Source organism: Pseudophryne corroboree, chromosome 5 (genome assembly GCF_028390025.1).
Source record: "Pseudophryne corroboree isolate aPseCor3 chromosome 5, aPseCor3.hap2, whole genome shotgun sequence".
Taxonomy (NCBI): Eukaryota; Metazoa; Chordata; class Amphibia; order Anura; family Myobatrachidae; genus Pseudophryne; species Pseudophryne corroboree.
This window is the reverse complement of record NC_086448.1, coordinates 648654726-648798904: the sequence shown is the minus strand read 5'-3', so window position 1 is coordinate 648798904 and position 144179 is coordinate 648654726. Positions and strand designations below refer to the sequence as shown.

Below are 144179 nucleotides of genomic sequence, written 5' to 3'. Positions count from 1 at the left end.
TCTAAAAGAAAGATTGGGTACTATCTGGTGTGCACTGGCTCCTCCCTCTATGCCCCTCCTCCAGACCTCAGTTAGGGAAACTGTGCCCGGAAGAGCTGACACTACAAGGAAAGGATTTGGAATCCCAGGTAAGGGGCCCTACTCATTTGACGATGCGCCGCCGAGGTGCCCGACGGCCGAAACGGCCGACGAGCGACCCGGCGGCGGTGGGGCAGTGACGGGGGGAGTGAAGTTTCTTCACTCCCCCCGTCACGCGGCTGCATTGAAGTGCAGGCAAATATGGACGAGATCGTCCATATTGGCCTGCATGCACAGCCGACGGGAGACCAGCGATGAATGAGCGCTGGGCCGCGCATCGTTCATCGCTGGAGTCTCCACACTGAAAGATATGAACGAGTTCTCGTTCATTTATGAACGAGATCGTTCATATCTTTCAGAAAATCGGCCAGTGTGTAGGGCCTATAAGACTCATAATTATAAATGTAATCAGCGCTCTACCTGTATGGATATTGTGACGGTGGCAGCAATACGTGATTGTGGCTGAACCCAAAATCCCCAGAAAGTTAATGGCTTTTCACAAATTTTCACAACTGCGCCTGTGTGAAGATGTTATGGGTGTGGTGTGAACAAAACAAAAGTGGAGAACAGCAATCTGAATATGATATTTAATAAACTAACATAAGATAGATGATATGAACTGAATTCATAATAAAAAAATATAATAAAAAAGTAAGAATGAAAAACTTATACAAAAATAGTCTCTAATGTTTAAGATACATTGTTGCCAAAGAAAAAAATAATTGATTGCTTATATGGTGAGAATAGAGTGTGGCGTCCCACCTCTTTCACACCTAGGGTGTAATCCTGCACTCGTTTGAGTATACAGTGAAACTGGAGGTTCTGAACTTGATACAGAAGTTTGCGGAGTGAAGAGTCTTTTGCTGATGTTAAAGTAAACCTTTTATCAGGGGCTGGTATGATCTTGAATGCGGTTGCTTTGATACGGGGTACCCCAAGTGGATAGCGGAGGGACAAGGTGAATAGGGGACAGGGTGACTGGAAGACTCCGGACTCCCCGCTTGTCACCTCTGTCACGGATGGCGGAAGACGCCCGTGTCCACGGGCGATCACCGCCTACCGAGACCGGGGGATGCGGTCACGTCTCTGGGGGGAAGGTATCACAGGCTTCGGGACCCACAAAGGGACTGTCCGCCGTGAACCCTCCCTCCTACGGAGTACGTTACCTTGATTCCTATGCTTGATCCCGTCGACCGCTTCCACGTCTTTTGCTCGGTCTTCTCTGCGTCTGGCGATCGATGATCCGCTTGTCTGGTCTTTTTCCCCTCTCGGCCGCGCTGTTTGAATTTCCTCCGCAACGTTTCTTGTATCGTATAGATGTTTGGTCTGAATCTTGTTTTTGGAAAGCTACTGCTGTCTACGTGAATGTCTCTCTCCTCTCCAACGCGTATCGACCCGTCTGGGTCTTCCTCAGGGAGTCTGTAATCGCCATCTTTGTTGAGGGCTTTTTATGCCCATGATGATTGTGTCATACAAATGGGTGTGTTTATGTGGTTCTACTAATCAACTGTGCAAACAGCTGCATAGTATTATTGATACAAGGTGATACAAATTGTTTCAGTTGCAGTGCACAATCGACACTGAGCATTATGTAGAAAATGATGAAAAGATTATCTGTACCGTTCATAAATAAAATAAAATTAAAAATAAAATTGAATAAAATGAAAATGAAAATAAAAATAATAAGAATAAGAACAAAATATGCTTGAATGATAAAGGAACTTCATATACTGTTGGTGTATTACAACTAATTTGTACCTAACAGTGAATTACTGATCAGGTGGAATGAATGCATAAATTTCTGTTATACTTGGAAATACTTAATTGATCATGGGAATATGACATTATGAGTCTTTAATATTCTGTAATCGGATGGTAACTATAAGATGTGGTATTACCAAAAAAATTTAATAAATTTACATTAAATTCAAGCCTGAATTAATTGATCTAATGTAGGGTTTCAGATCTTGACATTCAATTCACTGTACCCTAATTCATAGTTGTAGATCTACTAGAGACCTGATATTTTGATCGGTGGTATATTAAAGATGCAAAAATTATTATTATAGGGGGATATTGGGATAGTGGGTATGGAAGGGGGGAAGATGGTCATGCTATTCCGTACGTTAATCTGGGGATCTTTGTAGGGGTATATAGTTCGCAGCGTATATGGCTGTGTTATTATCATTTCATGACTATGGCCTCAGTTCATCACTATTGACCTCACTTCATTGTCTAAATTGAGGCCTTGTGGTTTAAATGTTTTCAGGGTGTACATCCACCTTAATTCTTTTTTATTGATTCTCTTCAGAAAATCTCCTCCCCTCCAATTATGTGTCACTAATTTGATTCCCAGAACCTTCATGTCCATAGGATTACTGTCATGTAGTTCTTTAAAGTGATGAGACAGATTGTGGGTTTCTAAGCCATTTCGCACATTCCTGACATGTTCCGCTATTCTTATCTTTAAAGGTCTGGTTGTTCTACCTACGTATTGTAAATTGCAGGGGCATTCGATAAGATATATCACCCCTTTGCTGTGGCATGAAATATGTTCCTGTATCTCAAATTCTTCCCTTGTTTTTTTGAAACAAAGTGGGTGATCCTTTTTGTGCTTGTTTTGTGTGTTCTACAGTAATTACAGGTACCGCAATAGAAGAAACCCTTACTCAGTCTCTGTCCCGTTAACGTGGTCTGTATTGTATCTGCCTTTTTTAGGTGACTATGTGATAGTTTTGATCTTAAGTCCGGTGCTCTTTTATAGACCACTTTTGGTCTTGTAGGAAGCCTATCTGCCAAGATCTCATCTTCTAAAAGAATGTGCCAGTGTCTATATAGAATTTTTTCTAGCTGTTTGTTACCGGTATTATATTGTGTAATGAAGACTGTTTTGAATTTCTCACTTGATGTTTCTTTGTTTCTGTAGGTCAGGAGAGTATTTCTATCTGTATCTCTTGCTTTTTCTAAATCTTTATCTAGAATGTCTTCTTTATAACCCTTTTCTAAAAATTGGCATTTCATTTCTTCCGCTTGTGTAGTGAAATCTTCTAATTTTGTACAGTTTCTCCTTATTCGATTGAACTGACCTAGTGGAATACTCTTTAGCCAGTTTGGGTGGTGTGCACTGTTGTGTAAAATATAACTGTTCACGTCCACACTCTTTTGAAAAGTTTTCGTGTGTATGGCTGAGTTTTCTATAAAGACTGTTATGTCTAGAAAATTGACTGTAGATTGACTGTATTCTGTGGTGAATACTAAATTATTGTTGTTTGAGTTGATGTATCGTATGCAATCCAGTAATTTTTCTTCTGTACCCTGCCATATAAAGATCACATCATCTATGTATCTTCGCCATAGGACCAGGTTTGCTCCAAAGTTGTGCCCGTACCAAATGCTGTTGTCCTCCCAATGACGCATAAATACATTGGCATAGCTTGGAGCAAACCTGGTCCCCATGGCTGTACCCTTAACCTGTCTGTAGTGAGTGCCATTAAACCAAAAATAATTGTGTTGTAAAATGAATTTTATGCACTCCAAAATGAATTCCGTCTGTCTTGAATCTAAAGTCTGGTCTGGTGAAAGAAAGTGTTGTGCAGCTGCTACTCCTTGTTCTTGATTGATGATTGTGTACAGTGATGTAACATCACTTGTACAGATCCAATAATCATCTGACCAAGTGATGCCACTCAATGTTTTGATGATATCTGTGGTGTCTTTTATGTATGATTTCTGTGTTTTTACATGTGTTTGTAGATATGAATCAATATACTGGGATAGGTTGGATGTAAGAGAATCTATTCCTGATATTATTGGATGACCTGGTGGATTGAGTTTGTCTTTGTGCACTTTTGGCAGGTAGTAAAAAAACTGGGAGTATGGGATTTTCATTACACAAAAATTAATGTTCTTTCTTATTTAGAATGCCTGTGTCTAGTCCTTCTTTTAACAGTTTGTCTAGACATCTTTTGTAATTGTTGGTAGGGTCTTGTGTGAGGGTCTCGTAAGTATCTTTGTCGCTTAAAATTCTGAGAGATTCTGTTGTGTAATCTTTCTTATTTAGCAATACAACACACACACCCCCCCTTTATCTGCAGGTTTGATCACTAACTCATTGTTGTCACTAAGATCCTTAAGTGCTTTTTTCTCTGTTTTTGTCAGATTTAGTTTCCTTGGTTTTGTTTCCATTCTATCTATATCCCGTGTTACCAATTGCTCAAAAGTACTGATGAGAGAACCTCTCATGTGTTGTGGATAAAATGTTGATTTTGGTTTGAGATTAGAGTGCTTGTATGTCCTATCTGTGTCTTTTGGTTCAGTATATGTAATCGGTCCTTTGTTGTAATATTTTGCAAGTGTCAATTTCCTTGTGAATCTATGTAGATCTAGATATGTTTCGAACTTATTTGTAATACACCAACAGTATATGAAGTTCCTTTATCATTCAAGCATATTTTGTTCTTATTCTTATTATTTTTATTTTCATTTTCATTTTATTCAATTTTATTTTTATTTTATTTTATTTTATTTATGAACGGTACAGATAATCTTTTCATCATTTTCTACATAATGCTCAGTGTCGATTGTGCACTGCAACTGAAACAATTTGTATCACCTTGTATCAATAATACTATGCAGCTGTTTGCACAGTTGATTAGTAGAACCACATAAACACATCCATTTGTATGACACAATCATCATGGGCATAAAAAGCCCTCAACAAAGATGGCGATTACAGACTCCCTGAGGAAGACCCAGACGGGTCGATACGCGTTGGAGAGGAGAGAGACATTCACGTAGACAGCAGTAGCTTTCCAAAAACAAGATTCAGACCAAACATCTATACGATACAAGAAACGTTGCGGAGGAAATTCAAACAGCGCGGCCGAGAGGGAAAAAAGACCAGACAAGCGGATCATCGATCGCCAGACGCAGAGAAGACCGAGCAAAAGACGTGGAAGCGGTCGACGGGATCAAGCATAGGAATCAAGGTAACGTACTCCGTAGGAGGGAGGGTTCACGGCGGACAGTCCCTTTGTGGGTCCCGAAGCCTGTGATACCTTCCCCCTAGAGACGTGACCGCATCCCCCGGTCTCGGTAGGCGGTGATCGCCCGTGGACACGGGCGCCTTCCGCCATCCGTGACAGAGGTGACAAGCGGGGAGTCCGGAGTCTTCCAGTCACCCTGTCCCCTATTCACCTTGTCCCTCCGCTATCCACTTGGGGTACCCCGTATCAAAGCAACCGCATTCAAGATCATACCAGCCCCTGATAAAAGGTTTACTTTAACATCAGCAAAAGACTCTTCACTCCGCAAACTTCTGTATCAAGTTCAGAACCTCCAGTTTCACTGTATACTCAAACGAGTGCAGGATTACACCCTAGGTGTGAAAGAGGTGGGACGCCACACTCTATTCTCACCATATAAGCAATCAATTATTTTTTTCTTTGGCAACAATGTATCTTAAACATTAGAGACTATTTTTGTATAAGTTTTTCATTCTTACTTTTTTATTATATTTTTTTATTATGAATTCAGTTCATATCATCTTATGTTAGTTTATTAAATATCATATTCAGATTGCTGTTCTCCACTTTTGTTTTGTTCACACCACACCCATAACATCTTCACACAGGCGCAGTTGTGAAAATTTGTGAAAAGCCATTAACTTTCTGGGGATTTTGGGTTCAGCCCCAATCACGTATTGCTGCCACCGTCACAATATCCATACAGGTAGAGCGCTGATTACATTTATAATTACTAGATCATTTAAACTTTGTTAATCAGCAGCCCCCTATATGGGTATCTTAGATCTGAGAAAAGACAGAGACATTAGGGCAGAAAAAATCTTCAGTATCCTAGACCACACCACTGCAACGCACGATAGTGTAAATAAATTCTGTGACATATTTCTAAAACTATAGAGATTAGCGACAAGAGAGTCAAAACTTTGGTGGGACAACAAAACTCTCCACTGGTATTTATCACATCAATTAGTACCTAAGGGACTAAGAATCAAGAAAATTCCCACACATAGCAAAGATGACCCCGAATTTATGAACAAATGGAACGGCATACTACAAAACTGTTCCACACAACTGATTCAGCTAATTATTAGCACACATGAGAAAGAATTTAAAGATTTAGAGACAGAAATAGAAATCATTACAAGCAGCTTTGGAGGAACACAAACAAGATAAAGAATTTCAAGAATTAGAAACAATCTCAAAAAATAGATTGAAAAGAACAGAGGAAGATATCATAGCAACCAAGAAATCCAAGATTATAAGGGACAAAATAGGGAAAAGAAAGCCAGATAAGAAACATACAGCCAGGTAGAAATATACATCCACTATATTGACAACACCAAAAACCTCAGAATTACAGAGAATAAGTAAAACATCAAAATCAACACCTGTGTACAAAAGGTTAAAACTTACTTATCAACAGTATATGACAAAATTACACTCAAAAAATTCAAGTCACAAAAAACATAGACAACCCTAGGAATAACGAAGAGATTGCAGACCATTCCATTCTAGATAGCACTGTAGACACGGATTTCTCCACATACAGTATTGAGGAAGGATTCGACTACGAACAACTAGCTAGATTATCCCTAGAGAAAGGTTTCCAAATCTCAGCTCACTTAGAAAACACCACCACCACTGAGAAAGATACATTGGTTATAGAACAAACACAAGAAACATGTGCAGACCTTTTTTTAGGAAAGAGTGCAGGCCTCCGACCCTGCGAACAGAAACATGCAACACCGAACAAAAGAAAGTTGGAAGACCTAGACGAGGATGTAGAGGTGGGAGAAATAGGAAGACACAAAAGGAACAACAACCAGAAGTAGAAAGTAAAGGAATCTTTAATCTGAGTAATCTTACATTGAAAAAGGAACACATTACATTATTAAACAAAGGTTTGAAATTTGCACCGACAAAGCAGCTAAATAAGTTCGAAACATATCTAGATCTACATAGATTCACAAGGAAATTGACACTTGCAAAATATTACAACAAAGGACCGATTACATATACTGAACCAAAAGACACAGATAGGACATACAAGCACTCTAATCTCAAACCAAAATCAACATTTTACCCACAACACATGAGAGGTTCTCTCATCAGTACTTTTGAGCAATTGGTAACACGGGATATAGATAGAATGGAAACAAAACCAAGGAAACTAAATCTGACAAAAACAGAGAAAAAAGCACTTAAGGATCTTAGTGACAACAATGAGTTAGTGATCAAACCTGCAGATAAAGGGGGGGGGGTTTGTATTGCTAAATAAGAAAGATTACACAACAGAATCTCTCAGAATTTTAAGCGACAAAGATACTTACGAGACCCTCACACAAGACCCTACCAACAATTACAAAAGATGTCTAGACAAACTGTTAAAAGAAGGACTAGACACAGGCATTCTAAATAAGAAAGAACATGAATTTTTGTGTAATGAAAATCCCATACTCCCAGTTTTTTACTACCTGCCAAAAGTGCACAAAGACAAACTCAATCCACCAGGTCGTCCAATAATATCAGGAATAGATTCTCTTACATCCAACCTATCCCAGTATATTGATTCATATCTACAAACACATGTAAAAACACAGAAATCATACATAAAAGACACCACAGATATCATCAAAACATTGAGTGGCATCACTTGGTCAGATGATTATTGGATCTGTACAAGTGATGTTACATCACTGTACACAATCATCAATCAAGAACAAGGAGTAGCAGCTGCACAACACTTTCTTTCATCAGACCAGACTTTAGATTCAAGACAGACGGAATTCATTTTGGAGTGCATAAAATTCATTTTACAACACAATTATTTTTGGTTTAATGGCACTCACTACAGACAGGTTAAGGGTACAGCCATGGGGACCAGGTTTGCTCCAAGCTATGCCAATTTATTTATGAGTCATTGGGAGGACAACAGCATTTGGTACGGGCACGACTTTGGAGCAAACCTGGTCCTATGGCGAAGATACATAGATGATGTGATCTTTATATGGCAGGGTACAGAAGAAAAATTACTGGATTTCATACGATACATCAACTCAAACAACAATAATTTAGTATTCACCACAGAATACAGTCAATCTACAGTCAATTTTCTAGACATAACAGTCTTTATAGAAAACTCAGCCATACACACGAAAACTTTTCAAAAGAGTGTGGACGTGAACAGTTATATTTTACACAACAGTGCACACCACCCAAACTGGCTAAAGAGTATTCCACTAGGTCAGTTCAATCGAATAAGGAGAAACTGTACAAAATTAGAAGATTTCACTACACAAGCGGAAGAAATGAAATGCCAATTTTTTGAAAAGGGTTATAAAGAATACATTCTAGATAAAGATTTAGAAAAAGCAAGAGATACAGATAGAAATACTCTCCTGACCTACAGAAACAAAGAAACATCAAGTGAGAAATTCAAAACAGCCTTCATTACACAATAAGAAAGTGAAAACTGGCGCTTATGTGTTTCTCCAATAGTAATGGATGACTGTGGATCAATTTCAATAAAAATAACATGGAATTTATTACCTATACATCACAAACTAAAAACATCAGAAACATAAAAATCAGATGTGATCATAAAAAAGAACTCTGAGGGATTTCATCTATACAGCACTGATTGGAGAGACCCAGTTTGTTTAAACGCCACAGCTTGCTTGCTGAAAAATTTCCAAACTCCTGGAAGTCTCCATCAATACGGTTAATACCAGCTGTATTTATTTCCTCTCCCCAGGGAACTTTGCACACGGCATTCAGTTCGGGATCCTTTGTGGACACTAAAAGCAGCCATCTTCAAATATTTCTCAGCTCCATTTATGCCCTAATTTCATGATCACATCTGATTTTTATGTTTCTGATGTTTTTAGTTTGTGATGTATAGGTAATAAATTCCATGTTATTTTTATTGAAATTGATCCACAGTCATCCATTACTATTGGAGAAACACATAAGCGCCAGTTTTCACTTTCTTGTTTTAAACATTTTTAGGGACTGACAATCCCTACTGGCAGCTGTGACAGCGCGTCTGGGCCACTTCCTTTGTTCATTACACAATATAATACCGGTAACAAACAGCTAGAAAAAATTCAATATAGACACTGGCACATTCTTTTAGAAGATGAGATCTTGGCAGATAGGCTTCCTACAAGACCAAAAGTGGTCTATAAAAGAGCACCGGACTTAAGATCAAAACTATCACATAGTTACCTCAAAAAGGCAGATACAATACAGACCACGTTAACGGGACAGAGACTGAGTAAGGGTTTCTTCTATTGCGGTACCTGTAATCACTGTAGAACACACAAAACAAGCACAAAAAGGATCACCCACTTTGTTTAAAAAAAAACAAGGGAAGAATTTGAGATACAGGAACATATTTCATGCCACAGCAAAGGGGTGATATATCTTATTGAATGCCCCTGCAATTTACAATACGTAGGTAGAACAACCAGACCTTTAAAGATAAGAATAGCGGAACATGTCAGGAATGTGCGAAATGGCTTAGAAACCCACAATCTGTCTCATCACTTTAAAGAACTACATGACAGTAATCCTATGGACATGAAGGTTCTGGGAATCAAATTAGTGACACATAATTGGAGAGGAGGAGATTTTCTGAAGCGAATCAATAAAGAAGAATTAAGGTGGATGTACACCCTGAAAACATTTAAACCACAAGGCCTCAATTTAGACAATGAAGTGAGGTCAATAGTGATGAACTGAGGCCATAGTCATGAAATGATAATAACACAGCCATATACGCTGCGAACTATATACCCCTACAAAGATCCCCAGATTAACGTACGGAATAGCATGACCATCTTCCCCCCTTCCATACCCACTATCCCAATATCCCCCTATAATAATAATTTTTGCATCTTTAATATACCACCGATCAAAATATCAGGTCTCTAGTAGATCTACAACTATGAATTAGGGTACAGTGAATTGAATGTCAAGATCTGAAACCCTACATTAGATCAATTAATTCAGGCTTGAATTTAACGTAAATTTATTAAATTTTTTTGGTAATACCACATCTTATAGTTACCATCCGATTACAGAATATTAAAGACTCATAATGTCATATTCCCATGATCAATTAAGTATTTCCAAGTATAACAGAAATTTATGCATTCATTCCACCTAATCAGTAATTCACTGTTAGGTACAAATTAGTTGTAATACACCAACAGTATATGAAGTTCCTTTATCATTCAAGCATATTTTGTTCTTATTCTTATTATTTTTATTTTCATTTTCATTTTATTCAATTTTATTTTTATTTTATTTTATTTTATTTATGAACGGTACAGATAATCTTTTCATCATTTTCTACATAATGCTCAGTGTCGATTGTGCACTGCAACTGAAACAATTTGTATCACCTTGTATCAATAATACTATGCAGCTGTTTGCACAGTTGATTAGTAGAACCACATAAACACACCCATTTGTATGACACAATCATCATGGGCATAAAAAGCCCTCAACAAAGATGGCGATTACAGACTCCCTGAGGAAGACCCAGACGGGTCGATACGCATTGGAGAGGAGAGAGACATTCATGTAGACAGCAGTAGCTTTCCAAAAACAAGATTCAGACCAAACATCTATACGATACAAGAAACGTTGCGGAGGAAATTCAAACAGCGCGGCCGAGAGGGGAAAAAGACCAGACAAGCGGATCATCGATCGCCAGACGCAGAGAAGACCGAGCAAAAGACGTGGAAGCGGTCGACAGGATCAAGCATAGGAATCAAGGTAACGTACTCCGTAGGAGGGAGGGTTCACGGCGGACAGTCCCTTTGTGGGTCCCGAAGCCTGTGATACCTTCCCCCCAGAGACGTGACCGCATCCCCCGGTCTCGGTAGGTGGTGATCGCCCGTGGACACGGGCGCCTTCCGCCGTCCGTGACAGAGGTGACAAGCGGGGAGTCCGGAGTCTTCCAGTCACCCTGTCCCCTATTCACCTTGTCCCTCCGCTATCCACTTGGGGTACCCCGTATCAAAGCAACCGCATTCAAGATCATACCAGCCCCTGATAAAAGGTTTACTTTAACATCAGCAAAAGACTCTTCACTCCGCAAACTTCTGTATCAAGTTCAGAACCTCCAGTTTCACTGTATACTCAAACGAGTGCAGGATTACACCCTAGGTGTGAAAGAGGTGGGACGCCACACTCTATTCTCACCATATAAGCAATCAATTATTATTTTCTTTGGCAACAATGTATCTTAAACATTAGAGACTATTTTTGTATAAGTTTTTTATTCTTACTTTTTTATTATATTTTTTTATTATGAATTCAGTTCATATCATCTTATGTTAGTTTATTAAATATCATATTCAGATTGCTGTTCTCCACTTTTGTTTTGTTCACACCACACCCATAACATCTTCACACAGGCGCAGTTGTGAAAATTTGTGAAAAGCCTATAAGACTCATACCAGCCACACCAATCACACCGTACAACTTGTGATAACTATACCCAGTTAACAGTATGAACAACAAAATGAGCCTCATGAACAGATGGCTCATAACAAAACCCTTTAGTTAAGCAATAACTATATACACGTATTGCAGAGAGTCCGCACTTGGGACGGGCTCCCAGCATCCACTACGGACTACGAGAAATAGAATTACCGGTGAGTAAATTCTTATTTTCTCTGACGTCCTAGTGGATGCTGGGTACTCCGTAAGGACCATGGGGATTATACCAAAGCTCCCAAACGGGCGGGAGAGTGCAGATGACTCTGCAGCACCGCATGAGCAAACTCAAGGTCCTCCTCAGCCAGGGTATCAAACTTGTAGAATTTTGCAAACGTGTTTGACCCCGACCAGGTAGCAGCTCGGCAAAGTTGTTATGCCGAGACCCCTTGGGCAGCCGCCCAAGAAGAGCCCCCTTCCTCGTGGAATGGGCTTTTACTGATTTAGGATGCGGCAGTCCAGCCGCAGAATGTGCAAGTTGAATCGGGCTACAGATCCAGCGAGCAATAGTCTGCTTAGAAGCAGGAGCACCCAGTTTGTTGGGTGCATGCAGGATAACAGCGAGTCAGTATTTCTGACTCTAGCCGTCCTGGAAACATAAATTTTCAGGGCCCGGACTACATCCAGCAACTTGGAGGCCTCCAAGTCCTGAGTAGCCGCAGGCACTACAAAAGGTTGGTTCAAATGATACGCTGATACCGCCTTAGAGAGAAATTGGGGACGAATCCTCAATTCTGCCCTGTCCCTATGGAAGATCAGATAAGGGCTTTCACATGACAAAGCCGCCAATTCTGACACACGCCTAGCCGAAGCCAAGGCCAATATATATATATATATATATATATATATATATGACCACTTTCCACGTGAGATACTTCAACTCCACGTTCTGAAGTGGCTCAACAATATGATTTTAGGAAAACCAACACTACGTTGAGATCCCAAGGTGCCACTGGAGGCACAAAAGGGGCTGAACATGCAGCACTCCCTTAACAACGTCTGAACTTCAGGCAGCGTCTTTCCTAGCCTTTAACAGCGTAGGAATCATTTCATCTGGAACGCCCTTTTCCGTTAGGATCCTGCGTTCAACCACCAAGCCTTCAAACGCAGCCGCGGTAAGTCTTGGAACAGACAGGGCCCCTGCAGTAACAGGTCCGTCTGAGATACAGAGGCCATGGGTCCTCCGAGATCATTTCTTGTAGTTCTGGGTACCAAGTTCTACCTGGCCAATCCGGAACTACGAGTATAGTTCTTACTCCTCTCTTACTTACTATCCTCAGTACCTTGGGTATGAGAGGAAGAGGAGGGAACACATAAACCTACTGGTAAACCCACGGTGTCACTAGTGCGTCCACAGCTATCGCCTGAGGGTCTCTTGACGTGGCGCAATACTTTTGTAGCTCTTTGTTGAGGCAGGACGCCATCATGTCCACCTGTGGCCGTTCCCAACGGTTCACAATCTGCGTGAAAACTTCTAGATGAAGTCCCCACTCTCCCGTGTGGAGGTCGTGCCTGCTGAGGAAGTCTGCTTCCTAGTTTTTCACACCCGGAATGAACACTGCTGACAGTGTTAGCACCGCCCATCGGAGAATCCTTGTGGCTTCTGCCAACGCCATCCTGCTTCTTGTGCCGCCTTGTCGGTTTACATGGGCGACAGCCATGGTGTTGTCTGACTGAATCAGCACTGGCTGGTTTTGAAGCAGGGGTTCTGCTTGCCTTAGGGCATTGTAACTGGCCCTTAGGTCCAGAATATTTATGTAGGGAAGTCTCCTGACTCGACCATTGTCCTTGGAAATTTCTCCCTGAGTGACTGCTCCCCAACCTCGGAGGCTTGCATCCGTGGTCACCAGGACCCAGTCCTGAATGCCGAATCTGCGGCCGTCGAGAAGATGAGCACTCTGCAGCCACCACAGCAAAGACACCCTGGCCCCGGGGACAGGGTGATCAGCCGATGCATCTGAAGATGCGATCCGGACCACTTGTCTAACAGATCCCACTGAAAGATCCTTGCATGGAACCTGCCGAAGGGAATCGCTTCGTAAGAAGCTACTATCTTCCCCAGGACTCGCGTGCAGTGATGCACCGACACCTGTTTTGGTTTCAGGAGGTCTCTGACCAGAGATGACAACTCCTTGGCCTTCTCCTCCGGGAGAAACACCTTCTTCTGTTCTGTGACCAGAATCATACCCAGGAACAGCAGACGCGTCGTAGGAACCAGCTGCGACTTTGGGATATTCTGAATCCAGCCGTGCTGTTGTAGCACTTCCTGAGACAGTGCTACTCCGATCAACGACTGCTCCTTGGACCTCGCCTTTATAAGGAGATCGTATAAGTACGGGATAATTATAACTCCCTTCTTTCGAAGGAATATCATCATTTCGGCCATTACCTTGGAACACACCCTCGGTGCCGTGGACAGATCAAACGGCAACGTCTGGAATTGGTAATGGCAGTCCTGTGCCACAAAACGGAGGTACACCTGGTGAGGTGGGTAAATGGGGACATGTAGGTAAGCATCCTTGATGTCCAGTGATACCATATAATCCCCCTCTTCCAGGCTTGCAATAACCGCCCTGAGCGATTCCATTTTGAACTTGAACTTCCTTATATAAGTGTTCAAGGATTTCAAATTTAGAATGGGTCTCACCGAACCGTCTAGTTTCGGTACCACAAACATTGTGGAATAGTAACCCCGTCCCTGTTGAAGGAGGGGAACTTTTATTATCACCTGCTGGAGGTACAGCTTGTGAATTGCCGCCAGTACTACCTCCCTGTCCTGGGGAGTAGTTGGCAAGGCTGATTCGAGGTAACGGCGAGGGGGAGACGCCTCGAATTCCAGCTTGTATCCCTGCGATACCCCTTGTAGAACCCAGAGATCCACCTGTGAGCGAACCCACTGGTTGCTGAAGTTCCGGAGACGCGCCCCCACCGCACCTGTCTGTGGAGCCCCAGCGACATGCGGTGGACTCAATAGAAGCAGGGGAGGATTTTTGTTCCTGGGAACTGGCTGTCTGGTGCAGCTTTTCCCTCTCCCCCTGCCTCTGGGCAGAAAGGAAGCACCTTTGATCCGCTTGCCTTTCTGAGGCCGAAAGGACTGTACCTGATAGTACGGTGCTTTCTTAGGCTGTGAGGGAGCCTGAGGTAAAAATATCGATTTCCCAGCTGTTGCTGTTACAAGGTCCGAGAGACCATCCCCAAACAATTCCTCACCCTTATAAGGCAAAACCTCCATGTGCCTTTTAGAATCAGCATCACCTGTCCACTGCCGGGTCCATAATACCCTCCTGGCAGAAAATGGACATTGCATTAATTCTAGATGCCAGCTGGCAAATATCCCTCTGTGCATCCCTCATATATAAGACTACGTCTTTAATATGCTCTATGGTTAGCAAAATAGTATCCCTGTCGAGGGTATCAATATTATCTGACAGGGTATCAGACCACGCTGCAGCAGCACTACACATCCATGCTGAAGCAATTGCAGGTCTTAGTATAGTACCTGAGTGTGTATATACAGACTTCAGGATAGCCTCCTGCTTTCTATCAGCAGGCTCCTTGAAGGTGGCCGTATCCTAAGACGGCAGTGCCACCTTTTTTGACAAACGTGTGAGCGCCTTATCCACCCTAAGGGATATCTCCCAACGTGACCTATCCTCTGGCGGGAAAGGGTACGCCATCAGTAACTTTTTAGAAATTACCAGTTTTCTTATCGGGGGAACCCACGCTACTTTACACACTTCATTCATTCATCTGATGGGGGAACAAAACACTGGCTGCTTTTTCTCCCCAAAAATAAAACCCCTTTTATGTGGTACTTGGGTTCATGTCAGAAATGCATAACACATTTTTCATTGCCGAGATCATGTAACGGATGTTCCTAGTGGATTGTGTATATGTCTCAACCTCGTCGACACTGGAGTCAGACACCGTGTCGACATCTGTATCTGCAATCTGAGGTAGCGGGCGTTTGTGAGCCCCTGATGGTTCTTGAGACGCCTGGGCAGGCTCGGGCTGAGAAGCCGGCTGTCCCACGGCTGTTACGTCATCCAGCCTTTTATGTAAGGAGTTGACACTGTCGGTTAATACCTTCCACATATCCATCCACTCTGGTGTCGACCCCGCAGGGGGTGACATCACATTTACCGGCACCTGCTCCGCCTCCACATAAGCCTCCTCATCAAACATGTCGACACAGCCGTACCGACACACCGCACACACACAGGGAATGCTCTGACTGAGGACAGGACCCCACAAAGTCCTTTGGGGAGACAGAGAGAGAGTATGCCAGCACACACCACAGCGCTATATAATTAGGGATTTACACTATTACAGAAAGTGATTTTTCCCTATAGCTGCTTAACATGTATAGTTTGCACCTAAATTTAGTGACCCCCTCTCTTTTTAACCCTTTGAGCCTGGAAACTGCAGGGGAGAGCCTGGGGAGCTGTCTTCCAGCGGAACTGTGAAGAGAAAATGGCGCCAGTGTGCTGAGGGAGATAGCCCCGCCCTTTTCACGGCGGACTTCTCCCGCTCTTTTATTAATATTATGGCAGGGGATTTTTACACATATATAGTCTATTAGACTATATTATGTGTTTTTTGCCATTTTTAAGGTAATCTAATTGCAGCCCAGGGCGCCCCCCCCCCCCCCCCCCCCCCCCCAGCGCCCTGCACCCATCAGTGACCGGAGTATGTGGTGTGCATGGGGAGCAATGGCGCACAGCTGCAGTGCTGTGCGCTACCTTAATGAAGACCGGAGTCTTCAGCCACCGATTTTCTCCTCGGAATCTTCCGTCTTCTGGCTCTGCAAGGGGGACGGCGGCGCGGCTCCGGGACCGGACGACCGAGGCAGGGCCTGTGTTCGATCCCTCTGGAGCTAATGGTGTCCAGTAGCCTAGAAGCCCAAGCTAGCTGCAAGCAGGTAGGTTCGCTTCTCTCCCCTAAGTCCCTCGTAGCAGTGAGTCTGTTGCCAGCAGATCTCACTGAAAATAAAAAACCTAACAAATACTTTCTTTACTAAGAGCTCAGGACAGCCCCTAGTGTGCAACCAGCTCGAGCCAGGCACAGATTCTAACTGAGGTCTGGAGGAGGGGCATAGAGGGAGGAGCCAGTGCACACCAGATAGTACCTAATCTTTCTTTTAGAGTGCCCAGTCTTCTGCGGAGCCCGTCTATTCCCCATGGTCCTTACGGAGTACCCAGCATCCACTAGGACGTCAGAGAAACAAAGGATTAGACATACAGATTGTTTAAATGTATGGCAGCAAGAGGGGGATATACAAAGAGAATTAGCTCACGCAGCAGGTTCCAAACCTAGCGGGAAAATAATGGCGACCGCAGCACCACCACCACCGTATATTGTGGGGGAGAAAGTGGCTACAGACAATGGCACATTGGTACAAGATAAGAGTGTAATTGATAAATGTACTAATGCTAACCCTTGCCAGTTGTATCCCATTTTAAATTTTCCCCAGGACTGCGAGCAGGAAGATGAGCCCAGCACGATATCGGCACTCTCTCTAGCAGCCACCATACAAGAAACTCCGGTGGGCACGGCCCAACCAACAAGAGCAGTAGTCAGGCCCCCTAGCGGAGGGATAAGTGAGGTCGTGTCCACAGGTAAGTACGGTACTGTACATTATGCAGAAACCATAGCATCCCACATTGTAGAATCAAACCAGAATGATGTAATTGAATTAAATCCTGTCAGGGTGATTGCAGTCCCCAATGGGAAGACTGACGCTCAGGGAGTAACTCCCGTCAGGAACATTGCCATGCATTGTCCCTGGTCCCGGACAGAATTAAGGTCAATTATGTCAGAATTTCCTGATCCCAGAAAAGATCTAGTCGCATGCCAGAGGTTCATTAAAGAGTTAGGTAATGCCACCGAACCCACAAACAAAAATTGGCGAACAGTGCTACGGGTATGTTTACCCTCCAATATTGACCCCGCGAAGTTCATAACTGATTGTAACCTAGACGCAGAGGTGCCTCTCACTGAGGATGTGCGGCAAATAAATCTGCAATTAGGAGTATATTTCCCTACTGTTGTCAAATGGAATAAAAATTTTTCCATAAGACAAAAAGAAGGTGAAATGGCATCTGAATATTTCCATTGAGCACTGCAGGAAATGGCTAGATACACTGGGGTTGAGGATATTAAGGACAATGCACATCACAGGCAGGTAGCCGTTTCTGTATTAATGGACGGGTTGAAGGACACACTGAGGACAAGGGTACAGACCTCTCTACCAAACTGGAGAGGTATCTCAGTGGCTGCATTGAGAGAGTCCGCTATCGAGCATGATAGGAACATCGTTAAACACAGGGAGTCACAGGGGGAAAAACTGATGACTGTAAGTATAGGTGCACTTACCACAAAACGACATCAGCCGAAACCCCAGACCCCTGATGGTAAGTCACGTGAAGCAACATGCTATAATTGTCACAAGGTAGGACATTACTCGAGGGAATGTAGGAATAAAGGTTCACATAATGTATACCGACCCCCTAGACCAGGATATGAACCACACTACAATACACATAATTGGGATCAGGGACCGCATAGGAAAAGTTACGAGCCACACGCAGGGGAAACAAGGAGGTACCCACCTAGGAGGGACTGATAGACCTCTGAAAATTCTCAGCTACCCCCCTCACATATTGTAGCTGCCAGTGCGCTGTGGGAGGGTCTCATCACACAATAGGGGTTGGGCCATACCTGTAGTCTGCAGCCAGTGGATTGCTAGCCTCGGTAGTGAACCTGAGGTCACGGTTGATGTAGCTGGTATACCATTACCTTTTCTTGTAGACACAGGGGCGGCCAGGTCAGTGTTAAATTCGACTGTAGGTATAAAAACCACGGGTAAAACAATTGCGGCAATGGGAGTAACAGGAACAGTGCAACACTACCCTTTGAGTAGACCTGCAGAGATTACGATAGGGCCCTTGCAAACCAAGCATTCTTTTTGCTGGCTGCAGCGGCTCCGACTAACCTGCTTGGAAGAGATTTATTGTGTAAAATGTGGTGTGTCATATACTGTACTCCTGAGGGTGTCTTCTTGGATATACCTGAGAATCACGTTCAGGAAGTGCAAGATATATTAGACACCCCTCAAAGGCTAATGTCACATTCTGCTGTTATAGACAAGTGTCCATCAAAGGTAGAGGAAATGATCTCACAAATACCGGGTTCCCTTTGGACCAAAGATGGACAAGACACTGGAGTGATGGCGAATGTAGCTCCGGTAGTAGTGCAAGTAAAAGACGGTAGGATAGCTCCAAAAATCCCCCAGTATCCTCTGAAGCCAGAGCTAGAATTAGGAGTGTACCCCGTCATAGAGCGGTTGCTACAACAGGGCATCCTAGTCAGGACATCCAGCACTGCCAATAGTCCCATCTTCCCTGTGAAAAAGAGTGGGGGGGAAGGGATTACAGGCTAGTGCAGGATCTAAGGGGGATAAACAAGATAGTTGAGAGCCAATTCCCCGTAGTGCCCAATCCAGCTGTCATCCTCATGCAAATTCCCCCTACTGCAAAATTTTTCACTGTCATTGACCTCTGTTCTGCCTTCTTTTCTGTCCCTCTGCACCCTGACAGCCAATACCTCTTTGCATTTACATACAGGGGAGTACAGTACACCTGGACTCGTCTTCCCCAAGGTTTCATTGACAGCCCAAGTATTTTCTCCCAGGCTTTGCATGACTGTTTACAATCCTTTTAACCTGAGAGCGTATCAGTGCTAATACAGTATGTCGACGACTTATTGTTGTGTTCTGATTCACTCGAATCGTCCTTGAAAGACACGAAACAGCTTCTGTTTCACCTTTCCCATACAGGACACAAGGTTTCAAAGAATAAGTTGCAGTTGTGCCAGACCTGGGTAAGATATTTGGGACATTGCTTTACTCAAGGACTTAGACATCTCACCGCTGATAGAATACAGACGATTCGCGACATGACTCTGCCACAAACCCAGCAACAGATCCGCACTTTCCTTGGAATGTGTGGGTACTGCCGAAACTGGATCCCAGGGTTCTCCATGCTGGCTTTACCTTTGCAAGAAATGGTCTCCTCGAACAAACCAGATTGGATCTCGCACACAGATGAGTCCGAACTGGCATTTGAGAGACTCAAACAGTGCCTATCACAGGTACCTGCATTAGGTATGACAGATTATGGGAAGCCCTTTGAATTATACGGTACAGAAAGTGCAGGGTGCACGGCAGGTGTCTTAACCCAGAGACATGGTGATGCCAGCAGGCCGGTAGCTTACTACAGTGCACAGTTGGACACAGTAGCGTGGTCTCTCCCCACATGCTTGCGAAGTGTTGCAGCGATAGCTTTGCTAGTAAGTAAAAGCGAAGACGTAGTGTTAGGACACAACCTGACCATCCATACACCTCATGCAGTATCAGCCTTACTAAACGCCGTCCAAACCAGACATGTCTCATCAGCACGGTTTACAAAATGGGAATTATCACTGATGGCCCTGGTAAACATCACCATTAAGAGATGCAGCGCACTAAATCCTGCAACTTACTTGGCAAGTGTGCCTGGACAGGCACAAAGGGTGGAGGATGAGAATGATGGTGAAGGAGGATTTAGTGCAGAGACTGATACGCATGATTGTATGGAATACCTGAATCAGACTTTCACTGCGAGACCTGACATCAGTGACAACCCACTGGAAGGCGTAGACTTTTCCTTTTACACTGACAGTAGTTGCCACAGACAGACAGAATCGGAAGACTTGTGTACTGGATATGCAGTTGTAGACGACAGAGGTATCATAGAAGCTGAACCCCTGGGCCCACCGCACTCAGCACAAGTTGCTGAGCTGGTCGCCCTAACCAGAGCGTGTGAATTGGCCAAGGGTAAGTCAGCTTATATATACACAGATTCTAGGTATGCCTTTGGAGTGGTGCATGATTTCGGGGCCCTATGGCGCCTCAGAAATGTCATGACGGCAGCTGGCACATCTGTAGCGCATGCGTCCCACATAAAAATGCTTCTAACAGCGATACAAGAACCAGACAGAGTGGCTGTTATCAAGTGCAAAGCACACACTTACAACCAAGACCCAATTTCACTTGGTAACAGCCGGGCAGACGAAGCTGCTAAATCATCAGCCAGCACCCCCATACAAACGAACATCACATCACTGATGACATTCAACATAATCAACACACAAAAATTAATTGAAATGCAAAATTTGTGTCCCTCACAGGAAAAGGCGGTCTGGAGGTCAAAGGGGTATGGCCAGGAGTCCTCAGGACTCTGGACAGATGGACACGGTAAGCCAGTGGCCCCCAGAGCATATCTTCCAGGTCTAGCTGAGGCGGCACACGGTCTGACTCACCTAGGCAAAGAGGGTATGTGCAAGCTAGTGAGAGCCTACTGGTGTGCGCCAGGATTCTCTTCTCATGCAGGTAAGAGAGCAATGACATGCCTTACTTGCTTGAGGAAGAATATTGGAAAGTCAATACCAACAGAGCCATCCCATATCCCTCCGACAGACGGACCGAGGTAATACAAATTGATTTCATACAGTTACCACTCTGTAGGAATTTAAAATATGTGTCAGTCTGTATTGATGTATTTTCCAATTGGGTAGAAGCGTTCCCTGCTGCCACAAATACTGCTATGTTCACTGCAAAGAAAATTGTGCAGGAATTTGTGTGTAGATATGGTATCCCTAGAATAATTGAAAGCGATAGGGGTACCCATTTTACAGGTGAAGTCTTTCAGGTTATGTGCAAACTGATGGGATTTAATAGCAAGCTGCATACTCCGTACCGACCACAGGCGAGTGCGAAGGTGGAGAGAATGAACAGCACTATTAAGAACAAGCTGAGCAAAGTGATGGCTGAGACTGGATTGTAATGGCCAGAAGCTTTGCCACTAGTATTGTACAGCATCAGAACCACTCCCAGGTCTCCACTTAACCTAACACCCTTTGAGATTCTTTTTGGCCGACAACCTCATGTAATGATAGACCCCCAGGATTATTTGAAATGCAATAATGAAGTGACTGTGAAATATTTGGTTGGGATGAGCCAGCAGCTGAGAAATCAAAATAGAAATCTAAAGCTGGTGATTCCTGACCTACCGAACAGTAATTGTCATGACATTGAACCTGGGGATTATGTAATGATTCGAAATTTTCTACGCTCAGGTTGCCTCATTGACAAGTGGGAAGGACCGTACCAAGCAAGTCTTGCTAACCAGCACGACAGCATTAAAGGTTGCCGAAAGAGAGACTTGGGTCCACTCGTCCCACTGTAAGAAGGTCGCTGACCCGGAGAAAACTCGTGACAAAGAGCAGAGTGGAGAGAACCTCGTATCACTAGAGTGTTTGTTCCGGGAAAGCTGAGAGGCAGGACTGTTGAGACGGCACCTGAGCGTGGAGAACAACAAGACCAGAGACGGTTGTTGCACCAGTTTTTCTTTTTCCACCTCCCACCACCCTCCTTCTCTTCTTCTCTTTCTCCCCCCCCCCCTTCTTGTCTTCCTTCTCTTCCCTTAACAAGATGGATCTACCCCAAGAGACTGCGTTTCAGGTTTTTCTGTTAATCCTATTGTTGACCAGGACAGTCTGTTACGGTGAGGGTCCCAGAGAGGTCGAGCAAGGATCTGGAATGGGTTCTGATGGCGAGGATGAATTTGTAGAATCTCAGGAGCAACACATCACTTGAGCAAAGGCGGGTATCAGAAAGCGCTCTGGTAGTCAGGGAGCTCGGAGGCACTGTGAAGGGTTATTGTCTGAGGAGAATTGCATTTGTAGGAATTGTGAGAACATAGCCGAGGATGGGTGCATCCAGAGATGTCAGTCCAGCCTTAATATCGACATGGACCGTCATCCATTGAGTGATTACCACTCACTAGTCGGTAAGGTCTTAAACCAGACAGAATGCTGGGTGTGCTCACAAGTACCTCAAGGTCAGAGCAAGTCAGGATTAGTACCGTACCCTTTAGCAATAGATGAGGTACTCGAATTACGGGGTGGGAGACCGGTGGACAAGAAATTCAATATTTCTAGGCCCCCTAGTTTGAAGCTCCACCAGTATCATGTAGATAGATCCTTATCATGTTTCAATATTTCCAATTACCTAAAACCGGGAAATTGGGAAGTGACGTGGAATAACCAGACAATGACCTTTTCACACAGAGCTGATAGGATACCCATAGACTCTGAACTTGTACGCCAAATAGCCAACAGTGGAAGGTATTTTCGGTATAGGTATACTCGTGGAAGCAAGACCATGTGGGTTGGAAAAGTATCGCCAGGGTATTGTGCTCATATCATCCAGCCCGATACTTGTACTGAGCAGATGGGAGAACTAGGGATTGGGTCTTTCACTTGGAAAGTTTGTAATATGGTGATGTCATATTCTGTCCCCTATGTTCTCCCGGATGATGCCTATTTCATATGTGGGAGGAAGGCGTACAAGTGGCTTGCCCCGAGCTCAGAGGGATTGTGTTATATTGGGAGAGTACTGCCAGATGTCATGACCATAACCCATGATAAGATGAGAGATGTTCACCGCAGTGCTCAGGCTCCTTATACTCATACTCACTATGAACACATCGTCAAGAGACACCTCATAGATAGGACAGAGCACGCAGCCTCTGATTTGATCCACAAATCCATCGGGATTCAATTCCTTCTCGCATTAGACATCACCCGTACTGCCAGAGGAATTATAAATTATAGGTATATCCATGCGCTAGCGAACTTGATAGATAATATCACTGAGATGTATGTTGGTGTGTTCGAATTCTGATGCGGCGAAAGCACGGCACAAAGTTGATGAGTCTAATGAGCGAGGGCATTGTTATAGCAGCAGATTTAATTTACGACCCATCCATAGAGACAGTGTTATGATAAGGATTGCAAATGAATTCCATGGCCTGTTTCTTTCACCCATTTTTCTTTTGTCTCCCCCTCTGCCCAGATACACCCATCCGGAAAAGACATCAGCCCTACCCAAGAATGTTTATGTAAATGTTTATGTGAATGTATTTTAGATACGTGTCTTATCTTCATCTCTACAACCTTCAGTTAACAACACACATAGTCAACAGGTGATATCCACATATACTAGCACTCACATATGTTCCCCCTCCATGTATCATCAACTAAATGTGCACTCCATTTGTTGGAACAAGAAGCCGAAAAGAGCTCAGTAGTGTTTGTTGGCCCATTTACAGACCCTTAATACGGGATGAGAAGGATTTAATGTATACTTCGCAATACCTCGAAGCTTATTTAGAACATATACGGCACGATGATACATGCCCCTCAGACATGGAATCATACATACATGCTTTTTACTATCACACTAGGTCATACATTTCCTACCTACCACTCTCCCTCGACCATCCAAAACTTCTGTAGATATTGTGTTGATATTTTTCTGTTTATGATTAGATAGTGGCAGTTATTGGTGACTGCCAAAGGGTGGACTGTCAAAGTCGAAAAATATTGCAGTACACACATCACGTACGAACTACACACAGATGGCCCCCGCGCGTGTACTTGTTCTGCTGTGCGTGCACATATTCGCAATTTGCGTATGGTCGCTCCCGCGGTCGTGCGCATCAGCGCGTGGTATTGGTATTTACGGTAGAGTTTGTGAACGCATGGAGAGCTATCAAAACACATTAAATATTTAATCCAAATAGTGCAAAATGTACACATAGTCCCCCTGCACCACACCAGAAAATAACAACAGTTTAAATGGTTTCAGAACAAAGGGATTCACCTTTACAGAATAGGAGGGGACAGAACAAGGTCATAAGGTGGTGTTTGGTATCCAGCTGTAGGGTATTTTAAGGGTAACATTCCGGTGTTGGTTTGAGGAAGATCACATGTTCCTGCGGATAGTTATGTGCAGAAGCAGAATATAGATATAAACTGTATTTACTGTACATTATGTATGCGGCGGGAATCCAGAGGAGACCACCCACAAGAGCAGTTAGAACAGACATCACCCACCAATTCAAACCGACCTATGACCTCTCCTGTACTGTAAAAGTGCATTCCTGTGTCCAATGGACAAAAGGATTACAGTATCCATTGTATTGCTTTTGGAAGAATTGTATAAATAAAGCCTGCTGCAGCCTGGTCTGACACAAGACTCACAACGTTATCTATTAGATTACGGAGGACCGGACCGGGAAGCGCACGCGAATATACTCACGTATGTACCATTGACTGTAGCCATTATTCTGTTATATTGTCTTATATTGTATTGTATATTTTGTAACCCCCTTTCAGCAATATTATGCTGTGGTGTCGGAACCGAGTGATTTAACTACAAATCGGTGTTGTGTCTTCTTATCCCCGCTATGGTTTAAAAGTGTATTAGTAACGCATTGCATTGCTGTATAAGGTTTAAAGCATATTCATTGGGTGTGTACGCGCTGCGGGTGCATTGTACCGTCAGCGCGGCGTTTTTACACAGAGTCCGTACATCGTACGGGACTCTGTACGCTATTAGCTTAAAAAGTACGTAGCGTGTGTACCAAGTATAGCGGCCGCAGTGGCTAAAGGTTTAAAGTGTGTTTAGAGTCTATAGAAGGTATAGCTTTTCGTTCCTGTATATAAATCGACATTATCAATATGTAAATGGAGGGAGTTGGAGTTCGGATTACAAACACATCTGGAATTGATAGTGACTTGCAGAAAACTATTGCAAGTGATGCACAAAAATGGCGAGAGTTTCTAAAAGTAATCCTCGATGCCATAATGGATTTGGCAGAAAATAGTTTAACTTTGCGTGGCCACAGAGAAGATGGTAACTGTCTCAATTTAGTGAAGCTGCTATCCAAGCATGTGCCAATAGTGAAATATCATTTAGAGAAACACAAGAAGCACCAAGTTAGTTACTTGTCTCCTGAGATACAAAATGAGTTTATCAACTTACTTGGTAGTGAAGTGAGAAATACAATTCTCAAGAAGATCAAAGCAGTAAAATACTATGCAGTGCTATTTGACAGTACTCCGGATATATCCCACACTGACCAACTGTCCCAAATCATTTGGTATGTTCACTGTACTGAAGATGGCACCTGTGAAATTCTGGAAAGCTTTATAGATTTCATAGCCACCACTGCAAAGACTGGGGAAGACCTTGCAGAAGAAATTTTAAATAAAATTGAAACGGATGGGCTGGATATTATGAACTGTCATGGTCAAGGATATGATAATGGCAGCAACATGACAGGAGCCTACAGGGAAGTGCAAGCTAGAATCATAAACATAAATAACCTAGCTACTTTTGTTCCTTGCTCAGCTCATACATTGAACCTGGTTGGAACACATGCAGCGGATGTTTCACCAATGATATCAGATTTTTTTGGTACAGTGCAGAGGCTAGTTGTGTTTTTTTCATCCTCAACTAAACGATGGAGTCTGCTTAAGGAACATGTATCCATCACTGTTAAAGCTCAGAGCAATACAAGGTGGTCTAGTCATGCCCAAGCTGTACATGCACTTTGTAAGGATTTCACCGGCATCATTACTGCTTGTGAGGAAATCGGCAACAGAAATTCTTTTTCTCCAGAAACAATATCAGAGACAAGAGGTCTTTCCCAACAAATAAAATCAGTTAACTTTATTGTTCTTATGGTGGTGTGGAACAAAATTTTGAAGACCATAGATAGGATAAATAAGGTTGTTCAAAGGCAGGATATTTCTTTGGATGAATGCTCATCACACTTGCATGGACTGACAGCTTCTATACAAGAAATGCGTGATCAAACTAGTATTGATGGATGGCTGGTTGAGGCAGAGAAAATATGTGACGAAACTGGTGTGCCAGCCACATTCCCAAAGAAAAGAGTCTACAAAAGAAAAATGCACTTTGATGAATCTTCATCAGAACAACAGGATGACACAATGCCTTCTGCAAGGAAGTCTATGAGAAGGTCAATTCTGGAAGTCACGGATGCCATTTTAAGCCAGTTGAATTGGAGATTTTCAAGTATGCAGTCTGGGTCCAAGGTATTTGCCTTTTTACATGGAGCTGCTCTTGCTTCACTGGCAAAAGAAGAGCTGAAACATAAGGCACAACTGTTTTGTGAGACGTATAAAGAGGATGTTGACCCTGGAGAACTGTTAAGTGAATTGGAAGCATTTCAAAGTTATGGAAAGGTTGTATTTCCAAACCTCCAATTTCTCACTCCACTCCAGCTCCTTCAAAATATATATAAACACAAACTCCATGATTCCTTCCACAACATCACTACTGCCATCCGTATATTCCTTACCTTACCTGTTACAGTTGCTATGTGTGAGTGCACTTTCAGTAAGATAAAAATAATCAAAAACTATCTCCGAGCAACCACTGGACAAGACCGCTTATCCTGCTTAAGCATCCTTTCCATTGAGCATGAGACTGCCAAAACAATTAACTTTGATTCAATAATAGACACATTTGCGGCTGCAAAAGCAAGAAAGATTAAGTTGGCATAAATATTTATATCAATACGACTGGAGTGTTGAACACTGTTCTAAGGGACTGGGGAGATTGATTATTTAAAAAGTAACCCCAGCTCACCAGGAAAGTAATATATTGAAAGAAGTATTTTAAAGAGAGTACGTTCAGTTTTAGAGTGTTTTGTTACAAATTTTCTTGACTTATTATATTATCTTTGGGAAAGTTTTAGAGATTTTCATTTAATGAGTGTTTGTTTATACAGTTTTTTGTGATTTGGATTTTTATAATAAATGTTATAAATAACTGTTCATACATTGTTTGACCCCATTTAGACTATAGCCCCACACTATCTTTCAGTATTGTATTGCTGATTAATACAACACAAAAGTGTCACCAGTTAAGGATTTGGGATTTTTTTTTTTCCAAGTGTAGCATGCTCTCACATGTTGGCCATTCCCTTTTCCATTTCCCTTTCTTCCTCTCCCCCCCCTCCCCCCCGCCCCCCCCCCCCCCTCTCCCAATCTCTTCTTGCCCATATTTCAGTTATATACCTAAGGAAGGTAAGGACCCGGCCCAATGTACTAGCTATAGTCCCATCTCCCTATTAAATGTCGATGTTAAGCTTTTTGCCTAACTAATAGCCAATTAATTTGATTCACTCGGATCAAGTGGCATTTATCTCTGGTCGTGAGGCTAGGGACAACACCACAAAGGTGCTAGATCTGATTTATGTGGCTTCCAATCAGAAAACCCCAGCTATCCTACTTTCAACGGATGCGGAGAAGGCATTTGATAGGGTGGATTGGGATTTCCTAATGGATGTGCTGGAACTCTTGGGTCTGGGTCCTGTCGGACTCCAAAGAATCAGAGCCCTTCACTCAAACCCCTCAGCCTGTGTGCGCATTAATGGGGACCTCTCAGATCCTGTCCTAATCTCAAATGGCACTCGTCAGGTCTGTCCCTTATCTCCATTGGTATTTGTACTTTGTATGGAGGTCCTTCTCTCTTTCCTTTTTTCCCCTCCTATGTTCTTTTTTTCTCCTTTTAATCTGTTTTTGATACTATTGTATGTGTTGAGTCTAGAAACAGTGTTTATTTTTAATTATTTTCTCTCTGTGTTTGACGGAAGATAAAGTCAGTCCATATAAAAAAGGATACTAAGAATATGTTTGTCCACTGTATTTTGTAATATTTCGCAAAAAAAAAAAAAAGAATATAAAGCGGAAAATCAGCAAATAATGTAAGTGACATAAATCAAGAATGAAAATAAAGTGCTATAGCTTGTTTGGGGGAGGGGGGCCCTAAATTGGTATTTTGCTTAGAGCCCCATGTGGTTTAAATCCACTTCTGCCTGTCTGTATCTATCACACATATATTTCAGAAATAAAACCTCCTACCCACTAAAGCCTTTCCTTGATGAATGCTCGAAGGAAGCCTTTTAGGGCCATAGCCTGTCTGCTATTGACTTAATGAGTGCAAAGATGCTGCGCATCAGTGCTGACCCCCAGTATTTTACCTTTATCTTTACTGATCTAGTAGCTGAATATGTACAGGAGGACATAAAAATTGCTTAAGATATTGGGCCTAATTCAGACCTGATCATAGATGTGCTAAATATACTCAGCACAGGGCTAGTCCGCCCCTCATGTCAGGCCCGACCCCCCGCACAAGTACAAAAGCATCGCACAGCGGCGATGCTTTTGTACTTTAGGAGTAGCTCCCTGCCAGTGCAGCTCCTGCGCGCTGGCAGGAGCTACTCGTCACTGTGAGGGTCGCAGCGGCTGCGTGTGACGTCACGCAGGTGCCGCGGCCTGCCCCTCTAATGGTCCGGGCAAGCCTGCGTTGCCGGACCGCACCCCCTAAACGGCGGGCAAATGCCGCCAGCCTGCCCCCTCCCGCCCAGTGACCGCCTCTGCCTGTCAATCAGGCAGAGGCGATCGCAGGGCAGAGACAGCCGTCGGTTTTCTGGCATGCGCCGGTGCACTGCAGTTCAGACCTGATCAGCTGCTGTGTGAAAACGCACAGCAGCGATCAGGTCTGAATTAGGCCCATTATTGGAAAAGTCATTGGCATGGTTTGTTGGTGTTCTATAAAGAAGAGGTTACTTGTATGTAAATGCTCTTTGGATTTACAATAAAAAAAAAATTGGTGGTTTTTTTTATTTCTCCATCACTCCATCTGTACCTGGGTGCGCCTGCCTTGCTAGGCTCCCCTATCGCTGTGCCTGGGTCGTGCGCGCATCCGTGACATGCACGTGCCCCATTCGCCTAGTCCCGCCGTGGGTGCACGTTTGCAATGGAGCTGCACTAGATGAGTGTGGCTCCATCTGTAGTTGTTGTATTGTTTTGCTTGACAGGTCTCATACATCAATAGCTTTACACCATACAATGTGCTGCAATTCTCTTAATGTAACAATTAGAGATGTGCAATGGGCATTTTTCGGGTTTTGTGTTTTGGTTTTGGATTCGGTTCCGTGGTCGTGTTTTGGATTCGGACGCGTTTTGGCAAAACCTCCTTTAAGAATTTTTGTCGGATTCGGGTGTGTTTTGGATTCGGGTGGTTTTTTTTTCCAAAAACCCCTCAAAAAACAGCTTAAATCATAGAATTTGGGGGTAATTTTGATCCTATAGTATTATTAACCTCAATAACCATAATTTCCAATCATTTCCAGTCTATTTTGAACACCTCACACCTCACAATGGCCCTCATTCCAAGTTGATCGCTTGCTAGCTGCTTTTAGCTGCAGTGCAAACGCTAAGCCACCGCCCTCTGGGAGTGTATCTTAGCTTAGCAGGAGTGCGAATGAATGGTTAGCAGAACTGCACAGGAAAAATGTCATGCCATTTCTGAGTAGCTCCAGACCTATTCCTATCTTGCGATGAATGCAGTCTGTTTAGTTCCTGGTTTGACGTCACAAACACGCCCTGCGTTCGGCCAGCCACTCCCCTGTTTCTCCAGCCACTCGTGCGTTTTTTTTAGCTGCCCAGAAACACCCACTTCCTGTCAATCATACTACAAACACTCGAGCGACTGAAAAACATCGCTCGAGCTTGGGTAAAACTACAAAGTTTTGTGTGAAAGTACTTAGCGCATGCGCGCTGCGTACCATGCGCATGCCCAGAATTGCCGCTTTTTCACTTGATCGCTGCGAAAAACGGCAGCAAGCGATCAACTCGGAATGAGGGCCAATATTATTTTTAGTCCTAAAATTTGCACCGAGGTCGCTGGATGACTAAGCTAAGCGACCCAAGTGGGCGGCACAAACACCTGGCCCATCTAGGAGTGGCACTGCAGTAGTCCCCAAACAGCACATGATGCAAAGATAAATAAAATAAAAAAGAGGTGCAAGATGGAATTCTCCTTGGGCCCTCCCACCCACCCTTATGTTGTATAAACAGGACATGCACACTTTAACAAACCCATCATTTCAGCGACAGGGTCTGCCACACGACTGTGACTGAAATGACTGGTTGGTTTGGGCCCCCACCAAAAAAGAAGCAATCAATCTCTCCTTGCACAAACTGGCTCTACAGAGGCAAGATGTCCACCTCATCATCATCGTCCGATTCATCACCCCTTTCACTGTGTACATCCCCCTCCTCACAGATTATTAATTCGTCCCCACTGGAATCCACCATCTCAGGTCCCTGTGTACTTTATGGAGGCAACTGCGGTAAATGTCTCCATGGAGAAATTGATTATAATTAATTTTTATGAACATCATCGTCTCCACATTTTCTGGAAGTAACCTCCTACGCCGATCGCTGACAAGGTTACCGGCTGCACTAAACACTCTTTCGGAGTACACACTGGAGGGGGGGGGGGGGGCAGCTTAGGTAAAATAAAGCCAGTTTGTGCAAGGGCCTCCAAATTGCCTCTTTTTCCTGCCAGTATACGTATGGACTGTCTGACGTGCCTACTTGGATGCTGTCACTCATATAATCCTCCACCATTCTTTCAATGGTGACAGAATCATATGCAGTGACAGTAGACATCATGTCCTTCAGTCCGGACCAGATGTCAGCTATCGCTTCTGACTGCCCTGCATCACCGCCAGCGGGTGGTTTGGACATTTTATCCTTTTCCTGGCAGCTCCAGTGGCGGGAGAATGTGAAGGAGGAGCTGTTGGCGGGTCACGTTCCGCTTGACTTGACAATTGTCTCACCAGCAGGTCTTTGAACATCTGCAGACTTGTGTCTGCCGGAAAGAGAGATACAACGTAGGCTTTAAACCTAGGATCGTGCACGGTGGCAAAAATGTAGTGCTCTGATTTCAACAGATTGACCACCCGTGAATCCTGGTTAAGCGAATGAAGGGCTCCATCCACAAGTCCCACATGCCTAGCGGAATCGCTCCGTTTTAGCTCCTCCTTCAATCTTTCCAGCTGCTTCTGTAAAAGCCTGATGAGGGGAATGACCTGACTCAGGCTGGCTGTGTCTGAACTGACTTCACGTGCGGCAAGGTCAAAGGGATGGAGAACCTTGCACAACGTTGAAATCATTCTCCACTGCGCTTGAGTCAGGTGCATTCCCCCTCCTTTGCCTATATCATAGACAGATGTATAGGTTTGAATGGCCTTTTGCTGCTCCTCCATCCTCTAAAGCATATAGAGGGTTGAATTCCACCTCGTTACCACCTCTTGCTTCAGCTGATGGCGGGGCATGTTCAGGAGTGTTTGCTGGTGCTCCAGTCTTCGGCATGCAGTGGCTGAATGCTGAAAGTGGCCCGCAATTCTTCGGGCAACTGACAGCATCTCTTGCACACCCCTGTCGTTTTTAAAAAAAATTCTGCACCACCAAATTCATTGTATGTGCAAAACATGGGACGAGCTGGAATTTGCCCACATGTAATGCATGCACAATATTGGTGGCGTTGTCCGATGTCACAAATCCCCAGGAGAGTCCAATTGGGGTAAGCCAATCTGCGATGATGTTCCTCAGTTTCCGTAAGAGGTTGTCAGCTGTGTGCCTCTTATGGAAAGCGGTGATACAAAGCATAGCCTGCCTTGGAACGAGTTGGCGTTTGCGAGATGCTGCTACTGGTGCCGCCGCTACTGTTGTTGCTGTGGGAGGCAATACATCTACCCAATGGGCTGTCACAGTCATATAGTCCTTAGTCTGCCCTGCTCCACTTGTCCACATGTCCGTGGTTAAGTGGACAGTGGGTACAACTGCATTTTTTAGGAACTGGTGACTCTTTTTCTGATTTCTGTGTACATTCTCGGTATTGCCTGCCTAGAGAAGTGGAACCTAGATGGTATTTGGTAACGGGGACACACTACCTCAAGCAGTTCTCTAAGTCCCTGTGAACTAACGGCGGATACCGGATGCACGTCTAACACCAACATAGTTGTCAAGGCCTGAGTTATCCGCTTTGCAACAGGATGACTACTGTGATATTTCATCTTCCTCGCAAAGGACTGTTGGACAGTCAATTGCTTACTGGAAGAAGTACAAGTGGTCTTCCAACTTCCCCTCTGGGATGACGATCGACTCCCAGCAGCAACAACAGCAGCGCCAGCAGCAGTAGGCGTTACACTCAAGGATCCATCGGAGGAATCCCAGTTAGGAGAGGACTCGTCATACTATCCAGTGACATGGCCTGCAGGACTATTGGCGTTCCTGTCTAAGGAGGAAATTGACACTGAAGGAGTTGGTGGGGTGGCTTGCAGGAGCTTGGGTACAAGAGGAAGAAGGGATTTAGTTGTCAGTGGACTGCTTCCACTGTCACCCAAAGTTTTTGAACTTGTCAATGACTTCTGATGAATGCGCTCTAGGTGACGTATAAGGGAGGATGTTCCTAGGTGATTAACGTCCTTACCCCTACTTATTACAGCTTGACAAAGGCAACACACGGCTTGACACCAGTTGTCCGCATTTCTGTTGAAATAATTCCACACCGAAGAGGTGATTTTTATTTTTATTTTGACCAGGCATGTCATTCATCCCACGGACAACAGGTGTCTCCCCGGGTGCCTGACTTAAACAAACCACCTCACCATCAGAATCCTCCTTGTCAATTTCCTCCTCAGCGCCAGCAACACCCATATCCTCATCCTGGTGTATTTCAACAGTGACATCTTCAATTTAACTATCAGGAACTGGACTGTGGGTGCCCCTTCCAGCACTTGCAGGGGGCGTGCAAATGGTGGAAGGAGCCACCTCTTCCCGTCCAGTGTTGGGAAGGTCAGGCATCGCAACCGACACAATTGGACTCTCCTTGGGGATTTGTGATTGCTGTGCTTTTGCCAGCTTAACTCTTTTCATTTTTCTAGCGGGAGGATGAGTGCTTCCATCCTCATGTGAAGCTGTACCACTAGCCATGAACATAGGCCAGGGCCTCAGCTGTTCCTTGCCACTCCGTGTCGTAAATGGCAATTTGGCAAGTTTACGCTTCTCCTCAGACACTTTTAATTTAGATTTTTGGGTCATTTTACTGAACTTTTGTTTTTTGGATTTTACATGCTCTCTACTATGACATTGGGCATCGGCCTTGTCAGACGACGTTGATGGCATTTCATCATCTCTGCCATGACTAGTGGCAGCAGCTTCAGCACTAGGTGGATGTGAATCTTGATCTTTCCCTATTTTACCCTCCAAATTTTTGTTCTCCATTTTTTAATGTGTGGAATTATATGCCAGTAATATATCTGAAATTAGATGGCAGTAATGTCTGAAATCAGATACCACTAGATAGATACCAGATACCACTGTGACTGGAATGATGATGACCTATGCACAGTGACAGGACACTACCACAGCACCCTACAGCAGCAAGATGCAGCACAAGACACTGGACTTTTAGTCACCACAATGCAGCACAAGACAATGAGTAGTGATACTGAGCACTGATGAGGATACTAGAACTGACACTGGGCAGCGAGATCAGCACTGGACTATTGTACTGTAGTATTATATACTGGTCACCACAATGCAGCACTGATACTGAGCACAGATATTGAGCACTGTTGAGGAGGATACTAGAACTGACACGGAGCAGCAAGATACAGCAATGGACTATTGTACTGCAGTATTATATACTGGTCACCACAATGCAGCATTGATACTGAGCACAGATATTGAGCACTGTTGAGGAGGATACTAGAACTGACACGGAGCAGCAAGATACAGCAATGGACTATTGTACTGCAGTATTATATACTGGTCACCACAATGCAGCATTGATACTGAGCACAGATATTGAGCACTGTTGAGGAGGATACTAGAACTGACACGGAGCAGCAAGATACAGCAATGGACTATTGTACTGCAGTATTATATACTGGTCACCACAATGCAGCATTGATACTGAGCACAGATATTGAGCACTGTTGAGGAGGATACTAGAACTGACACAGAGCAGCAAGATACAGCAATGGACTATTGTACTGCAGTATTATATACTGGTCACCACAATGCAGCACTGGTACTGAGCACAGATATTGAGCTGATATTAGCTGATAATGGGCTTTACAGGCAGAGAACGTAGCCACGTCCTCTACGCTCAATCGCTTATCTGGAGTCCAAATCTCGCGAGAATCCGACAGCGGGATAATGAAGTTTTCCCCCGTTCGGGTTTTGCGAGTAAGGCGGGAAGAACCGAGGCTGCCTCGGACCCATGTAAACCACGTGAAGTCCGGGGGGGTTCGGTTCTTGGTGAACCGAACCCGCTCATCTGTAGTAACAATGCTCTGTAGCGCTCTGAAAGAATAGTACATTTAGCACTGTTGCTAATACCACTTTTCCAGTTAAGTCTCGGGTGCAAACTGGGTCAGACCAGGGACAGCCCCATTTTCACAGTGGCGCTGATCTGGGTTATTGTCAGATCAGTGACACTCCTACTGCACACGGGCGCCGGTGCTTGGAGACAACATCTCCTTATGGCGGGAGAGCAGCTCTCTCCATCCTGTAAGCAGTCCTGGGTCGGACAACCCGGGTTACCCATTTACACTGCAGCTCACCCAGGACCTTCCTGGGTAAAACCCTGCTTGGTACTCGGGAAGGATTTTCGGGGAGACTGGACCTGGGTTGTCCCTTTTCCACCAACCTAAATCCCAGGTTGCTGCGCAATAACCAGGGATTTTCAGGTCAGTGGAAAAGAGGAGAGAGATCCAGTGGGATATCAATGATTATACTGTCTCTGATATAATTTGTTTCTGTCTTGATAATCCCCTATTTGCCCCTTTCTTCTTAATGCAAATACTTTCAATATAATTAACGGTGCAATAAACAACTCTGGGGAGATGAATGAACATGTAACTACAAAATCTCCTTTTTCTTGTTAACACACCATCATCCATCATCTGGTAACATTCTTATTGAAGCAGAAAAAAACAACTCAAAAAGGCACTCGGTAGACTGATTTATGTATGAGAAAAGAAGTTCTTTGTGGTACAATTTATTAATATAAACATAACACAATATTAAATTAATCAACTGTTAAAATAAATGCACTGTTGCTCTACAAGCTGTAGAACAGATCAGTCCTCTTTATACAGCTGATAAGCAAAAGCATTCTTGTAATTATTTGTGTTATTTCATGTCTGTATTGCAAATTTTTCTTGTTATTAGCAATTCAAATATCTGAATTACTATGACACCCAAATGGTTCCATGGGTTCCATGTTTTTATGATGACATCTGTGACAACTTTTCTCGTTTTGCATTATAATTTTACATGTGCTCAGTAAAAATAAAAACATTCTTGTAATTAGTAGATCTCAATCCAGATCACAGTAGTCCCCTGCTGATTACGCATGCACAGGTTGATGGGTGCACAATAGTGCTCCTGGGTCATGTACCTGAAAGTCCTCTTATCGGAAGAGCTGTCTCTGCAGGTAAGTGTACCTGTACACCAGCGATCACAGATGCCTGTATGCAGGAAAGAGAGGACAGGATGTATCACAGTTTTCATGTGAAAAACGAAAAACATCAGGTCTTAGAGTTGGACTATAGCTAAGCAGACTGGACACGACAGTAGTGACACAGGCGCAATGTTTTTGTACGTGTGAGCTCACAGCTGTCGGCAGTTACACTCCCTGAAAATGCCCATAACATGCCTACAGCTTTGCAACCACTCCCACGTTAACACCTCCAAACAGTCACTTCCTATCAATCACTTTCCCCATGAAATCCTAATTTCTAGCAGGATCACAGCGGCACCTGGTTGCGTGCCCAGTGCGATCGCAGAACATACGCAGTCTGCCGATAATCGCTCACTTGCGTGGACATCGACCACAGCGAACAAAAATGAATTAGGCCCTAGAGCTATAGGACCAAGGGGGTCATTCCGACCCGTTCGCACGCTGCGGTTCATCGCTGCGGTGCAAACGGGTTGTAAATGCGCATGTCCGGTGCCCACAATGCGCAAGCGCAGCGGAAGAAAAAAGAAAGTGATCGCTAGCGCGATCGCAAGAAGAGTGACAGCGGGGAGGCGTTCTGGGGCGGATACTCACCGTTTTCCGGGTATGGAGATCCGAACACAGGCGTGTCCAAGCGTTTGGGGGGCGGTTGTCTGACGTCAATTCTGGGACCTTCATCGCTGGATCCATCGCACAGGGTAAGTAACTGCATGGCTAGTCTTGTTCTGCACAAAACTTTTTTAGCATAGCATGGCTGCACAAGCGTTCGCAGCCCTGCTATGCTAAATTACACTACCCCATAGGCGGCGTCTAGTTGATCGCTCAAGCAGCAAAAAGTTGCTACGTGCGATCAACTCGGAATGACCCCCCCAAATTCAATTATCTGTGAAGTAGGTTGCATACTCTGGTAAAAGTCACAACCACGACTTTTTGCTATTCAGTTAGAAACTTTCACTAAGTTAACATGGGGCTCATGGCTTTAGTTTACACCTGAAGACTAGGTGAAAAAAAGTAGGGAATAGTCCTTATTTGAAAGTAAAATGATGGGACAGAGCATTACCCATGGGACATCCCTCCAAACAATTATAATGGACCCAAACTCGGACCTCAAGGCAACCTAACGGTTATGGTTTTAAGTACTGTATATCCATGCTTAGCCCCAGATGACTTAGGGCCTTATTCAGCACGCATAACTAATGTGATGCAATCGTATTTTCAGGCCAGTGCGCATGCGCAGGGACAGTTCTGTGCATGCGCGGCCTGGGAGATGCAGTTGCATTGCAGTGATGCAAACGCCTCTGCCTGATTGACATTCAGAGGCGTTCGAGGGGCATTCGCAGAGTGGTCGGGGGTGGCGACGTGGCATTGCGAGGGCATGGTGATGAAAAACAGGCAGGTCCGGGCTGTTTTCGGGGTGGCTGCGTGACATTACATGCAGCAGCTGCGAGAAAAAACATGGCGGTAGTGCGTCTGCCTTTGCAGCCAGGCTGCGCATGCAGGGGTTGACCCTAGTTGCTGCGATCATGACCTAATTGCGATGCAGTGCTGGGCATCACTTAGCATGCTGGGCAACCATCTCCTGTGTGGGGCTCCCCCCAGCATGCGTGTGCTAGCAGTTGCTCTTGCTAAAAGTTACTCAAATTACTCAAAATTTTTAGAAGTTTAAAATAATCAACACTGTATAAGGGGATACAGTGTTGATTATTTTAAACTTCTAAAAATTTTTAAACTGTAACAATCATAATTTATCTGTAATGAAAATAAGAATTTACTTACCGATAATTCTATTTCTCGTAGTCCGTAGTGGATGCTGGGGACTCCGTAAGGACCATGGGGAATAGCGGCTCCGCAGGAGACTGGGCACAAAAGTAAAGCTTTAGAACTACCTGGTGTGCACTGGCTCCTCCCCCTATGACCCTCCTCCAAGCCTCAGTTAGGATACTGTGCCCGGACGAGCGTACACAATAAGGAAGGATTTTGAATCCCGGGTAAGACTCATACCAGCCACACCAATCACACCGTATAACTCGTGACCTAAACCCAGTTAACAGCATGATAACAGAGGAGCCTCTAGAAAAGATGGCTCACTACAGCAATAACCCGATTTTTTGGTAACAATAACTATGTACCAGTATTGCAGACAATCCGCACTTGGGATGGGCGCCCAGCATCCACTACGGACTACGAGAAATAGAATTATCGGTAAGTAAATTCTTATTTTCTCTAACGTCCTAAGTGGATGCTGGGGACTCCGTAAGGACCATGGGGATTATACCAAAGCTCCCAAACGGGCGGGAGAGTGCGGATGACTCTGCAGCACCAAATGAGAGAACTCCAGGTCCTCCTCAGCCAGGGTATCAATTTTGTAGAATTTTACAAACGTATTTGCTCCTGACCAAGTAGCTGCTCGGCAAAGTTGTAAAGCCGAGACCCCTCGGGCAGCCGCCCAAGATGAGCCCACCTTCCTTGTGGAGTGGGCATTTACAGATTTTTGGCTGTGGCAGGCCTGCCACAGAATGTGCAAGCTGAATTGTACTACAAATCCAACGAGCAATAGTCTGCTTAGAAGCAGGAGCACCCAGCTTGTTGGGTGCATACAGGATAAACAGCGAGTCAGATTTTCTGACTCCAGCCGTCCTGGAAACATATATTTTCAGGGCCCTGACAACGTCTAGCAACTTGGAGTCCTCCAAGTCCCTAGTAGCCGCAGGCACCACATAGGTTGGTTCAGGTGAAACGCTGAAACCACCTTAGGGAGAAACTGAGGACGAGTCCTCAATTCCGCCCTGTCCGAATGGAAAATCAGATAAGGGCTTTTACAGGATAAAGCCGCCAATTCTGACACGCGCCTGGCCCAGGCCAGGGCCAACAGCATGACCACTTTCCATGTGAGATATTTTAACTCCACAGATTTAAGTGGTTCAAACCAATGTGACTTTTGGAACCCAAAATCTACATTGAGATCCCAAAGTGCCACTGGAGGCACAAAAGGAGGCTGTATATGCAGTACCCCTTTTACAAACGTCTGAACTTCAGGGACTGAAGCTAGTTCTTTTTGGAAGAAAATTGACAGGGCCGAAATTTGAACCTTAATGGACCCCAATTTCAGGCCCATAGACACTCCTGTTTGCAGGAAATGTAGGAATCGACCCAGTTGAATTTCCTCCGTCGGGCCTTACTGGCCTCGCACCACGCAACATATTTTCGCCAAATGCGGTGATAATGTTTTGCGGTTACATCCTTCCTGGCTTTGATCAGGATAGGGATGACTTCATCCGGAATGCCTTTTTTCTTTCAGGATCCGGCGTTCAACCGCCATGCCGTCAAACGCAGCCGCGGTAAGTCTTGGAACAGACAGGGTCCTTGCTGGAGCAGGTCCCTTCTTAGAGGTAGAGGCCACGGATCCTCCGTGAGCATCTCTTGAAGTTCCGGTTACCAAGTCCTTCTTGGCCAATCCGGAGCCACGAATATAGTGCTTACTCCTCTCCATCTTATCAATCTCAGTACCTTGGGTATGAGAGGCAGAGGAGGGAACACATACACTGACTGGTACACCCACGGTGTTACCAGAGCGTCTACAGCTATTGCCTGAGGGTCCCTTGACCTGGCGCAATACCTGTCGAGTTTTTCCCAACGGTTTATAATCATGTGGAAGACTTCTGGGTGAAGTCTCCACTCTCCCGGGTGTATACTGCTGACAGTGCTATCACATGATTTTCCGCCCAGCGAAGAATCCTTGCAGCTTCTGCCATTGCCCTCCTGCTTCTTGTGCCACCCTGTCTGTTTACGTGGGTGACTGCCGTGATGTTGTCCGACTGGATCAACACCGGCTGACCTTGAAGCAGAGGTCTTGCTAAGCTTAGAGCATTGTAAATGGCCCTTAGCTTCAGGATATTTATGTGAAGTGATGTCTCCAGGCTTGACCATAAGCCCTGGAAATTCCTTCCCTGTGTGACTGCTCCCCAGCCTCGCAGGCTGGCATCCGTGGTCACCAGGACCCAGTCCTGAATGCCGAATCTGCGGCCCTCTAGAAGATGAGCACTCTGCAACCACCACAGGAGGGACACCCTTGTCCTTGGTGACAGGGTTATCCGCTGATGCATCTGAAGATGCGACCCGGACCATTTGTCCAGCAGGTCCCACTGGAAAGTTCTTGCGTGGAATCTGCCGAATGGGATTGCTTCGTAGGAAGCCACCATTTTACCCAGAACCCTTGTGCATTGATGCACTGAGAGTTGGCTCGGTTTTAGGAGGTTCCTGACTAGCTCGGATAACTCCCTGGCTTTCTCCTCCGGGAGAAACACCTTTTTCTGGACTGTGTCCAGGATCATCCCTAGGAACAGAAGACGAGTCGTCGGAACCAGCTGCGATTTTGGAATATTGAGAATCCAATCGTGCTGCCGCAACACTACCTGAGATAGTGCTACACCGACCTCCAACTGTTCCCTGGATCTTACCCTTATCAGGGAATCGTCCAAGTAAGGGATAACTAAAATTCCCTTCCTTCGAAGGAATATCATCATTTCGGCCATTACCTTGGTAAAGACCCGGGGTGCCGTGGACCATCCATACGGCAGCGTCTGAACTGATAGTGACAGTTCTGTACCATAAACCTGAGGTACCTTGGTGAGAAGGGTAAAATTGGGACATGAAGGTAAGCATCCTTGATGTCCCGAGACATCATGTATCTTCCAGGTTCGCAATCACTGCTCTGAGTGACTCAATCTTGAATTTGAACCTCTGTATGTAAGTGTTCAAAGATTTTAGATTTAGAATCGGTCTCACCGAGCCGTCCGGCTTCGGTACCACAACAGTGTTGAATAATACCCCGTTCCCTGTTGCAGGAGGGGTACCTTGATTATCACCTGCTGGGAATACAGCTTGTGAATGGCTTCCAAAACTGTCTCCCTGTCAAAAGGAGACATCGCTAAAGCCGACTTTAGGAAACGGCGAGGGGGAGACGTCTCGAATTCCAATTTGTACCCCTGAGATATCACCTGAAGGATCCAGGGGTCTACTTGCGAGTGAGCCCACTGCGCGCTGAAATTCATTGAGACGGGGCCCCCACCGTGCCTGATTCTGCTTGTAAAGCCCCAGCGTCATACTGAGGGCTTGGCAGAGGCGGGAGAGGGTTTCTGTTCCTGGGAACTGGCTGATTTCTGCAGCCTTTTTCCTCTCCCTCTGTCACGGGGCAGAAATGAGGAACCTTTTGCCCGCTTGTCCACGAAAAGACTGCGCCTGATAATACGGCGTCTTCTCATGTTGAGAGGCGACCTGGGGTACAAACGTGGATTTCCCAGCTGTTGCCGTGGCCACCAGGTTTGAAAGACCGACCCCAAATAACTCCTCCCCTTAATAAGGCAATACTTCCAAATGCCGTTTGGAATCCGCATCACCTGACCACTGTCGTGTCCATAACCCTCTACTGGTAGAAATGGACAACGCACTTAGACTTGATGCCAGTCGGCAAATATTCCGCTGTGCATCACGCATATATAGAAATGCATCTTTCAAATGCTCTATAGGCAATAATATACTGTCCCTATCTAGGGTATCAATATTTTCAGTCAGGGAATCCGACCACGCCAACCCAGCACTGCACATCCAGGCTGAGGCGATTGCTGGTCGCAGTATAACACCAGTATGTGTGTAAATACATTTTAGGATACCCTCCTGCTTTCTATCAGCAGGATCCTTAAGGGCGGCCATCTCAGGAGAGGGTAGAGCCCTTGTTCTTACAAGCGTGTGAGCGTTTTATCCATCCTAGGGGGTGTTTCCCAACGCACCCTAACCTCTGGCGGGAAAGGATATAATGCCAATAACATTTTAGAAATTATCAGTTGTTATCGGGGGAAACCCACGCATCATCACACACCTCATTTAATTTCTCAGATTCAGGAAAACTACAGGTAGTTTTTCCTCACCGAACATAATACCCCTTTTTGGTGGTACTCGTATTATCAGAAATGTGTAAAACATTTTTCATTGCCTCAATCATGTAACGTGTGGCCCTACTGGAAGTCACATTTGTCTCTTCACCGTCGACACTGGAGTCAGTATCCGTGTCGGCGTCTATATCTGCCATCTGAGGTAACGGGCGCTTTAGAGCCCCTGACGGCCTATGAGACGTCTGGACAGGCACAAGCTGAGTAGCCGGCTGTCTCATGTCAACCACTGTCTTTTATACAGAGCTGACACTGTCACGTAATTCCTTCCAACAGTTCATCCACTCAGGTGTCGACCCCCTAGGGGGTGACATCACTATTACAGGCAATCTGCTCCGTCTCCACATCATTTTTCTCCTCATACATGTCGACACAAACGTACCGACACACAGCACACACACAGGGAATGCTCTGATAGAGGACAGGACCCCACTAGCCCTTTGGGGAGACAGAGGGAGAGTTTGCCAGCACACACCAGAGCGCTATATATATATACAGGGATAACCTTATATAAGTGTTTTTCCCCTTATAGCTGCTGTATTGTTAATACTGCGCCTAATTAGTGCCCCCCTCTCTTTTTTTAACCCTTTCTGTAGTGTAGTGACTGCAGGGGAGAGCCAGGGGAGCTTCCCTCCAACTGAGCTGTGAGGGAAAATGGCGCCAGTGTGCTGAGGAGATAGGCTCCGCCCCTTTTTCGCGGACTTTTCTCCTGCTTTTTTATGGATTCTGGCAGGGGTTAAAATTCATCCATATAGCCCTGGGGGCTATATGTGATGTATTTTCGCCAGCCAAGGTGTTTTTATTGCTGCTCAGGGCGCCCCCCCCCTAGCGCCCTGCACCCTCAGTGACCGAAGTGTGAAGTGTGCTGAGGAGCAATGGCGCACAGCTGCAGTGCTGTGCGCTACCTTGTTGAAGACAGGACGTCTTCTGCCGCCGATTTTCCGGACCTCTTCTGCCTTCTGGCTCTGTAAGGGGGCCGGCGGCGCGGCTCTGGGACCCATCCAAGCTGGGCCTGTGATCGTCCCTCTGGAGCTAATGTCCAGTAGCCTAAGAAGCCCAATCCACTCTGCACGCAGGTGAGTTCGCTTCTTCTCCCCTTAGTCCCTCGATGCAGTGAGCCTGTTGCCAGCAGGTCTCACTGAAAATAAAAAACCTAAAACTAAACTTTTCACTAAGCAGCTCAGGAGAGCCACCTAGTGTGCACCCTTCTCGTTCGGGCACAAAAATCTAACTGAGGCTTGGAGGAGGGTCATAGGGGGAGGAGCCAGTGCACACCAGGTAGTTCTAAAGCTTTACTTTTGTGCCCAGTCTCCTGCGGAGCCGCTATTCCCCATGGTCCTTACGGAGTCCCCAGCATCCACTTTGGACGTTAGAGAAATTGTGATTATTACAGGTTTTTTTCAAAATACCAAAACTGTATAAGGGGGTTGAGTTACTTAGAGGGGTATATTCATTTACAGTCGGAAGTTCCGACAGGGTGGAAAGTTGGAACTTTCCGCTGATAATCAGAACTTTCCGACACTTCAATATTCAATTGAAGTGCCGTTTTTCCGCCCTGTCAGAACTTCCGACAAATCGAAAAACACATGGATGAGCGGAATACTTGTGTTTTCGACTCCGCCGCGATCGAAAACGGTCTATTTTCGACCATTCATTTTCGCCCATAAGAGAGAGCATAAATAAATGATCGGAATGGGAAGGGAAATGCGTGGAAACGGCCCACTATTGAATTCCGACGTGTCGGATCCTGTCTGTCTGAGAGAATCCGACTGTAATTGAATATACAGTACAGTACCCCTTAGAGAGAATATGTCCATTATTGAGAAATATGATTAGTATGACTTTTTTAGGTAAAGTCAGATTCATTGCCTAACAAGGAATTAGACTATTTTATTTGGAGTGTATCAGCAACCACTTTATTGAAGCGCCTCCTTTTCAACATTATTTAAACCACTTCTACATCTCAGTCCCACTAACAGGGGACTTTAAGGGGGAGCAGCATTTTATAACTTTGTTGGTTCAGGATTAGGATATAGAATCTTATTCAGGTCACTGAGCACCTGCATGTTCTATTCTGTGCGTTCATGGCCAGAGAATGAGATTGCAAAGCGCAAACGGGGGCGATGCAGATGTGCGGGGGTGTCAACTTGGCGTTGAGTGGGCGTGGAGTAGGAAATGGGGGCAGGTTCGGGGCAGCCGTGAAAATCATAAACTCCCATGTGAAGTACGGGTAGAACAGCTAGTATATAATAAAATTTAAAATAACGGCATGATCCACGATGGTGTCATCCAAGAAAGATGAATAGAATGATGTGAAACCGCATCCATTTCCTCTACCTTCCTTGCATCAATGTTTAAGGGGGGGAAAAAATACCGACAGCCAGAATCCCAACCACCAATGGGTATTCCTACTCATTTGGTGGGTGCACGCCACCAACCGAGTGGGAACATAACCTGTGGTGAGCAAAGCGAGACACTGGGCCTGAAGCATGGCGAGTGCAGCGAGCCCGCAAGGGGACTCGCTGGCTCGCAGTTTGGATCCCAACAGACAGGATGCTGCTGTCAGTATACTGACAGTTAGCATCCCATCTGCCAGTAATACATATGTATTCTCTCTCTCTCTATATATATATATATATATAGAGAGAGAGAGAGAGAGAGAGAGAGAGAGAGAGAGAGAGAGAGAGCGAGAGAGAGAGACTCCACAATGGCGGCACTCAAGGTCTAAATAAATTCACCATACACTAAGCAGCGTTATTTCAAGTAGTGTATGGTGAATTTATTTAGCCCTGGAGTGCTGCCGTTGTGGAGTCTGTATCTGGGTTACGGAGTTTGCCAGTGATGTGCACCGGGCGCAGAATAGATGGTATTGGAGTGCCGGTTAGCAAAAGGAATATTAGATAGATAGATATAGATATATATGTACAAACACACACGTGTGTGTGTGTATATATATATATATATATACGTGTGTGTGTGTGTGTGTGTGTGTGTGTGTGTGTGTGTGTGTGTGTGTGTGTGTGTGTATATATAATATATATATACAGGTTGAGTATCCCTTATCCAAAATGCTAGGGACCAGAGTTATTTTGGATATGGGATTTTTCCGTATTTTGGAATAATTAGATACCATAATGAGATATCATAGTGATGGGACCTAAATCTAAGCACAGAATGCATTTATGTTACATATACACCTTATACACACAGCCTGAAGGTAATTTTAGCCAATATTTTTTATAACTTTGTGCATTAAACAAAGTTTGTGTACATTGAGTCATCAAAAAACAAAGGTTTCACTATCTCACTCTCACTCAGAAAAGTCCGTATTTCGGAATATTCCGTATTTCGGAATATTTGGATATGGGATACTCAACCTGTATATGTATATGTGTAAAGTTTTCCTAAAAATAGGGAAAGCAGAGGGGCTGTAGGCTCTATCCACACCTGAAGGATACATTTTTTCGCTACAGCTGTTATGGATATTAACAATTTCCGAACCCACTCTGCTACTCGAGTGCCTTTGGGTGGGATGCCAAATATTGCCGATTCAGAATTGAAACGCAGGCAATTTAGTAGATGACGGTTAACATAAACCTATACAGGAGCCCAAAATCTCCATATTACTGGACACCCTCATAAACAATGCATTAATTCAGCCCTTTGAGAGCTGCACCTAGGAAACAAAAGGTCTTCCGTCATCCCCATAAGGTGTCTACGATAAGATGACAAATATGTCCTATTAACTATGTTCAGAAATAACGCTACATAGGATGCTGCAGGGTTTAGCTTGATGGATGCCTCAAGTGTGCATAGCAGCTTTTTTTGTGGTCAAAGGGCCCGATTGATTATTGAACTGACAGGCAGAGGCATTCGCGGGGCATTCGCGGGGTGGTCGGAGCAGCTTTGCATTTGCAGCCCTTAGCAATGCAAATGCAGGAGGAGGTGAATACCACCTCCTGCCTCCATTTGCGATGCAATCGCAAATCAGATGAACATCGCGACCGTCGGTCGCGATGTTCATCTGCGACAGCAGGCAGAGTACGCCATGTGGGAGAAAGGGCATGTGTGCAGGACTCAAACAGCGGGGATTTGCAAAGAGGATCTTGGATGCGATCCGTAATGAATCCGGTCCAAAGATGGGGGCCAATTCATCATGAATTGCAAAAGTGTTAAAATTGCTATTTGTCAATTTTATCACTTCTGCGCATGCGCAAGGACTTAAACTTCAATTGCATGTCGGGTGCCGGGGCACCGACGGGGAAAACATTTTTAGACAACGACGCACCGTTTGGGGGTGCGGTCCAGACAACGCATTCATGTCTGGACCGTTTGTGGGGAGGGCCCCTTTAGCTCCGTGACGTCACATACAGCAGTTGCGACCCACATGATGGGTGCATAGAAAGAGGGCTACTCTTATGTGATTGCTTCGCTGATTAACAAAGTGCTCGCATGCTAGCGGAAGGGGTGGATCCGGCATGCGGAGTGGACTTGCACTGTGCTGGGTGTCCCCCCGCATGTCAGTGTAAAGGTTTGTAGTTGTGCGATTTTCCACATAACTACAACCTATGCTGAATCGGGCCCATGGTCTCTCCATTGTTCCAACCCAGTTTTCTGTGTATCATATTGTAAAGTAGCATGAAGGAACGAATAACACGTCAGATGTGTTAAGCCTGGAGAAGTGATAAACCAGTGATAAGTGCAAGGTGATAACGCACCAGCCAATCAGCTCCTAACTGTCGATTTACAAATTGGAGATGATTAGCTTGTGCGTTATCACCTTGCACTTATCACTGCTTTATCACTGTTTTATCGGTTATCCAGGCTTAATACATCTGCCCCAATATGTCGAGATTGATCTACATGAGGGATTCCCCCCATCGACGTGTCCTCCAAAGAGTTATTACAGCCATCCGGAGAGAGCACTTACATATTTTTTGCGGAAAACTTGCATGTTTTTACAAATCGCAACCTATTACATTTGGCCCTTAGACTGTTTGTTTATCATTTTCACATGCATGCATAAATGACTTTTAGTATATTTCATTCTTATATGTTTCTGTTATATAGTTATATTGTTGGCATGTACTGTATATACGCTAGGCAGTCACAAAGGAAAATAACCAGCAGTGTTGTAATATGTAAAATATTCTCACTGGTCCTGTACAGTGTAATAGAAACACACTAAATCATTAAAAATGAAATATTACTTTATTGAGAGTTTTCCTTTTACATAATTTGATCTAGTTAGAGCATTGATGGGCAAAAAAGGCGGGTCCAAGGGCCCCTGAAAGGTGTCACCAAGGGCAGGGCCAGATTTAGGGCCACATGGTTCAGGGGCTGAAAATATTCAAGGGTCTATACTGAGATGGGGGGGAGCTGTGACCATTGCTGTGGGGGTGTGGCCAGAGCCACGTAGGTGTTTACATCCAGTGCAGGATTACCAAATAGATAGAGTAGGCACCAGCCTATGGGCCCCATGCCTTATATGGGCCCTGCGACAACGAATCAAAATAATATTGATTTGATCTTGAAAGAAAATTACAATCAAGCTTTCTTAAAATGTTTACAAAAATAAAATTAATCAACTCAGATAAACAAAAACTTTACATTTACAGAGAAAATACTGTATTAATGTAATGTACCCATGAACAACTTAAAGTTAGAGATGAGCAGGTTCGGTTCTCAGAGAACCAAACCTTACCGGACTTCACGCTCCGAGCCCATATCCGAGTCAGGATTGGGTTTTCCTGCCTGACTCGAAAACCAAAACGAGGCAAAACGTCATCATCCCACTGTCGGATTCTCGCGGGGTTTGAATTCCGTATAAGGAGCCGCGCGTCGCCGCCATTTTCACTCCGGCATTGGAGAGTGCAGAAAGAGGACGTGTCTCTGTTCTCTCAGTGTCCGCAGTGTCCATGTCTTGTGCTGCATCTGTCCAGTCACAGTGTTGTGTCCTCTGCTGCCATATGTCACGATCCGGGTACTGAGACATCGTTTTCTACCCGTCAGATGTCTCCTGAGGCTGGCTCAACGAGCCAGGGCTGGGCTTTAACTATGGTTATGGTTACTGCCTACAGCGCTGGTATCAGCGGCCTCCTCAGTAAATGTACTCACGGTGGTGCGGCACTCTCGGCCCCGTCGCGGGCGTCATTGTCACGCCTTTGGTCCTCTGCTGGATTTGCGTCCTCAGTGTGCCCTGGCTGCCACTTCCATCCCTGTGGCCGCTGTGTGCGTCTGGGCGCGTGGAGTCCGGCTTCTGCGGCCTCCGCCGCCATTGTTGTTTGTATTCATGCTTCACAGTACTTAGTTCTTCTGGTTCTGTTAATGGGCGCAGCCATCTTGGTCTTTGACACATGATACCCATTCATCTATCCTCAGTGCTGCTGGAGCCATGTCATAATTGCCAGATCAATCCCAGTTATGCAGCAGGTATAAATATCCTGTCCCAGCTCCCAGAAGATTGTCAGTGCTTCCATTGTCTATCCTGTGAGTACAGTGTGCAGTTCACTGTGGACTTCTCCTGCGTTTCAACCTGACTCCTTGGTGGTTTCCTCCTGCGGTGTTGTTCCAGCTCTCCAGTGTTTAAGCTCTGTGGTGCAGCCTGTCATCTTTGCTCCTGCACCCAGTGCTAACAAAAGGGTTATGCTCCGGCTTTCCAGTAGCCACTCTCCAGTTACCCTCTGTGTTCCTGCGAACCCCAGTTTCCTCTACAGTTCTCCTGCGAACCCCAGCTTCGCCTACAGTTCTCCTGCGAACCCCAGCTTCTTTTACAGTTCTCCTGCGAAACTCAATTTCTTCTACAGTTCTCCTGCGAACCACAGCTTCTTTTACAGTTCTCCTGCGAACCTCAATTTCTTCTACAGTTCTCCTGCGAACCCCAGCTTCGCCTACAGTTCTCCTGCGAACCCCAGCTTCTTTTACAGTTCTCCTGCGAAACTCAATTTCTTCTACAGTTCTCCTGCGAACCACAGCTTCTTTTACAGTTCTCCTGCAAACCTCAATTTCTTCTACAGTTCTCCTGCGAACCCCAGCTTTGCCTACAGTTCTCCTGCGAACCCCAGCTTCTTTTACAGTTCTCCTGCGAACCTCAATTTCTTCTACAGTTCTCCTGCGAACCCCAGCTTCTTCTACAGTACTCATGCGAACCCCAGCTTCTTCTTCAGTTCCCCTGCGAACCCCAGCTTCTTCTACAGTACTCCTGCGAACCCCAGCTTCTTCTACAGTACTCCTGCGAACCCCAGCTTCTTCTACAGTACTCCTGCGAACCCCAGCTTCTTCTTCAGTTCTCCTGCGAACCCCAGCTTCGCCTACAGTTTATCTACTAACACCAGCTTCATTTAGAATTTACATGAGCACCCCCAGTATTATTTACAGTTCACCTGCTTCACGTTATACCTCACCTGGGTACCCAAATATTGTACTGAACTTTCACGCTCATTCCGGATTACTGGTCCTAACCAGCTGTATTATATTCACCTGTGACTTTTATTTGTTTCATTGCACCATATTTGACTTTTCATTTAATAAACACCCTTAAAGATATCTCCAGTTGTTGTGGTCACGCCTTCGGGCACTTACTGCTACTGTCTAACGCATGTCTAGGAGTCCACTCACTCCTCCTAAATTCCGGTACCTGTCAGCCCCTATAACTGAGGCTTCCAGCTACCTTCCCCAGCCCTCAGTTGTGACACCATATGTCCAGTGGTGCTGTGTTGTGCTGCAAAGGTTCAGTGGTGCTGTGTTGTGCTGCATCTGTCCAATCACAGTGCCATATGTCCAGTGCTGCTGCTGTCCCTTACAGTGTTGCTGTGTTGTCCTGCATCAGACCACTGGTAGTGTCCTGTGCATCAGTCTGTCCAGTGACCAGTCACAGTGTTGTCCTCTGCTGCCATATGTCCAGTGCTGCTGTATAGGGTGCTGTGTTGTGCTGCATCAGTTCAGTGGTGGTGTATTGTCCTGCATCAGTCCAGTGGTGGTGTCCCTGTGCACAATCCAGTGGTATATGTCCAGTGGTACTGCCGTATAATTCCAGTAATCATGCCGTATAATTCCAGTGGTACTGTCGTATAATTCCAGTAATCCTGCCATATAATTCCAGTAATCCTGCTGGATTATTCCAGTAATCCTGCCGTAATATTCCAGTGGTACTGGCGTATAATTCCAGTAATCCTGCCGTATAATTCCAGTAATCCTGCGGTATAATTCCAGTGGTACTGGCGTATAATTCCAGTGGTACTGTCATATAATTCCAGTAACCCTGCCGTATAATTCCAGTGGCACTGACGTATAATTCCAGTAATCCTGCCGTATAATTCCAGTAATCCTGCCATATAATTACAGTGGTACTGGTGTATAATTCCAGTAATCCTGCCGTATAATTCCAGTGGTACTGTCATATAATTCCAGTAATCCTGCCGTATGATTCCAGTGGTACTGCCATATAATTCCAGTAATCCTGCCGTATAATTCCAGTAATCCTGCCATAAAATTACAGTGGTACTGCCGTATAATTCCAGTAATCCTGCTGTATAATTCTAGTAATCCTGCCGTATAATACCAGTGGTACTGGCGTATAATTACAGTAATCCTGACGTATAATTACAGTAATCCTGCTGTATAATTCCAGTGGTACTGACATATAATTCCAGTAATCCTGACGTATAATTCCAGTAATCCTGCCGTATAATTCCAGTGGTACTGGCATATAATTCCAGTAATCCTGACATATAATTCCAGTAATCCTGCCGTATAAATAAAGTAATCCTCCCGTATAATTACAGTGGTACTGTCGTATAATTCCAGTAATCCTGCCGTACAATTCCAGTAATCCTGCTGTATAATTCCAGTGGTACTGTTGTATAATTCCAGTAATCCTGCCGTATAATTCCAGTAATCCTGCCATATAATTCCAGTGGTACTGCCGTATAATTCCAGCAATCCTGCTGTATAATTCCAGTAATCCTGATTTATAATTCCAGTGGTACTGGCGTATAATTCCAGTAAACCTGCCGTATAATTCCAGTAATGCTGCAGTATAATTCCAGTGGTACTGGTGTATAATTCCAGTAATCCTGTCGTATAATTCCAGTGGTACTAGCGTGTAATTCCAGTAATCCTGCCGTATAATTCCAGTAATCCTGCCATATAATTCCAGTAATCCTGCTGTATAATTCCAGCGATCCTGCCATATAATTCCATATAAATCCATATAATTCCGTATAACTCCAGTCCAGTGGTGCTGCCATATAATTTCAGTGGTGCTGTCCTGTGCTGTATATTATTTACTCCAAATAAAGGGGTTATTAATATTTCATCCAAATAATTTTTACAGGGTTTGCCCTGTGAGGTGTAGGGGTACGCTCTCCTGTGCCACATATTGTGTTATATAACTCCAGAAATATAATGGAGAACAAACATTTGGAGGATAAAATAGGGAAAGATCAAGAACCACTACCTCCTAGTGCTGAAGCTGCTGCCACTAGTCATGACATACACAATGAAATGCGATCAACGTCGTCTGCCAAGGCCGATGCCCAATGTGATAGTAGAGGGTTTGTAAAATCCAAAAAGACAAAGTTCAGTAAAAAGACCCCAAAAAATAAATTGAAATGGTCTGAGGAGAAACATAAAGTTGCCAATAGCCATTTACGACATGGAGTGGCAAGGAACGGCTAAGGCCCTGGCCTATGTTCATGACTAGTGGTTCAGCTTCACATGACGATAGAAGCCCTCATCCTCCCGCTAGAAAAATGATAAAAGTAAAGCTGGAAAAAGCACAGCAAAGAACTGTGCGCTCTAAGATAGTATCACAAATCCCCAAGGAGAGTCCAAGTGTGTCGGCGGTTGCGATGCTTGACCTTCCCAACACAGGACGGGAAGAGGTGGCTCCTTCCGCCATTTGCACACCCCCTGAAAGTGCTGGAAAGAGCACCCACAGTCCAGTTTCTGATATTCAAATTGAAGATGTCACTGTGGAAGTACACCAAGATGAGGATATGCGTGTTGCTGGAGCTGAGGAGGAAGTTGATGATGAGGATTTTGATGGTGATGTCGTTTGTATAAATGAGGCACCGGGGGAGACACCTGTTGTCCGTGGGATGAAGAAGCCCATTGTGATGCCTGGACAAAATACCAAAAGAGCCACCTCTTCGGTGTGGAATTAATTTTCCACAAATCCGGACAACAGGTGTCAAACCGTGTGTTGACTCAATCTGTAATAAGTAGGGGTAAGGATGTTAACCACCTAGGAACATCCTCCCTTATGGTCACCTGCAGCGCATTCATTAGAAGTCAGTGTCAAGTTGTGAAACTTTGGGTAAGAGCGTAAGCAGTCCACTGACACCTAAATCCCTTCTTCCTCTTGTACCCAAGCTCCTGCAAGCCACACCACCAACTCCCTCAATGTCAACTTCCTCCTCAATCAGGAACATCAGTAGTCCTGAAGGCCATGCCACTGGCAATTCTGAGGAGATTGACTGTCCAACAGTCCATTGTGAGGAAGATGAAATATGACAGCAGTCATCCTGTTGCAAAGCAGATAACTGAGGCCTTGACTCTTATGTTGGTGTTAGACGTGCGTCCGGTATCCGCCATTAGTGCAGTGACAAATGATGGAGGAATTGTGTCCCTGGTACCAAATCCCATCTAGATTCCACTTCACTAGGCTGGCAATAGAGAGAATGTACAGAGACGTCAGAAAAAGTGTCGTTAGTGTCCGAAAAAATGCGGTTGTATCCAGTGTCCACCTAACCATGGACAAGTGGAACAGGCAGACTAAGGACTATATGACTGTGACAGCCCACTGGGTAGATGTATTGCCTCCCGCAGCAACAACAGCAGCGGCACCAGTAGCAGCATCTCGCAAATCCAAACTCGTTTCTAGGCAGGCTAGACTGTGTATCACCACTTTCCATAAGAGGCACACCGCTGACAACCTCTTACAGAAACTGAGGGACATCATCGCGCTTTGGCTTACCCCACTTACATTCTCCTGCGGATTTGTGATATCGGACAACGCCACCAATATTGAGCTAAGACGGAGCGATTCCACCAAGTATGTGGGACTTGTGGATGGAGCCCTTCATTTGCTTTGCCAGGATTCAAGGGTGGTCAATCTGTTAAATACAGAGCACTTCATTTTGGCCAACGTGCTCGATCCTAGGTTTAAAGCCTACGTTGTATCTCTCTTTCCGGTAGACACAAGTGTGCAGAGGTGCAAAGACCTGCTGGTGAGTAAATTGTCAACTCAAGCGGAATGTGACCCATCAACAGCTCCTCCTTCAATTTCTCCCGCCACTGGGGCTGCAAGGAAAAGGATAAGATTTCTTAGCCCACCTGCTGGCGGTGATGCAGGGCAGTCAGGAGTAAAAGCTGACATCTGGTCCGGACTGAAGGACCTGCCAACGATTACTGACATGTCTACTGTCACTGCATATGGTTCTGTCACCATTGAAAGAATGGTGGAGGATTATATGAGCGACAGCATCCACGTAGGCATGTCAGACTCTCCGTATGTATACTGGCAGGGAAAAAAAGCAATTTGGATACCCTTGCAAAAACTGGCTTTATTTTACCTAAGTTGACCCCCTTCCCCCCCCCCCCCTCCAGTGTGTACTCCGAAAGAGCGTTTAGTGCAGCCGGTAACCTTGTCAGCGATCGACGTAGGAGGTTACTTCCAGAAAATGTGGAGAAGATGATGGTCAACAAAATGAATTATAAATTCCTCCGGGAAGACCTTGACCAGCAATTGTCTCCGGAAAGTACACAGGGACCTGTGATGGTGGATTCCAGTGGGGACGAATTAATACTCTGTGAGGAGGGGGATGTACACAGTGAAAGGGGTGAGGAATCGGAGGATGAGGTCGACATCTTGCCTCTGTAGAGCCAGTTTGTGCAAGGAGAGATTGATTGCTTCTTTTTTGGTGGGGGCCCAAACAAACCAGTCATCTCAGCCACAGTCATGTGGCAGACCCTGTCGCTGAAATGATTGGTTTGTTAAAGTGTGCATGTCCTGTTTATACAACATAAGGGTGGGTGGGAGGGCCGAAGGACAATTCCATCTTGCACCTCTTTTTCTTCTGTGCATCATGTGCTGTTTGGGGACTATTTTTTTAAAGTGCCACCCTGTCTGACACTTCCGTATATGTCCAGTGGTACTGCCATATAATTCCAGTGATATTGCCATATAATTCCAGTGATATTGCTGTATAATTCCAGTGGGAATTGTTTGTGTCGCTTGGCTTAGTCATACAGCTACCTCATTGCACCTCTTCTACATCTTTGCATGAGGTGCTGTTTGGGGCCTTTTTTTTTATATCTGCCCTCCTGTCTGCCACTACAGTGCCACTCCTAGATGGGCCAATTGTTTGTGTCGCTTGGCTTAGTCATACAACAACCTCAGTGCACTTCTTTTTCTTCTTTGGGTCATGTGCTGTTTGGGGCCTTATTTTTTTATATCTGCCCTCCTGTCTGCAACTGCAGTACCACTCCTAGATGGGCCAGGTGTTTGTGCTGTACACTTGTGTCGCTTAGCTTAGTCATACAGCGACATCGGTACAACGTTTAAGCCTAAAAACAATATTGTGAGGTGTGAGGTGTTCAGAATAGACTGGAAATTAGTGGAAATTAATGTTATTGAGGTTAATAATACAGTAGGATCAAAATTACCCCAAATTATGTGATTTTAACTGTTTTTATGTTTTTTTCAAAAATCATCCAGATCCAAAACCAAAACACGAAAGGGTGGTTTTGGAAAAACCAAGCCAAAACAAAAACACGAAAGTGGAATTAGATCCAAAACCAAAACACAAAACACGAAAAGTGCCAGCCACACATCTCTACTTAAAGTACAAAAATTATAGACATCGGATTCACATTAAAGTTTCCAGATCGCAGACTGTTGGTTGGTAAAATTAAAAATGTATTAGGAGATTATTTGCGAGGGGGGCTCCGACATTTTGACTGCCTAGGAGCCTCCACAAGGTTTAATCTGGCACTGTGTCCACCCCCTACACTATCAGTCCCACTGTCTCTCTAAATATGTTGAAGAAACATGGCATAAGTCATACTTGCCTACTCTCCCGGAAAGGCCGGGAGGATCCCGAAAATCATGTGGCACTCCCGGCCCCCTCAGGAACGTGGACAAGTCTCCTGCATGGTGCTCCCCCTTCCCCACCACCACCGCACCCCACCGCTCACCACATATCCCGGTCACCATGGCATCCCATCACACAGAAGGGGCGGGGCGATAATGCGATTTGGGTTACATTACATCATTGTAGCCCCGCCCCCTGCTTTACACTGCCAGTAATGTGGGCATTGTAAAGCGGGCAGCGGGGCTACGATGTCACGATCGCATCACCACACCACCATATCGCCTCATCCACTCCTCCATACCGCCTCCTCCACGCCCCCTCCTATGTGAACTGGTTGCTCCCTCCCGGAGGGAGCAGCCACAATGTAGGCAAGTATGGCATAATTGTGTGAGAAAACTAGAAATATAATTTTAACACATGTGATTTATGGCCAATTGTATGGCCAGCTGTGCAGCTGGTCAACAAAATGTTGTCATGATGATGGGCCCCACTGCTAATATTGCCCTGACCCTGAGTCATTCTTTCTGCATTAATGTCAGATTTGCTTTGTAAGACTTGTTTAAGAGGAATAAACCAGAGCATCATGTGGAAACACAAATACAGAAGAGCATACACATAATGGGGCAGATGTATATTAACCTGGAGAAGGCATAAGGAAGTGATAAACCAGTGATAGGTGCAAGGTGATAAGCGCCTAACTGTCAATTTGCACAGTGGAGCGGATTGGCTGGTGCGTTTATCACCTTGCACTTATCACTGGTTTATCACTTCCTAAAGGCCCCCATCCACTAGGGAGTTTTATCTCAGCAATGAGTTGGATCCATTTTTTCCTGCAATCTGGCTGGGAGCTTCCTGGGAGCTCTGCGATTGCGATTTGCTACTTGAGTGTATTTTTTACATGTGATTTTATTTATCACATGCAATCTAACGTTATTAAACCTATTTCTGTGTGATTGAGATAAATATAACGGTCAGCCCGTGTGATCTGCGATTGCGATGCGAGGCACACGGAGGCATGCCTTGCATTGCAATCGCACGAAAAGGACATGCAATGTGACACTTTTCATGCAATCCATCTCAGCAATTAGTCTCTATCACATAAAAACAGGCCATTAAGCACTAGTGGATGGGGGGCCTATATGCCTTCTCCAGGTTAATACATCATAATTGTAAACTGTCACAGCTGCCCAGTTTTGTATCCAAAAGTTGATGATGTACAGTGCATCTGGAAAGTATTCACAGCGCTTCACTTTTTCCACATTTTGTTATTATGTTAAAGCCTTATTCCAAAATGGAATAAATAATTTTTTTCCCTCAAAATTGTACACGCAATACGCCATTATGACAACATGAAAGTTTTTTTTAGATTTTTGCAAATTTCTTAAAAATAAACAACTAAGAAATCACATGTACTGTATATAAGTATTCGCAGCCTTTGCTCAACTTTTTTTTTACTTTGTTGATGCACCTTTGGCAGCAATTACAGCCTCAAGTCTTTTTGAATATGATGCCACAAGCTTGGCACACCTATCTTTTGGCAGTTTCGTCCATTCCTCTGGCTCCTCTAAGCCATTTTCAGATCTCTCCAGAGATGTTCAATGGGATTCAAGTCTGGGCTCTGGCTGGGTCAAGGACATTCAGAGTTGTCCTGAAGCCACTCCTTTGATATCTTGGCCGTGTGTTTAGGGTCGTTGTCCTGCTGAAAGATTAACCATCGCCTCAGTCTGAGGTCAAGGGCGCTCTGGAGTAGGTTTTCATCCAGGATATCTCTGGACATTACTGCATTCATCTTTCTCTCTATCCTGACTAGTCTCCCAATTCCTGCCGATGAACAACATCCCCACAGCATGATGCTGCCACCACCATGCTTCACTGTAAGGCATACTTGCCTACCTGACCCTCTCCATGAGGGAGAAAATGCTCTGTTCCTGGACTTTCCTGGTAATGTATGATTGCCATCACCTGTGGTGAAACACCTTTCTTATCAATTAACTAGCTCACCACAGGTGATGGCAATCATACATTACCAGGAAAGTCCAGGAACAGAGCATTTTCTCCCTCATGGAGAGGGTCAGGTAGGCAAGTATGCTGTAGGGATGGTATTGGCCTGGTGATGAGCAGTGACTGGTTTCCTCCAAACAAGACGCCTGGCATTCACACCAAAGAGTTCAATATTTGTCTCATCAGACCTGACAATTTTGTTTCTCATGGTCTGGGAGTCCTTCAGGTGCATTCTGGCAAACTCTAGGTGGGCTGCCATGTGCTTTTTGCTAAGGAGTGGCTTCCGTCTGGCCACTCTACCATACAGGATGATTGGTGGATTGCTGCAGATATGTTTGTGCTTCTGGAAGGTTCTCCTCTCTCTACAGAGGAATGCTGTAGCTATAACAGAGTGACCATCGGGTTCTTGGTCACCTCCCTGACTAGGGCCCTTGTTCCCCGATCGCTCAGTTTAGACGGACGGCAAGCTCTAGGAAGAGTCCTGGTGGTTCCGAACTTCTTCCATTTACTCTGATGATGGAGGACACTGTGCTCATTGGGACCTTCAAAGCAGCAGATATTTTTCTGTACCCTTCCCCAGATCTGTTGCTCGAGACAATCCTGTCTCGGAGGTCTACGGACAATTCCTTTGATTTCATGCTTGGTTTGTGCTCAGATATGCACTGTAAAGTGTGAGACCTTATATAGACAGGTGTGTGCCTTTCCAAATCATGTCCAATCAACTGAATTTACCACAGGTGGACTCCAATTAAGCTGTATGAACATCTCAAGGATGATCAGTGGCAGGGCCGAAACTAGACTTGTCAGCACCCGGGGCAAGGAAGCATTTTGGCGCCCCCCCGCATTACACAAAAAATTATCATGTTATCAAATATTTAGAAAGGGGATACCATTGAACAAAATTGCGCCTCATGTGCCCCAAATGTCCTAAGCATCTGTCACATAGCCCCTGTGTGTCCCCACACATTGCACCACATTACTGCACTACATGATTACACTAAGTGCCCTTTATATTGCACTACACTAGGTACATGCCCCTATATGCTGCACTACATTACTACACTATCTCCCATACACTGCACTACATTACATGCTCCTAACACTACGTACATGCCCCTATATGCTGCACTACATTACTACACTATCCCCTATATGCTGCACTACACTACTACACCATCCCCTATATGCTGCACTACATTACATGCTCCTATACACTGTACTACATACCCTATATGCTGTACTATATATTACTTCATTACACTACACTACACTACACTACACTACATCTACATTACCAACAACAACACTGCAGGCAGGTATCCCCATTTTACACAGTGCGCCAGGCAGATATCCCCATTTTACACAGCGCGGCAGGCATATATCCCCATTTTACACAGTACGCAGGCAGATGCCCCCATATTACACAGTACGCAGGCAGATGCCCCCATATTACACAGTACGCAGGCAGATGCCCAGATATTACACAGTACGCAGGCAGATGCCCCCATATTACACAGAACGCAGGCAGGTGCCCCCATATTACACAGTACGCAGGCAGATGCCCCCATATTACACAGTACGCAGGCAGGTGCCCCCATATTACACAGTACGCAGGGGGGTGCCCCCATATTACACAGTACGCAGGCAGATGCCCCCATATTACACAGTACGCAGGCAGATGCCCCCATATTACACAGTACGCAGGCAGGTGCCCCCATATTACACAGTACGCAGGCAGGTGCCCCCATATTACACAGTACGCAGGCAGATGCCCCCATATTACACAGTACGCAGGCAGATGCCCCCATATTACACAGTACGCAGGCAGGTGCCCCCATATTACACAGTACGCAGGCAGGTGCCCCCATATTACACAGTACGCAGGCAGATGCCCCCATATTACACAGTACGCAGGCAGGTGCCCCCATAATACACAGTACGCAGGCAGATGCCCCCATATTACACAGTACGCAGGCAGGTGCCCCCATAATACACAGTATGCAGGCAGGTGCCCCCATTTTACACAGTGCGGCAGGCAGGTATCCCCATAGGCAGGTGTCCCCATTTTACACAGTGCGGCAGCGGCAGGCAGGTTTCAAGTTGGGGGGGAGAGAGAGAGAAAGAGAATACTTACGTCTTCCCGCTCTTCGGTCCCGCCGCCTCACGTCCCTCGCGCCGGCCGCCTCCTCCTTCATGCTTATCGCCTCTCCCCGAGCGCTCCTGCTCGGAGGGCGGGGCTTCGCGGAATGACGCGTTTGCGTCGTGACGTCACGACGCAACGCGTCATTCCACGAAACTCCGCCCCCCGAGCAGGAGCGCTCGGAAGAGGCGATAAGGAGTAGAAACGGCACTGCCGCCGGGTCTCTCTCAGCGCCCCTCTAAATCCTGCGCCTGGGTCACATGCCCCCCTAGCCCCCTAGTTTCGGCCCTGTCAGTGGAAACAGGATGCACCTGATCTCAATTTTGAGCTTCATTGCAAAGGCTGTGAATACTTATGTACTTTTGATTTCTTAGTTTTTTATTTTTGATAAATTTGCAAAAACCTAAAAAAAATTATAATACTTTTTTCAGGTTATTATAGGGTATTCTGTGTAGAATTTTGAGGGGGAAAATGAATTTATTCCACTTTGGAATAAGGCTGTAACATAACAAAATGTGGAAAAAGTGAAGCTCTGTGAATACTTTCTGGATGCACTGTATGTAGTGTTGGGATAAGCAAAGTGCAGCACTCCAGTTGCTCTGAAAATACAAATATCAGCATGTCCTGCCAAATGTTTGATGTTAGGTCATGCTAAATCTGTGGCAAGACATGCTGGGATGTGTAGTTCCAAAATAGATGGAGTGCCAGACATTGTCTACCGATGCTCTAATGGAAGAATACATGATAGTAAACACCCTTTATTTTTTGTACTATTGTATTTGCACTGTATATGGGGTTATTTGTTGATGGTAGTACAGTTAACTTTATCATCCGATTCTTACCCTAATTAAGTTTAAGACACAAACCCGTGCTATATTTAGCTGCAGTATTCTTTGTATTTTTTGCACATTTTTTGGTGCCTTCTCATTCTGGAATATTGTTTCTGCAAAAGTCAAGAAGACATTTGTTTTATTAAATCAATTACTTAAGCTGGACATACACTGAGTTACGGTCATTAGGTCGACAAGACTTAGGTCGACAGTCATTAGGTCGACCATTATTGGTCGACATGGTCAAGAGGTCGACATGGTCAAAGGGTCACCATGCATTAGGTCGACACTGTCAAAAGGTCGACATGGAAAAGGTCGACATGAGTTTTTAAAAAAATCTTTCCGTTTTTGAATTTTGTCATACTTTACGATCCATGTGGACTACGATTGGGAACGGTAACCTGTGCCGAGCGCAGCAGTAGCGGAGTGAGTCACCTTGCCCGAAGCATGGCGAGAGAAGCGAGCCATGCGAGGGGACACGGTGCACTAATTGGGGTTCCCCGTCACTTTCCAAAGAAAACGACAACAAAAAAAGTAAACAAAACTCATGTTGACCTTTTCAATGTCGACCTTGTTCATGTCGACTTAATGACCATGTTGACCTTTTGACCATGTCGACCTAATGACTGTCGACCTAAATCTTGTTGACCTAATGACTCATACCCCTATACAATTATCTGGCAGATCTAGCTGGTTGGAATGAAGAGAATTTGATCTAGTAACGGATGAGAATATGCTAGTTTGTACATAAGCTTCTCATTTCAACTTCTTGTGTGCAGTTTCCAGCATAGCCTGCAAACAGCATTACCAGGGATAGCTTGCCATTCCCTGTGAACTGTATTGCTACTGCTGATTATTCACACATATCCCAGTGTGCAATAACTGAATAATCCTGTCTCCACATTTCCTACATTATCATCCAGCACTGTTACTACAGTCTGTTACTGATTACTGCCATTACTGGTTTCCACGTCATTACCTACCTTCAGGGGTGTATCTAGGGGTCCGAGCACCCCTGACAAAATAAGGGACTGGCACCCCACCCTTTTTTAAATAGGGACAGCGTGCCATAAATGGGAGTGGTCTCATGGAAAAAGGCATGGCCACAGAATAGTACCCACAATTCAAATGACAGTACACGCTGATGCCCCTTCCTTGCATTACACCGCACAGTAGCGTATGTTATTCACATTACACCACAGAGTAGCATCCGTTATTCACATTACACCACAGAGTAGCATCCGTTATTCACATTACACAACCACAGTAGCATCCATTATTCACATTACACCACAGAGTAGCATCCGTTATTCACATTACACCACAGAGTAGCATCCGTTATTCACATTACACCACAGAGTAGCATCCGTTATTCACATTACACCACATAGTAGCATCCGTTATTCACATTACACCACAGAGTAGCATCCGTTATTCACATTACACTGCACAGTAGCATCCGTTATTCACATTACACTGCACAGTAGCATGTGTCAAAGTCAGAAAAATATCTCTATGCACACTGCCATATTTGCACCTCATTCAGGTCCGCGCTGCGCATGCTTGCGCTCTCCCGTGAGTGCGCATACCCGCTGTTGCGTGCACCCGCTGGTGCTCGGTATGCGTATTTACGGTAAAGTTTGTGTAGTCGTAGCGTGCGACTCAATCGTTACATATTTTCACTAATAAGGTATTTTATAGATCATGGTCCCTTTGATAGATTCTGAAAGTTTGGTTAACATAGCATGTTCCTGAACAGAGAGATCCCTCTTTGTATTGTACGAAGGGTCTAACAGGGGTCATACAGTAGTGTTTGGTACCCATCGGAAGAGTATTTAAATAGCAATATTCCGGTGTTGGTTTGGAGCGGATTAATCGCTCGTGCGAATGGTTATGGACATAAGAAGTTTATGTCCATTTACTATTATTTGTTCTTACTTAGTCATGTGGCGGGAAACCCAGTATCCCACCCACCTGAACAGTTGGAAACAGTCACAGCCCACCTGTATGAATCAACCTATGACCTTTTGTTATAATGCGAAGCCGAATTCCTGTGTCCAATGGACAATGAGATTGTAGGGACCATTGAATTGTATTGTGTGTGGGGCATAAATAGGCAGGCCGACCATATCCAGATTCACTCTCATCAACGGTTCTCATTGCTGATAATCGGGAGCTGGATATCGAGGCGCATGCGATCGTTCCCCTTGTGCGTAAGTTTTCTCCGTAATCATATTGTCTTACTGTGAGCCATCTCTCTCTCTCTCTCCCTACTCTTTCTCTCGTATTTTCCTTTAATTGTACTGTATTGTATTTCCCGTGTAGTTATCTGGTTAGTTAGTCTATGTTATATTGTAGTGTATCATTTGTACTGTGATTCCTTTTGCAAGTATAATAGTTATAATACATATAATAGGTTTTGGACCCTAAGCCCAGGTATCTGTGTATTCTTTATAGGGTTAAGTATTCTCTGAGCGTCGGTGACGCTCAAGCAGCTTTGTAGTTAATCAGGTTACACCAGGTTGCACTTACACTCTGTCTCTACACTAAAGTATACTGTGTATCTCATTGTTAAAGGTATAGATATAAAGGTTTTAACGTTGTAAGCGTCTGCACCGCTGGTGATCTCCTCGTGGTCCCGAGCGTACGCTACGCTATAGCGAATCATTACGTTAGTCGGCAGCCAATAGCGTGCCTGCCTGTGATCACTGGGCCGTAAGCGAACGTGACGCTTGAGCGTCTCGACTACGGTTGAGCGATCGCTACACAACTTGCGTACCCTTACGGTACTTCTTACGTAGATAGCGTACAGTGTTCTTAGACCTCTTAAAGTGTTTTATATACGATAAATATTCAGCTTTATCAATTGGCGGCTCGCCCGTCCTTCACATATCTGCACTAGGTAGATCAGCAGACATTATCCCTCAGCAAAGGGCGGGAGGTTGTATCCCTCGTAGTGCTGACAGGATAAGCGTCTGCTTCGCTTAGGTAAAGAGTGCTGAAGGAATCCGGGAACCGGAGGTAAGAACAAAATGCTAGTGTCTTTTAAAACTGTTTATTTTTCTGTCTTGCGTACACACGCACGCACACATATATATATATCTACATTTCTTTTTCATTTGTGTATTTTCGTATATCACTCTCCTGTCTGCCAGTTTTATAGTTGATAAAAGTGCTAAAAGAGAGTTGCCGTTATTTCATAGTTTAAGAATAGATAACATAGTTAAAGGATAGACAAACACACAGTTTTGCCTGGGAGATAAGGCGAAGTCAGTGTGTTGTGTGGTAGATGATCAAGGATCATCTACATTGATAAAAGTATAAATTGTGTTACGGTGGATCTTTGCTTTGCGTATACGTGTCTCTAACAAAGACTTGCGTACGCAATCCAAAGGCCGACGCACGCAGCGTACGTTACGCAACGGAGCGTTCGGTTACGCCCACGTAGCTCAAGTCACGATAAGTTGATTTTTAATGCAAAGCGATAAATAACGCAAAGCGATAAATAACGCGAGGCGAGAAATAACGCAAGTCTATTTTTGGGTGTCCGAAATTTAATTAACAGATCCTGCTCCTAATTGGTAACACACCTGATCTAAAGAAAAATTTCTGCGCAGAAATAGAAATAGAAACAAAAGTGTACATGTGATGAGTGAGTGTTTTTACAATTTTTAAAGGTTGAACCACAAGAAAAGTCGAGTACTCGTGAGGTACATGCGTGTAAGTGACGTGCACGGTGGCTAGGGAGGCATCCCTGGTTAAATATACAATTTTGAGCATTAGAGTATAGCAGACCAGGAGGTCATACTGTAACAAGACCAGGAGGTCATAGCAGACCAGGAGGTCCAGGTACAGCCGACAAGGAAGTCCGCTATACAGTTCACAGGCACAACACCGAAAAGGGTTGGTGCAACACCCATATAGGCCATATAAGCTCTGGCTGAAGGAATTCGCAGCCGTAATTTTCGATTCCATTGGTCTTTCCGTACATAAGCTTAGTTGTTTGTGTACTGAACGATTGGACCGCACGTAATTGTGTACATTAGTTAGTAATCTGACCTAATACCATTAGAGTAAAGGGGTCACAAACGCTATTTGTACACTTTAACGTGATTTGTGTAATTTTTTTATTTTAAGGGAAGTTTGCTGCTCACTCAGGAACTATCCAGCAACCAATAGTTGCTGGAAAGAGTAAGTGTTCTTCGGATAACCCTCGCAGGTTCCAGTAAATAGAGGTTCAGGTCGCAGGGGCCCTAGGTCGAGTACGCCAGCACCATATCGGTGTGATCAGGTCGTATTGGTCGGCGTGGGCGAGTGAGTGGGGTACTCGGTAAACCGCCACCGTCAGCCTATTTTGGACATTTGGTTTTGCGTAAGAGTTGGCTAAATAAAGCAACACTTTCGAACTATGGGGGCCACTTGTTCAGGTAGGGGGCGATCAACCTCGGTTCGGGTTGATTCAGTGGTCCGACCAATTGGGTCGGCCAGGTATATAATGTGTGAGAAATATGGAAGTCACACAGAAACTTTATGTGATGAATGGGAGAGAATGACAGTACATGACGGGGAGAAATTCCCAAGAGTAGGTAGCTTCAGCTCAGAAGTGTTACAAAATTTAAGGAGGAGGATATGTCTCATAAAATCAACAAAGAGACGAATCCAGCATTATGATTATTTACAGTTGTGGCAACAGGAAGGTGAGATACAGAGAGGTTTGGCTCAGGCGGCGGGATCTGGCTCTAACAGAAAACTGATTGCCACGGCCCCACCGCCACCATATATATCAGGAGAGAAGTTGATTGCGGAGAAAGACGCACTAAGGTGTAACACAAAATCACTTAGTAACTGTGTAAATGTTAATGATAATGTTAACCCATTAACCCATGCAAGTATTAACCCGTGCAAGTTGTACCCTGTTTTGAACTTTCCTCAGGAGTGTGATCAAGAGGACGAATCGGCAACGATTTCAGCGCTCTCTCTAGCAGCCACCATAGCAGAGACCACAGTAGGCACAGCTCCACCCACGAGATTAGTAAAGGCCCCTAGCGGAGGGATAGGTGAGGTCGTATCAACTGGTAAGTACGGCACCATGCATTATGCTGAGACTATTTCACCACAGCCTGTAGAATCTACACAGAATGAGGTTGTTAGAATTACACCTGTTAGAGTAATAGCAGTGCCAAATGGGAAAACAGACACATCAGGAGCCACTCCCATTAGGAACATTGCCATGTACACCCCATTTTCCCGAATGGAATTAAGGACCATAGTGTCTGAATTTCCTGACCCTAGAAAAGACTTAGTTGCCAGTCAAAAATACATCAGAGACTTAGGTAACACTGTAGAGCCCAACAATAAAGACTGGCAGATATTGCTGAGAGCATGTTTACCCTCAAATGTCGACGCAACTCAATTTTTAGCTGATTGCGGACTAGATCATGATGTACCTCTTACAGATGTGTACAACCAAGATAATGTGAAAAGAATAAACTTGCAGTTAAAAGAGTATTTCCCAGCAGTAGCTAAATGGAATAAGATATTCTCCATTAAACAGAAGGAGTCAGAGACAGCTGCAGAGTATTTTCACAGAGCATTATTAGAAATGGCAAAATACACAGGCATAGAGGACATTAAAACAGACACAAACCATCGGGAAGTAGCAGTATCGGTACTGATGGATGGTTTAAAAGAGTCATTGAAGACTAGGGTACAGACCACACAACCATGTTGGCGAGGTCTGTCTGTGGCTACTTTGAGAGAGGCTGCTATTGATCACGATAGAAACATCACCAGACACAGGGAACAACAAGGTGATAAATTAATGTCAGTAAGTATACAGGCTCTGACCACAAGGCAGCCTTTGTTTGTATCACCAAATCCTGTGGGTAAGTCAAGTATGGTTACTTGTTATTCTTGTCACAAACAGGGACACATGGCACGAGATTGTAGAGTAAAGAATCCACGAAACTCATACCAACCCCCTAGACAACGACACGACACACGACATTGGGATCGGGGTCCACAGAAACGGAGTTATGAGCCACATACAGGGGAAACAAAAAGATATCCCCCGAACAGAGACTGGCATGCCTCTGGTAGTTCCCAGCTAACTCCCTCACAAGTAGTTGCTGCCAGCGGGATTCAGGAAGGTCACCATACCCAATAGGGGTGTGGCCATACCTGTAATCTGCAGCCAGTAAAATTAATTGCCAACCTTGGAAGTGAACCCGAGATCGCAATTAATGTAGCTGGTAAAACTTTAAACTTTCTTGTAGACACAGGGGCGGCCAAGTCAGTGATAAATTCGACAGTGGGCATGAGAACCACTGGTAGGACAATTCCAGCCATGGGAGTAACAGGAGTAGTCCAGCACTACCCTGTTAGCAAACCAGCCGAGATTACAATAGGGCCTTTGCATACCAAGCATTCCTTTTTGCTGGCTGCATCGGCACCAACCAATCTCCTGGGAAGAGACTTACTGTGTAAAATGGGGTGCGTCATTTATTGTACTCCTGAAGGTGTATTCTTGGACATACCTGAGAAACACGCTCAGGAAGTGCGAGACATGTTAGACTCCCCATCAAAATTAATGTCACATACCATTATGACAAATAGGAATCCATCCCAAATAGAAGAGATGACATCTCAGATACCAGAGTCACTTTGGACAAAAGACGGACAAGACACTGGATTAATGGCAAACGTAGCTCCAGTAGTTGTACAAGTAAAAGATGGTAGGATAGCTCCAAAAATCCCACAGTACCCTCTGAAGCCAGAGGTGGAGTTAGGAGTTTACCCAGTAATAGAGCGCTTGCTACAACAGGGCATTCTGGTAAGAACGTCCAGCACTGCCAATAGTCCCATCTTCCCTGTTAAAAAGAGTGGGGGGAGGGGTTACAGACTAGTGCAGGATCTAAGGGGGATTAACAAAATAGTTGAGAGTCAGTTCCCCGTAGTGCCAAATCCAGCTGTCATCCTAATGCAAATCCCTCCCACTGCCAAATTTTTCACTGTTATTGACCTCTGCTCCGCTTTCTTTTCGGTACCTCTGCACCCTGACAGCCAATATTTGTTTGCATTTACATACAGAGGAGTCCAATACACGTGGACTCGATTACCCCAAGGTTTCATAGATAGTCCAAGTATATTTTCTCAGGCTTTGCATGATTGTTTACAGTCTTTCCAACCAGACAGTGGATCAGTATTGATACAGTATGTGGACGATTTACTGCTGTGTTCAGATTCACTGGAAGCATCTCTGAAGGATACGAAACAGCTCCTGTTTCATCTTTCAGACACCGGACACAAGGTGTCCAAAGACAAGTTACAATTATGCCAAACTAAGGTAAAATATTTGTGACACTGTCTAACACAAGGACTGAGACACCTGACCGCTGATAGAATCCAAGCAATTAGAGACATGACTCTGCCACAAACCCAGCAACAGATCAGAACGTTTTTAGGAATGTGTGGGTATTGCCGTAATTGGATCCCAGGGTTTTCCATTTTGGCGTTACCTTTGCAGGAAATGGTCTCCTCAAACAAACCTGATAGGATTTCGCATACAGACGAGTCCGAAACAGCATTTGAGAGACTTAAACAGTGCCTAACACAGGCACCAGCACTAGGTATGCCAGACTATGGGAAACCCTTTGAACTATACGGAACAGAAAGTGCTGGTTGCGCGGCAGGTGTACTAACCCAAAAACACGGTGATGCCAGTAGGCCAGTTGCATACTACAGCGCTCAGCTAGACACGGTAGCGCGATCCCTCCCCACATGCTTGCGAAGCGTTGCTGCGATAGCATTGCTAGTGACAAAAAGCGAAGATGTCGTGCTAGGCCACAACCTCACAATCCATACGCCACATGCAGTATCAGCCTTATTGAATTCTGCCCAAACCAGACACGTCTCATCAGCGAGGTTTACAAGATGGGAATTGGCACTAATGGCCCCCGTAAACATCACCATAAGGAGATGCAGTGCATTAAATCCTGCAACGTATCTCCCAGGTGTGCCTGGTCAGGCACAAAGGGTGGAAGGTGAGAGTGATGGGGAAGGAGGATTTAATATAAAGGAAGATACACATGATTGTATGGAATATTTGACCCAAAATTTTACCGCAAGGCCTGACATCAGTGACAACCCACTGGAAGATGCAGAACTCACGTTCTACACGGACGGTAGTTGTCATAGACAGTCAGACTCGGGAGACTTGTGTACTGGATACGCAGTCGTAGATGACCAAGACACCATAGAAGCGGAACCGCTAGGCCCACCTCACTCAGCCCAGGTTGCTGAACTGGTCGCCCTAACCAGAGCATGTGAATTGGCTAAGGGTAAGTTAGCCAATATCTACACCGATTCTAGATACGCATTCGGGGTAGTCCATGATTTCGGAGCCCTATGGTGTCTCAGAAATTTCATGACGGCCGCTGGTACACCGGTAGCGCATGCAACTCACATAAAAAGGCTTCTAACAGCGATACAGGAACCCGACAGAGTGGCTGTTATCAAATGTAAAGCACACACATATAGCCAAGACCCGGTATCACTTGGTAACAGCCGAGCAGACGAAGCTGCTAAGTTAGCAGCTGCTACCCCCATACAGACAGACACCACACAATTGATGGTATTTAATACCATTAACACACAGAAGTTGTGTGAAATGCAAAATTTGTGTTCCACACAGGAAAAGGCAGTCTGGAAGGCAAAGGGATATGGCCAGGAGTCCTCAGGACTCTGGACGGATGGACATGGTAAACCAGTGGCCCCCAGAGCATATCTTCCATGTCTGGCTGAAGCAGCTCACGGGCTGACTCATCTAGGCAAGGAAGGGATGTGCAAATTGGTGAGAGCATATTGGTGCGCCCCAGGATTCTCCTCTCATGCGAGTAAAAGAGCAATGTCATGCCTTACCTGTTTGAGAAAGAATATTGGAAAGGCAATACCTACAGAACCATCCCATATCCCACCTGCCGGCGGCCCTTTCCAGGTAATACAAATTGACTTTATACAATTACCCCCTTGTCGGAATTTGAAATATGTACTTGTTTGTATAGATGTTTTCTCAAATTGGGTCGAAGCATTTCCTGCGGCTACAAATACCGCTATGTTTACTGCTAAGAAAATTGTGCAGGAATTTGTATGTAGATATGGTATCCCTAGAATAATCGAAAGTGATAGGGGTACCCATTTTACAGGTGATGTCTTTCAAGGAATGTGTAAGTTGATGGGAATTGATAGCAAGCTGCACACTCCGTACCGTCCACAGGCGAGTGCGAAGGTCGAAAGAGTGAACAGCACTATTAAAAATAAATTGAGTAAAGTGATGGCAGAGACAGGATTGACATGGCCAGAAGCTTTACCCATTGTATTGTACAGTATCAGAACCACTCCCAGGTCCCCTCTTAATCTGTCTCCCTTTGAAATCTTGTTTGGTCGACAACCGCATGCCATGATTAACCCTCAGGATGATTTGAAATGTAACAATGAAGTAACTGTAAAGTACTTGATTAACATGAGTAAACAGTTAAGGAATCAAAATGATAATCTGAAGTTGGTGATTCCTGATCTACCTGATAGTAATTGTCATGACATTGAACCTGGGGATTATGTAATGATACAGAATTTTCTACGCTCAGGTTGCCTTATTGACAGGTGGGAAGGACCATACCAGGTCTTATTGACTAGCACTACAGCATTGAAGGTTGCTGAGAGAGAGACTTGGGTCCATTCATCCCACTGCAAGAAGGTTGCTGATCCAGAGAAGTCCCGTGATAAGGAACAGACGGTAGAGGTTGTATCACTGGAGTGTCTGTTCCAGGTGGACTGAGGCGGCACCTGAGCCTTGAAGACCGAGAGCTGTTGTCGACTCCCCACTCCCTTTTATTGTTTTCCTCCACTTCCCATCCCCTCTCCCTCAAATTTCTTTTTCCTCCTTCTCATTCTTCTCCGTTTCCTCCTATAAGATGGACTTTCCCCAAGAGACTGTGATCCGGATTTTCCTGTTGACCATGATGTTGACCAGAGCAGTCTGTTCCGGCGAGAGTACCATGGAGGTCGATAGAGGTTCTGGAATGGGTTCTGATGATAAAGATGGAGGCGTAGTTTTCCAAGATCAACCTAACCAACAAGCAAAGGCGAGTATCAGAAAACGATCCGATAGCATTGACCATAGAAGGAATTGTGACGGATTGTTAGCTGAGGAAAACTGTATCTGTAGGCTCTGTAACAATGTCATTGAAGATGGGTGCATTAAGAAATGCCAATCCAGTTTTAATATCCATATGGACCGGCATCCATTGAGTGACTATCACTCCTTAGTGGCTAATGTGTTAAACAAAACAGATTGTTGGGTATGCTCTCAAGTACCTCAAGGTCATAGCAAATCAGGGCTAGTACCATTTCCTTTAACGATAGGGGAGGTACTTGAGTTAAATGGTGGGAGACCGGTGGACAGGAGGTTTAATATCTCCAGCCCTCCTAGTTTGAAGCTCCACCAATACCATGTGGATAGGTCCCTATTATGTTTCAACATCTCTAATCCCAGAAAGCCGGGAAATTGGGAAGTGTCATGGAGTAACCACACCATGACCTTTTCGCATAGAGCAGATAGAATGCCTACAGATACAGAGCTTGTACGCCACATAGCTAGTAGAGGAAAATCTTTCCGGTATAGGTACACCTTAGGAAATAGGATTACGAGAGTTGGAGAAGTATCACCAGGATACTGTGCACATATCGTACAACCTGATACGTGTATTAAGCAGATGGAAGAATTAGGGTTAGGAGATTTCACCTGGAAGGTGTGTAATATGGTTATGTCCTTCTCCGTCCCATATGTTCTCCCCGATGATGCATATTTCATATGCGGGAGAAAGGCGTACAAGTGGCTTACCCCAAACTCTGAAGGATTGTGTTATATTGGAAAAGTACTGCCTGAAGTAATGACTGTATCACATGACAAAATGAAAGACATACACCGTGGTGCCCAAGCTCCTTATACTCACACCCATTACGAGCACGTTGTTAAAAGGCACCTGATAGAGAAGACAGAGCATCCGGCCTCTGATCTGATAAGTGAATCCACCGGGATTCAATTCTTAATCGCGTTAGATTTCACCCGCACCGCTAGAGGAGTGCTAAATTATAAATACATATCGGCGCTCGCAAATTTGTTAGATAATATCACTGAAATGTATGATGACACGTTTAGATATACTGGAAGGGAACTTCAAGCTTATAAAACAGAACTGGTGCAGCATAGAATGGTTCTTAATTACCTCACAGCAGTGACAGGCGGATATTGTGTTACATTGGCAACACAGTACGGCGTGAAGTGTTGCACGTATATCACGAATAGCACCGAGGATCCGGTCGAGGTCATAGACCAAAAGATGGACGATATTCTCCAATTGAAGTGGGAATTTCGCCGAAAACACAATCTCACTCTTGCTGCTGTAGGTAATGAGCTGACTGGTTGGGTGTCATGGTTGAACCCACGAAATTGGTTCTCCGGTTTGGGAGACTGGGCTCAAGGAGTCATAATGGATGTTGGGAAGTTTCTCCTATGTATCTTAGGTGTTGTCATATCAATTGGCTTGATATTTAGATGCGGGCAGGCTTTAATGAAGTGCAAACATCGTACCAGGGTAATGAGTTTGAGGAGTGAGGAAACTGTAATTAACCTGGATTTGATTTATGACCCAATGATAGAAATAATGATGTAATGAAAATGCGATTATACGGTCCGTTTCTTTCACCTGTTTTTCTGGTTTTTCTCCAAGATAAAAAGACCCACTTGGACGAGGAAGTTGACGAGACGCTATACAGACAACGGATAGACCAAAGAAGAAGTTTTGACCACTTGAGATACGGACATTTGATGAACTTTGCCATGGATCCCCAGTTTCCCTAGAATTCTTAAACTTACGCTAGCCCAACATTTTTTGTAAATCTAATGGCATTGACAAAGCTTTTTGCTCACACCTAATGGGCAACACAGCGCAAAGAAGACGACTTTCAACTGATACCGAACAAAACTTCAACCGACAGATGTACATTAACCTGACATAGAATACCACCGCATTTACCGTAATTATGTCTTTTCTTCATTTCTACAACCCTCAGGTAATGACACACATAGTATAGGGAATACAGGCACAGATATCAGCAATCACATATTCCCCCATTCATGTATCATCAACTAAAATGTGCTCCCCATTTTGTTCAAAATCCGAAAAGAGCTCGGTAAAGTTTGACAGCCCATCCACAGACCCGTACCACGGGATAAGAAGGAATTCAAATGTATACTTCGCAATACCCCGAAGCTTGATTTACAACACGTACGGCACGATGATACATGACCCCCCAAACATGGACTCATACACACATGCTTCTGCTATCTCACTAGGTCATACCCTCTTCCCACCTACTCCTCTCTCCTCCCTTACCCAACCATGGAAATGAATTAACCCCTGACATATATTTTTCTCCTTTTGAAATGTTTTAGAAGGTGGCAGTTATTATTGACTGCCAAAGGGTGGACTGTCAAAGTCAGAAAAATATCTCTATGCACACTGCCATATTTGCACCTCATTCAGGTCCGCGCTGCGCATGCTTGCGCTCTCCCGTGAGTGCGCATACCCGCTGTTGCGTGCACCCGCTGGTGCTCGGTATGCGTATTTACGGTAAAGTTTGTGTAGTCGTAGCGTGCGACTCAATCGTTACATATTTTCACTAATAAGGTATTTTATAGATCATGGTCCCTTTGATAGATTCTGATAGTTTGGTTAACATAGCATGTTCCTGAACAGAGAGATCCCTCTTTGTATTGTACGAAGGGTCTAACAGGGGTCATACAGTAGTGTTTGGTACCCATCGGAAGAGTATTTAAATAGCAATATTCCGGTGTTGGTTTGGAGCGGATTAATCGCTCGTGCGAATGGTTATGGACATAAGAAGTTTATGTCCATTTACTATTATTTGTTCTTACTTAGTCATGCGGCGGGAAACCCAGTATCCCACCCACCTGAACAGTTGGAAACAGTCACAGCCCACCTGTATGAATCAACCTATGACCTTTTGTTATAATGCGAAGCCGAATTCCTGTGTCCAATGGACAATGAGATTGTAGGGACCATTGAATTGTATTGTGTGTGGGGCATAAATAGGCAGGCCGACCATATCCAGATTCACTCTCATCAACGGTTCTCATTGCTGATAATCGGGAGCTGGATATCGAGGCGCATGCGATCGTTCCCCTTGTGCGTAAGTTTTCTCCGTAATCATATTGTCTTACTGTGAGCCATCTCTCTCTCTCTCTCCCTACTCTTTCTCTCGTATTTTACTTTAATTGTACTGTATTGTATTTCCCGTGTAGTTATCTGGTTAGTTAGTCTATGTTATATTGTAGTGTATCATTTGTACTGTGATTCCTTTTGCAAGTATAATAGTTATAATACATATAATAGGTTTTGGACCCTAAGCCCAGGTATCTGTGTATTCTTTATAGGGTTAAGTATTCTCTGAGCGTCGGTGACGCTCAAGCAGCTTTGTAGTTAATCAGGTTACACCAGGTTGCACTTACACTCTGTCTCTACACTAAAGTATACTGTGTATCTCATTGTTAAAGGTATAGATATAAAGGTTTTAACGTTGTAAGCGTCTGCACCGCTGGTGATCTCCTCGTGGTCCCGAGCGTACGCTACGCTATAGCGAATCATTACGTTAGTCGGCAGCCAATAGCGTGCCTGCCTGTGATCACTGGGCCGTAAGCGAACGTGACGCTTGAGCGTCTCGACTACGGTTGAGCGATCGCTACACAACTTGCGTACCCTTACGGTACTTCTTACGTAGATAGCGTACAGTGTTCTTAGACCTCTTAAAGTGTTTTATATACGATAAATATTCAGCTTTATCACATGCATTATTCACATTACACCGCACAGTAGCATCCGTTATTCACATTACCCCACAGAGTAGCATCCGTTATTCACATTACACCACACAATAGCATCTGCTATTCACATTACACCGCACAGTAGTACCCCTTATACACGTTATGCCACATAGTAGTGTCCTTTATACATTATGCCCGCACCAACCCCAACCCCTTTCCCCTACAGCTCCAGTGTACTGAAAAATAATGTTGTAAAAGAAGAGCTTACAATCTAGCATGATGAGAGCAAGCAAGGGGACTGGCAGACCTAGAGTTAAAGAAAGGAAGATCCTAAATGTAAACAGTGATTGGGGGTTCTAACAGGGCCGTAACTACGTGTGTGCCAAGTGGGCCTGGCACACAGCGCAGTTGCCCTGAGGGTGCACGGCCAGTGGCATGTAATGAGTCAAATTGACTCATTACATGCCGCCTCTGAAGTCTGCGCCGTGCACCGCCACCGCACTGGGGAGGAGAGCTGCAGCGCCAGGCAGCGGAGAAGGAGGAGGAGGGAGGGGGACTGGAGCCGCAGCAGCGCTATTTCATTGGTAGTAAGCGCCGCTGCAGCAGTCTCCTCTCCTTCCGTATTGGCTGCCCGGCGCTGCTGTGGATGCTGGGATGCAGTTCCTCCATTCCAGCATCCACAGCAGCGCCGGGCAGCCAATACGGAAGAAGAGGGAACAGCTGCAGCGGCGCTTACTACCAATGAAATAGCACTGGCTGCCGCAATGTGTAAAAAGGGGGACTGCCTGCCACAATGTGTAAAAAGGGGACTGGCTGCCGTAATGTGTAAAAAAGGGGGACTGGCTGCCGCAATGTGTAAAAAGGGGGACACCATCTGCCGTAATATGTAAAAAGGGGGCCTGGCTGACGCAATGTGTAAAAAGGGGGACTGGCTGCCGCAATGTGTAAAAACGGGGACACCGTCTGCCGTAATGTGTAAAAACGGGGATGCTGTCTGCCGTAATGTGTAAAAAGGGGACGCTGTCTGCCGTAATGTTAAAAAAGGGGACACTGTCTGCTGTAATGTGTAAAAAAGGTGGATGCTGTCTGCCGTAATGTGTAAAAAAGGGGACGCTGTCTGCCTTAATGTGTAAAAAAGGGACGCTGTCTGCCATAATGTGTAAAAAGGGGGACTGTCTGCTGTAATGTGTAAAAAGGGGGATGCTGTCTGCTGTAAAGTATAAAAGGGGCTCTACCTGGTGTAGTGGCGCTACTGTGCAGTGTAATTTGAATAATGGAGACTACTGTGCACCGTAGTATGAATTGCTATTATTTTGTGGCCACGCCCCCTTCCCCATGAAGCCACGCCCTTATATATTTTTTGCGCGCCGTAGGCGCGCACTGCCCATATCTTGCATGGGGAGGGGCGCCAATGTCGTTTCTTGCACACAGCGCTAAAATGCCTAGTTACGGCACTGGGTTCTAATCACAGACCTGCTATACCCTCAGAAGAATTAGACTGGCCAGAAGAGCTTAAAATCTAGCCCGGAGAGGACAAGTTAGAGACCTGAAGGGAGCCGGTGGACTGGGATGCAGGAATATAAACAGTAGTGCGGAGGGGGGAAGGGGTGTCACCCATCAACTCTAACTTCAAAAATGCATGTGCTATACTGCACTGGGAGAGGGGACAGGCATCAACAAGGCCAATGCAAGACGGTGTGAGGGAAGAGAGGAACCAGCTCAACTACCTGTACTATTATATCATTAATCTGCTCCCTGGGTCAGTCTGCAGCGAGTAGATTACCCTACAGCGGGTCCATGTACTGTAACTCACTGTGCAGCCACATTCCTAACATGACTGAAGCCCATGCACAGGGGATCCGCGGCTAGACTAGCATCAGATTTCCACCATTCTCCATCGGCGGTGCCACAATGCGAGTAGCGCCGCCACAGCATTCTATTGACCTGCTATTCTTTGCAAGGGTTGCCATAACCAAAAGTCAGTATAATTAAATAGAAAGAGGAATCCCAACATCTCCTAAGGATTGCCTTGTAATGTGGAGCAGCTTTCAAGTTATCTGCATTGTGAGGGCTGGCAGCCATCTCGGACAGTTCTCCACGTGAATTTATGGCTGCAGACTATCTATAATTAACAGCAATCAGAAGACATGAAATGTTTATTGTAGCAGATTCCTACACAGACTGAAATAAAATGTGTATTATATTTCTGGGATGTTCGTGAATGCCCCCTTGACTGGCAGCACAACAGTGTGCTCTGTGTGGTGAGTTCTCAGCACTAACACAAACTGCACAAAAAAGTGCACTCCATGGGTATCTATTAGAGATGAGCGGGTTTGGTTCACCGAGAACCGAACCCCCCCCGAACTCCACGTGTCAAACACGGGTCCGAGCTCGGCTCGGTTGTTCCCGCCTGACTCAGAAAACCCGAACGAGGCAAAACGTCATCATCCCGCTGTCGGATTCTCGCGAGATTCGGATTCCATATAAAGAGCCACGCATCGCCGCCATTTTCACTCGGGCATTGTAGAGAGTACAGAGAGGACGTGGCTACGTTCTCTCAGTGTCAGTTCTCAGTATCAGTGCTCAGTATCAGTGCTTATTGCTGCTCAGTAATACTGGTACAGTGTCTCTCTTGTGCTGCATCTTGCTGCTGTAGGGTGCTGTGGTAGTAGTGTCCTGTGACTGTGCATTGGTCATCATCATTCCAGTCACAGTGGTATCTGGGGAGTGACAATTCCAGAGTGCTTTTGTGCTGCTTACTAATACTAGTACAGTGTCTTGTGCTGCATCGTGCTGCTCAGTGTCAGTTCTCAGTAGTATCATCAGTGCTCAGTATCAGTGCTTATTGCTGCTCAGTAATACTAGTACAGTGTCTCTCTTGTGCTGCATCTTGCTGCTGTAGGGTGCTGTGGTAGTAGTGTCCGGTGACTGTGCATTGGTCATCATCATTCCAGTCACAGTGGTATCTGGGTGGTGATAATTCTAGAGTGCTTTTGTGCTGCTCACTAATACTAGTACAGTGTCTTGTGCTGCATCGTGCTGCTCAGTGTCAGTTCTCTCAGTAGTATCATCAGTGCTCAGTATCAGTGCTCAGTAGTAATATCAGTGCTCAGTATCAGTGCTCATTGGAGGTCATTCCGAGTTGTTCGCTCGTTGCCGATTTTCTCTATACTGCGATTATCCGCTAACTGCGCATGCGCAATGTTCGCAGAGCGCATGCGCTTAGTTATTTTACACAAAAGTTAGGTATTTTACTCATGGCATAATGAAGCTTTTTCTTCGCTTTGGTGATCGTAGTGTGATTGACAGGAAGTGGGTGTTTCTGGGCGGAAACTGGCCGTTTTATGGGTGTGTGCGAAAAAACGCTGCCGTTTCTGGGAAAAACGCGGGAGTGTCTGAAGAAACGGGGGAGTGTCTGGGTGAACGCTGGGTGTGTTTGTGACGTCAAACCAGGAACGAAACTGACTGAACTGATCGCAGTGGCAGAGTAAGTCTCGAGCTACTCAGAAACTGCAAAGAAATTTCTAATTGCAATTCTGCTAATCTTTCGTTCGCAATTCTGCTATGCTAAGATACACTCCCAGTAGGCGGCGGCTTAGCATGTGCAATGCTGCTAAAAGCAGCTAAGGAGCGAACAACTCGGAATGAGGGCCATTGTCTTGTGGTGTTCAGTAACACTACATTACTAATACTAGTACAGTGTCTTGTGCTAATCGTGCTGCTCAGTATCAGTGCTCAGTAGTATCATCAGTGCTCAGTATCAGTGCTCATTGTCTTGTGGTGCTCAGCAACACTACATTACTAATACTAGTACAGTCAGTGTCTTGTGCTAATCGTGCTGCTCGGTATCACTGCTCATTGGGGGTCATTCCGAGTTGTTCGCTCGTTATTTTTTTCTCGCAACGGAGCGATTAGTCGCTAATGCGCATGCGCAATGTCCGCAGTGCGGCTGCGCCAAGTAAATTTGCTATGCAGTTAGGTATTTTACTCATGGCATTACGAGGTTTTTTCTACGTTCTGGTGATCGTAATGTGATTGACAGGAAGTGGGTGTTTCTGGGCGGAAACAGGCCGTTTTATGGGTGTGTGTGAAAAAACGCTACCGTTTCTGGGAAAAACGCGGGAGTGGCTGGAGAAACGGAGGAGTGTCTGGGCGAACGCTGGGTGTGTTTGTGACGTCAAACCAGGAACGACAAGCACTGAACTGATCGCAGATGCCGAGTAAGTGTGGAGCTACTCAGAAACTGCTAAGAAGTGTCTATTCGCAATTTTGCTAATCTTTCGTTCGCAATTTTGCTAAGCTAAGATTCACTCCCAGTAGGCGGTGGCTTAGCGTGTGCAAAGCTGCTAAAAGCAGCTTGCGAGCGAACAACTCGGAATGACCCCCATTGTCTTGTGCTGCATCGTGGTGCTCAGTAATACTACATTACTAATACTAGTACAGTGTCTTGTGCTGCTCAGTATCAGTGCTCAGTAGTATCATCAGTGCTCAGTATCACTGCTCATTGTCTTGTGGTGCTCAGTAATACTACATTACAAATACTAGTACAGTGTCTTGTGCTAATCGTGCTGCTCAGTGTCAGTTCTCAATAGTATCATCAGTGCTCAATATCAGTGCTCAGTAGTATCATCAGTGCTCAGTATCACTGCTCATTGTCTTGTGGTGCTCATTAATACTACATTACTAATACTAGTACAGTGTCTTGTGCTGCATCGTGCTGCTCAGTGTCAGTTCTCAGTAGTATCATCAGTGCTCAGTATCAGTGCTCAGTAGTATCATCAGTGCTCAGTATCACTGGTCAGTGCTCAGTGTCTTGTGCTGCATCGTTTTGCTCAGTGTCTGCCATTTGATATAATTCCCGTGATACTGGCTTTTCATTCTAGTGATTTTGTCATTTTCTTCCAGTGATTTGGACCAATAATACCATTGATTAGAACGAATAATTCCTGTGATACCGGCTTTTAATTCTAGTGATTTTGTCATTTTCTTCCAGTGATTTGGACTAGGGAGGCCTGATAGTAAGTAGTATTACTTACACCCACCCTCCCGCACATGCACAATGTAATCCCGTGAATCCCGGGATTGGAGGCTTCATTTGAAATGCCGCCGCATTCAGTGTGGCCATGGCTGCCGCCCACCTAATAGTAAGTAGTATTACTTACACCCACCCTCCCTCCGTGCAGTGCTCTCTAACAGCCTCACTCCCGCACCGCTACCTACACCAACCCTCCCTCCCGCGCCGCTACCTACACCAACCCTCCCTCCCGCGCCACTACCTACACCCTCCCTCCTGCACCGCTACCTACACCCTCCCGCGCCGCTACCTACACCAACCCTCCCATGCAGCTACCTACACCCTCCCTCCAGCGCTGCTCCCTACACCCTTCTCCACTGCCCTTCACTGATCCCTACTGCAATCCCGGGAATCCCAGGATTGAGCGTTTTTCAATCCCGAATCCCGGGATTGAAAAAACGTCCCGGGATTGGCCTCCCTAATTTGGACCAATAATACCATTGATTATAACGAATAATTCCTGTGATACTGGCTTTTAATTCTAGTGATTTTGTAATTTTCTTCCAGTGATTTGGACCAATAATTCCATTGATTAGAACGAATAATTCCAGTGATATTGCCTTATAATTCACATGATACTGGAGTCAAATTCTAGATGGGCCAGGTGTTTGTGTCGCTTAGCTTAGCCATCCAGCGACCGCCATCCAGCGACCTTGGTGCACCTCTTTTTTTCTTTGCATCATGTGCTGTTTGGGGACTATTTTTTTTAAGCGCCATCCTGTCTGACACTGCAATGCCACTCCTAGATGGGCCAGGTGTTTGTGCCGCCCACTTGGGTCGCTAAGCTTAGTCATCCAGCGACCTTGGTGCAAATTATAGGACTACAAATAATATTGTGAGGTGTGAGGTGTTCAGAATAGACTGGAAATGAGTGGAAATTATGGTTATTGAGTTTAATAATACTATAGGATCAAAATTACCCCCAAATTGTATGATTTTAGCTGTTTTTGAGGTTTTTTAACAAATCATCTGAATCCAAAACGCATCCGAATCCAAAACCCGAAAGGGTAGTTTTGCCAAAACGCGTCCGAGTCCAAAACACGACCGCGGACCCGAATCCAAAACCAAAGCACAAAACACGAAAAATGCCCTCTGCACATCTCTAGTATCTATCCAGCTATCTATCTATCTATCTATCTATCTATCTATCTATCTATCTATCTATCTATATATATATATATATATATATATATATATTACAAAACAAGAGGTAACCCTTTTCTGCGCTTTACCACTAGTCTCAAACCAATAAGAAATACCCTCTGTCAGATAAGGTATCAAAGATAGATATGGAGTAAAAAGGTTCTCATGGGAGCCAATCAGCCTTTAGATTAATAATATTTAACAATATTTAAAAGGTTTTTATTTATACACAAATAAAAGGTACTTGTAACCTAAAAATTCGACATTGATACAATAGTCTAAAAATTCAGTAAAACGATTTCACAATCTTATACATAGACATTTTTAGTTGATATGAGGAATTTATAGTCAGGTAATCACAATCAGAACTTGAAAAGGACGTGTATCCAACCAGATGCTTGTGGTGGTGACTTTTTTGACCCAATACTGCGAAACCCAACGCGTTTCGTCCGTTAGGACTTCATCAGGGGTTTACAATCCGTTTTTGTGAGAAAATAATTTACCACTGGTTAGGACGGGATTGAATTCCTAATGCTACATCCAATCACATGTTCTTTTCAAATGATGTGGTGTCTAAATTGGCTTCATCAAAACAAAAATTTACAATTAAGTTGAAGTCAGATGTTGTGATTTTCCCTAATTTCCTCAAGGAGAGTGAAACCTTATAATTCACCTCTGCTCCAATAAGTATCTCCAAAAAATGGGGTTCTTTTAGAGATCTCCAATCTTGAACCGCACTATTCCTTTTTCACAGGAACTGGCATAACTTCACAGGAAGTGTGTGTTCCTGTGAAGTTATGCCAGTTCCTGTGAAAAAGGAATAGTGCGGTTCAAGATTGGAGATCTCTAAAAGAACCCCATTTTTTGGAGATACTTATTGGAGCAGAGGTGAATTATAAGGTTTCACTCTCCTTGAGGAAATTAGGGAAAATCACAACATCTGACTTCAACTTAATTGTAAATTTTTGTTTTGATGAAGCCAATTTAGACACCACATCATTTGAAAAGAACATGTGATTGGATGTAGCATTAGGAATTTAATCCCGTCCTAACCAGTGGTAAATTATTTTCTCACAAAAACGGATTGTAAACCCCTGATGAAGTCCTAACGGACGAAACGCGTTGGGTTTCGCAGTATTGGGTCAAAAAAGTCACCACCACAAGCATCTGGTTGGATACACGTCCTTTTCAAGTTCTGATTGTGATTACCTGACTATAAATTCCTCATATCAACTAAAAATGTCTATGTATAAGATTGTGAAATCGTTTTACTGAATTTTTAGACTATTGTATCAATGTCGAATTTTTAGGTTACAAGTACCTTTTATTTGTGTATAAATAAAAACCTTTTAAATATTGTTAAATATTATTAATCTAAAGGCTGATTGGCTCCCATGAGAACCTTTTTACTCCATATATATATATATATATATATATATATATATACAGTTGTGCTCATAAGTTTACATACCCTAGCAGAATTTGTGTTTTTCTGGCCATTTGTCAGAGAATATGAATAACTCACAAACTTTTCTTTCACTCATGGTTAGTGGTTGGGTGAAGGCATTTATTGTCAAACAACTGTGTTTACTCTTTTTAAATCATAATGACAACAGAAACTACCCAAATGACCCTGATCAAAAGTTTACATACCCCAGTTCTTAATACCATGTATCAGTGCCGTAACTAGGCATTTTAGCGCTGTGTGCAAGAAACGACAGTGGCGCCCCCCTCCCATGTAAGACTGTGGCAGTGCGCGCCGCAGGCGCGCAAAAAATTTCTAGGGGCGTGGCTTCACGGGGAAGGGGCGTGGCCACAAAATAATAGCAATTCATACTACGGTGCACAGTAGTCTACATTATTCAAATTACGCTGCACAGTAGCGCCACTACACCAGGTAGAGCCCCTTTTATACATTACAGCAGACAGTGTCCCCCTTTTTACACATTGCGGCGGCCAGTCCCCCTTTTTACACATTGCGGCAGCCAGTCTCCCTTTTTACACATTGTGGCAGCCAGGACCCCTTCTTACACATTGCGGCAGCCAGGCCCCCTTTTTACACATTGTGGCAGATAGACCCTTTTTACACATTGCGGCAGCCAGTCCCCCTTTTTACACATTGCGGCAGATAGACCCTTTTTACACATTGCAGCAGCCAGTCCCCCTTTTTACACATTACAGCAGCCAATCTCCCTTTTAACACATTGCGGCAGCCGGTCCTCCTTTTTACACATTGCGGCAGCCAGGACCCCTTTTTACACATTGCGGCAGCCAGTCCCCCTTTGTACACATTGCAGCAGCCAGTCCCATTTCTTACACATTGCAGCAGCCAGTCCCCCTTTTTACACATTGCAGCAGCCAGTCCCATTTTACACATTGCGGCAGCCAGTCCCATTTTTTACACATTGCGGCAGCCAGTCCCATTTTTTACACATTGCGGCAGCCAGTCCCATTTTTTACACATTGCGGCAGCCAGTCCCATTTTTTACACATTGTGGCAGCCAGTCCCATTTTACACATTGCGGCAGCCAGTCCCATTTTTTACACATTGCGGCAGGCGGTGTCCGAGAGAGAGAGAGAGAGAGAGAGAGAGAGAGAGAGAGAGGGGGGGGGGATATACTTACCTTCTCCCCGCTGACAGGCTCCTCGTGCAGCTCCCTCGGTGCAGGCAGTGAGGTGAGAAGAAGGAGGAGGGAGGGGGAGCAGGGAGCCGCAGCAGCGCTATGTTATTGGTAGTAAGCGCCCTGCAGCATCCCCCTCTCCTTCCGTATTGGCTGCCCGGCTTACTACCAATAACATAGCGCTGCTGCGGCTCCCTGCTCCCCCTCCCTCCTCCTTCTCTGCTGCCCGGCGCTGATGTCTTCGTTCTATCTTCACAGCGCGGCGCACGGCGCAGAGACTTAGAGGCGGCATGTAATGAGTCAATTTGACTCATTACATGCCGCTGGCCGTGCGCCCTCAGGGCACACACATAGTTACGGCCCTGCCGTGTATTGCCTCCTTTAACATCAATGACAGCTTGAAGTCTTTTGTGGTAGTTGTGGAAGAGGCTCTTTATTTTCTCAGATGGTAAAGCTGCCCATTCTTCTTGGCAAAAAGCCTCTAGTTCCTGTAAATTCTTGGGCTGTCTTGCATGAACTGCATGTTTTGAGATCTCCCCAGAGTGGCTCAATGATATTGATGTCAGGAGACTGAGATGGCCACTCCAGAACCTTCACTTTATTCTGCTGTAGCCAATGACAGGTCGACTTGGCCTTGTGTTTTGGATCATTGTCATGTTGGAACGTCCAAGTACGTCCCATGCACAGCTTCCGGGTTGATGAGTGCAAATTTTCCTCCAGTATTTTCTGATAACATGCTGCATTCATCTTGCCATCAATTTTGACCAAGTTTCCAGTGCCTTTGTAGCTCACACATCCCCAAAACATCAGCGATCCACCTCCGTGTTCCACAGTAGGAATGGTATACCTTTCATCATAGGCCTTGTTGACTCCTCTCCAAATGTAATGTTTATGGTTGTGGCCAAAAAGTTCAATTTTGGTCTCATCACTCCAAGTGACTTTACTTTGCTCCAGAAGTTTTGAGGCTTGCCTCTGTGCTGTTTGGAGTATTGTAAGCGGGATACTTTGTGGCATTTGCGTAGTAATGGCTTTCTTCTGGCGACTTGACCATGCAGCCCATTTTTCTTCAAATGCCTCCTTTTCCTGGCAGTTGTGGCTGAAATTTTTGTTGGTCTACCCGACTGTGATTTGGTTTCCACAGAATCCCTAATTTTCCACTTCTTAATTAGCAGATTGGCATTCTCAATTCTCAGTTTGCAGGCTTCCGTGCATTGGCCAATTCACTAACTAAACCCCCATCATTTATTTATTGATGTTGTGAGGACAAGTGAGCTTGCTATGGTGAGTGCTGAATTTTCTATTTGTATGTATTTGGGTAGGTGGCCATGAACTATGGAGATGAAGAAGAAAACATGTGGAATTTTTGTCTGTTTGTTTGCCTGTCTGTTCGTGGCGGCATCATGCAAAAACTACTAGATGAATTTGGTTTGTGTTTTCACTATTGTATAGCTTAGTGACCTAGAAAGAAACTGAAGTATGTATAATATCGATGTTGGAGAGGAGCAATAAAGGAAAAACCAGATGCTTGACACTCGGCAACACTGAAAGTTGGTGTTTCAATCATGTTTCTGCGGAAACTTGACTCCGCCCAAGTTATGCAACGGAACCCGATTTAAAGTGACTTCTCTGCAGAGGAACCTAATTGAGGCAGAGATTCTAACGGGATGTGGCGCAAACTGTGTTTATACCACATATACCCCTTATCCCCAATAATTTTCCTTTTCAATTTAAGCTCCTGTAGTTTCCTGTAAGTGTCTGCTTCACTATGACGATCAACAAGTCATAGGGGGCAAACGCTCAGGGCTGCAGGCGTAGATCTTAGGCCACTGGCAGCTTTAGGTGGCTTGCTAACGATTTAGTAGCACTAAGCATCTTTCTCTTACGTCCTAGAGGATGCTGGGGTCCATATTAGTACCATGGGGTATAGACAGGTCCACTAGGAGCTATGGGCACTTTAAGACTTTAATAGTGTGGGCTGGCTCCTCCCTCTATGCCCCTCCTACCAGAATCAGTTTAGAAAATGTGCCTGGAGGAGCCGGTCACAGCTAGGGGAGCTCCTAGAGCTTCTTTGGGTTTTTTTGGGTTTTTAAGAGTAATAGGCACAGGGAGGTTGCTGGCAGCAGCCTCCCTGCTTCGTGGGACTTAGGGTGGGAGTAGTGTCCAACCCTCAGAGGTTAATGGCCACTATCGCTGACAGGACACTGTGCTCCTGAGAGTGTTGATCGTAAGCCCCCGAGGCGACCGATCACTCCCGCAGCATGTCGCCACCCCCTAACAGAGCCAGAAGATCGCAGTGGTGAGTGTGTCACCGGTCACCCAACAAGCGGGGAGCCGGTGTGTATGGCGGCAACAGGGTGGGAGCGCAGTACTGACACTAGGCTCCGGAGGCTCAGCGGTACACAGGTCCTGCGCTGTGAAGGGCGCCCTGGGCCAGGGCTGTACCCTACACAACTGGTCACTCAGGCTATCAGGGACATATGTACTACTGCTAGCGCCATTTACCTCAGGCCAGTATAAACATCCAAAGTGTGGGAAGACGTGCCATGTTTGGGTTCGGAGCTTCTCCTCAGAGCGGACCCAGAAGCTCACCAGCGCCACTTTCTCCCTGCAGATCCACACTCTGAGATGCTGACAGGAAGCGCTGACCCTCCACGACTCCAGCTATCCTGTGCGGTACCAAGGGGGTTGTAGAGAGGGGAGGGGGGGACTGTCTATTACTGTGTAGTTCTATTAAGGGTACACAGTCAGCGCCAGGTAGTTATTTTATTTTGTGTCAGCCTTCCGAAGCCGAGCCCCAGTGTGTAGCTTCAATTAAGGGATTGATATCCCAGATTTCTATTAGGATTGCGCATTATGAGACAGAATCACAGATTTTAAAACAATCTGTGGAGGTTTTGTCTGGTTCTGTCCCCACTACCTCAAAATCCCCTGGTGTATCCAGGAAACTTGCGCTTGCTCAGATTATGCAGGTCGACACGGACACTGACTCTGACACGGCAGTGGGTGAGGCTTCCCTGGCAAGAGGGGTACAACGCATGATTGAGGCTATTAGGGATGTGTTACACATTACTGACAAAACAGGTAGAGGGGGCTTTCTTTACAGGCAATAAGAAGGCCTCCCTGACCTTCCCTGCGTCTAAGGAATTAAACGCATTATTTGAAAAATCCTGGGAAAATCCAGAGAAAAATATCCAGATTCCAAAGAGGGTTCTTGTGGCTTTTCCTTTTCATGAGGATGATAGGAAAAAGTGCAAAAACCCGCCTATAGTAGACGATTCTGTATCTAGACTGTCTAAAAAGGTGATTTTACCTGTCCCGGGGTCTACCGCTTTGATGGAACCGGCAGACCGCAAGATTAAAACTATGCTCACATCCATATACACTGCTTCAGGAGTGGCGTTAAGACCCACTATTGCCTGTGCATGGATTTCTAAAGCAATAGTAAAGTGGTCAGGCACATTACTAGAGGACTTAAATTCTATGGATAGAAGGGACATTGAATTGTTTTTACGTAACATACAGGATTCTGCGGGTTTCATGGTGGAGGCCATGAAGGACCTGGGTACTCTGACTGCAAGGACATCGTCCATGGCTGTCTCAGCACGCAGGGGACTCTGGCTACGCCGACGGTCTGCAGACGCGGAATCCAGTAGACGTGTGGAGAACCTACCCTTCACAGGTCAGGCTCTATTTGGGGAAGCATTGGATGTATATCTCCACGGCAACCACTGGTAAGTCAACCTTTCTTCCTTCAGCCTCTCAGACGGCGAAGAAACCTTTTTCCACATCCTCTGTGCAGACCTTTCGGTCCGCAAAAGCTAAAAAGTTCAAGACTCCTTCCACTTTCTTCAGAGGTGGGCGAGCAAAATCCAAAACACCGGCACCTGCAGGTTCCCAAGACCAGAAACCTGCCTCTGTGTCCTCAAAATCCTCAGCATGAAGGTGGACCTCCCTGCCTAGAGAACGGGCAGGTGGGAGCGAGGCTCAGACGTTTCAGCCACGTCTGGGTGTCGTCCGGTCTAGATTCCTGGGAACAGGATATTGTGTCCCAGGGGTACAAATTGGAGTTTCAAGAGCTCCCACCTCACAGGTTCTTTAAATCAGGCCTGCCAGCTTTGCTGACAGAAAGGGCTATCCTTCAGGAAGCCATTCACAAATTGGAAAGGTCAGATGTAATTTTTCCAGTTCCACCTCATCTGGTAAACCAGGGTTACTATTCAAACCTGTTTGTGGTACCGAAACTGTCACAATCCTGACTGTAGGTTTCATATTTGGTGACTTACCCCTGCCATCTGTCCCGGATCCTGTGTCTTTTTACTCACTGAGTTAAACAGCTTGTCAGCACTGAGTTTTCCTGAGTTCTCTGCCTAAAAGGTAATAGTTAATTAGCTCCACCTGTGGTGAGCTCCTGTGTGAGGCTGAATTCAGTAATCTGTAGATTAGGCCTAAAAGCCAGCATCTTATGTTTTGCAGAAGTTCAGGCTTCAGTGTTCTCTCGGCCTGCTAGGCCTCATTCTACATCACAGCCTAGTCTAGAGTAGTCACATGACAGTGACTGTTCACCTGAGCCAGAGTTGTCCAATCCTCTGCCAGCCTGAGACTCTCTGCATCACCTAATCCTGCTCACCAATCACCAAGGACCAGGAAGTATAAGTCAGGAGGCTGAGTTAGAAACTGGGCCAGTTCCTCGTGTCACACACAGCTCTGTGTGAGTCTTAAAACTGAGCTCACTAAAGGTAACCTTTGTACCTAAGTTCCTGTGGAAACTGTTACCTTGTTACCCTGTTTGGTTTACTTTTGTGTTGCCACTGATTTCACTGTTTCCATGAGTCTCAATGTAAAGGCACAGCTGTAGTGGTTTATCTTAAAGGCACAGTACTGTATTCCATAGTCTCCATTGAAAACCACAGCTGCCGTGTTTCAGTTTTACTGCTGTTGTAGTTGTGATCTCCAGAGCTCCCGTATCCCTGTGGCCTCCGTGCCTCTGCACCTCCGTGCCTCAGTATCTCCGTGCCTCAGCACCTCCGTGCTTTCAGCACCTTGTGCCTCCAGTACCTCCGTGCCTCAGCATCTCTGTGCTTTCAGCACCTCGTGCCTCAGTACCTCTGTGCCTCAGCACCTCCGTGCCTCCAGTACCTCCGTGCCTCAGAATCTCTGCACCTCCTAGCCTCTGCACCTCCGAGCCTCTGCACCTCCGAGCCTCAGCATCTCCGTGCCTCCAAGAACCTCCGTGCCTCCAAGAACCTCCGTGCCTCAGCATCTCCATGCCTCAGCACTTCCGTGCCTCCAAGAACCTCTGTGCCTCAGCATCTCCGTGCCTCAGCACCTCCGTGCCTCTAAGAACCTCCGTGCCTCAGCATCTCCGTGCCTCAGCACTTCTGTGCCTCCAAGAACCTCCGTGCCTCAGCACCTCCGTGCCTCAGCATCTCCGTGCCTCAGCACTTCCGTGCCTCCAAGAACCTCCGTGCCTCAGCACTTCAGTGCCTCCAAGCACCTCAGTGCCTCCAGGCACCTCAGTGCCTCCAGGCACCTCTGCACCTCAGTGCCTCCAAGCACCTCAGTGCCTCCAAGCACCTCTGCACCTCAGTGCCTCCAAGCACCTCTGCACCTCAGTGCCTCCAAGCACCTCTGCACCTCAGTGCCTCCAAGCACTTCTGCACATCAGTGCCTCCAAGCACCTCAGTGCCTCCAAAAACCCAGTGCTCACAAGCGTAGTTGGTGTCTCCAGCATCCGGTACTCCTTAATTCTTTCCTCAGCACCTTTTTCAAGTTCTGTCTTTCAGGAGACCTCCAGCATCCATACCTGCTTCCTGTCTGCCGACCAAATCCTGCATGAGGAAAACCTAGATTCAGTCATCTCTGCTGCGGTACCTCTTCCTGGTCACCGGAAGAAACCCCGAGCCCACAACACCTCCAAACCAGGTCAGTGAAAGTATTCACATAGTCCTCCAGTCGGCCGAACAGACTTCACTAACACCGGGTTCACAAAACCTCAGTCATGACAGTAGGAACTGGCCACATGGACCCGGCCGAAAGTGTTTGTCTGATGCAGGACCTCCTAAGCTATATTGCAGGACGCTTGGAAGGTCTGGAGTCGACTCAGCATCAATTAGCACAGTGTCTGCAGCGGAATTCTTTCTCCAGAGATTCTCTGACCTTCTGCACTAAGACTCCTGACCAACTGCAGTTTTTCTACCAGATGTTATTACAGTTACAAGAACTTTTGTCTAGTATTCTTTCTGTGATGCCTGATCTCTTCAGGAATACTACCAACGTTGTTGATCCTGTTTTGTCCCATCCAGTTAATAGAGTCTCTTCCTCTGTGCAAGTAAAAGTTGTTCATCCGAGCTATCCATGGCCCAAACTCTCTGAAGCTGAACGTCAGCAGCGTAGGGAGCTACACCTCTGTCTTTACTGTGGAAATTCCAGTCATTTTGTTAAAGACTGCATTCTTCGTAAGCCAGGGAATGGTGACAAATCTCAGTATCACAGTGCTCATGTCTACAAGTCATCCACAGTAGCCGATCCTGCTACTGCTGACAGGGGTATCAAGATGGCTACTCTGAAAGAGACTCAAATTTATGACTGGGGTCCGGTGATTAAAAGACCTTATCCCAAGTTGGGTGTCCAGAGAAGAATATTCAAGCCATTTAGAGTCACAGAGGAGTCCGTGTCTTCAGCCCAAGGAGGGGCGTCCGTGTCTTCAGCCCAAAAAGCGGCGTCCGTGTCTTCAGCCCAAGGAGGGGCGTCCGTGTCTTCAGCCCAAGGAGGGGCGTCCGTGTCTTCAGCCCAAGGAGGGGCGTCCGCGTCTTCAGCCCCAGTGAGGGGTTCAGAGGGTCCAGCCCCAGAGAGACTACAGAGCGCTGCCCAGCCAGAGAGACTACAGAGCGCTGCCCAGCCAGAGAGACTACAGAGCGCTGCCCAGCCAGAGAGACTACAGAGTGCTGCCCAGCCAGAGAGACTACAGAGCGCTGCCCAGCCAGAGAGACTACAGAGCGCTGCCCAGCCAGAGAGACTACAGAGCGCTGCCCAGCCAGAGAGACTACAGAGCGCTGCCCAGCCAGAGAGACTACAGAGCGCTGCCCAGCCAGAGAGACTACAGAGCGCTGCCCAGCCAGAGAGACTACAGAGCGCTGCCCAGCCAGAGAGACTACAGAGCGCTGCCCAGCCAGAGAGACTACAGAGCGCTGCCCAGCCAGAGAGACTACAGAGCGCTGCCCAGCCAGAGAGACTACAGAGCGCTGCCCAGCCAGAGAGACTACAGAGCGCTGCCCAGCCAGAGAGACTACAGAGCGCTGCCCAGCCAGGGAGTCTACAGAGCGCTGCCCAGCCAGGGAGTCTACAGAGCGCTGCCCAGCCAGGGAGTCTACAGAGCGCTGCCCAGCCAGGGAGTCTACAGAGCGCTGCCCAGCCAGGGAGTCTACAGAGCGCTGCCCAGCCAGGGAGTCTACAGAGTGCTGCCCAGCCAGGGAGTCTACAGAGTGCAGCCCAGCCAGGGAGTCTACAGAGTGCTGCCCAGCCAGGGAGTCTACAGAGTGCAGCCCAGCCCCGTGAAGTGGGGGCTTTTGCCTCAGCCCAGCCCCGTGAAGTGGGGGCTTTTGCCTCAGCCCAGCCCCGTGAAGTGGGGGCTCTTGCCTCAGCCCAGCCCCGTGAAGTGGGGGCTCTTGCCTCAGCCCAGCCCCGTGAAGTGGGGGCTCTTGCCTCAGCCCAGCCCCGTGAAGTGGGGGCTCTTGCCTCAGCCCAGCCCCGTGAAGAGGGGGCTCTTGCCTCAGCCCAGCCCCGTGAAGAGGGGGCTCCTGCCGGTCCAGCAATACTCCAGGACCAGCCTGGTCAGTCTCCGTTGGCTCCAGCCAATTCGAGTATCCTCGGATCCAATCCAGTCCTACTCGTCCAGCCAAAGTTTTCTCCAGTTTCAGCCTCTAAGCTTTCGTCTGATGGTTTACCACCTATTTACTTTGATGGAGATTTATTGCAATATGCCGCTCTGGTTGAACAATTTCTCTCTCGGATGGAGTCTGATCCTTCAGGTGCAGTAAGTCCTTCCAACGTTACTCGATATCTGTTCCTGGCATTCAGAGGAAGAGGTTTGGAGTGGGCCAACATGCTTTTTGAGAGTAATGATCCGGTGTTCCATGACTTACAGACTTTTAGTAATGCTGTGGTTAAAGAATTTGGTCCTAAACCTTTGGAATCTGACTCTGTAAAAAAATCATGCTCTAAAGGGAATGCAGAAGGAAGTTTGTGCTGTCCTCCCAGGGATAATCTAAGAATCTCCTTCGGTAAGAATCCGACCATTAAAATTGCTCATGTTGGAGTCTCTCCTAGCCCAGATAATTTAAAACTCCAGTGCACCTCCTTTTCATCTGCAAACTGTGTATCTAAGGGAGATTCATATCTTCCATTAGACTTGGACTCAGACTCTGAATTTGATCCAGTTCATGATGCTACTCCTTTTATGGGAGGCCCCATGTTTTCTAAGGAAGGTTTTTCTTTACAGGAGATTCCACTGTCCTTGGTCAAAACCAAATGTTCCCGTAAGAAGAAGAAGAGGCATCAACGAAGGTCCTAAATTTTTCTGTATGAATTTCTCAAGTTCCCCTAAGATTCAAGATGGGTGTCCAGAGTCCACCCTTGAAGAGGGGGATACTGTCACAATCCTGACTGTAGGTTTCATATTTGGTGACTTACCCCTGCCATCTGTCCCGGATCCTGTGTCTTTTTACTCACTGAGTTAAACAGCTTGTCAGCACTGAGTTTTCCTGAGTTCTCTGCCTAAAAGGTAATAGTTAATTAGCTCCACCTGTAGTGAGCTCCTGTGTGAGGCTGAATTCAGTAATCTGTAGATTAGGCCTAAAAGCCAGCATCTTATGTTTTGCAGAAGTTCAGGCTTCAGTGTTCTCTCGGCCTGCTAGGCCTCATTCTACATCACAGCCTAGTCTAGAGTAGTCACATGACAGTGACTGTTCACCTGAGCCAGAGTTGTCCAATCCTCTGCCAGCCTGAGACTCTCTGCATCACCTAATCCTGCTCACCAATCACCAAGGACCAGGAAGTATAAGTCAGGAGGCTGAGTTGGAAACTGGGCCAGTTCCTCGTGTCACACACAGCTCTGTGTGAGTCTTAAAGCTGAGCTCACTAAAGGTAACCTTTGTACCTAAGTTCCTGTGGAAACTGTTACCTTGTTACCCTGTTTGGTTTACTTTTGTGTTGCCACTGATTTCACTGTTTCCATGAGTCTCAATGTAAAGGCACAGCTGTAGTGGTTTATCTTAAAGGCACAGTACTGTATTCCATAGTCTCCATTGAAAACCACAGCTGCCGTGTTTCAGTTTTACTGCTGTTGTAGTTGTGATCTCCAGAGCTCCTGTATCCCTGTGGCCTCCGTGCCTCTGCACCTCCGTGCCTCTGCACCTCTGTGCCTCAGTATCTCCGTGCCTCAGCACCTCCGTGCTTTCAGCACCTCGTGCCTCCAGTACCTCCGTGCCTCAGCATCTCCTCCGTGCCTCAGAATCTCCGTGCCTCTGCACCTCCGAGCCTCTGCACCTCCGAGCCTCAGCATCTCCGTGCCTCCAAGAACCTCCGTGCCTCAGCATCTCTGTGCCTCAGCATCTCCGTGCCTCAGCACTTCCGTGCCTCCAAGAACCTCCGTGCCTCAGCACCTCCGTGCCTCAGCATCTCCGTGCCTCAGCACTTCCGTGCCTCCAAGAACCTCCGTGCCTCAGCATCTCTGTGCCTCAGCACTTCCGTGCCTCCAAGAACCTCCGTGCCTCAGCACCTCTGTGCCTCAGCACTTCCGTGCCTCCAAGAACCTCCGTGCCTCAGCACTTCAGTGCCTCCAGGCACCTCTGCACCTCAGTGCCTCCAGGCACCTCTGCACCTCAGTGCCTCCAGGCACCTCAGTGCCTCCAAGCACCTCTGCACCTCAGTGCCTCCAAGCACCTCTGCACCTCAGTGCCTCCAAGCACCTCTGCACCTCAGTGCCTCCAAGCACCTCTGCACCTCAGTGCCTCCAAGCACCTCTGCACCTCAGTGCCTCCAAGCACTTCTGCACCTCAGTGCCTCCAAGCACTTCTGCACCTCAGTGCCTCCAAGCACCTCAGTGCCTCCAAAAACCCAGTGCTCACAAGCGTAGTTGGTGTCTCCAGCATCCGGTACTCCTTAATTCTTTCCTCAGCACCTTTTTCAAGTTCTGTCTTTCAGGAGACCTCCAGCATCCATACCTGCTTCCTGTCTGCCGACCAAATCCTGCATGAGGAAAACCTAGATTCAGTCATCTCTGCTGCGGTCCCTCTTCCTGGTCACCGGAAGAAACCCCGAGCCCACAACACCTCCAAACCAGGTCAGTGAAAGTATTCACATAGTCCTCCAGTCGGCCGAACAGACTTCACTAACACCGGGTTCACAAAACCTCAGTCATGACAGAAACCGGATAGTTCGGTCAGGCCAATTTTGAACCTGAAGTCGCTAAACCCTTATCTGAGGGAATTCAAGTTCAAAATGGAGTCTCTGAGAGCGGTGATCTCAGGGCTGGAGGAGGGAGAGTTTCTGGTGTCCTTGGACATTAAGGATGCGTACCTCCACATTCCAATTTGGCCACCACACCAGGCTTATCTCAGATTTGCGCTGTTGGACTGTCACTATCAGTTCCAGGCACTGCCATTCGGCCTCTCCACAGCACCAAGGGTGATCACCAAGGTAATAGCAGAGATGATGATTCTCCTCCGCAGGCAAGGGGTGAATGTAATTTCTTATCTGGACGATCTGCTGATAAAGGCATCTTCCAGGGAAAGGTTATTGCAGTCCATTGCTCTCATGACTCGACTGCTCAGGGATCATGGATGGATCCTGAATCTTTCAAAGTCACATTTGGAGCCGACAAGGAGATTGTTTTTCCAGGGGATGATCCTTGACACGGAAGTGCAGAGGGTATTTCTAGTGGTGAAAAAGGCGTTGGTGATCCAAACTATGGTCGGGGATGTCTTGAAGCCTACACGGATATCATCAGTGCATTCACCTTCTGGGGAAGATGGTTACCTCCTGGAAGATTTCATGCACGGTCCTTCCGACTGGATCTTCTGGACAAGTGGTCGGGATCTCTTCTGCACATGCACCAGAGGATACGTCTATAGCCAAAAGCTAGGATTTCACTTCTGTGGTGGCTACAATTGCCTCACCTTCTCAAGGGCCGTAGGGTCAGGATTCAGAACTGGATCCTTCTAACCACGGATGCAAGTCTCAGAGGTTGGGGCACAGTCACCCAAGGGGAGACCTTCCAAGGAAGGTGGTCAAGTCTGGAATCCATTCTTCCAATCAACATTCTGGAACTAAGAGCCGTGTACAACGGTCTTCTACAAGCGGCACATCTTCTGCAAGATCGGGCCATTCAGGTGCAGTCGGACAATGTAACGACGGTGGCCTACATAAACTGACAGGGTGGAACGAAGAGCAGAGCTGCAATTTCAGAGGTAAAAAGAATCATACTCTGGGCAGAAAGGCACGCGTTGGCACTGTCAGCAATCTTCATTCCGGGAGTGGACAACTGGGAAGCGGACTTCCTCAGCAGACACGATCTCCATCCAGGAGAGTGGGGTCTCCATCTGGAGGTGTTCACGGAGGTGACAAATCTTTGGGGTGTACCTAAAATAGACATGATGGCCTCCCGTCTCAACAAGTAGCTTAGGAGGTACTGTTCCAGGTTAAGAGACCCACAAGCAGTGGTGGTGGACGCCCTGGTGACTCCGTGGGTGTTCCAGTCAGTATACGTGTTTCCTCCACTTCCACTCATTCCAAGGATTCTAAAACTCATAAAGAGAACAAGGGTTCAGGCAATTCTCATTGCTCCAGACTAGCCAAGAAGGGCTTGGTATGCGGATCTTCTGGATCTACTGCTAGAAGATCCGAGGCCTCTTCCTCTTCGGGAGGACCTGCTGCAACAGGGGCCATTCGCTTATCAAGACTTACCATGGCTACGTTTGACGGCATGGAGGTTGAACGCCAGATATTAGCTCGGAAGGGCATTCCAAACAAGGTTATTCCTACCCTGATACAGGCTAGGAAAGGAGTAACGTCTAAACATTACCGTCGCATTTGGAAAAAGTATGTATCTTGGTGTGAATCCAAGAAGTTTCTGACGATGGGGTTTTAACTGGGACGGTTTCTCCTCTTCCAGCAAGCAGGTGTGGATATAGGCCTGAGTTTGGGATCCATAAAGGTCCAGATTTCGGCCTTATCCATTTTCTTACAGAAACAACTGGCTTCCGTACCTGAGGTTCAGACTTTCTTGAAAGGGGTTCTGCACATCCAGCCTACCTTTGTGCCGCCTACAGCACCCTGGGATCTTAACGTGGTGTTACAATTCCTCCAATCAGATTGGTTTGAGCCTCTACAGGAGGTTGAGGTCAAGTTTCTCATGTGGAAGCTTGTCACTTTGTTGGCCTTAGCTTCTGCTAGACGTGTGTCAGAGTTGGGGGGCTATGTCTTGTAAAAGCCCCTACTTGATCTTCCATGAAGATAGAGCTGAGCTCCGGACACGTCAGCAATTCCTTCCAAAGGTTGTGTCGGTGTTTCATATCAACCAACCTATTGTGGTGCCAGTATCTACTGACTCCTCAATTCCGTCGAAGTCCTTGGATGTTTTAAAGGCTCTGAAAATCTATGTGAAGAGAACTGCTCGTCACAGAAAATCTGACTCTCTGTTTGTCCTGTATGATCCCAAGAACATTGGGTGTCCTGCGTCTAAGCAGACGATCTCTCGCTGGATCAGGGTCACTATCCAGCATGCATATTCTACGGCAGGTTTGCCGTGTCCTAAATCTGTTAAGGCCCACTGTACTCGTAAGGTGGGTTCTTCCTGGGCAGCTGCCTAGGGTGTCTCGGCTTTACAGCTTTGCCGAGCGGCTACTTGGTCTGGGTCGAACACGTTTGCTAAGTTCTACAAGTTCGATACTTTGGCTTTTGAGGACCTACAGTTTGGTCAATCGGTTCTGCAGGAGCCTCCGTGCTCTCCCTCCCATTCTGGGAGCTTTGGTACATCCCAATGGTACTAATATGGACCCCAGCATCCTCTAGGATGTAAGAGAAAATAGGATTTTAATTACCTATCGGTAAATCCTTTTCTCGTAGTCCGTAAAGGATGCTGGGCACCCTCCCAGCGCTTCGTGATTCTGCAGTGGTTACTTGGTTCAGTACTGCTTTGTTCTTGGTTGAGTACTGTTTGTTACTTGGTTAAGTATTCTCGTTCAACTGTTGCTGAGTTTTCAAGCTGGTTAGCTTGGTTTGCCTTGTATGTGTGAGCTGGTGTGAATCTCGGCACTGTCTGTGTTAAGTCCTTCTTTGTAAAATTAGTTCAGCTGAGTAATAACAGATATCCACCGAGTGAAGCCGAAGGCAAATACTAGTATTTGACTAAAAGTTGATTTTCACAGATTTTCAGTCAAAGAAAAATGATCAAAATCAATGTAGTGTTTCAAGAGCTAAAGTGCAGATTTATTAACATTTAAAAATGAATATAAAACATCAACTGTTAGTAAATATGTGTTTTAGCCCTGGAAACATAGCATCAATCTAAATTGATTTCCATCGATTTAAAATCGATAAAAATCTATGAAAATCGACCTTTAGTAAATATATGCCCATCAAGGTACGCTAAATAAACAGGTCCACGCTATCAATTAGCATAACAAGGTGCACTCCTTTAGTTTGCATAGCAAGGTGCACAACTCAATCTGCATAACAAGGCACACTTCGATTCTGCATAACAAAGTGTACTCCCTGAGTCCACATAACAGGATGCACTAACTCAGTCTGCATAACAAGATACAATGACTCCATGAGTCCACATAGCAAGATACAATGACTCAGTCTGCATAACAAGGTGTACTCCCTGAGTCCACATAGCAAGATGCACTAACTCAGTCTGCATAACAAGATACAATGACTCCATGAGTCCACATAGCAAGATACAATGACTCAGTCTGCATAACAAGGTGTACTCCCTGAGTCCACATAGCAAGATGCACTGACTCAGTCTGCATAACAAGGTGTACTCCCTTAGTCCACATAACAAGATGCACTGACTCACTCTGCATAACAAGGTGCACTTCCGGGTCCGTATAACAAGATGTGCTAACTCAGTGTGCATAACAAGGTGCACTCCTTTATGCTGCATAACAAGATTCAATAACTACAGTAAGTTCACATAACTAGGGGCACTTCACTTTATTTTTACTATTTATTTCAGATGAGTGGTCAATGCCACCTTGTTCAAAGGACTACACTTATTTGCATATTTATCTGCATATTTTCATATATAGTAGAGTGGACACAGGTATGTTTTTTTGTTGTTGTTAATCTATAGTGACAGATTAGCCCCAAATGATCATATCATATTGCAAATTTGTGTAAATTGTGTATTCTGCATTTTATTTTCATAGAGTGCTGCCCTTTTTTACTGACTTATTGCAGTGTGCTGGGGAAATTGTGTATTTTCTTGTCTAGATAAAATCCTGCCTTATAAGCTCCTATTTAAGACTATAAATTGATTGAGCAACTTGCATTTTGTATGTCAGTGTTTTGAAAGGCATGTATGGGATTAGTAGCTGAAAGGGGATGCTGGTCTTTGTACTGCCATACCGGAGGGTATGGGGGGGTACCTCAATGAAAGTTAGCTCTCAGTTTATAAACACATGCATGTATGACCCAACATACTGGCTCTCTTTGTCTACTGCACAACCCTCCCCCTTAGGGCCTAAACTTAACCTCCCCCCCAGTGGCGCCTAACCCCTCTCCCAACAGTCTAACCCTAACCATCCCCCCCCCCCCGCAGCCTAATCCTAACCCCCCAGGTGGCACCTAAACCTAATATGCCCACCCCACCCCCCAGCGCTAGTTGGTTTCCTGACCCTGATGGTATTCCGTTGTTGGCATTCTGACGGGTATCAGTATTCCGAGTGCCGGGATCCACCTAAATCTAACATACCCCCCCCCCCCCCCCCGACACTAGTCGGTTTCCTGACCCTGATGGGATTCCGTTGTTGACATTCTGATGGGTGTCTGGATTCCGAGTGCCGGGATCTAGGCTGCCGGCATCTTCTTAACCACATCCCATTAGGACCACACTCCACTTAGCAGTGGAGTCATTCTAGTACTATAAGGATTGTTACAAAATATGCAAAAGAGAAATCAGAGCGTCTAAAATAGAAACGGAAAAGATAATAGCAAAGGAAAGTAAATCTAACCCCAAAAAGTTTTTTAAATCCATAAACAGCAAAAGATTAAAGAAATAGAGTATAGGCCCTTTAAAAGGCCAGTTGGGCATCTTAATCAAAGACTACATTGACAAAGCTGAAGAATTAAACAAGTTATTCTCATCAGTATTCACAAGAGAGGATCAGATGACGGGATTGACGTGCGTATAATCTCAGCAATGAGAATGTCCCACTGGTAAGTGCTTATTTAAGTAAGGAAGTAGTCTATGACCGATTAAAAAAAATGAAGATTAATAAGTCACCTGGTCCCGACGGAATTCACCCAAGGGTTCTCATGGAGCTACATGCAGAATAAGCAAGACCTCTATATTTGATTTTCATTGACTCACTTACATCAAGCATGGTTCCCAAAGACTGGCGTATAGCGGAAGTAGTGTCAATATTTAAAAAGTGAAGTAAATCTGAACCGGGTAATTACAGACCAGTAAGTCTTACATCTATAGTGGGGAAAGTACTGGAAGGTATTTTAAGAGATAGAATACAGGAGTTCCTTGAAACCAATAAGGTTATTAATAGGAACTAACATGGATTTGTGAAGGATAGATCATGTCACACAAACATAATAGGTTTTTATGAAACAGTTAGTGCAAACTTAGATCAAGATAAAGAGGTGGATGTTTTCTTTTTAGACTTTGCTAAAGCTTTCGATACAGTACCTCACATGAGACTAATCTACAAGTTAATGGAACTTGGGCTAGGGAACACATTATGCACTTTGGTGAGTAATTGGTTAGATAAAACGGAGCAGCGAGTGGTGGTAAATGGACATTTTTTGAAATGGACTGAGGTACTCAGCGGTGTGCCAAAGGCATCTGTACTTGGACCATTATTGTTCAACATTTTCATAAATGATCTATTAATGGGTGTAGTATTGTATGCCGGTGGCCGGGCTCCAGGCGACCAGCATACCGGCGCCGAAATCCCAACCGCCGGCATACCGACAGCGTGGCGAGCGCAAATGAGCCCCTTGCGTGGACCCCCAAGAGGGAGATAAAGTGTCGGTATGCCGGCTGGCGGGATTCCGGCGCTGGTATACTGTGCGCTGGGATTCCAACAGCCGGCAAATTGAAGACCACCCCTATTAACAGATCTAGAGAGCATAGTGTCAATTTTTGCAGACGATACCAAATTGTGTAAGCCGGTTATAAATTTGGTGGAGGATGCCGAGTCTCTTCCGATTTATTAAAACTGGAAGCATGGGCTTCAAAATGGAGAATGAGGTTCAATATAGAAAAAGGTATGGTAATGCACTTTGGTAGCAAAAATAAGAACATTACCTACATACTAAACGGGGAGAAACTAGAGAATTCAATACTGGAAAAAGATTTAGGTGTTCACATAGATAACAAACTTAACAGCAGTACCCAAAGTAGGAATGCAGCAAAAAACACAAACAAGGTATTAGCATCCATTAAGTGGGGAATTGATGCAAGGGATGAGAGTGTTATACTCCCACTATATAAATCTCACTTGTGAGGCCACATCTTGAATACTGTGTACAATTATGGGCACCATACTACAAAAAGGATATCCTAGAACTAGAAAATGTTCAGAGACGAGTGACCAAATTGATAAAGGGGATGGAGACTCTTGAATACAAGGAAAGGCTTGCTAGGCATGTTTACATTGGAAAAAAGGAGAATAAGAGGGGACATGATTAACATTTACAAATATATAAGTGGTCAATACACAGAGCTAGTGGGGATTTTGTTTTTGGTAAGCTCATCAAAAAGGACACGTGGACACCCGCTTAGGTTGTAGGAGAGGAGATTTCGCACAAAGAGACAGAAAGGTTTCTTCACAGTACAATACGTATATGGAATTGCCTGCCTGAGAGAGTAGTGATGGCGGACTCGGTCACTACTTTTAAAAATGGGCTTGATAAATTCCTAATGGATAAGGATATACAGGGTTATGGTGGTTAAATCATGTACTATAGTAATAGAAAATGGAGTATTTTAATTTACGGCTAAACACTCACCACAGTTAAAATTAGTCTTAAAAATAGTTCAGTGTAGGAGACAACTAACAGGTTGAACTCGATGGACAAATTGTCTTTTTTCAACCTCAGAAACTATGTTACTATGTATGTTACTGTGTAGCAGAAGCTTCTTGATGCGGAAGGAGGCGTATCATGTTTCTAAATTTGTGTTTCTGAGTCTTCTGCATTTTATGTACAGTATACACTAGTTAAAAGCCTGTCACACTGACGGAAACCAGGGATGGATTATAGGGGGGAAGAGTCGCCACTCACACCTGAGCTGACGGGTTTCTAGAATTCCTGCTGCTGGGAGCCGGGACTCTGCAATTGAGCAGGTGTGTGTAGGTGTGTGTACCGCTGGTGCACCATAGAGGTGAAGAGCAGCATTAACCTTTCATTATATAGGATAGATGATGTATATCTGTAATGGGCAGGCTATTACGATGCTGCATTATATACACCAGTAGTGGCACGTGTAAGCTCATCAGTTCCTGAACAGCTCCTGGCCAGTCTAGGGGTAGAGGAGGACAGTAGCCACCAGCAGCTGGCTGGAGGGGTCTGGGCATGACCAAAGCAGGGTGTGGGAGGGGCAAGCACAGGACCCTGTCTCTCCACCAGTGCACACTATATATAAAGCAGCTGAGCCAATTATCTGCCTCCTCAACCGCATCATCTGCAGCCCCAGCACTGACCCCTCCTCCTCCCGGTCACCGCACCACACAGGGTCTCACCCCTTCCTGCCGCACTGATTCACCTTCTCACCCCACCAGTAAGTGGCCACACTTGTCCCTGGTGCCTCTGCTCTGACACTGCGAGACCGTCTGGTGGTTCTTGCATCTGTTTCCTGGTTACTACTGCTACTTATTACCGAGTCCCAAGATGGCAAGTACTGTAACATGGGGTTGCAGCATAGTATATGGAGGAGGGGGAGCAGAGTATGCAGTATATGGTGGAAGCAGTATATGGGGGAGGGGGGTGCCCTGTATATAGGTGGCACTATATGGAGGGGTATGGGGTTGCACTGTGTATACAGGGGCAGTATATGGTGGGGGTGCAGTATATGGAAGAGAATGAGGATGCAGTGAATATAGGGGCAGTATATGGTGCAGGGTGTCGTGCGCCTTCCAGTGGCCGCCATCACTTACATAGAGGTGAGGAGCAGCGTTAGCCTTTTATATATGGATATACAATACTATATTGAAAATATTTGCATTTCTCTCTTCCCAGTACCTATCTGGCCGAACCCTCCCTGCTCTCTCTCTTTCTCCCCCAGTCCCTATCTATCCTTACCCCACTTTACACCCCCCCAGTCTCTATCTGCCCCTACCTACACCCTCTCTCTCCCCAGCCATCTCTCTCCATATGCAGCAAGTGTGAAACAGTCAGATCAGTATTATTAATATTAGCAGCAGCAGCAGCAGGTAAGGAGACTGTAACATCTCACTGCAGTATCACTTTCACCTGTGACAGCTTGCAGCACACAAAGGAGTTTTCGGGCACCCTCTAGTGGCTGCCAGCGCACATAACAGAGTGAGGAACAGCGTTATCTTTTTATTGTATAGCATATAAGCCCTCATTCCGAGTTGATCGCTCGCTAGCTACTTTTTGCAGCTGTGCAAACGCATAGTCGCCGCCCACGGGTGAGTGTATTTTCGCTTTGCAAGTGTGCGATCGCATGTGCAGCCAAGCGGGACGAAAAAGTTTTTTGCAGTTTCAGAGTAGGTCTGAACTTACTCAGCCCTTGTGATCACTTGAGCCTGTCCGGTCCCGGAATTGACGTCAGACGCCCGCCCTGCAAATGCCTGGACATGCCTGCGTTTTCCCTACCACTCCCAGAAAACGGTCAGTTGACACCTATAAATGACCTCTTTCTGTCAATCTCCTTGCGATCACCCGTGCGAATGGATTTGTCGCTAGAAACATTGCCCAGCAACGATGCTGTTTGTACCCGTACGACGCCCGTGCGCATTGCGGTGCATACTCATGCTCAGTAGTAACCTGATTGCTGCGCTGCGAAAAATGGCAGCGTGCGATCAACTCCGAATGACCCCCATAGTTCTGGTTGTTGTTGTTTTTTTTTACTGGCTTATTGCAGTGTGTTGTGGGAGATTTTCTTTGTGATTTTTCTTGAAGAAAAAAATATACATGTACTTTTATGAAAACTGGTGGGACCCTCTCAATTTTAGATTTTTTGATAATTTATTATTAGCCAGTCCAATTTTTACTGATGAGAGTATGGAGTGAGACTGGGTGGAGATGTACAGTAGCTTGTGTCGGCTTCCCTGTCAGAGTCTGATATATTTTGTAGTTCACTGTTAGTTTGTTGAAAAGCCATACAACAAAATTACCTACTATAATTATATCTACTATTGAATGTCTATAACGATAATGAATAGGTTGATAAAGTCTAAGTAGAAATGTAAGATAAAACAGAAATAAGTAATTACGTAGATAGTCATACTTTAGCAATAACCTCCCGGTGTGTCAAATCACATATACGTGCCTCAAAATTTTTCTTAGTTAAGAAAAACAAACTACTAACCAGTTTTCCACAGCCTTTGCACTGTCCAATGTGACTATTCATCTCTTTTTGTTTATCAATGGCTTTTGTTGGTTTAGTTGTCTCATGTCTCCCTACAGGACCTCGACAAGCTGGACAGTGATGTCCGGTGGTATTCATAGCAACAAGGAAACACTTCCTGCAGAATCTAAGACATGGTAAATGCCTTTGTGAGATGTGAAACATGTCATCTAATCCATGGTAAATGCCTTTGTGAGATGTGAAACATGTCATCTAATCCATGGTAAATGCCTTTGTGAGATGTGAAACATGTCATCTAAACACACACACGAATCTAAGTGGATTATATGTCAACCAGGACCTCTTAAGCACTGCAATTAGACCCTCGCACCAATGCACCCAAGAAGCAAGGCAAAGGCCAATCAAGGTGTAGTTTATTTTATCTTGTAATGTTTCTTCTGAAGGTCGACCTTTCAATAGATTAAACCTATCTCTATGTAAATCCTTTAGTTTGGCCTTGTCCAGTATCTATTATTTGAATGTCCTGAGTCTTGTAGTCCTACCAATTAACGGACAGGGGAAGTGCTAGGACCTTTCAGGTTCGTTGCTTATTTTCTGTATGTACCTATGTGACCAGGCCCAAGCCTGTGGAAGCTGCTCTACAGTGTCTGATACCTGCCTGAGAGTCCTTATTTCAAGTCCCCATGTTACAATATTATATATGGGAGGTATATGTGGGTGGTGGCAACATGAAATACATTGAAGGGTCAATGGGAGGAATATGAGCCATGCTCAACTCCCCAAAAATGGGTATATTTGTTTATACATTATACTAACAAAGCAGTAATAATACATTCTCATTTTTGGGAACCCGTGGTTGTAGTTAATGCATTCATTAATAGCATAAATGGGTAAAGCCATGTACACACAATCCAATTATCAGGCTGATTAGCAGAGAAGTGGTTGACCGGCACAATAATTGGATTTTCAGCTTCAAATGCACCTACTGTGCATCGGTCGGATCGGGAGATCAGGATAGTGTGTGCAGCACACATTATTTTATTCCTGATCTCCCGATCCATCAAAGTGATCAAAAGCAAGTAAACACTAGGCATGAAATTGCTGTGTCTATGGGTGCACACCAATCCGATCAGCATCAATTATCTTATCGCATGCACCCATCTTAACTTTGCACTTGTACAGTATTTGTTAGCACCTATTAGTGACTCGTGTAATATTTGTAGTGAGTGCTTTACTGCCCCAGGGAGAGGCAGCTATTGTTTATGTGATGTACCGTCTCTATTTTGATTTCCTTCGATCAGAGCTGCTATCTTAGGTTAGTTACATAAAGCATTTTTTTTCTTTTGAAATAATTCATTTTTTCCATTTTCTACTAAAGTTTTTTTAGATTATTTACTTAATGGAAGTAAAACTCCTACACTGACCTGACATGCAGCAAGAGTGCTTTTACCGCTGTCAACCAGTATTGCTGAGGAGCTCATCGTTCAGCTGCCCTGTGACAATTTTTTATTAATAGATCGGGGTAAAACAATTTTTTTATTTTTTTTTTGCAATAAATCAGGATGAAACTAGATTCTCTATCACTGCAATATCACTCCATCTTGATATGGCCTCTAAAACTTTCTCCATTCTTATGTTTATTACATGCGTCTATCCATATGAATATCCTGACAAAGAATTAAGGTTCAAACAGGGTTGAGATTGCTTAAAGGATAAAAAAAGGGGCAGACTAGATGGGCCAAGTGGTTCTTATCTGCCGTCAAATTCTATGTTTCTATGTTTCTATGTTATGTGTTTCACTGCGTCCATGCAATATACTATAAATATATGTACAAGTACTGATAAAGCTGTACTCACATGTGTTTACATTGGCTGACAATCACTGGCGTCTGAAATACATTCCAACAGATTGGACAGGAGAAATCTTCCTCTGAATGGATTATGGCAGATGATGATGATGAACTGGCCATTGATATACATTAACATAAAACTTATAGTTTACTTCTTGATGGTATTGCTACAGTATATTAACTTAGACTTGAGTGAAGCTTTGTTTTTACCTAGACTTTTCCTGCAAAAAAATAATAAGATTTTACTCACCGGTAAATCTATTTCTCGTAGACCGTAGTGGATGCTGGGACTCCGTAAGGACCATGGGGATTAGCGGCTCCGCAGGAGACTGGGCACAACTAAAGAAAGCTTTAGGACTACCTGGTGTGCACTGGCTCCTCCCACCAAGACCCTCCTCCAGACCTCAGTTAGGACACTGTGCCCGGAAGAGCTGACACAAATAGGAAGGATTTTGAATTCCGGGTAAGACTCATATCAGCCACACCAATCACACCGTATAACTCGTGATACTATACCCAGTTAACAGTATGAAATATAACTGAGCCTCTCAACAGATGGCTCAACAATAACCCTTTAGTTAGGCAATAACTATAAACAAGTATTGCAGACAATCCGCACTTGGGATGGGCGCCCAGCATCCACTACGGACTACGAGAAATTGATTTACCGATGAGTAAAATCTTATTTTCTCTGACGTCCTAAGTGGATGCTGGGACTCCGTAAGGACCATGGGGATTATACCAAAGCTCCCAAACGGGCGGGAGAGTGCGGATGACTCTGCAGCACCGAATGAGCAAACTCTAGGTCCTCCTCAGCCAGGGTATCAAACTTGTAGACTGTTGCAAAAATGTTTGAACCCGACCAAGTAACAGCTCGGCAAAGTTGTAAAGCCGAGACCCCTCGGGCAGCCGCCCAAGAAGAGCCCACTTTCCTCGTGGAATGGGCTTTTACAGATTTAGGGTGCGGCAGTCCAGCCGCAGCATGTGCAAGTTGAATCGTGCTACAGATCCAGCGAGCAATAGTCTGCTTAGAAGCAGGAGCACCCAGCTTGTTGGGTGCATACAGGATAAATAGCGAGTCATTTTTCCTGACTCCAGCCGTACTGGAAACATATACTTTTCAGGGCCCTGACTACGTCCAGTAACTTGGAATCCTCCAAGTCCCAAGTAGCCGCAGGCACCACAATAGGTTGGTTCACATGAAAAACTGATACCACCTTAGGAAGGAATTGGGAACGAGTCCTCAATTCCGCCTTATCCATATAAAATACAGATAAGGGCTTTTGTATGACAAAGCCGCCAATTCTGATACACGCCTGGCCGACGCCACGGCCCACAGCATGACCACTTTCCACGTGAGGTATTGTAGCTCCACGGATTTAAGTGGCTCAACCCAATGCGACTTCAGGAAATCCAACACCACGTTGAGATCCCACGGTGCCACTTGAGGCACAAACGGGGGCTGACTATGCAGCACTCCCTTAACAAAAGTCCGAACTTCAGGCAGTGAAGCCAGTTCTATTTTGGAAGAAAATCGATAGAGCCGAAATCTGGACCTTCATGGAACCCAATTTTAGGCCCATAGTCACCTCTGACTGTAGGAAGTGCAGAAATCGACCTAGCTGAAATTTCTCCTTTGGGGCCTTCCTGGCCTCACAGCACGCAACATATTTCCACCATATGCGGTGATAATGGTTTGCGTTCACTTCTTTCCTAGCTTTAAATAGCGTAGGGATAACTTCCTCCGGAATGCCCTTTTCCTTCAGGATCCGGCGTTCAACCGCCATGCCGTCAAACGCAGCTGCGGTACGTCTTGGAACAGACAGGCCCCCTGCTGCAGCAGGTCCTGTCTGAGCGGCAGAGGCCATGGGTCCTCTGAGATCATTTCTTGGAGTTCTGGTTACCAAGCTCTTCTTGGCCAACCTGGAACAATGAGTATAGTTCTTACTCCTCTCCTTCTTATTATTCTCATTACCCTGGGTAAGACAGGCAGAGAAGGGAACACATACACCGACTGGTACACCCACGGTGTTACCAGAGCGTCCACAGCTATCGCCTGAGGGTCCCTTGACCTGGCGCAATATCTTTGTAGCTTTTTGTTGAGGCGGGACGCCATCATGTCCACCTGTGGCCTTTCCCAACGGTGTACAATCATTTGGAAAACTTCTGGATAAAGTCCCCACTCTCCCGGGTGGAGGTCGTGTCTTCTGAGAAATTCTGCTTCTCAGTTGTCCACTCCGGGAATGAACACTGCTGACAGTGCTAACACATGATTTTCCGCCCATCGGAGAATCCTTGTGGCTTCTGCCATCGCCATCCTGCTTCTTGTGCCGCCCTGTCGGTTTACATGAGCGACCGCCGCGATGTTGTCCGACTGGATCAGCACCGGCCGGTGTTGAAGCAGGGGTCTAGCCTGACTTAGGGCATTGTAAATGGCCCTTAGTTCCAGAATATTTATGTGTAGGGAAGTCTCCTGACTTTTCCATAGCCTTGGAAGTTTCTTCCCTGTGTGACTGCCCCCCAGCCTCGAAGGCTGGCATCCGTGGTCACCAGGACCCAGTCCTGTATGCCGAATCTGCGGCCCCCTAGAAGATGAGCACTCTGCAGCCACCACAACAGCGACACCCTGGCCCTTGGAGACAGGGTTATCCGCCGATGCATCTGAAGATGCGACCCGGACCACTTGTCCAACAGATCCCACTGGAAAATCCTTGCATGGGACCTGGCGAATGGAATTTCTTCGTAAGAAGCTACCATCCTTCCCAAGGCTCGCGTGCATTGATACACCGACACCTGTATACGTATTAGGAGGTCTCTGTCTAGAGACGACAACTCCTTGGACTTCTCCTCCGGGAGAAACCCTTTTTATCCTGTTCTGTGTCCAGAACCATACCCGGGAACAGTAGACGCGTCGTAGGAACCAGCTGCGACTTTGGAATATTAAGAATCCAGCCGTGCTGTTGTAGCACTTCCCGAGATAGTGCTACTCCGCCGAACAACTGCTCCCTGGACCTCGCCTTTATAAGGAGATCGTCCAAGTACGGGATAATTATTTCGGCCATTACCTTGGTAAATACCTCGGTGCCGGGGACAGACCAACGGCAACGTCTGGAATTGGTAATGACAATCCTGTACCACAATTTTGAGGTACTCCTGGTGAAGAGGGTAAATAGGGACATGCAGGTAAGCATCCTTGATGTCCAGTGATACCATGAAATTCTCCAGGCTTGCAATAATCGCCCTGAGCGATTCCATTTTGAACTTGAACCTTCGTATATAAGTGTTCAAAGCTTTTTAGAATGGGTCTCACCGAACCGTCTGGTTTCGGTACCACAACATTTTGGAATAGTAACCCCGGCCTTGTTGAAGGAGGGGTACCTTGATTTCACCTGCTGGAAGTACAGCTTGTGAATTGCCGCCAGTACTACCTTTCTCCGAGGGCAGCAGGCAAGGCTGATGTGAGGTAACGGCGAGGGGGAGTCGCCTCGAACTCCAGCCTGTATCCCTGTGATACTATTTGCAGAACCTAGGGATCCACCTGTGGGCAAGCCCACTGGTCCCTGAAGTTCCCGAGACGCGCCCCTACCGCACCTGTCTCCACCTGTGGAGCCCCAACGTCATGCGGTGGACTCAGAGGAAGCGGGGGAAGATTTTTGATCCTGGAAACTGGCTGCTGGTGCAGCTTTTTCCTTCTTCCCTTGTCCCTGTGCAGAAAGGAAGCGCCTTTGACCCGCTTGCTTTTCTGAAGCCGAAAGGACTGTACCTGAAAATACAGTGCTTTCTTAGGCTGTGAGGAAACCTGAGGTAAAAAATTTTCTTCCCAGCTGTTGCTGTGGATACGAGGTCCCAGAGACCATCCCCAAACAATTCCTCACCCTTATAAGGCAGAATCTCCATGTGCCTTTTATAGGCAGCATCACCTGTCCACTGCCGGGTTTCTAATACCCTCCTGGCAGAATGGACATTGCATTAATTCTGGATGCCAGCCGGCAAATATCCCTCTGTGCATCCTTTATATCTAAGACGACGTCTTTAATATGCTCTATGTTAGCAAACTATTATCCCTGTCTTAGAGTATTAATATTATCTGACTGGGTATCAGACCACGCTGCAGCAGCACTATTTACGCTGAGGCAATTGCAGGTCTCAGTATATAACCTGAGTGTGTATATACAGACTTCAGGATAGCCTCCTGCTTTTTATCAGCAGGCTCCTTGAAGGTGGCCGTATCCTAAGACGGCAGTGCCACCTTTTTTGACAAACGTGTGAGCGCCTTATCCACCCTAAGGGATATCTCCCAACGTGACCTATCCTCTGGCGGGAAAGGGTACGCCATCAGTAACTTTTTAGAAATTACCAGTTTCTTATCGGGGTAAACCACGCTACTTTACACACTTCATTCATTCATCTGATGGGGGAACAAAACACTGGCTGCTTTTTCTCCCCAAAAATAAAACCCCTTTTATGTGGTACTTGGGTTCATGTCAGAAATGCGTAACACATTTTTCATTGCCGAGATCATGTAACGGATGTTCCTAGTGGATTGTGTATATGTCTCAACCTCGTCGACACTGGAGTCAGACTCCGTGTCGACATCTGTGTCTGCCATCTGAGGTAACGGGCGCTTTTTTGAGCCCCTGATGGCCTTTGAGACGCCTGGGCAGGCGCGGGCTGAGAAGCCGGCTGTCCCACAGCTGTTTTACGTCATCCAGCCTTCTATGTAAGGAGTTGACATTGTCGGTTAATACCTTCCACCTATCCATCCACTCTGGTGTCGGCCCCACAGGGGGCGACATCCCATTTATCGGCCTCTGCTCCACCTCCACGTAACCTTCCTCATCCCATATGTCGACACAGCCGTACCGACACACAGCACACACACAGGGAATGCTCTGACTGAGGACAGGACCCCACAAAGTCCTTTGGGGAGACAGAGAGAGAGTATGCCAGCACACACCAGAGCGCTATATAATGCAGGGATTAACACTATAACTGAGTGATTTTTCCCCCAATAGCTGCTTGTATAAACAATATTGCGCCTAAATTTAGTGCCCCCCCTCTCTTTTTAACCCTTTGAGCCTGAAAACTACAGGGGAGAGCCTGGGGAGCTGTCTTCCAGCTGCACTGTGAAGAGAAAATGGCGCCAGTGTGCTGAGGGAGATAGCTCCGCCCCTTTTTCGCTGACTTTTCTCCCGCTTTTTTATGGATTCTGGCAGGGGTATTTATCACATATATAGCCTCTGGGGCTATATATTGTGATGATTTTGCCAGGCAAGGTGTTTATATTGCTGCTCAGGGCGCCCCCCCCCCAGCGCCCTGCACCCATCAGTGACCGGAGTGTGAGGTGTGCATGAGGAGCAATGGCGCACAGCTGCAGTGCTGTGCGCTACCTTGGTGAAGACTGAAGTCTTCTGCCGCCGATTTTCAGGAACACTTCTTGCTTCTGGCTCTGTAAGGGGGCCGGCGGCGCGGCTCCGGGACCGAACATCAATGGCCGGTTCCATGCGGTCGATCCCTCTGGAGCTAATGGTGTCCAGTAGCCTAAGAAGCCCAAGCTACCACCAGTTAGGTAGGTTCGCTTCTTCTCCCCTTAGTCCCTCGCTGCAGTGAGTCTGTTGCCAGCAGATCTCACTGTAAAATAAAAAACCTAAAATATACTTTCTTTCTAGGAGCTCAGGAGAGCCCCTAGCGTGCATCCAGCTCAGCCGGGCACAAGAATCTAACTGAGGTCTGGAGGAGGGTCTTGGTGGGAGGAGCCAGTGCACACCAGGTAGTCCTAAAGCTTTCTTTAGTTGTGCCCAGTCTCCTGCGGAGCCGCTAATCCCCATGGTCCTTACGGAGTCCCAGCATCCACTTAGGACGTCAGAGAAAAAAGATAATGAATCGCTTGACCAATATTTATATATAGTAACATAGTATTTGAGGTTGAATAGAGGCAAATTGCCCATCGTGTTCAACCTGTTTTAAGTTGTGATGATTCTACATACTTGCTAAATAATGTTTTATGACTAGTTAGCTACTATAACTCATGTTACCCCCGGATTAACCACGTTGACATTTTAAGCATTATAACCTTGGATAGCTTTTCATTCAGAAATTTAGCCATTCCTTTTTCAAATCCAATTACAGAGTCCGCCATTACCACCTTCCCTGGCAGGGAATTCCACATCCTGATTGCCCTAACAGTGAAGAACCCTTTCCTCCATTGTGTTCGGAACTTTCTCTCCTCCCGTCGCAGCGAGTGCCCACGTGTCCTAAACTGTGTTCTTTTAATAAATAATTCCTCTGCTAACTCTTTGTGATGTCCCTTTACATATTTGAAGATATTAATAATATCTCCTCTTAGGCGCCTCTTTTCTAGTGTATACATATTCAGCCTAGTAAGTCTTTCCTTATAGTCCAGTCCTTCTAGGCCTTTAATCAATTTAGTAGCTCGCCTTTGAACACTTTCGAGTTCACTGATGTCTTTTTTATACAATGGTGCCCAAAACTGAACACAATATTCCAGGTGCGGACGTACCAATGCCTTATACAGCGGCATGATTACATCCGAGTCCCTTGTCTCAATTCCCCTTTTTATGCACGCTAGCACCTTACTTGCCTTCTTTACTGCGTTTTGACATTGTGTACGGTTATTAAGCCTATTATCAATGAATACCCCCAAATCTTTTTCCAACTCTGTTTCCCCTAGGTGTTCCCCATTTAATATGTAGGATGCAAGTTTGTTTTTAGTCTCAAAGTGCATAACCTTGCATTTGTCTGTATTGAACCTCATTTTCCATTTAGACGCCCAGAGTTCAAGTTTAGATAGATCATTCTGCAAAGACTCCACATCCAATTCTGAATTAATTACCTTACACAGTTTAGTAGAAACTGATGGTTGTTCAATAAGTAAGGTAACAAGACCTCTCACATGTGTAATGTTCTCTATTTCAGTCTGATTTCCCGCCAGGACAGAGTAGATAGACCACTGTTTCCCCTCACGGCCATTAGACTGCGCCTCATATCAGTCATACTAGTACCCAACATTGGCTGTAAGATGATGGGGCTGGTGGAAACATGGTCAAGCATTGAGGCGCGTAGTGTGATCAGGTTTCTGCGTCTAAAGGGCACATCAGCAGCTGAAACTCATTGGCAAGTTGTCATGGTGTATGCCGATAATGTCATAACACGGAAACAGGTTTGGGTTTGGTACATTGCCTTTGATAATGGCAGGACCATCCTCCCTACAGCCATGACCTGGCACCGAGTGATTTCCATCTCTTTGGACCACTGAAGAAGCACCTGGATGGAAGGTGATTCACAACCAACAGTGAGGTTCAGCAAGCCATCATGTACTGGCTTCAGGCGCTTGACTATGACTCTTTCTATGCCGGGGTAGATGCCTTGGTGTACCGCTGGAACAAATGCTTAGACAAGTATGGGTACTATATGGAAAAAAGGAGATTCATGGTACACTTACCATTGTTAAATCTTTTTCTGCAAGGTACATTGGTTCCACAGGGAACATCGGGTGTAGAGATGGATCTTGATCCGAGGCACCAACAGGCTAAAGCTTTAGACTGTCCCAGGATGCATTAGGACCTCCTCTATAACCTCGCCTCCAGGCACTGTGAGCTCAGTTTCGTTAACCAGTCTATTGCAGGAGCAGGTAAAAGAGAAGGTAGATGTTAGTCACATAGAACCATGTTCTCGCAACAGGAGAAGGGACTAGCGGCTAATGCCATACAAACCCATAGATGCAAGGTGCGTCAGGGTGGGCACCCTGTGGAAACATTGTACCTCACAGAAAGATTTAACAATGGTAAATCTACCATAAATCTCCTTTTCTGCAGCGGGGTACATTGGTTTCCACAGGGAAAACATCATGGAAGAGGACGCGCCGTAGCGGGTATGAGAACCCGGCATCCAAAGGAAGCATCCTGGGAGGCAGAAGTATCGAAGGCATAGAACCTATTGAACGTGTTCACTGAGGACCACGTAGCCGCTTTGCACAATTGTTCAGCGGACACGCCTTGGCGGGCCACCCACGAAGGTCCAACAGACCAAGTAAAATGGGCTTTAATAGCAGCAGGACCTGGGAGTCCAACCTGTGCATAGGCTTGTGCAATCACCATTCTAATCCATCTAGCCAAGGTGTGCTTATTTGCAGGCCAGCCACGTTTGTGAAAACCAAAAAGGACGAAAAGGGTATCTGACCTCCTGATAGAGGCAGTCCTCTCCACGTATATACGGAGAGCCCGTACCACATATACGGAGAGCCCGTACCACATCCAAAGACCGCTCTTTGGAGGACAAACCAGAAAAGATGAAAGCCAGAACCACAAGATGACACAACCTTAGGTAAATAACCCGGGCGAGTTCTACGAACTGCCCGGTCATGGTGAAATATTAGGAAGGGTGGACGACAGGACAAAGCGCCTAGGTCTGACACCCTCCTAGCAGAGGCGATAGCCAGTAGGAACAGGACCTTGACTGTAAGCCATTTAATGTCCACTGACTCAAGAGGTACAAATGGACACTCTTGCAGGGCATTCAAGACAACAGACAGATCCCATGGAGCCACAGGAGGGGACATAGGGAGGCTGAATGTCAGGAATAGACACAATTTTTCTCTGAAACCATACCAACAAGCCCAAAATATGAACCTTGAGGGAGGCCAGACAAAGGCCTAAGTCCAGGCCTTGTTGCAGAAAAGCCAGAAGTCTGGAAGTTCCTGAATTTGTATAAATCATAATTCTTAGCAGCACACTATGGGGGTAATTCCAAGTTGATCGCAGCAGGAATTTTGTTAGCAGTTGGGCAAAACCATGTGCACTGCAGGGGAGGCAGATATAACATGAGCAGAAAGAGTTAGATTTGGGTGGGTTATTTTATTTCTGTGCAGGGTAAATACTGGCTGCTTTATGTTTACACTGCAAATTAGATTGCAGATTGAACACACCACACCCAAATCTAACTCTCTCTGCACATGTTAAATCTGCCTCCCCTGCAGTGCACATGGTTTTGCCTAACTGCTAACAAAATTCCTGCTGCGATCAACTTGGAATTACCCCCAATGTGAAGTAAGAATGCCAGACCCTATAATAAATCCGCGCAGATGCCAGTTTGCGGGCCTTCAGCATAGTTTGGATTACCACCTCGGAGAATCCATTTGCCCTCAGGAGTGATGCTTCAAGAGCCACGCCGTCAAAGCCAGTCTGGCCAGGTCCGGGTAGACACAAGGAACCGGAACGAGGAGGTCTGAGCGTTGAGGAAGTAGAAGAGGATGCTCTATCGATAGACCCTGCAGGTCTGAGAACCAATGCCTTCTGGGCAATGCTGGAGCGACTAGAAGTAGAATTCCTCCTTCTTGTTTGAACTTCTGCAGTACCCTGGGCAGGAGTGACACTGGAGGGAACACATAGGGCAGCTGAAAGTTCTATGGAATTGCTACTGCATCCACGAACGCTGCTTGAGGATCCCTGGTTCTTGATCCGAAGACCGGAAATTTGTGATTGTGTCGAGACACCATCAGGTCTACATCTGGTAGGCCCCACTTGTCCACTAGGAGTTGAAAGACTTCCTGATGAAGACTCCACTCTCCGGCATGCACGTCCTGACGACTGAGGAAATCCGCTTCCCAGTTGAGGACTCCCGGAATGAACACTGCCGATATTGCTGGCAGATGGCATTCCGCCCAATGAAAGATTTTTGACACTTCCATCATTGCCATGCGGCTTCGAGTGCCTCCTTGATGTTTTATGTATGCCACTGTGGTGGCGTTGTCTGACCAGACTTAAACAGGCCTGTTCCATAACAGAGGCAGGGCGAGAGACAAGGCATTGAATACCGCCCGCAATTCCAGAATGTTTATCAGGAGGAGTGATTCCTCCTTGGTCCACCGACCCTGGAAGGAGTGTTGCTCCAACACCGCACCCCAACCGCTCAGACTGGCGTCCATCGTCAGTAGAACCCAGTTGGGGAACCAGAAAGGATGACCCCTGCATAACTGCTGGTCTAGTAGTCACCAGGTCAGCGACAGACAAACATCCGGAGTTAAGGATATCGTGTGAGACCTGATCCAATGAGGTAGGCCGTCCCACTTGGAAAAAAATTAACCTCTGCAGAGGGCGGGAATGAAATTGAGCGTACTCCACTATGTCGACACCATAAGGCCTAGTACTTGCATCGCCAAGTGTATCGACACTCTTGAGCGAGAGAGGAAGTATTTGATCCTGTGTTGAGGTTTCAGGACCTTCTCTGGAGACAGAAACAGTCATTGACTGTGTGTCCAGACGTGCCCCCAGGTGCACCATGCTCTGAGCAGGGACCAGTGAGGACTTCTTCCAGTTGATTAGCCACCCATGGGCTTGTAGGAAGTTTACCGTCAGTTGTAGATGAGTTTGCCAGAATCAGCAAGTCGTCCAGATACGGAAGGATTCTGACTCCCTGGCGATGGAGATGAGCCGTCATAACGGCCATAATGGCAGAGCCTGGAATTGATAGTGGTGGCTGCCAATAGCAAACCGCAGATATTGCTGATGCGATATGGCAATAGGAATATGCAGGTAAGCATCTTGTATATCCAGGGATACCATATAGACTCCGGGTTCCATGGCCAGAACAATTGAGCGCAGTGTTTCCATAGGGAACTTGGACACTCTCACAAACTTGTTCAGTGATTGAGGTTGAGTATAGGTTAAAAAGACCTATTGGGTTTCAGGACTAGAAACAGGGGCGAGTATTATCCTCTGACTCTCTGGGACAGAGGTACCGGCACTACCACTCCTGTATCCAGGAGGGAACGCACAACCAGTTGTAGAGCTTGCGCCTTCAATGGATCCGAAGGGTTAACCGTTGTGCAAAACTGGTGAGGGGGACGTCTCTTGAAAGAGACTACGTACCCGTGAGAGACAAATTCTCGCACCCATGTGTCTGAAGTGGTCTTCAACCAGACCTGGGTGAATCGCATAAGTCTGCCTCAATTCCTTTTGCAGCCCAGGAGGCTGCTATAGTGGGTCTCGTGTACAGCACCTGTAAGAGAGTAAATAGACTTCAGGCAACCCTCCACACGCTTATCTGTCGGTTCCTTCAGTGAGATGACAGTGGTGACAGGTAGAGTAGATAACACCATGAGACGGGTGACATGGGAATCCACTGGTGGTGAATTTTCCCACTTGTTACACAACTCAGAAGGGAGAGGATAATGAGCTACCATCTTTTTAGATAGGGAGAATGTCTTTGCTGGCGAAGACCAGAGTTCTTGACGTATGTCTACTAAATGGTCAGAATGCGCTAATAATGTTTTAGTTACCTTGTGACGTTTAAACTTATCAGGTTTCTCAGAAACTGTAGTGGAATCTTCATCATCATCAGTGATCTGTAGGATCTGCTTAATAGCAACCACTAAATCAGAGACATCAACCTGAGTACTAGATTGCTCGTCAGAAGCAGCTTTATCAGTGTTTGAGGGGTCAGTATACTCCCCATCCTCATCAGAAGTATCTTCCGAGAGATTAGTAGATTGTGAGGAAGAAGTGGCCCGCTTAGATGACCCCTTGACACGAGAGTGACTTGGGGTAGGTTTATGTCTAATCAAAGATTGATTCAATTGCTGCAACTGGGTAGACAAATTATCCACCCAAGGCAGATTTACCATAGGGACAATATGTGGCTGCAATGGTACAGGAGGTCTCATAGGGGGCGTAAGGCGTGTAACAAGCGTCTTGAGCATAGTTGAGAACGCCGCCCAAGGTGGCTCCTGATTGGTTACAGGAGCTGTGGACTGACTGGGAGATGTATGGCACATAGTACACAGACCGTCATACAAAGCTTCCCCCTCAGGCAAATCCCTGGCGCATGCGCTGCATGATACAGGAGCGTCCGTGGATTTTCCGCCCTTTGTGTTAGACATTTTAGTGAATGTAACCACAGAGCGTATGAATATGATAGAGCCAGACAGAGCACAATACCTGCGAATAAATCCCCTAGTATGTGACAGCGTACACAGTACACATCACCAGCGTCTAAATCTGGTACTATGTGACTGCGTACACAGTACACAACACCAGCGAATAAATCCGGTATTATGCGACTGGTACACAGTAGAATACACTTGATGGTAAATACTGTGGAGCACTATATGTGACCTAGACGCACCTAGTCCCTTAGGGCACAGAATACAGTGATAGCTAAAGCTGAGGTACACTGAAAGTGAAATCCACACAGCAGATACAGGCACACACACTCACAGTGACAATGCAGATAATTATTTTAGTAAGATAATAAAACTGCACTGGACTAGTATATGTGTATATGTATATATATATATATATATATATATATATATATACACTGCTCAAAAAAAATAAAGGGAACACTAAAATAACACATCCTAGATCTGAATGAATGAAATATTCTTATTAAATACTTTGTTCTTTACATAGTTGAATGTGCTGACAACAAAATCACACAAAAATGATCAATGGAAATCAAATTTATTAACCCATGGAGCTCTGGATTTGGAGTCACCCTCAAAATTAAAGTGGAAAAACACACTACAGGCTGATCCAACTTTGACGTAATGTCCTTAAAACAAGTCAAAATGAAGCTCAGTAGTGTCTGTGGCCTCCTCGTGCCTGTGTGACCTCCCTACAACGCCTGGGCATGCTTCTGATGAGGTGGTGGATGGTCTCCTGAGGGATCTCCTCCCAGACCTGGACTAAAGCATCCGCCAACTCCTGGACAGTCTGTGGTGCAACGTGGCATTGGTGGATGGACGAGACATGATGTCCCAGATGTGCTCAATTGGATTCAGGTCTGGGGAACGGGCGGGCCAGTCCATAGCATCAATGCCTTCGTCTTGCAGGAACTGCTAACACACTCCAGCCACAAGAGGTCTAGCATTGTCTTGCAGAAGGAGGAACCCAGGGCCAACCGCACCAGAATATGGTCTCACAAGGGGTCTGAGGATCTCATCTCGGTACCTAATGGCAGTCAGGCTACCTCTGGCGAGCACATGGAGGGCTGTGCGGCCCCCCAAAGAAATGCCACACCACACCATTACTGACCCACTGCCAAACCGGTCATGCTGGAGGATGTTGCAGGCAGCAGAACATTCTCCTTGGCATCTCCAGACTCTGTCACGTCTGTCACATGTGCTCAGTGAGAACCTGCTTTCATCTGTGAAGAGCACAGGGCTCCAGTGGCGAATTTGCCAATCTTGGTGTTCTCTGGCAAATGCCAAACGTCCTGCACGGTGTTGGGCTGTAAGCCCAACCCCCACCTGTGGGCGTCTGGCCCTCATACCACCCTCATGGAGTCTGTTTCTGATCATTTGAGTAGACACATGCACATTTGTGGCTTGCTGGAGGTCATTTTGCAGGGCTCTGGCAGTGCTCCTCCTGTTCCTCATTGCACAAAGGCGGAGGTAGCGGTGCTGCTGCTGGGTTGTTGCCCTCCTACGGCCTCCTCCACGTCTCCTGATGTACTGGCCTGTCTCCTGGTAGCGCCTCCATGCTCTGGACACTACGCTGACAGACACAGCAAACCTTCTTGCCACAACTCGCATTGATGTGCCATCCTGGATGAGCTGCACTACCTGAGCCACTTGTGTGGGTTGTAGGGAGGTCATACAGGCACGTGGAGGCCACACACACTACTGAGCCTCATTTTGACTTGTTTTAAGGACATTACATCAAAGTTGGATCAGCCTGTAGTGTGTTTTTCCACTTTAATTTTGAGGGTGACTCCAAATCCAGAGCTCCATGGGTTAATAAATTTGATTTCCATTGATAATTTTTGTGTGATTTTGTTGTCAGCACATTCAACTATGTAAAGAACAAAGTATTTAATAAGAATATTTCATTCATTCAGATCTAGGATGTGATATTTTAGTGTTCCCTTTATTTTTTTGAGCAGTGTATATATATATATATATATATATTAGTGATGAGCGGGTTCGGATCCTCGGAATCCAAACCCGCCCGAACTTCACCTTTTTTTTCACGGGTCCGAGCGACTCGGATCCTCCCGCCTTGCTCGGTTAACCCGAGCGCGCCCGAACGTCATCATCCCGCTGTCGGATTCTCGCGAGATTCGGATTCTATATAGGGAGCCGCGCGTCGCCGCCATTTTCACACGTGCATTGAGATTGATAGGGAGAGGACGTGGCTGGCGTCCTCTCCGTTATAGTAGAAAAGACTGAGTGACTTAGTTATAATTGTGGGGAGGATTGGGGACGGGGAGCAGCTGTTAGGGAGTACAGTGCAGGGTTTTGATTATAATACCACCAGTGAGTTTAATCCGTTGTGTCTCTGCCTGAAAAAAACGCTCCACCATATCTGTGCTCACTCAGTGTGCTGCACTGCTGCATATATCTGTGCTGAGTGCACTGCTCACACTGCCTAATTGTGGGGACTGGGGAGCAGTTATAGCAGGAGTACAGTGCACAGTTTTGCTGACAGTGACCACCAGTCCAGTATACGTTTGTCTGCCTGAAAAACACTCCTGTGGTGGCTTTTTTTTTCTTCATACTAGTTTAGCAGTCTGCTGACAGTGTCCACCAGGTCCGTTATTATTATACAGTATATTATATATATACATAGCAGTACGGTAGGCCACGGCTGTACCTACCTCTGTGTCGTCAGTGCACTCGTCGTCCATAAGTAATATAATACTATACTATAGTATCCATCCATCTACATTGTATACCTGTGGTGGCTTTTTTTTTTCTTCATACTAGTTTAGCAGTCTGCTGACAGTGTCCACCAGGTCCGTTATTATTATACAGTATATTATATATATATATAGCAGTACGGTAGGCCACGGCTGTACCTACCTCTGTGTCGTCAGTGCACTCGTCGTCCATAAGTAATATAATACTATACTATAGTATCCATCCATCTACATTGTATACCTGTGGTGGCTTTTTTTTTTTTCTTCATACTAGTTTAGCAGTCTGCTGACAGTGTCCACCAGGTCCGTTATTATTATTATACAGTATATTATATATATATATATATATATATAGCAGTACGGTAGGCCACGGCTGTACCTACCTCTGTGTCGTCAGTGCACTCGTCGTCCATAAGTAATATAATACTATACTATCCATCCATCTACATTGTATACCTGCGGTGGTTTTGTTTTTTCTTCATACTAGTTTAGCAGTCTGCTGACAGTGTCCACCAGGTCCGTTATTATTATACAGTATATTATATATATATATATATATATATATATATATAGCAGTACTGTAGGCCACGGCTGTACCTACCTCTGTGTCGTCAGTGCACTCGTCGTCCATAAGTAATATAATACTATACTATCCATCCATCTACATTGTATACCTGTGGTGGTTTTTTTTTTCTTCATACTAGTTTAGCAGTCTGCTGACAGTGTCCACCAGGTCCGTTATTATTATTATACAGTATATTATATATATATATAGCAGTACGGTAGGCCACGGCTGTACCTAGCTCTGTGTCGTCAGTGCACTCGTCGTCCATAAGTAATATAATACTATACTATCCATCCATCTACATTGTATACCTGTGGTGGTTTTTTTTTTCTTCATACTAGTTTAGCAGTCTGCTGACAGTGTCCACCAGGTCCGTTATTATTATTATACAGTATATTATATATATATATATATAGCAGTACGGTAGGCCACGGCTGTACCTACCTCTGTGTCGTCAGTGCACTCGTCGTCCATAAGTAATATAATACTATACTATCCATCCATCTACATTGTATACCTGTGGTGGGTTTTTTTTTCTTCATACTAGTTTAGCAGTCTGCTGACAGTGTCCACCAGGTCCGTTATTATTATTATACAGTATATTATATATATATAGCAGTACGGTAGGCCACGGCTGTACCTACCTCTGTGTCGTCAGTGCACTCATCGTCCATAAGTAATATAATACTATACTATCCATCCATCTACATTGTATACCTGTGGTGGCTTTTAGTTGTGCGCATTAAAATATGGAGAACAAAAATGTGGAGGTTAAAAAAATAGGGAAAGATCAAGATCCACTTCCACCTCGTGCTGAAGCTGCTGCCACTAGTCATGGCCGAGACGATGAAATGCCATCAACGTCGTCTGCCAAGGCCGATGCCCAATGTCATAGTACAGAGCATGTAAAATCCAAAACACAAAAGATCAGTAAAATGACCCAAAAATCAAAATTAAAAGCGTCTGAGGAGAAGCGTAAACTTGCCAATATGCCATTTACGACACGGAGTGGCAAGGAACGGCTGAGGCCCTGGCCTATGTTCATGGCTAGTGGTTCAGCTTCACATGAGGATGGAAGCACTCATCCTCTCGCTAGAAAAAAGAAAAGACTTAAGCTGGCAAAAGCACAGCAAAGAACTGTGCGTTCTTCGAAATCACAAATCCCCAAGGAGAGTCCAATTGTGTCGGTTGCGATGCCTGACCTTTCCAACACTGGACGGGAAGAGCTTGCGCCTTCCACTATTTGCACGCCCCCTGCAAGTGCTGGAAGGAGCACCCGCAGTCCAGTTCCTGATAGTCAAATTGAAGATGTCAGTGTTGAAGTACACCAGGATGAGGATATGGGTGTTGCTGGCGCTGGGGAGGAAATTGACAAGGAGGATTCTGATGGTGATGTGGTTTGTTTAAGTCAGGCACCCGGGGAGACACCTGTTGTCCGTGGGAGGAATATGGCCATTGACATGCCTGGTCAAAATACAAAAAAAATCAGCTCTTCAGTGTGGAATTATTTTAACAGAAATGCGGACAACTGGTGTCAAGCCGTGTGTTGCCTTTGTCAAGCTGTAATAAGTAGGGGTAAGGACGTTAACCACCTCGGAACATCTTCCCTTATACGTCACCTGCAGCGCATTCATAATAAGTCAGTGACAAGTTCAAAAACTTTGGGCGACAGCGGAAGCAGTCCACTGACCAGTAAATCCCTTCCTCTTGTAACCAAGCTCCCGCAAACCACACCACCAACTCCCTCAGTGTCAATTTCCTCATTACCCAGGAAAGCCAATAGTCATGCAGGCCATGTCACTGGATAGTCTGACGAGTCCTCTCCTGCCTGGGATTCCTCCGATGCATCCTTGAGTGTAACGCCTACTGCTGCTGGCGCTGCTGTTGTTGCTGCTGGGAGTCGATCGTCATCCCAGAGGGTAAGTCGGAAGACCACTTGTACTACTTCCAGTAAGCAATTGACTGTCCAACAGTCCTTTGCGAGGAAGATGAAGTATCACAGCAGTCATCCTGTTGCAAAGCGGATAACTCAGGCCTTGACAACTATGTTGGTGTTAGACGTGCGTCCAGTATCCGCCGTTAGTTCACGGGGAACTAGAGAATTGCTTGAGGTAGTGTGCTCCCGTTACCAAATACCATCTAGGTTCCACTTCTCTAGGCAGGCGATACCGAGAATGTACACGGACGTCAGAAAAAGAGTCACCAGTGTCCTAAAAAATGCAGTTGTACCCAATGTCCACTTAACCACGGACATGTGGACAAGTGGAGCAGGGCAGACTCAGGACTATATGACTGTGACAGCCCACTGGGTAGATGTATTGCCTCCCGCTGCAAGAACAGCAGCGGCGGCACCAGTAGCAGCATCTCGCAAACGCCAACTCGTTCCTAGGCAGGCTACGCTTTGTATCACCGCTTTCCAGAATACGCACACAGCTGAAAACCTCTTACGGCAACTGAGGAAGATCATCGCAGAATGGCTTACCCCAATTGGACTCTCCTGGGGATTTGTGGCATCGGACAACGCCAGCAATATTGTGCGTGCATTACATCTGGGCAAACTCCAGCACGTCCCATGTTTTGCACATACCTTGAATTTGGTGGTGCAGAATTATTTAAAAAACGACAGGGGCGTGCAAGAGATGCTGTCGGTGGCCAGAAGAATTGCGGGCCACTTTCGGCGTACAGGCACCGCGTACAGAAGACTGGAGCACCACCAAAAACACCTGAACCTGCCCTGCCATCATCTGAAGCAAGAGGTGGTAACGAGGTGGAATTCAACCCTCTATATGCTTCAGAGGATGGAGGAGCAGCAAAAGGCCATTCAAGCCTATACATCTGCCCACGATATAGGCAAAGGAGGTGGAATGCACCTGTCTCAAGCGCAGTGGAGAATGATTTCAACGTTGTGCAAGGTTCTGCAACCTTTTGAACTTGCCACACGTGAAGTCAGTTCAGACACTGCCAGCCTGAGTCAGGTCATTCCCCTAATCAGGCTTTTGCAGAAGAAGCTGGAGGCATTGAAGGAGGAGCTAAAACAGAGCAATTCCGCTAGGCATGTGGGACTTGTGGATGGAGCCCTTCATTCGCTTAACCAGGATTCACGGGTGGTCAATCTGTTGAAATCAGAGCACTACATTTTGGCCACCGTGCTCGATCCTAGATTTAAAACCTACGTTGGATCTCTCTTTCCGGCAGACACAAGTCTGCAGAGGTTCAAAGACCTGCTGGTGAGAAAATTGTCAAGTCAAGCGGAACGCGACCCGTCAACATCTCCTCCTTCACATTCTCCCGCAACTGGGGGTGCGAGGAAAAGGCTACGAATTCCGAGCCCACCCGCTGGCGGTGATGCAGGGCAGTCTGGAGCGACTGCTGATGCTGACATCTGGTCCGGACTAAAGGACCTGCCAACGATTACTGACATGTCGTCTACTGTCACTGCATATGATTCTCTCACCATTGAAAGAATGGTGGAGGATTATATGAGTGATCGCATCCAAGTAGGCACGTCAGACAGTCCGTACGTATACTGGCAGGAAAAAGAGGCAATTTGGAGGCCCTTGCAGAAACTGGCTTTATTCTACCTAAGTTGCCCTCCCTCCAGTGTGTACTCCGAAAGAGTGTTTAGTGCCGCCGCTCACCTTGTCAGCAATCGGCGTACGAGGTTACTTCCAGAAAATGTGGAGAAGATGATGTTCATTAAAATGAATTATAATCAATTCCTCCGTGGAGACATTCACCAGCAGCAATTGCCTCCAGAAAGTACACGGGGACTTGAGATGGTGGATTCCAGTGGGGACGAATTAATAATCTGTGAGGAGGGGGATGTACACAGTGAAAGGGGTGATGAATCGGACGATGATGATGAGGTGGACATCTTGCCTCTGTAGAGCCAGTTTGTGCAAGGAGAGATTGATTGCTTCTTTTTTGGTGGGGGCCCAAACCAACCAGTCATTTCAGTCACAGTCGTGTGGCAGACCCTGTCGCTGAAATTATGGGTTCGTTAAAGTGTGCATGTCCTGTTTATACAACATAAGGGTGGGTGGGAGGGAACAAGGACAATTCCATCTTGCACCTCTTTTTTCTTTCATTTTTCTTTGCGTCATGTGCTGTTTGGGGAGTATTTTTTTGAAGGGCCATCCTGCGTGACACTGCAGTGCCACTCCTAGATGGGCCAGGTGTTTGTGTCAGCCACTAGGGTCGCTTAGCTTAGTCACACAGCTACCTCATTGCGCCTCTTTTTTTCTTTGCGTCATGTGCTGTTTGGGGAGTATTTTTTTGAAGGGCCATCCTGTCTGACACTGCAGTGCCACTCCTAGATGGGCCAGGTGTTTGTGTCGGCCACTTAGGTCGCTGAGCTTAGTCACACAGATACCTCATTGCACCTCTTTTTTTCTTTGCGTCATGTGCTGTTTGGGGAGTATTTTTTTGAAGGGCCATCCTGCGTGACACTGCAGTGCCACTCCTAGATGGGCCAGGTGTTTGTGTCGGCCACTAGGGTCGCTGAGCTTAGTCACACAGCTACCTCATTGCGCCTCTTTTTTTCTTTGCGTCATGTGCTGTTTGGGGAGTATTTTTTTGAAGAGCCATCCTGCGTGACACTGCAGTGCCACTCCTAGATGGGCCAGGTGTTTGTGTCGGCCACTAGGGTCGCTTAGCTTAGTCACACAGCTACCTCATTGCACCTCTTTTTTTCTTTGCGTCATGTGCTGTTTGGGGAGTATTGTTTTGAAGGGCCATCCTGTCTGACACTGCAGTGCCACTCCTAGATGGGCCAGGTGTTTGTGTCGGCCACTTAGGTCGCTGAGCTTAGTCACACAGCTACCTCATTGCACCTCTTTTTTTCTTTGCGTCATGTGCTGTTTGGGGAGTATTTTTTTGAAGGGCCATCCTGCGTGACACTGCAGTGACACTCCTAGATGGGCCAGGTGTTTGTGTCGGCCACTAGGGTCGCTTAGCTTAGTCACACAGCTACCTCATTGCGCCTCTTTTTTTCTTTGCGTCATGTGCTGTTTGGGGAGTATTTTTTTGAAGAGCCATCCTGCGTGACACTGCAGTGCCACTCCTAGATGGGCCAGGTGTTTGTGTCGGCCACTAGGGTCACTTAGCTTAGTCACACAGCTACCTCATTGCACCTCTTTTTTTCTTTGCGTCATGTGCTGTTTGGGGAGTATTGTTTTGAAGGGCCATCCTGTCTGACACTGCAGTGCCACTCCTAGATGGGCCAGGTGTTTGTGTCGGCCACTTGGGTCGCTGAGCTTAGTCACACAGCTACCTCATTGCACCTCTTTTTTTCTTTGCGTCATGTGCTGTTTGGGGAGTATTTTTTTGAAGGGCCATCCTGCGTGACACTGCAGTGCCACTCCTAGATGGGCCAGGTGTTTGTGTCGGCCACTAGGGTCGCTTAGCTTAGTCACACATCTACCTCATTGCACCTCTTTTTTTCTTTGCGTCATGTGCTGTTTGGGGAGTATTTTTTTGAAGGGCCATCCTGCCTGACACTGCAGTGCCACTCCTAGATGGGCCAGGTGTTTGTGTCGGCCACTTGTGTCGCTTAGCTTAGCCATCCAGCGACCTCGGTGCAAATTTTAGGACTAAAAATAATAGTGTGAGGTGTTCAGAATAGACTGAAAATGAGTGGAAATTATGGTTATTGAGGTTAATAATACTATGGGATCAAAATGACCCCCAAATTCTATGATTTAAGCTGTTTTTTAGGGTTTTTTGAAAAAAACACCCGAATCCAAAACAAACCCGAATCCGACAAAAAAAATTCGGTGATGTTTTGCCAAAACGCGTTCGAACCCAAAACCAAAACACAAAACCCGAAAAATTTCCGGTGCACATCACTAATATATATATATATATATAATATACAGTATATATATATACAGTATATATATATATATATATATATATATATATATATAAACAATGCACGGTCCGAGAACCGATGTATATATCCGAATACTCGTACAATATATTCTGGCACAGGTACACTTAACTAACGATGTCTTAATAGTGACATGTAGAATACTTAAGTGTCTGTAAAATCACGGCGCTGATGTACAGGCGGATTTACAGAGGAGACCTTGCCCTGCAGTCCCGGAGACCAGTCGCAGCTAATCATAGAAGATGGCGCCCAGCGTCCCAGTCAGGAAGTGAGGGAGAGTGTGAGGCAGCTCCAGGGCGGGAACACCAGCAGTAGATGGCACCCGGAGCTGGGGGGTGGGGCTACAGGTCAAGCGCCTTCTCCCCTATGCTGGTCCTCACCACCTGGTACTATGGAGTCTTAATAAAAAGGATATTTATATACATTTATTTATATATTTATATATCCGACCTGTACTATGCCCTAGTGCAGAGGTTCCCAAACGCGGTCCTCGAGGCACCCCAACAGTCCAGGTTTTAGGTATATCCATGGCCCAGCACATGTGGTTAAATCAAATTGACTAAGGTGCTAATTAAGTCACCTGTGGCCAAGCATGGATACATTTAAAACCAGGACCGTTGGGGTGCCTTGAGGACCGCGTTTGGGAACCTATGCCCTAGTGGATATAGTGGGGTCCCTGCTCTGTTACAGTGTCCACGCCAGCGTCGCAGTCCGTCTCCTTAGACTGTGACCGGAACACAATTTAATGGTGGGTTCCGTCTGGGGGACCCTCTTACCTCATCCCTTCTGTAGCAGCCACGCGAACCAGGAAAGCGTCTGCGACCGTGTGCCTAGCGCCGGAGCATCTCCGCCGCAAGTACCCGGGAACAGAGGCAGCGGGAGTATGCAACGCCGCTGGGGGGGTGACGGAGCCGCAGCCCAGAATGTCACCCTGACATGTAAGTGCTGCAGCCCTTGAAGTCTTTTAAAAGCTTTTTCAGGGCTGCCCAGAGCAGCCCCCCGTTACGTGACCTGCTTCTGCCGGCACCAACTCGAAACTGAGCTTACAGTGCCTGCAGGAGGCCCCAATGTATCCTGGGACAGTCTAAAGCTTTAGCCCAGTGGTTTCCAAACTTTTTTGAATCACAGCGCCATAGAATATCAGAATTTTTTTCACGGCACCCCTAGGCCAAAAATTTCTTATTGAGAAATTTAGAACGAAATATTACTTGAAGTAGATTGCGTTTATATGTCATCCTTAGGGTCAGTTGTGTGTTGAGGGACAAGATTTGCTTCTGTTTGGCCACATATTTTATGACTGGCAGTCACCAGCACTGGTTTGCCTATTATATTGACCATGAATAATTTGAATTGGTCGGGGACCACCAATCCAGGGCACCCCTGCAAGTGTCTCGAGGCACCCCAGGGAGCCACGGCACAAAGTTTGGGAACCTCTGCTTTAGCCTGTTGGTGCCTGGATCAAGATCCATCTCTACACCCTGATGTTTCACTGTGGAAACCAATGTACCCCGCTGCAGAAATAATCTGTAATAAGGCCATACTATTATAAGTCAGAATACCACGTAAAAGAATCAAAGGGCTTTAACATTTGTATTCCATTTATTGCAGTGGTCTCCTTACTGAATTATATTAGGGAGCACCCTATGTTAGAGACACACCATTCAAAAGTTGTATACAAATGTTAAGACACACTTGGGGGAGATGTATCAAGCCTTCTAATGCTGGGCACACACTGGTAGATAATATATCTGCAGATCAATGGATCTGCAGATATAATATCTATAGGCGGATCGGGCAGTGTGGTTTGCACACACACTGCCCGATCCGTCGTGACTGACGTCACAAACTGGGCAGGCAGTTACATACTCCCGCCCAGCTGAGCCATCAATCACCAGCAGCCTCTGCAGCATGTGTACGGGCGGACGGCTGACCACCAATACACACACGATGCACCAATATATCTGTAGATGGGTGGTCTTCAGTATGCCGACTGTCGGGATCCCGGCGCACAGTATACCGGCGCCGGAATCCCGACAGCAGGCATACCGACACTTTTTCTCCCTCGTGGGGGTCCGCGACCCTCCTGGAGGGAGAATAAAATAGCGTGGCGTGCATAGCGCGCCACCGTGCCCGCAGCGTGGCGAGCGCAGCGAGCCCGCAAGGTGCTCATTTGCGCTTGCCACGCTGTCGGTATGCCGGCGCCGGTATGCTGGTCGCCGGGAGCCCGGCCGCCGGCATACCATACTACACCCCTGTAGATATATTGGTTATCGTGCATGCAGCAGGGCCGACGCGATATGTCTGTAAACGACAGTGTTCACATACATATCGTTGGTACACACTGGCCAATGAAGCAGCAAAATATATTGGTTGTTTAATAGAAGGTCCGATATATCGGCTAGTGTGTACCCAGCTTAAAGAGTAGAACCAACCAATCATCTGCCCCTAGCTAGCATTTAACAAGTACATTCTATAATATGATAAGTAGAAGCGGATTGGATGCTATGGGCAACTTCCTTGCTTGCCCACTTTTACACTCTTTAGAAGGCTTTGATAAATCTCCCCAAAGGTGGATTGTAGTAGCTTGACATCTGCATATTGACATGCACGCGTGCACGCAGTGACAGCAAACGAGGTGCATTCGTGCCTGTATATGTCTGTGTGTGTAAATCTGGCTCTGATACTAGTCAGTGCCTCCTTAGCCACTGGCCTCACTGCATGTAGGCAATGTACATTAAGAGGTAAATTTACTAAGGCGGGAGTTTTTTTAGAACCGGTGATGTTGCCCATAGCAACCATATTCCACTTAACATTTACCTAGCTGCTTCTAGAAGATAATAGAATCTGATTGGTTGCTATAGGCAACATCACCAGTTCTATAAAAAAAACGTCTAACTTAGTAAATTTACCCCTAAGTGTCAACGGAATTGTGTTCTATGCAGAAACAAAAATACACCTGATTGCAGGCATATCATCTGCTTCTAATATAAGCTGTCTGAATGATGATAATGACCATTAAACTTAGCACTGCAGAGGCACAAGGAGAAATATATTCATTCAGATCCCTGCAGGCAATGTGGGAGCAATTATGACTGATTTACGTTCCAACTCTCCATCAGGCCTAGAGTACATTGATTCATTATATAATACAGTGTACATTATATAACTAATACACAATTGTAAACTTGCAAGCAAGGACCTCTTACCTCCTCGTCTGCTGCTTATTTTTTTACTGTTTTATTCCCAAATATAAAGCACCACAGCATATGCTGGCACTATATGAGTAAATGTTAATAAAAATTATAATAATGTGTTGAAAGGAATTTAATACCAGTCCTCCTGTAATTTCTCATTTACATTTGCTATTACAGGTTGAGTATCCCATATCCAAATATTCCGAAATACGGAATATTCCGAAATACGGACTTTTCTGAGTGAGACTGAGATAGTGAAACCTTTGTTTTTTGATGGCTCAATGTACACAAACTTTGTTTAATACACAAAGTTATTAAAAATATTGTATTAAATGACCTTCAGGCTGTGTGTATAAGGTGTATATGAAACATAAATGAACTGTGTGAATGTAGACACACTTTGCTTAATGCACAAAGTTACAAAAAATATAGGCTAAAATGACCTTCAGGCTGTGTGTATAAGGAGTATATGTAACATAAATGCATTATGTGCTTAGATTTAGGTCCCATCACCATAATATCTCATTATGGTATGCAATTATTCCAAAATACGGAAAAATCCCATATCCAAAATACTTCTGGTCCCAAGCATTTTGGATAAGGGATACTCAACCTGTATATGATTAGAGGAGGCAGCACTGACAATTAAACCATACCAGTATATGGAAGACTCAGGACATAGAGAGTTTGGGAGGCTGACTGTGCAGCCATGGCTTGGTCTATTTGTGTATAGGATTACAAAAGTTATAGAACTACTAGTATGGAGGTGTGACACTACTAGTCCCAGCATGCTAGACAAAAGCTATAGATCGGGTGAGGCCACAGTGAGGGTACAGACACAGAACCCTTTAATACACTAATCTTGAAATATTTACACATTATAGCAATTATCAACAAATGAAATAATCTCTAGAATGTCATTGAATTTGTTTTGATCTGCTCCTATCCAGCACGCCACATGGGGAGAAATAAAATAGAGAGACATTTAGGCAGGGGCGTTTTAACAGAGGAGGGGACCCGTGAGCAGACTCCAGTACACAGCGCAGTAAACTCTGGCATTGCGCAGTAGACTAAAACCCTACTGTGCATGAGCGGTGGCCATTTTGCTAGCAATTTTTTTTTACTGCGGCTCCGACGCTGGACTCTGGAAGGTTAGTAATAAAATAAGAATTTACTTACCGATAATTCTATTTCTCGTAGTCCGTAGTGGATGCTGGGGACTCCGTCAGGACCATGGGGAATAGCGGGCTCCGCAGGAGACAGGGCACATCTAAAAAAGCTTTTAGGTCACATGGTGTGTACTGGCTCCTCCCCCTATGACCCTCCTCCAAGCCTCAGTTAGGTACTGTGCCCGGACGAGCGTACACAATAAGGAAGGATCTTGAATCCCGGGTAAGACTCATACCAGCCACACCAATCACACCGTACCACTTGTGATCTGAACCCAGTTAACAGTATGATAACAAAACGAAGTAGCCTCTGAAAAGATGGCTCACAACAAGAATAACCCGATTTTTGTAACAATAACTATGTACAAGCATTGCAGACAATCCGCACTTGGGATGGGCGCCCAGCATCCACTACGGACTACGAGAAATAGAATTATCGGTAAGTAAATTCTTATTTTCTCTAACGTCCTAGTGGATGCTGGGGACTCCGTCAGGACCATGGGGATTATACCAAAGCTCCCAAACGGGCGGGAGAGTGCGGATGACTCTGCAGCACCGAATGAGAGAACTCCAGGTCCTCCTTAGCCAGAGTATCAAATTTGTAAAATTTTACAAACGTGTTCTCCCCTGACCACGTAGCTGCTCGGCAAAGTTGTAATGCCGAGACCCCTCGGGCAGCCGCCCAAGATGCGCCCACTTTCCTAGTGGAGTGGGCCTTTACAGATTTAGGCTGTGGCACGCCTGCCACAGAATGTGCAAGTTGGATTGTGCTACAGATCCAACGTGCAATCGTCTGTTTAGACGCAGGAGCACCCATATTGTTGGGTGCATACAATATGAACAGCAAGTCAGACTTTCTGACTCCAGCCGTCCTAAACTATATATATATATATATATATATATTTTTAGGGTCCTGACAACGTCTATTAACCTGGAGTCCTCCAAGTCCCTAGAAGCCGCAGGCACCATAATAGGTTGTTTCAGGTGAAAAACCTGACACCCCCTTAGGAAGAAAACTGGAGACGAGTCCCAGTTCTGCCCTGTCCGAATGGAAATTTAAATATGGGCTCTTGTAAGACAAAGCCGCCCATTCTGACAATCGCCTGGCCGAGGCCAGGACCAACAGCATGGTCACTGTCCATGTGAGATATTGGTCAACAGCATGTTCACTTTCCATGTGATATATTTCAAATCCACAGATTTGAGCGGTTCAAACCAATATGATTTTAAGGAATCCCAACACTATGTTGAGATCCCACGGTGCCACTAGAGGCACAAAAAGGGGTGTATATGCAATACTCCCTTGACAATCTGGACTTCAGGAACTGAAGTCAATTCTTTTCGGAAGAAATTCTACAGGGCCGAAACTTAAAACCTTAAAGAACCCCAATTTTAGGCTCAAAACACTCCTGTTTTCAGGAAGTGTAGAATTCGACCTAGTTGAATTTTCTTCGTGGGGCCTTCCTGGCCTCACCCACGCAACATATTTTTACCACCTGTGGTGATGACGTTGTGCGGTCACCTCCTTCCTGGCTTTGACCAGGGTAGGTATGACCTCTTATGGAATGCCTTTTTCCTTCAGGATCCGGCATTCAACCGCCATGCCGTCAAACGCAGCCGCGGTAAGTCTTGGAATAGACATGGTACCTGCTGAAGCAAGTCCCTTCTTAGCTCCCCAGGCCCTTAGTCCTCTGTGAGCATCTCTTGAAGTTCCGGGTACCAAGTCCCTCTTGGCCAATCCGGAGTCACGAGTATAGTTCATACTCCTCTATATCTTATAATTCTCAATACCTTGGTTATGAGAAGCAGAGGAGGGAACACATACACCGACTGTTACACCCACGGTGTTACTAGGACATCCACAGCTATCGCCTGAAGGTCTCATGACCTGGCGCAATACCTGTCCCGTTTTTTGTTCGGGCGGGACGCCATCATTTCCACCTTTGGTCTTTGCCAATGGCTCACAATCATGCGGAAAAACTTCCCTATGAAGTTCCCACTCTCCCAGGTGGAGGTCATGCCTGCTGAGGAAGTCTGCTTCCCAGTCGTCCACTCCCGGAGAGAACACTGCTGACAGTGCTATCACATGATTTTCTGCCTAGCGAAAAATCCTTGCAGTTTTTTCACTGCCCTCCAGCTTCTTGTGTCGCCGTTTCTGTTTACGTGGGCGACTGCCGTGATGTTATCCCACTGGATCAATACCGGCTGACCTTGAAGCAGAGGTCTTGCTAAGTTTAGAGCCTTATAATTTTGCTCTTAGCTCTATCTATGTGGAGAGAATTCTCCAGACTTGATCACACTTTCCTGGAAATTTTTTCCCTGTGTGACTGCTCCCCAGCCTCTCAGGCTGGCCTCCGTGGTCACCAGCATCCAATCCTGAATGCTGAATCTGTGGCCCTCTAGAAGATGAGCACTCTGTAATCACCACAGGAGAGACACCCTTGTCCTTGGATATAGGGTTATCCGCTGATGCATCTGAAGATGCGATCCGGACCATTTGTCCAGCAGATCCCACTGAAGAGTTCTTGCGTGAAATCTGCCGAATGGAATTGCTTCGTAATAAGCCACCATTTTTTTACCAGGACTCTTGTGCAATGATGCACTGACACTTTTCCTGGTTTTAGGAGGATCCCGATTAGCTCGGATAACTCCCTGGCTTTCTCCTCTGGGAGAAACACCTTTTTCTGGACTGTGTCCAGAATCATCCCTAGGAACAGTAGACGTGTCCTCGGAAAAGCTACGATTTTGGAATATTTAAAATCCACTCGTGCTGTCGTAGAACTATTAAAGATAGTGCTACTCCGACCTCCAACTGTTCTCTGGACCTTGCCCTTATCAGGAAAGCGTCCAAGTTTCTTTTAAGAAGAATCATCATTTCGGCCATTACCTTGGTAAAGACCCGGGGCGCCGTGGACAATCCAAACGGCAGCGTCTGAACTGATAGTGACAGTTCTGTACCACGAACCTGAAGTACCCTTGGTGAGAAGGGCAAATTTGGACATGTAGGTAAATGTCCCTGATATCCAGTGACACCATCTCGTCCCCTTCTTCCTGGTTCGCTATCACTGCTCTGAGTGACTCCATCTTGATTTGAACGCTTGTATGTAAGTGTTCAAATATTTCAGATCTCACCGAGCCGTTTGGCTTCAGTACCACAATATAGTGTGGAATAATACCCCCTCCCTTGTTGTAGGAGGGGTACTTTGATTATCACCTGCTGGGAATACAGCCTGTGAATTGTTTCCAATACTGCCTCCCTGTCGGAGGTAGACGTTGGTAAAACAGACTTCCGGAACTTGTGAGGAAGAGACGTCTCGAATTTCCAATGTACACCTGGGATACTACATGTAGGATCCAGGAGTCCCCTTGCGAGTGAGCCCACTGCGTGCTGAAACTCTTGAGATGACCCCCTACCGCACCTGAGTCCGCTTGTACTGCCCCAGCGTCATGCTGCGGACTTGGCAGAAGCTGTGAAGGGCTTCTGTTCCTGGGAATGGGCTGCTTGCTGCAGTCTTCTTCCCGTTCCTCTACCCCTGGGCAGATATGACTGGCCTTTGCCCGCCTGCCCGTATGGGGACGAAAGGACTGAGACTGAAAAGACTGTGTCCTTTTCTGCTGAGATGTGACTCGGGGAACAAAAGGTGGATTTTTCAGCTGTTGCCATGGCCACCAGGTCCGATGGACCGCCCCTTTATACGGCAATACTTCCATGTGCCGTCTGGAATCTGCCTCACCTGACCACTGTCGTGTCTTCGTCTGGCAGATATGGACATCACATTTACTCTTGATGCCAGAATGCAAATATCCCTCTGCGCATCACGCATATATAGAAATGCATCCTTAAAATGCTCTATAGACAATAAAATCTTGTCCCTGTCAAGGGTATCAAAATTTTCAGTCAGGAAATCCGACCAAGCCCCCTCAGCGCTGCACATCCAGTCTGAGGCGATTGCTGGTCGCAGTATAACACCAGTATGTGTGTATATACTTCTTAGGCTATTTTTCAGCTTCCTATCAGCTGGCTCCTTGAGGGCGGCCGTATCTGGAGACGGTAACGCCACTTGTTTTATAAGCGTGTGAGCGCCTTATCCACCCTAAGGTGTGTTTCCCAACTCGCCCTTACTTCTGGCGGGAAAGGGTATACCGCCCATAACTTTCTATCGGAGGAACCCCACGTATCATCACACACTTCATTTAATTTATCTGATTCAGGCAAAACTACAAGTAGTTTATTCACACCCTACAAAATACCCTTATTTGTGGTACTTGTAGTATCAGAAATATGTAACACCTCCTTCATTGCCCTTAACATGTAACGTGTGGCCCTAAAGGAAAATACGTTTGTTTCTTCACCGTCGACACTGGAGTCAGTGTCCGTGAGGTAAATGGGCGTTTTTACAAGCCCCTGACGGTGTCTGAGACGCCTGGACAGGTACTAATTTGTTTGCCGGTCGTCTCATGTCGTCAACCGGCTCGCAGCGTGTTGACATGATCACGTACTTCCACAAGTAAGCCATCCATTCCGGTGTCGACTCCCTAGAGAGTGACATCACCATTACAGGCAATTTGCTCCGCCTCCTCACCAACATTTTTCTCATACATGTCGACACACACGTACCGACATACAGCACCCACACAGGGAATGCTCTGAGGACAGGACCCACTAGCCCTTTGGGGAGACAGAGGGAGAGTTTGCCAGCACACATCAAAATGCTATAATTATACAGGGACAACCTTTATAAAAGTGTTCCTCCCTTATAGCATTTAATATATATATTTATATCGCCAAATCAGTGCCCCCCCTCTCTGTTTTAACCCTGTTTCTGTAGTGCAGTGCAGGGGAGAGCATGGGAGCCTTCCCCTCAGCCTTTCTGTGAGGGAAAATGGCGCTGTGTGCTGAGGAGAATAAGCTCCGCCCCCTTTTCGGCGGGTTTTTTCTCCCGGTTTTTAAGAACTGGCCTGGGTTAAAATACATACATATAGCCTTAATGGCTATATGTGATGTATTTATTTTGCCAATAAGGTACTTATATTGCTGCCCAGGGCGCCCCCAGCAGCGCCCTGCACCCTCCGTGACTAGGTCAGTGAGCCGTGTGACAACAATGGCGCACAGCTGCAGTGCTGTGCGCTACCTTCATGAAGACTGTGAAGTCTTCTGCCGCCTGTTTCCGGACCTCCGTTCTGCCGTCTTCTTCAGCGTCTGTAAGGGGGATCGGCGGCGCGGCTCCGGGACGAACCCCAGGCTGACCTGTGTTCCGACTCCCTCTGGAGCTCAGTGTCCAGTAGCCTAAGATCCCAATCCATCCTGCACGCAGGTGAGTTGGAGATCTCTCCCCTAAGTCCCTCGTTGCAGTGATCCTGTTGCCAGCAGGAATCACTGAATGAAACCTAAAAAAAAAAAACTTTTCTAAACAGCTCTTTAAGAGAGCCACCTAGATTGCACCCTTCTCGGACGGGCACAAAAACCTAACTGAGGCTTGGAGGAGGGTCATAGGGGGAGGAGCCAGTACACACCATGTGACCTAAAAGCTTTTTTAGATGTGCCCTGTCTCCTGCGGAGCCCGCTATTCCCCATGGTCCTGACGGAGTCCCCAGCATCCACTAGGACGTTAGAGAAAACAAGGTTGCAGTGTGTGCCCCCCCTGGACTCAGGGGCCGGTGTGCTTCGCGTACAGTACATTGCACCCATTATAGAAATGCCAATGGATTAAGAGATCTATTCATGAAGCAGTAATGAGTGTGGAGAATGCACTTTCTAAATGTTACCTCAACACTGATAGGTTGCCATGGCAACTTCTCCATTGGCTCACATCTCCACTCTTTTCACTGCTTCATGAATAGACGCCAAATTACCAACCAATCAACTCCTAACTGCCATGGTGTTAAAAATATGCCGTCCGAGGAGAATGAGCGATAAGTCACCCCCTTGGTGATAACAGCCAAGACCCCCTGCCCCTGACAGCCCCGCGTGCTATTTACCTGTCTCCCGGACAACAGCTGCAGCAGTGACCTTTTTTTTTTTCTTATGTAAAAACTTTACTAACAGCTGGCCACAGTGACAGAACTCACATCCTGCTTCTCCAGCAACTACAGGTGGCGCTATCAATGCTGGAGTAAGACACCTAATGGTACGTGACCTATCCTCTTAGTAACACCTGGGGCACTTAGCGCTAAGTCACCCAGCGGCAGCTCAATATTGTAGCCTGCACATAGTGCTAGCAGGCTGCAGGCAGAGAAAATCCCTTTAGTACAGGCCTGGCCAAGGTGTGTCTCCCCATCTGTTGTGAAACTACACATTCCAGCATGCCCTGTCAGAGTTTTAGCATTCCCTAATAGCTAAACTGTTGCAGGGCATGCTGGGACTTGTAGTTTCACAACAGCTGGAGCGCCACCAGTTGGCCAGGCCTGCTTTAGTACATACTGAGAAGCGTAATGTACAGGGATTTTCTCTGCCTTTAGAGTTTTTACCCCTTATCTCAGCTTAGTACATAGACCCCTACTGTATATCCCTCTCCAAGCTTTAATAAATATCCTCCATAGATTAATAAAGCAACCACCCAGTCAGGGTTGTTTTAAGAGAGTAGAGGGCCAGTGTCAGGGGTTAAAGTGAGCCGGAACGGGGGCGGAACAGCGTCCCGTCAGTTCCACTTGGAGACGGAATGCAGTTCCGCTTCACCTAAACCGCTGTGTGCCGCCACAGGGAGATGCCGGGCGCCCGCTGATATTGTGTTACCAGTGGGCGCCCGGCTCTCTCTCAACAGCGGCAGCCGGAGGCAGGAACTCACTACTGAGCTCCAGCTTCCGGCTCTGTCAATGCGCGCTATAGGAGAGACGTTATAACGTCTCTCTCATAGTGCTCAGGAGCGGACGCCGGAAGGACCACAACGGTCGGACGCGGGAGCGGGGCTTGGTGAGTATTGTGGTTTTTGTTTTTTTTGTTTTTTAACATATGTGTGTGTATCTACTGGGGGGCAAACTACTGGGGACTAACTACAAGGGGGCAAGCTACTGAGGGAAAACTACAAGGGAGCAAACTACTGGGGGGCTAAATACAAGGGGGCAAGCTACTGGGGCAAACTACAAAAGGACAAGCTACTGGGGGCAAACTACAAGGGGGCAAGTTACTGGGGGCAAACTACAAGAGGGCAAGCTACTGGGGGCAAACTACAAGAGGGCAAGCTACTGGGGGCAAACTACAAGGGGGCAAGTTACTGGGGGCAAACTACAAGAGGGCAAGCTACTGGGGGCAAACTACAAGGGGGCAAGTTACTGGGGGCAAACTACAAGGGGACAAGCTACTGGGGGGCTAACTACAAGGGGGCAAGCTACTGGGGCAAACTACAAGGGGGCAAGCTACTGGGGGCAAACTACAAGGGGGCAAGCTATTGGGGGGGCTAACTACAAGGGGGCAAGCTACTGAGGGAAAACTACAAGGGGGCAAGATACTGGGGGGCTAACTACTGGGGGCAAACTACAAGGGGCAAACTAGTGGCGGGCTAAATACAGGGGGCAAGATACTGGGGGCAAACTACAAGGGGGCTAACTACTGGGGGCAAACTACAGGGGCGCATTACTACCGGGGGCATTACTACTGGGGCACATTACTACTGGGGCATTACTTCTGGGGGCATTACTACAGGGGGGCATAACTACAGGGGTCAAACTACTGGGGGCATTACTACAGGGGGCATTACTACTGGGAGCATTACTACAGTGGGCATAACTACAGGGGTTAAACTACAGGGGGCATTACTACTGGGGGCATAATTTCAGGGGCTAAACTACTGGGAGCATTACTACATGGGGCTAAAATACTGAGGGCATTACTACTGGGGGGCTAAACTACTGGGGGCATAACTGCAGGGGCTAAACTACAGGGGGCATTACCACTGGGGGATAAAGTTTATGGAGCAAACTACATGAGGACTAAACTACAGGGGTTAAACAACTGGGGGCATTACCACTGGGAGGCTAAACTAAAGGGGGGTAAACTACTGGGGTCATAACTGCAGGGGCATTACCACTGGGGGCTAAACTACTGGGGGCATAACTACTGGGGCTAAACTACAGAGGGCTAAATGACGGGGCATTACTACAGGCGATATTACTACTGTGGGCAATACTACACAGGGGCATTATCATTAAGGGCATTACTAATGGGGGCACTACTAATGAGGGCATTGTAAAGGGGGCACTTCATAAGGGGCATCACTCCTGGTGACATAAGGGGCACTACTACTGGGGGCATTGCATAAGGGGCCCCACTACTATGGGCTCTATATAAGGGGCACTACCACTGTGGGCACTACAGTGGACATTGAATAAGGAGCACTACTACTGTGGGCATTGTACAAGTAGCGCTACTGCTGTGGGCATTGTGTATTACGGGGTGCTACTACTGTGGGCATTATGTGTATATGGGGTACTACTACTGTGGGCATTATTACTATTGCATGACTACGCCTCTTTCTTTTTGAGACCACGCCCCCTTTTTTGGACCTTTGTTGCATGGGCTCCCCCGGGGGGAGTTCCACCACCTCTCTAGGACCTCTTTAAGCACTGGCCAGTGTGCCCGCTCCATGAGGGCCCCCTCTTCTCTGGCAGCAAGTAAACTCTTGCTTTATGCCAGGGTCTACTGTGCATATGCAGGTCTCTGGAAACATGGCACCCATGCCTTGTTCTCTGGGACATCTCTATTACGCATTTGCAAATCACCGGGAGAATGGGCACAGCAACCATTTTCCCACTTCGGAGGGGTAAGTATAATATATAGGTGCAGGGTGTGCGGTGTGGGTTCCCCTGGATCCAAAAAGCCCATGTGCACTACACACCTTGCACCCATTATAAATACGCCTATGAACCCAGTCAACAAAGCTGAGATTATAAGATTGATCAACATCAGTATAAAATACCTATTTATAGAACCTTTCAGGCAGTGAACTCATCAGTTTTTCCAAAATGCAAGATTTTTTTTCCATTTAACAACCGGTCTGGGGTAAGGGCAGCATTCCGTGACATCAGCCCTTGTAATGATGTGATGCAAAAAGACCCACAGACATGTCACTTTATTTAGATAGTAAACAAATCACTGTTGAATGTCTGATGTACAGTACGCGTAACAGGTTTGTGTCAGGAGAACGTTAGATTCTCTGTGTATCCTGTCATAGGGAATCTATCTCCACCCTAATGACAATGAGAATGAATAAACATTTTTGTATTTTAAAACAGTATACAATATAAAATGTCACACCCCGCAATATGATCCCTACCACCAGGTACAAAATACTCTGCTTCTGGACTGTATGACTGTAGTCACCTAGTTAATTTAGGAAAAGGGTGCATCAATAGCTTTCAGATCAGCTTGTACCTGGTGGAAAGGGTCATGTTGAAGGGTCATAAAGTGGAGCTTTATAAATACTAATAATCTTAAGTGTTACATTTATATATCAGTAACCTGTAACTCGCCATGCTTGGAGCCAGGTATGCATCCAGTCTGGAATACATACGTTTTACCGGCGGACGGGATCGCGGCTGTCATGATCCCAACAGCGGGATCCCAGCCACCAGTATGCTGCCAGCGGGGCGAGCACTAGAAAGCCCCTTGTGGGCTTGCTTCGCTCACCACGCCGCGGTAGGTGGCTCGCTGCATTTGCCACAAGTTATATTCTCCCTCTGTGGGTGTCGTGGACACCCATAGAGGGAGAAAAGCCTGTGGCGCCAGTATTCCGGTGTCGGCATTTCAACACCTGTTGGGACCACCGGGATCACGACAGGCGTTCTCGTGATCACCTCACTTCCAGTCTATTCATTTGTAACTCAGATATCCAAGTCTGCAGCACAATTTATACTCCAGCAAAGGCGTTGGCAATGTGGCATGACTAAACTGTTTTACTGTATCTTCTATCACTTATAAAACAACCCATGTGAGCAAAATGTTTTCTGCACAAGTTCCCTTAATTCTGTAGATATCTGCATTAATATAAATAGGTATCAGCTGATGTACTTTTGTTATATTATGTCTAATAGTCCATACCATACTTGCCTACCTGACCCTCTCCATGAGGGACAAAATGCTCTGTTCCTGGACTTTCCTGGTAATGTATGATTGCCATCACCTGTGGTGAGCTAGTTAATGGATAAGAAAGGTGTTTCACCACAGGTGCTGGCAATCATACATTACCAGGAAAGTCCAGGAACAAAGCATTTTCTCCCTCATGGAGCGGGTCAGGTAGGCAAGTATGGTCCATACTTGCCTACCTGACCCACTCCATGAGGGAGAAAATGCTCTGTTCCTGGACTATCCTGGTAATGTATGATTGCCAGCACCATTGTCATTAGTATTAACTATGTTTCAGTATAATGTTCCTTCAACAGGGTGATCTTTTATTTTTGCATATATAACCTTAATGCAGGACATTAATCACAGTGCCAGGAGCTCTTATGCATAGTTGTTTGACTTGTTCATGCATTTTGTAATACTATCCTTTGTAATACTGGTCCTTGAGTACATTTTTGGCCATTTATTACATTAAGCAATGCACACAAAAAGTGGGACCTGGTTGTAGCACAGTGGCGGGTGTTGCTGTATCACAGTGGTAAGGAAATGGGATTAATTACAACCAGGCCCTTGTGTGTGTGGAGTTTGCATGCTCTTACCAAGCTTGCACAGGCGTTCTTCAGGTGCTAATGTATCCTCCCCCACCCTTCTAAGACAACAGGCTCGGTAAACCCTGGTATGTGTCAATGTGGTAGCGAATATAGATTGTAAGCTCCACTTAGGTAGGAACTGGTGTCAATGATTAAATATTCTCTCTAAAGTGCTGCATAATATAATTGTATAGGTACTATGTAAAGAACTACGCTTTTGTAGATAAGAAGATTTATGGTAGACTTACCATTGTTAAATCTCTTTCTGCAAGGTACATTGGTTCCACAGGGAATAACATCGGTGTGTAGAGATGGATCTTGATCCAGGCACCAACAGGCTAAAGCTTTAGACTGTCCCAGGATGCATTGTGGGGCCTCCTCTATAACCCCGCCTCCAGGCACTGTGAGCTCAGTCCAATGTAGGAGCAGGTAAACGAGAAGGTAGATGTTAGTCACATAGAACCACGTTCTCACGACAGGAGAAGGGACTAGCGGCTAATGCCATACAAACCCACAGAAGCTATGTGCGTCAGGGTGGGCGCCCTGTGGAACCAATGTACCTTGCAGAAAGAGATTTAACAATGGTAAGTCTACCATAAATCATCGGGGATGTCCTAAAGCAGTTCCTCATGGGAGGGGACGCGCCGTAGCGGGTATGAGAACCCGGCGTCCAAAGGAAGCATCCTGGAAGGTGGACGTATCAAAAGCATAGAACCTAATGAACGTGTTCACTGAGGACCACGTAGCCGCCTTGCACAATTGTTCAGCGGATGCGCCCTGGCGGGTCGCCCAAGAAGGTCCAACAGACCGAGTAGAATGGGCTTTAACCGCAGCAGCCTGTGCATATGCTTGTGCAATCACCATTCTAATCGATCTGGCCAATGTTTGCTTGTTCGCAGGCCAGCCACATTTGTGAATACCAAAAAAGACAAAAAGGGTATCTGACCTCCTAATATAAGCAGTCCTCTCCATGTAAATACGGAGAGCCCGTACCACATCCAAAGACCGCTCTTTGGAAGACAAACCAGAAGAGGTGAAGGCCGGAAACATAATCTCTTGGTTAAGGTGAAAAGATGACACCACCTTAGGCAAATAACTATGGCGAGTTCTAAGAACTGCCCGGTCACGGTGAAATATCAGGAAGGGTGGACGACAGGACAAAGCGCCTAGGTCTGACACCCTCCTAGCAGAGGCGATAGCCAGTAGGAACAGGACCTTGGCCGTGAGCCATTTAAGGTCCACTGACTCAAGAGGTTCAAATGGAGACTCTTGCAGGGCATTCAGGACAACAGACAGATCCCATGGAGCCACAGGAGGGACATAGGGAGGCTGAATCAGTAAAACACCCTGAGTATGAATGTCAGGAATAGACGCAATTTTTCTCTGAAACCATACCAACAAGGCAGAGATATGAACCTTGAGGGATGCCAGACGAAGGCCTAAATCCGGGCCTTGTTGTAGAAAAGCCAAAAGTCTGGAAGTACTGAATTTGTAAGCATCGTAATTCTTAGCAGCACACCAGGTGAAGTAAGAATTCCAGACCCTGTAATAAATCCGTGCAGATGCCGGTTTGCCGGCCTTCAGCATAGTTTGGATAACCGCCTCTGAGAATTCTTTGGCCCTTAGAAGTGAAGCTTCAAGAGCCATGCTGTCAAAGCCAGTCTGGCCAGGTCCGGGTAGACCAAAGGGCCCTGAACGAGGAGGTCTGGGTGTTGAGGAAGTAGAAGAGGACGCTCTATCGATAGACCCTGTAGGTCTGAGAACCAATGGTGTCTTGGCCACGCTGGAGCGACTAGAAGTATTCCTCCTTCTTGTTTGAACTTCCGCAGTTCCCTGGGCAGGAGTGACACTGGAGGGAACACGTATGGTAGCCGAAAGTTCCGTGGAATTGCTAGTGCATTCCACTAACGCTGCTTGAGGATCCCTGGTTCATGATCCGAACACCGGAACTTTGTGATTGTGTCGAGACACCATCAGGTCTACATCTGGTAGGCCCCACTTGTCCACTAGGAGTTGAAAGACTTCCTGATGAAGACTCCACTCTCCGGCATGCACGTCCTGACGACTGAGGAAATCCGCTTCCCAGTTGAGGACTCCCGGAATGAACACTGCCGATATTGCTGGCAGATGGCGTTCCGCCCAATGAAAGATTTTTGACACTTCCATCATTGCCATGCGGCTTCGAGTGCCTCCTTGATGTTTTATGTATGCCACTGTGGTGGCGTTGTCTGACCAGACTTAAACAGGCCTGTTCCATAACAGAGGCAGGGCGAGAGACAAGGCATTGAATACCGCCCGCAATTCCAGAATGTTTATCAGGATGAGTGATTCCTCCTTGGTCCACCGACCCTGGAAAGAGTGTTGCTCCAACACCGCACCCCAACCGCTCAGACTGGCGTCCATCGTCGCACCCCAACTGCTCAACTGCTGATCCTGTAGCCACAAGGTCAGTGACAGACGAACCTCCAGAGTCAAGGAGATCATGTGAGACCTGATCCGATGAGGTAGGCCGTCCCACTTGGAAAGGATTAACTTCTGCAGAGGGCGGGAATGAAATTTAGCGTACTCTACCACGTCAAACGCTGACACCATGAGGACAAGTACTTGCATCGCCGAGTGTATCGACACTTTTTGGCGAGAGAGGAAGTATCTGATCCTGTCCTGAAGTTTCAGGACCTTCCCTGGAGACAGAAACAGTCATTGACTTTGTGTGTCCAGCAGTGCCCCCAGGTGCATCATGCTCCGAGCAGGGACCAGCGAGGACATCTTCCAGTTGATGAGCCACCCATGGGCTTGTAGGAAGTCTATCGTCAGTTGTAGATGACTGAGGAGCACATCCTCGGAGTTCACCAGAATCAGCAAGTCCTCCAGATACAACAGGATCCTGACTCCCTGGAGACGGAGATGAGCCATCATCACAGCCATAACCTTGGTGAAGTTCCGAGGGGCCGTGGCCAGTCCAAATGGCAGAGCCTGGAATTGATAGTGAAGGTTGCCAATAGCAAACCGCAGATATTGCTGATGCAATATGGCAATAGGTATATGCAGGTAAGCATCTTGTATATCCAGGGATACCATATAATCGCCGGGTTCCATGGCCAGTACAATTGAGTGCAGTGTTTCCATACAGAACTTGGAAACTCTCACAAACTTGTTCAGTGATTTGAGGTTGAGTATGGGTCGGAAAGACCCATTGGGTTTCGGGACTAGAAACAGGGTCGAGCAGTATCCTCTGCCCCTCTGGGACAGAGGTACCGGCACTACCACTCTATCCAGGAGGGAACGCACAACCAGATGTAAAGCTTGCGCATTCAACGGATCCGAAGGGATAACCATTGTGCAAATCTGGCAAGGGGAACATCTCTTGAAAGAGACTGCGTACCCGTGAGAGACAATGTGTCCGAAGTGGTCTTTAACCAGACCTGGGTGAATCGCAGAAGTCTGCCTCCCACCCTGGGGTACCCCAGCGGGAGGCCCGCCCCGTCATGCAACATGCTTGTTGTGTTTAGAAGCAGGCTGACGGGTGGCCTAGGATTGTTTTGCCTTGGGCTTGGTGGTTTGGGGAGCATAAGATTGTCTCGGGAATGCCTGACCTTTTGCTTTTCCTTGAGGCCGAAAGGAGCGAAAAATGGTACCTTTTGCCTTCTGAGCAGAAGGATTAGTATTCGGGAGAAAAGCACAGGGCTGTTTCTAGCCAATTTGGCTCCCAGTGCGAGATTTCAAAATGCGCCCCCACCCCCCATTGAA

At 46.0% G+C, this 144179-nt stretch overlaps 1 long non-coding RNA gene across 3 annotated transcripts; it reads right to left on the bottom strand.

Moving 5' to 3' along the window:
- Positions 1-35418: 35418 nt before the first annotated feature.
- Positions 35419-135909, bottom strand: LOC134928196 (uncharacterized). Of its 3 annotated transcripts, none has more exons than XR_010177850.1 (5): positions 135765-135909; positions 104317-104530; positions 102460-102625; positions 59942-60042; positions 35419-35926 (listed from the first exon to the last, which is right to left on the bottom strand). It is a non-coding gene; the product is annotated as an uncharacterized LOC134928196 (long non-coding RNA). The 3 variants fall into 3 exon arrangements; XR_010177852.1 differs by lacking the exon at positions 135765-135909 and adding an exon at positions 135552-135721; XR_010177851.1 differs by lacking the exon at positions 59942-60042 and having other exon boundaries at positions 135765-135905.
- Between the last annotated feature and the right edge of the window lie 8270 nt (positions 135910-144179).